The sequence below is a fragment of the Tachyglossus aculeatus genome, chromosome 27, assembly GCF_015852505.1.
Source record: "Tachyglossus aculeatus isolate mTacAcu1 chromosome 27, mTacAcu1.pri, whole genome shotgun sequence".
Taxonomy (NCBI): domain Eukaryota; kingdom Metazoa; phylum Chordata; class Mammalia; order Monotremata; family Tachyglossidae; genus Tachyglossus; species Tachyglossus aculeatus.
The window spans coordinates 4431881-4548901 of record NC_052092.1 but is presented as its reverse complement, the minus strand read 5'-3'; the positions used below and the strand labels follow the sequence as shown (position 1 = coordinate 4548901).

Genomic DNA, 117021 nt, shown 5'->3' with positions numbered 1-117021 from the left:
CCTCCCCAACACTTAACCGCCTCATCTCCCCCAGGGCGAGCCAGGACCACCCCCAAACCCCGCCAACCCTTATAACCACCCCATCTGCCCCAGGGCGAGGTGGGTTCTCGGATGCGGGAGCACGAGGGTGATTACCAGGGGCGTGTCCGGGGGACACTGGGGAGTCTCTGGGGGCTGGAGGAGGGGACAGTGGGATGGGGGGTGTGTGTGTGTGTGTCCGCTCGTGTCAGGGTCCGTGTACTTCCAGAAATCTAAACCCAACACTCGGGGCACAATCAAAACCCATTCAACAGAAAAGCCGGGGGGGAGGAGGGGGGGAGGAGGAGGAGGTGGAGGAGGTGGTGGTGGAGGAGGTGGTAGTGGTGGTGGTGGCGCTGCCTTTGGAGGCAGAGGGGAGAGTAAGACTGACATGTCAGCAGCAATGCAGATGGTGATGGGAAGCGCACTCGCTGGCGAATTAAGTGTGTATTGTGTTCCTGCGGGCGAGTGTGTGTGTGTGTGTGTGTGTGTGTGTGTGTGTGTGTGTGCTGGATGGGGGCTCTATTCTTGTCCCCCCCACACACTCCCTCGTCCCTCTTTCTTCCTGTCTCTTCTCCCTCTCTCTTCTCTCTCTCTCCCTCTCTTTCTCTCTCTCTCTCTCTCTCTCTCTCTCTCACACACACACACACACACACTCCCTCGTCCCTCTTTCTCCCTCCCGCTCTCTCTTCTCCCTCTCTCTCTTTCACACGCACACCTCCTCTCTCCCCTCCTCTCTGATTTCTTCCTCTGTTTCCGTCTCTTTCTCTGTTACCCTTTCTCCTTTCCTCTCCATCTCTCTCCTTCTGTCTTCTCTCTCTCTCTCACACACACGCACTCCTTCGTCTCTTCCCCTCTCTCTGTCTCTCTGTCTCTCTGTCTCTCTCTCTCTCTCTGTCTCCCCCCCCCCCCCCCGCCACCTCCCGCCCCTCATTCAGATTTGGCTTCCCACCTCTCAGGGATGCCAGTGTCAGGAATGGTATAGCCAGACCTTTTCTGAATTATTTATAGCCCGGTGCCAGCTGTTTTCGATTCTTCTCGTGTTCACTCCGTCGGGAAATGCGGGTTTTTCTCCTCCTTCCTTTTTTAAAAGGACTCAATTTCTGTTTTTTGGGGGGGCCCCCCATTTTCTCCCCCTCCCCACCACGCCGCCTGCTAACGCTCCCCTCCCCCCGCGGCTCTCTTCCTCCCTCAGGCAGGGGAGACTTTGGAAATGACCAGTGCTCCACGAAGGGGCAGAGCCCGCGTCCACCTGCCCCAAGTCCAGCGACGTCCGCTGCAGCGCCGGGAAAACCGAACCGTAATTACCGATCGACAGTCGCGGCCCCAAGGACCAGCCCCGACCGAGCAATTGGTTTGGAATCTGCATTGTGCGCTTGCATCCATCCTCTAAGCCCCATGTGAAGCCAACCTCTCTCTCTCCATCTCTCTCACTTCAAGACCTGCTACCTGGAGCCAATTCGGATTTCCTCGTGGTTGTTTTTTTTTTTGTTTTTCTTTTTTTTTTGTTTTGTTTTTTCCTTCTTCCCTTTCCCTTCCGTTCTTCCCTGGTCGTCTCCGGGTGGATATGCGGGCACTATCAACATGCTGACCTCCCTCCCCCAGCCGGCTAGAGGTTCTGCTTGTACAGCCCAAGGTAGGAGAGATCGGATTTCTTCCCCTCTTTTCCCTCCGGCCCCCATTTCTTGCTTGAGGGGAAAGACCCCTGCCCAGCTCCTTGCTTGAGGGACCACCCGTTTGAGACCACCTGGTCTCCGCTGCTTTGGAGAACAGGCCCTATGTCTTAGACTAGTGGCCGTTGGGTCCAGGTCTCCAAACGGTTATTAGGGTTTTCATTTTGGGGTTTTTGGTTTTTCTGCTTCTTTGGTTGGGGGGGGGACTAACCTTGGGTACCCCCACAGGGAAAAGGTGACTCCCCCCCTCCTTTGATCCTTCTGCTTCATCAAACAGGTTTTTTTTTTTCTGCAGGGGAGCAGGGTTGGGGTGAAGGGAGTGGGAGGGAGAGAGAAGGGAGGAGGCGTGTGCAGATGGGGCACTGGAACCTGTAGGTTTTTGGGGTTTTTTTGAGGTAAATGGCAACCCACTGAACTCCTGGGTTGGCCTCTTTCCTTGCTTCCTGAATTTTGCAGGGAGAAAGGGTGTGGAATGCTTTTTCTGTGCTCTCCCCAACTGATTTTGTCTGTTGCACCTTGTCATTGCTTCTCAACTGCCTTCTCCTCTCCCCCCCAACCCCCAACCCCCTACCCCAATGTTTCTGAGCCTTCTTGTATCCTTTCTGGAGTCAAAAGAGCACAGTTATCGTGGTATTGAATCCCACTTGCTGTTTGTGGGGGCTTGGGCTTTTAGAGCAACCTAAGGGGGAGAGATGGGCTCTGGGGTGGCTTGAGACAAGTGGAAAGGGACCCCAGCTCCTGGTCTTTTCCCTTTAAATTTGGGGCGCCTTAATTCATTTTCGGCTGGCATCTTCTTTCTGTCTGCCCATCTATTTATACAGTCCAACACACGCACACACACACACACACACACACACACACACACACACACAAACACACAGATCCTCCATGCAAACTGGGACTTGAAGCCTCCTGCAAAATGGCTCTTTGCAGAGTTCCGATGGGCTGGGCGTTTGCCGGGGCCACTGAATTGGCCACGTGAGTCTTTGTGTTAAACAAAGAGATCTGTTCCGTGTGCATGCATGTGCAGGGCCCCCCAAAATAGCCTAGAGCTTAGTACAGTGCTCCAAACATAGGTGCTCAATAAATACCATCAAATGATGGCGACTTTCCCTGTTCTCATTCCTGCCCCGGCATCTCAACATGGGTCTGGGGGAGAGCAAGGCCCCTCGCACCTCTTGGGCAGGTGGCCAATGAGATACACGTTGGGTGTAGTGGAGGGGCTGCCACCTCAACAAGTGCCAGTGGATGGGGGATGCTGGCCTTTGGTGGGGCTGACTCGAGCTCTGATCTGGACCACTCTAGAAAGGACGATACCCCAAAGCCTAGCTGGCGAGCTTGGGAATCTGAGCCCTAGAAGGGGTGATGCCCCAAAGATCGGCCAACCCTCCAGAAGGGGTGACACCCCCGCCCACAAAGCTGTCTCTGGGAACCTGGGAACTGGGCCCTGAGGGGAGAGAGTGGCAACCATCACCGGCCCATGGAGTCTCCAGGTTGAGGTGTAGTAGTGGAGCTTCGACGCCATTGACCAAAGCACTGGGAACAGCTCCCCGAGAGCATGCAACCCTTCCCCTCATTCCAAGGCTCTATCAATGGTTGGGTTCAAAAGTCCTGGAAGAGCCTCGGGGCAGGGGTCCCTAGAGGCCCGTGGTAGAGGACCAGTGTGAACGAAGCGGTCAAATTCCACTGAGTGTCCGGTGGTTGGGAGGGAGAAAGTCCCTCAGTTGCCAAGGAGCGGAGGGTCCTTGCTCACTCTGCCAGGAACCCACCTCCACCCCAGCAACAGTAGCATGGGCGGGCTCTCCATCAAAGCTTCCTCCTCCTCCTCTTCCTCCTCCTTGAGGGCGAGTTGGTGGGAGCCCTGAATCAACCCCCAGGGATGACGCTGGCTGGGGCGAGCGTGGGGGAAGTAGGAGGGGAAGAAATGGGGACCTGGAGAGAAGGAGAGAAGAAGGAAGGGGAGAGAGAGAAAGATGAGAGATCTATCTGTTAGATGGGCAAGAGACTGTGTAGGTGGGAGGAAGACAGGGCATCGCCATTGTGGTGGTGTGGAAGAGGCAGCGGGCATGGACAATCTGGGGGTGTGGGAGAGGCAGTGGGTATGGCCTGGGGGTGGGAGTGGGCATATCTACTGTCCACTGTGGGGGAGGGAGGGACCAGGTATGATTCAGGCCTCGACGTCCTTCCGTCTGCTCTAGTGTAAAAATATTTGGGAGATTGGGTGAAAGGCAGGGATGAGGCTTCAGGCCTTCTTGCGGGGACTGGCGGGGGTCGCCCTGTGTCTCATCTTCCCCCCCTTGCCCCAACCCAGGCTGATTCCCCAGAACCGAGAGGGGCGGGGGTCCAGGAAGCCGGCCTGTTGGGGGGACGTGGGCCGGAGGAGCTCTCCTGACAGGGTCAGCCCAAACAGTTTCCAGGAATGAGGAATAAGGTGGAGGGTCTGTGTCGCCTTTGCACTTGGATTTATTTCCTTGATTCTGCCCTCCCTCATCCCTACAGCCCTTAGTTCTATCTCCATCATTTATTTATTCATAATAACCTTGTACCTATCCCAGCACTTAGAACAGTGCTTGGCACATAGTAAGCACTTAAATATTATTATTATTATTTCTATTAATGTCGGACTCGCCCTCTTGACTGTAAGCTCACTGTGGGCAAGGAGTGTGTCTTCCCACTCTGTATTGGATTCGCCCAGGCACTCAGTACAGTGCTCTGCACACAGAAAGCACTCAATAAATACCAATAATAAATAAATAAATTAGTTGAGGGTCTGGGCCTCCTGTAGGGAGGCCAGGAGACAAATTAAGCCTGACTGGACACTCTACCCCTCTCACCCTCCTCACTCCCTCCCACCCCCATCCCCGCCACATCACCAGGGTCTCCGTCTGCCTGTGGTTCAGGGGTCTGGTGGAGGTGGGGCCTGGGGAGAGGAAGAGGAAGAGTACAGTGCTTTGCACGCAGTAAGTGCTCAATAAATAGCACTGAATGAATGAGCCATGAGCCCCCCTGCAGTTCTGCTCAGCCTCTGGCTCCTGGATAACTCTTCCATCCCACTCCCCGTCGGAAGGGCCCTCTTCCCATCCTCCCACTCGAATCCCCCCAGCCACTTCTGGCCGGGCCCAGAGGAGGCCTTCTGGCTGCGGGAGGGGGCCTCGATCGTTCGGCGCTTACTCTGTGCCAAGCACTGGACTTAGTGTTGAGGTGGATATTCTATCAACTGCTCGCTGCAGGAGGCAGGCCTGGGGTGCAGACGTTGTGGGGACGGGTGAGAAGCCCCGACCCCTTGGTTGCCGGCCTCCGGCCTGGATGCTGAGGAAAGCTCCAAGGTTAGGCCCTGTCACTTGTGGAGGAAAGGGTTGGGCTCGCGCCCTGGCAGTGGGGGATTAGGGGTGCGGGAAAAAAGGCCTCGATGTTCTCCGGAAGCTTTTAAACATTGGCCTCGAGCCCTTTGTGGGGGACAGGGCAGAGAGCAAGGGCAGGGGGGAAAGGGTCTGAGCCCATGGGGGGCTCTGGAGGAGGGGAAGGGAAAGCAGGCCGGAGGCCAACAGGAAAACTCCTCCTCTGGTTCTCGCCCACAGCTGGGAGATGGACCGGCTATTTCCTTTTAGGTGGCAGGAAAAATTGGGCCCAATTTAGGCTTTTCCTATCTTCCCCCTCCTCCCCTTCTTTTCCCTCCTCCTCCTCTTCTTCTCCTTCTCCCTCCTCCTCCTCTTCCCCTTCTTCTCCCTCCTCCCTGTCTTCTCCCTCCTCCTCCTCCCCTCTCCCCACAACTAAGCCCTCATTGTCTGTCTCCCACTCCCTTCCACATCACCCTTGCACTTGGATTTATTTTCTTTATTTACCCCTCCTTCAGTCCCACAACACTTATGTCCATATCCATCACTCAATCATTTAATGAATAACTCCCCTTCTAGACTGTGAGCTTGTTGTGGGCAGGGAATGTGTCTCCCCACTCTATTATACTATACTCTCCCAAGTTCTCACTACAGTGCTCTGCACAAAGTAAGCACTCAATAAATGGATTTGATTGATTCTTCTTTCTCCTCCTCATGTCCTTTTTCTTCCTCCTCCCTCTTCCCCTTTCTTCTTCCTCCTCCTCTTTTTCCTCCCCTTCTTCTTCCTCCTCCTCCTCCTCCCAGCTCTTCCCACCCCCTCCTAAGGAATTCTAGAAATTTCTTCATTTCGACGAGGCAGATTTTCTGTCTCTGCCACTGTCACCGGAGAACACGTGGGTGGCATATTGGAAAGGCGGGCTGTGTGTGTATGTGTGTGCGTGTGTGTGTCCCCGTGCGCATGTGTGACTCTGTATGACAAGCCACGAAAACGTCGTCTGCAGGGACAGAGATCAAAATAGTTCCCGGTCTAACGAGCCTTGAAGACACCTCAGGTGGCCCCGTGGCCCGAGGAGGGAAGGATTCCCGGGGCGAGGTTGTGCCAGGCTTGCGGAGGGTGCCAGCCTCCAGTTGCAAGTGTGAAGGAAAGGGCTGCATTCGGAGCCCAGAGCCGGTTGGGGAGTGAAGGGCTGGGGGTGGGTGTCGGGGGCTGCTGGAGGGGTGGGGGGCGCAGGGGGCAGAGTCTTGGGGGGCTGCCTGTGTCCAGGGGGGTGGGTGATCCTGAGAGCAGAGGCTGGCATTCAGGGGGGCACAGATGGGTTTTGAGGGGCTGGGCAAGGTTGTGAACTCTGGATTTTTGGCATCTGATTCTGCCAGTAGCTGCTTCTCCTCCTCCTCCTCCTATCTCCCACCCTCTGAGGTTGTGAGTCAGGGATCCTCCCACCGAGATGGTGAGCTCCTATGTGGGTCAGGAACCCATCCGACTGTCTCTTTTCCACCCCAGGTCTCAGCACAGTGCTTGGCATAGAGTAAGCCTTTACCAGATTCTTTAACCTCTTAACTGGAGCGGGGGTGGTGTTTAAAACAAGCAGATTCATTTTTTGGCTAGCACCTCTGGGGCCTGGTGGGTGGGCCGTGAAGGAGGTCATAAACGCTGGCTTAAGCGAGTCAATTTGCATTATCTGTGAATCTCAGTTAACCGCACCATGTCTTTCCCTCATCGCTGCGGATAATGGGGAGTGCGTACATGTGCATAGGGCAAACACACATGTAGGTGAATGCAAATCCCCATGCGGTACATGGTGTGGAGAGTCAGTGATGAAATTGGGGGGACTTAGGACACAAGCTGCTCATCATAAAGGAAAATGTCTGCGTTTCCTACCCGGCTTCCTCCACCTCCTCCGCCTCTCCTGTTTTCCCTTTCTTCTCCATCTCTCCTTCTGTTCCTCCAGCCCGACCTGCTCACCAGCCCCCTCCCCCTCCTCTCCTGTTCCGGCAGCTTTTTCAGGTTGGTCCTTCTTCTTTCCTGTGACCCCTGCTTTGGCCTGGTTGAGGTTTCTGGCCGCCTCTCCCCCCTTCATCTGGGCCGCTCTGCTCCATCTCCACTTTGCGCTCTGCCACCCACTCCAAGATTCCTCTCCCTTTGTCTTCTCCTTTTTTTCTCCACTCCCTGCTGTTCTCCCAGGCCCCCACTCGTCCCCTTCCCATACAGATCTGTCGCTCTCTGCTCCTTTTGCCTCCCAAGACCTCCTTACCTTTCTGGTTCTCACCTTCCTCTCCCTCCTTTCTCTCACCCCAGTCCCCCCCCCACTCAACCAGGACCCCTGACCCAGCCTCACGGCGACAGTGAGATCAGCACTGCCTTTGGCCAGGCTCTGGAAAGGGTGGACAGAGCAGGAGCTGGTGGTGGCTTTCTCCTCTCAAAAGCCATTGCAGGGAGCTTGGTTTGATGTCCTATAGGGTCTGGGCCTTGATGGAAGACGAGACGGTTGCAGCTTGAGAGGGTGGGGTGGAAGGGAGGGCAGAGGCGAGGCAGTGGGAGGAAACTATGTGTGGGCATGGACTTCACCCACCCCCTGCCAATTTCCTCCCACTTCCTCTCTTCCGTCTTGCATATCGTTGTGGCCCAGTGGCAACAGCAAGGGACTGGGAGTCAAGAACCCTGGGTACTAGCCCCGGCTCAGCCACTCGCTGGCTGCGTGACCTTGGGCAAGTCGCTCCACTTCTTTGGGACTCAGTTTCCTCATCTGTAAAGCGGGTCTCGTATCGCCCCCAGTGCTCGGCACAGTGCTGGGCACATGGTAAGTGCTTAAATGCTATTATTATTATTTACCGTTCCACTTCATTCCTTCGCCCGCTCTCCCTATAGCTCTGATTCCCCCACCCCCGCCACCGCACATGTCTCTGCAGGCGGTCCGGGGGTGGGCGGCGAGGGGGAGGAAGCAAGTCTCCATAGATGTCTCAGTTCCTGTAGCCCCGCTTGGCTGTTCAGGCAATGCCTGGCCACTGTGGGGCCTACCCCTGCCCCTCCAACTCAATCCTCACCCCCATGCCCCGCCATGTCCTGGTCAATAGGGGGGAAGTGGCTGGAAACAGAGCCCCACCTACCCCGCCACTCAGCCCTTACCCCCATATCCTGCCCTGGCCAGGCCACTGGGTGTGGGGGGGCAATAGCTGGAAACAAAGCCTTGCCCTTCCCCATCACTTAGCCCTTGCCCCCATGCCCTGTCATGGCCTGGCTTGATAAATACAATTGATTGATTGGAAACAGAGCCTTGCCCACCAGGCACTCAGCCTTCACCCCCATGCCCTCTTATGGCTTGGCCACTAGGGAACAACAGCCAGAAACAGAGACTTGCCACCCACTTAATAATGACAATAATAATGACGATAATATTTAAGCACTTACTGTGCGCTAAAGCAGTTGGGGCGCAGTCCCTGTCCCACATGGGGTGCTCAGTCTGAGGACGGAGATCAGTTATTGAACCCCATTTTACAGATGAGGAAACAGAGACGCAGAGAAGTCAAATGTCTTGCCTGTGGTCACACAGCAAGCACGTGGCGGGGCCAGGATTAGAACACGGTCCTCCCGATTCCCGGGCCCCGTGCTCTTTCCTCTCTGCTGTGCTGCTTCTGATTCGCCCCTCAAACCCATGCCCCGAGATGGAGGAGACATGATATTTGGGACAATAAATCTTGTTACTTCTGGGAGCCATCGGCACTGGGGACCCCCTGGACCTCAATGGAGCAGTGAGCACAACTTCGACTCTAACCAAAAGAAGCAGCGTGGCTTAGTGAATAGAGCCCAGGCCTGGGAATCAGAAGGACTAGAGTTCTAATCCCAGCTCCCTCTCTTGTTTGCTGTGTGACTATGGGCAAGTCACTTCACTTCTCTGGTCCTCAGTCAACTCATCTGTAAAATGGGGATTAAAAGTGTTAGCCCCACGTGAGACAGGGATTGTGTCCAACTTGACAGTTTTTATCTACCCCTTAGATTGTGTTGTATTTACCCGCTTAGAAGAGTGCTTGGCACATAGTAAGTGCTTAACAAGTAACATAATTATTATTATTATTATTAACCAGAGATCTCTCCCTGCCTGGGCCAGGAGGGGCCACTTTTCCCTTCCTACTGGGATGGCTATTTGTCCAGGTTTTTTCCACGATCTCAGTCTCCCTTCCAGCTGGTCCACCCTGTCCGGCTTGGGAACAGTGCGGGACACCCCTCTGATCGATAGCGCCTGGCACATAGTAAGCACTTTACAAATACCATAATAATTATTATCGTTAGCTATCATTATTACCCAGCTTCTCTCCATTACGGCTCGTAAGTGGGGCGGGACACCCCTCCCAACCGTGGAAACTCACCCTAGGTTCTATGGATCACCACTGAAGGTTCCATGTGCTGTCATTAAGTAATAATAACTGTGGTATTGGTTAAGTGCTTACTACGTGCCAAGCACTGTAGTAAGTGCTGGGGTAGATACAAGATTACCATGGGGCTCAGAGTCTAAGAAGGAGGGGGAACAGGGATCGAATCCCTATTTTGCAGATGAGGAAACTGAGGCACAGTGAAATGAAGCCTCTTGCCTGAGGTCCTACAGCAGGCAAGCGGCGGAGCAGGGATTAGAACCCAGGTCCTCTGGCTCCCAGGCCCGAGTTCTTTCCACTAGGCCCAGGTCCCACCACGTAACCCGCGTAATGAGGTGACGTCACCTGGGCCTACCACTTCCGGGTTGATCACACGCCCTGCGCTATTCATGAGAGCCACTGATGGCCGGCCCCCACTCTTTCCTCCGCCCGCCCCCCACCCCACCGCCCACCTGCTCCCAGCATGAAGCCCCTGATCCGTGCACCCACCTGCCCACGGAATAAAGCTGGGCCCTGCTGTTTCGGCTCATTCTATGGCAACGAGAAATTACTCACCCCAGGCTCTCTGTCTTTACCAAGACGTGGATATTCCTCGAAGCCGCTCCTAAATTGCTATGCAGAAAAGCCCGGGGTTTCCGTGGGACCCAACTCTCTCAGGGAACGAGATCCCTTTTTTTGTTAAGTTTTTTCGTTTAGTGGGTTTGAAATAAAGAGCTGGGCCAGGGAGCTCTCCATCAGGCTTGGACAAGTGGGAGAGAGCCCCTTAGGGGTTAGTCTAAGTGGAACATTGGGTTTGGGCCTGGCAGCAGGAGGCTTGGTAGAGCCATATGCCGGTTAACTACCTGGACGCCCACTCTCACAGCTGGGACTTGATCAGCCAATATTCACCCCGTTTCCTCTCTCACACACCCTTCAAAGACCTACCATCCTCAGTCCATTTAAAACCTTCTTGAGCCTAATGGAATCCTGAATTTTTCCCCTCTTACAGCCCACCATAACCATCTTCTGTATCATTATTTTATTGTTATTATTACTAATAACAACAAAATGAGGATAAAGAAAATGCTGCTAATTAACGTTATCATTACTAATAATGTCATGGTGGAATTTGGTAAGCACTTCCTAGGTGCCAAATGCTACTAAGCAGTGGGGTAAGTACAAGATAATCAAGTCAGTCAGTTGTATTTATTTATTTATTCATTCATTCACTGATTCCATCCTATTTACTGAGTACTTACTGTTTGCAGAGCACTGTACTAAGTGCTTGTGAGGGTACAAAATAACAATATAAACTGACACACCCACACTGGGCTCCTATGATAGGTTTCCCCTAGCAGTCAATCAGTCAACACAGAGCTATCTCCTGCCCACAGACATCCCCACTGGGTGGTGAGATCGGACCTTGGGTGTGAATGCCCCAGATAGAGAATCTCAGACAAAGTTGTTCAATCGATACTGTCGATCCTAATTCTGATACATTCTCTCTCTCTCTTGCTTCCATTCACTCCTCCACATCCACACTCATATTCCTTCACGGCACGGCCTAGTGGAAAGAGTTCAGGTCTGGGGATCAGAGGACCTGGGTTCTAATCTCGGCTCTGCCACTTGCCTGCTGGGTGACCTTGGGCAAGTCACTTAACTTCTTTGCACCTCCATTTCCACTGTAAAATGGGGATTCAATACCTGTTCTCCCTCCTACTTAGAATATAAGCCTCATGTGGGACAGGGACTGTGTCCAACCTGATTAATTAGAAAACATTTTTTAATTTTTTTTAAAAGACCATTTTTCTGCAAGGAGAAAGATAAACAGAGGACTGGTCTCTTTCTTCATAATTCTTCTGTGGGTAGGACTGTGCAGTGAAATCTTCTTGTTGGTACATGATACTTAGCTCTTGGGGTGGGGGAGAGAGGGTGTGCAGATGGGGGAAATGACAGGGGGATCTCCTGTCAATCAAAGAACTGATAGCATTTATTGAGCACCTACTTTGTGCAAAGCACTATTCTAGGGGCTGAGTGAGTGGGCACAAAAGTGTTCTTGCACTATAAACTCCTGGAGGCAGGGAATGCATCCTCTTTTTTTGGTATTTTTTTAATGGTATTTGTTAGGTCCTTACTATATGCCAGGGACTCTACTAAGCGCTGGGGTAGATACAAAGTTAATCAGATTGGGCACAGTCCAAATCCCACATGGGGCTTCACAGTCTTAATCTCCATTTTACATACAAGGTAACTGAGGCCCAGAGAAGTGAAGTCATTTGCCTGTGGTCACACAGCTGACAAGTGGCGGAGCCGGGAATAGAACCCAAGTCCTCTCACTTCCCGGACCTTACTCCTTCCACTAGTCCACTCTCTTCAGTTGTACTGTCCTAAGTGCTTAGAAGAGTGCACTGCACTCAATAAATACCATCACAGCCATAGAGAAGCAGCATGCCTGTTGGAAAGAGCATAGGCCTGGGAATAAAAGGACTTGGGTTCTACTCCCGGCTCTGCCACTATCTGTTGCGTGACCTTGGGCAAGTTACTTCACTGTTCTGGGCCTCAGTTACCTCATCTATAAAATGGGGATTAAAAGTATTAGCCCCATGTGAGACAGGGACTGTGTCCAACTTGATTGAGTTTTATCTACCCCTTATGCTTGTGTTATACTTACCTGCCAAATACCTGTTAAATAACTGTTCTCCCTCTTACTTAGACTGTGAGCCCCATGTGGGACAGGAACTGTGTCCAACCTGATTAGTTTGTGTCTAGCCCAGTGCTTAGGACAATGCCTGGCACATAGTAAGAGCTTCTAAACCTCAGGGTTTAGAAGAGTAAGCATAGTAAGCACTTAATAAATATAATACTAATACTAATAATCACTATGGGCCAATCTCTTTCAGCTTCCTGATAGTGGGTGCTGAGCTTTCTTGATCTCTCATTATCATTTAGATCATGCACATTCATTAAGTGCTTATAGGACACCAAGTGCTGAACTAAGCGCTAGGGTAATTACAGGAAAATCAATTAAGATACAGTCCCCAGCCCACGAGGGAGATCTCACTGAAGTGGGGGAGCGGTGAGATCGGGAGAAATAAGATAAAGGCCAATCAACAATGATGAGAAATCAAAATTTAGCAATCCAAAACATCCACAGTATGATATGAAAGGTGAATGCACCTAGAGACCTTTGAGAAGAATCTGCTATATTCTCTCATCTCCCTCCTACTTCGATTTTGAGCCCCATGTGGGACAGGGACTGGTGTCCAACCTGATTAGTTTGTATCTAGCCCAGTGCTTAGGACAATGCCTGGCACATAATAAGAGCTTAACAACTACTATGTTGGTTTTATCTGCTGCTAACTTTCCAGCTTGAAGTATTGATAGTCCTGGAATCAATCAATTCATCGTATTTAGTAGTTTAGTTTAGGAAGGGTTAGTATTAGGGACAATGGTATTTATAAACCACCTTTCTGCCCATTGATCGATAACATTTGTTGAGCACCTATTGTGTGCAGGGCATTGACTAATCCTGGGAGAGTACAGTGTGAAAGTACTAAAGCTCACACGCAGAAGGTGAAGTTAGGAGTATTTGAATGTTCGAAAAAAAGTTAAGGTTCACAGCTGATAGATCCTTGATAGGTTACTAGAAGAAAGGAAGAGATATTAAGACTGTAATAAGCCACTTTAAACATAAGGAGGGATGATGGTCGGGGAGGAAACGGTATCTACTGAGCCTCCAGTGTGGGGCTGTACACTGTACTAAGTACTTGGGAAAATCCACATGCTTGCCAAAAGGGAGCTTCCCTTTGGATGAGGGAAACAGACACAAGTACAGTTGATTATACAGTTATGGTCACAAGGGGACAACCATTATTTTGTTCCTCCTAGAATCCTTTGGGGCCAATGCTGGAGACTCACTCCGGGGCCAGGTGGACCAGAAGCCTGACCCGGTAGCCAATATAGGGCACATGTGCTGTGTTCTGGTTTGTGTATGACTAGGAAGGCTGTCTGGGTCAGAGGAAGGGAAGGTGAGTAAGAGGAGGAGGTGGGTGACTAAGTCTGCATGCCAAAAAAGAGAAGAAAGAAGGGAAAGAGGACAAGGAGAGAGTGACAGGAGAGGGAGGGAAGAATGGAGCAAGAAACAGGGAATGAGATGGTCTCATCTGCTGCTGGCGATGGCTTATTTAATAATAATAATAATAATGGCATTTATTAAGCGCTTACTATGTGCAAAGCACTGTTATAAGCACTGGGGGGATACAAGGTGATCAGGTTGTCCCACGTGGGGCTCACAGTCTTAATCCCCATTTTCCAGATGAGGTAACTGAGGCACAGAGAAGTTAAATGACTTGCTGCTTCTCTTATTTGATAGAGAACTCTGGGATCTGACGTGACCCTGGGTGGTAGGTGATTCAATAATTATGGTATTTGTTAAACACTTACTATGTGCCAAGCACTGTTCTAAGTACTGGGATAGATACAAGGTAACCAAGTTGAACATAGTCCCTGTCCTGCATGGGGCTCACAGTCTTAACCCCCATTTTACAGGTAAGGTAACTGAGGCCCAGAGAAGTGAAGTGACTTGCCCAAGGTCACACAGCAGACAAGTGGCAGAGGTGGGATTAGAACACACGACCTCTGACTCCCAAGCCCGGGCTCTTGCCACTAGGCCTAGCTACTTCAGGATTTGTAGGGAGGGGTCCACAGGACAACGGGGAGACAGTGGGGAGGGGAGGAAGTCATATCGTCAAATGGAATGGGAGTCAGGAAACCTAGGTTCAAATACTCTTTGCCTTTATCCACCACCCCCTGCCCTGCGTAACATCCATCTCCCTCTCTAAACTGTAAGCTCCTAGAGGGCGGAGATAGTGTCTACCAATTCTATTTTTCTCCCCCAAGTGCTCAGTGTAGTACTCTGATAATTGTGGTTTTTAAGTGCTTACTATGTGCCTGGCACTAAACTAAGCGCTGGGGTCTTCTTCTAGCAGTGGGGTAGATAGGGATAATCAGGTTGGATAGAGTCCCTGTTCCACATGGGGCTCACCGTCTAAGGAGGAGGGAGAACAGACATTGAATCCCCACTTCAGAGATGAAGCAACTGAGGCCCAGAGAAGTGAAGTGACTTGCCTAAGGTCACCTAGCAGGCAAGTGGAGGACCAGTTCTCCCATCTCCCAATCCTGTGCTCTTTCCATCAGGGCCAGGCTGCTTCTCTTGCATAGAGGAAGCACTCAATAGACACTAGACCACTGATAATCTATTCATTTTCTCCTTTTTATTTTATTTTTTTGCACCATCTTGAGCGAGCCATTTCATTTTCTCTGGGCCTCTGTTTCTCTATCGGTCCAAAGAGAAGGAATCAGTCAATCAATGGTATTTACTGAGTGCTTGCTTTTTTTTGTGGTGTGTTTTAAACGCTTATTATGTGACAAATGCTAGTGTAGATATAAAAGAAGTAGATTGGACACAGTCCCCATCCCCCAAGGGGCTCTCAGTTTAAGGGCCTGGTGGAAGGTTCCCCAGGCCTGGGAGTCAGCGGACCTGGGTTCTAATTCCGCGCCAGCAACTGCCTGCAGGCAAGTTACTTCGCTTCCCTGTGCCTGTTTCCTCATCTGGGAAATGGGGATTCAATACCTGCTCTCCCTTCTACTTAAGACTGAGAGCCCCATGTGGGACAGGAACCATGGTCTAACTTGATGATCTTGTTTCTACCACAGTGCTTGGCACACAGTAAATGCTTAACAAAGGCCACTATTATTATTATTACTATTGTAATTGTTATTGCTATCATTATTATGGAGGGAGAAAAACAGATTCCCATTTTACAGATGAAGAAACCTAGGCCCAGAGAGGTTAAATGATTTGTCCAAGGTCCCACAGCGGGCCAGGGGCAGAGTCGGGATTAGACTCCCAGGCCTGTGATCTTTTCACTAGGCTGCACTGTTTCTTGTTCTTACTTTGGATTTCCAGGGCTTGGGCTTGGGGCTCAGTTTGTAACGTTGCTTCTTGGGGGACCTTTAGAGGGGCCAGACCCCAAAGGGGGCTGATTGCCAAAGTGCAGAAGAGGGAACTGAGCAGAAGCTCTCATAGTGGGCAGGGAATGGGTCTGTTTATCATTATACCGTACTCTCCCAACCGCTTAATACAGTGCTCTGCGCACAGTAAGCGCTCAATAAATACAAATGAATGAATGAATGAACCCCCGGAGGGGCAGCTACTGGCTGGAAATTCCATCTTGGTGATGAAAACGTTATCACTTCCTCCAATTATGACTCTTCTGTCTTCCTGTCGCTATAGGAAGGACACCCTCTCCTCCCCTTCCCCCACAGTCCTTTGAGTTGGCACGCCCGAGGTGTCCTTTCTCAAGTATTTAGCACCAGTCCCTCGGTCTCCAAGCCGCCAGCCAAGCCCATCTGACGATTTTACTCATTTCTGTTCTAGGAGAACATCTTTACTGCTCATCTCTGAGTGGTCTTTCATTTACTCTGGCCTGTCGGGAAGGAAGGGGCTAAGTGTTAAACATTGCACCCCAGAGAGATCTGGCCCCCGCGTTTGGATGGCGAAGCCTCTCCCACCTGAGGAGACGTGTCTTAGTTAATTCAGGACGGTGCTACTAATAACTTGTGCCTCAGTTACCTCATCTGTAAAATAGGGATTGAGCCCATGAGCTCCATGTGGGACAGGGACTGTGACCAATTGATTTGTCTGCATCCACCCCAGCGCTTAGTACAGTGCCCGGCACTTAGTAAGGGCTTAACAAATACCACAATTATCAATCAATCAATCAATCAATCAATCGTATTTATTGAGCGCTTACTATGTGCAGAGCACTGTACTAAGCGCTTGGGAAGTACAAATTGGCATCACATAGAGACAGTCCCTACCCAACAGTGGGCTCACAGTCTAAAAGGGGGAGACAGAGAACAGAACCAAACATACCAACAAAATAAAATAAGTAAGATAGAAATGTACAAGTAAAATAAATAAATAAATAAATAAACAGAGTAATAAATATGTACAACCATATATACATATATACAGGTGCTGTGGGGAAGGGAAGGAGGTAAGACGGGGGGATGGAGAGGGGGACGAGGGGGAGAGGAAAGAAGGGGCTCAGTCTGGGAAGGCCTCCTGGAGGAGGTGAGCTCTCAGCAGGGCCTTGAAGGGAGGAAGAGAGCTAGCTTGGCGGATGGGCAGAGGGAGGGCATTCCAGGCCCGGGGGATGACGTGGGCCGGGAGTCGATGGCGGGACAGGCGAGAGCGAGGTACAGTGAGGAGATTAGTGGTGGAGGAGCGGAGGGTGCGGGCTGGGCTGGAGAAGGAGAGAAGGGAGGTGAGGTAGGAGGGGGCGAGGTGATGGACAGCTATTATCATTATTAATAGCTGTGGGACGCATCAGGAGCAGACTTTCAATCCAAGGCAGTCAATCCAACAGAGGTAGTATTGAGCACTTACCGTGCAGCGTGAGAGAAGCAGAGTGGCTCAGTGGAAAGAGCACAGGCTTGGGAGTCAGAGGTCATGGGTTCTAATCCCAGCTCCGCCACTTGTCAGCTGTGTGACTTTGGGCAAGTCACTTCACTTCTCTGTGCCTCAGTTGCCTCATCTGTAAAATGGGGACTAAGACTTTAAGCCCCACATGGTACAACCTGATCACCTTCTATCTCCCCCAGCGCTTAGAACAGTGCTTGGCACATAGTAAGCACTTAATAAATACCATCATTCTTATTATCATTATTACTGTATGCAAAGCACTGTAATGGGAAATTCTATTATAACAGGGTTGTTAGACGTGATCCCTGCCCACAGGGAGATGACTGTCTGCAGGTCAGACACAGTCCCTGTCCCAACCCATGGTCTGGGAATCTAAGGAGAGTGGATATCTTCTCTACATTTGAGAGATGAGGGAACTGAGGCCCAGAGAGGGTAAATGGTTTTCCAGAATACTGTTCTAGGCCCTTGAGAGAGCACAGTTGAGTTGGTAGGCATGATGCCTGCTCCTCCAGGAGCTTCCAGTCTATTGACTGCAGAATACTGTATTGAGCCATTGGGAGATTACAATAGTTAGACAGGATCCCTTCCCTCAGGGAGTTTACAGTCTATAGTGTTCAGAGCACAAGACCCAAGACTTTGGAGAGGACAATAGTCAGTAGGGTCAACACTTGCCCTCCAGTAGTTTACAGTCTAAAGCATGCAGAGAACTAGACTTAGTTGTTGGGAGAGTAAAACAGATTTAGTAGACGTGATCCTTACAGTCTAGAGTGGGCAGGGCACTGAATTGAGCACTTGGGAGAGTCCAGTAGATTTAGTAAACACGATCCCTGCCCTCTCATTTTGCGATGAAATTCCATGTAAAGGCAGAAGACCAGTAATTTCCTACAACCCTGGAGTCGGGAGCGTGGGGGAACTACCTGGCAGGGTCCTCAGAGGAGGGATGAGGCCCATTTGTGTGGTCTCTCCATCCGTGACCCGGAAGAGATTTAAATGGAATTAACAACCTGGAAGGTATTTACACTGAAAGGCAATGAACACCTCCAAGAGGAGTGTTCACATGGCAGTAAGCGCACTCTGTGCCCACGGCCCACTCCCCCAGGGACCAGCAGGGCTTTCAAAACCTTGACCCTGGAGGCATCTCCGAGGAGAGAGATGACATAGGGCTGTTGAGAGTACGCCACAACACCCAATAAGGGGAGGAAAATCATCTCCAATCTCTAGGATAAAAGTATTCCGGACATTCGAAATAGAAGCCCTTGGAGGTAAAAACCAGAGGGAAGAGTCAGAGAGCTGGTCAGAAGGGGAATGTGTCTGCCTGTTGTTATACTGTACTCTCCGAAGCGCTTAGTACAGTGCTCTGAGCACAGTAAATGCTCAATAAAAATGATTGAATGAATGAACACAAGGGTCCCCCACGATGAAGAAGAAAATGAAGTGGGCAGGGGAGTTAGCAGCCCTAGCTTCTAGACCCAGTCCAGTGCTCTGCACACAGTAAGTGCGCAATAAATACCATTGATTGATTGAGCACTTACTGTATGCAGAGTACTGTACTAAGCACTCGGGAGAGTACAACACAATGGAGTTGGTAAACACAGCTAAGCTGCTTCATTCATTCAGTCATATTTATTGAGTGCTTACTGTGTGCAGAGCACTGTACTAAGCACTTCAAAAATACCCTGTTATGATCAGGCTTATGCCTTTGACGGCCACCTCTTTCTCTTCTTCAGCTCTTCCCCACCTGCCCCCTTCTTACTCCTAAACTGGGGGAATGAGGGGAAGGTAGGGAGTTGTCCCCAAATAGGGGGTGCCACTAGGTCTCTGAGGTCCTCCAAATTCCAGGGCTGTCTCCCTCTCTCATTCTTTGGAGGGTTGGTTCAGTGACAAGGGATGTTTCCGGGAAAGTGCTACCTTGCTCAGGATGTCGATTTCTGCTTGAGAGGGAATGATATGGGGAGAAAGAGGGAAGTCCTGGCGAGATTCAGGGTGAGAAATTTGGGGTGCGCCCACCCACGAACCCAAAAGGTCAGTCTTCTCTTCCGTGGTGGGAATGTACGATCAGCTGTTGAGATGTGCTCCTTTTCCAGCTCTAATAATCATCATCATTGTCAATCGAGGGGATTTATTGAGTGCTTACTGTGTACAGAACACTGTACTAAGCACTTGGGAGAGTGCATTACAACTGAGTTGGAAGATGTGTTCCCTGCCCATGATGAACCTACAGCTAGAGGGGGAGACAGATATTAGTATCAATCAATGCTATGTATTGAGCACTAACAAGTGTAGAGGACTGTACTAAGTGCTTGGGAGAGTACAATACAACAGAATTAGCAGATACATCCCTACCCATAATAAGTTTACGGTCCAGAGAAATATTACTTTTACATTATTGCTATAATTTAATAATAATAATGATGACCCCCGATTCTATAATCGTGAACTGGGTAATGCATGCTGAGGTGGAGAGGTGTGCATTGTTGAGTGATAAGTTCTCCCCCATTGGACTATTGAATGCTTGATTTTCAGATCCAAAATTCCAGAAAGCGTCACATTTGGGGAGCTATGACCCGTTGGGTCTCTCTTACTGAGATTGCCCCCAACAAATCCTGACTTTAATGGGACCACTAGACTGACAAGTACATTTCCAGCTTCCCCCCAGCCCCTGCTGCCAAGCTTAGGGGGTCTGAGGCCGGGTCGGGGGGGCGGGGAGTCTTGGGGGCGGGGAGCAGACAGGGCCCTCAGGACTACCAGGAAGCGGTGGTCAGTCGGGCGATCCTTGAGCCAATTAGCGAGCACGCTTGGGCACCCGGTCACCCAGCTGGAAAATCAGAAGCCACAACAAGTGGCCTCCAGCTGATCCCCGGGCCGGTGGCGGACAGTAGGCCGCCCCGATGCTACGGGTACGTATGCCAGACCCACCCACGTCCCCTTTGCGCTGTGGGCATAGGGAGCCCAGTGTAGTGATGTCACTTGGAATCCTGCTCAAACTGTCACAACTGGAACGCTTGTCCAGGGTGACCCCCGATCCCTCTCCTCCACCCCCCCACTACCTCTTGCCCATCAAGGTGCCGTCGCATGACCAAGCCCAATGGAGAACTCTCCATTTAGACCCTGGGCTCTGTCCTGGAGAGCTGCCCCTGCCAGGGTCATAAACATAGTGGGACTCGATTTTCATCCTGTTTTCTGTCCAGGCAAATGACTTCTGACAAAATGGAAATCTTGACCACAAATCCAAACCCAACCCAACCTCCCCAGGCCCTTCAGAGTGGGTGTGGCAGTCGTTTTTTGTTTTTTTTTATATTTTAGACTCGGCATGAGGGAATGGGATTCTCAAGGTCCTGGAGGGGTCGGAAGCCTCAGAGAGCTCGTCTGCAGAGAAGGATTCTGGGACTTTGGCCCTTTCCTTCAGGGCAAAGGGGTGTGGGGCCAAAGCAAGGAGATTTAGCCCACCTCTGAATTCTGCCCCACCTCATTTTCACTTCTTATGAGATCACCCTTTCCAGCAGCCCTGTAGCAGAGACCGTTGCAAATTGAGTGACCCGATGAGAGCAATCAACCCTCACCTCTCCATAACTGCTCAGAGCATAGCCTTGAGGGAGTCCAGAAGCACCTTCAAATTCCCACCACGTCCCGTCGTCCAGAGAAACATCTTTTGGCAGGCCAGACCACTTCCCTTGGGCCAGAAAATAGGGGTGAGGCCCCTCGAACCCCAAAGATGCTGTGCTAATACAGCAATCAGCCCCCGACAACACCAAGCCAGGAATTTCGGCTCTCAAAGCCTGAGCTGGAAAATCCTTTCCTTGCAAAGGAGCCCACGGCTCCCTCGGCGCTGAAATCAGAAGGAGCCGGGAATGGATGGTGTCTACCTGCTCTCTCCATCCCCATTCCCATTCCTTCGAAGGAGGAGTGGGAATGCTGATGAGGGCAGGGTCAATTAGAAGGAGATAATAAGTTGATTTTTACCTAGAAGAGGATCAACAGCTTATGTGTCCTCTATTGATCTGTCCTGGAGCTGGTTTCCAGGGTTCAGAGAACACTGATGGATTTGTGTGTCGGGTTTCATTCAAGGTCCGGGTTGAAGCAACTCACTTCACCGCTCTCTCTAGCCGGAGCGGGGCTGGTGTTTTCCAGGGCTTTAATGGCCGCCTAGAGGAGGCTGATTCATTGCTCCCGCCTGCAAAGTCGTGCTTTTCTCCAGCCACTTTAACTCAGCGGACAAATAGCAAACAAAGAACCTGATAACCAGCCTTGCTGTTTTTATGCATGGTTTTTTTTTTTAAAAATGGCATTTTTTCAAGGCTAACTATGTGCCAGACACTGTACTAAGCGCTGCGGTAGTTACAGACTAATGGGTTGGACACAGTCCCGTCCCACATGGGGCTCACAGCCCCATTTTAAAGATGAGGGAACTGAGCAATGGAGGAGTGAAGTGACTTGTCCAGGGTTACGCAACAGACAAGTGGCAGAGTCAGAATTACAAAATTAATAATAATAATAATAATTATTATAATAATAATAATAACTGTGGTATATGTTATGCTCTTACTGCATTTCCAGGCACCATACTAAGGTCTGGGGTGGATCGGGTTGGATACAATCCCTGTCCCACACAGGGCTCCCAATCTCAGTCTTCATTTTACAGATGAAATACCTGAGGCACAGAGAAGTGAAGTGACTTACCCAGGGTTGTACAATAGACAAGTGGCAGAGCCGGGATTAGAACTCAGGCCTTTCTGACTCTCAGGCCTGGGCTGCATCCGCCCTGCAACCTGCCTGCTGCACTCCAAGCCCCAGCTCTCATCTGAACTTCTCCCCATTTTGCAGAGGAGGAAACTGAGGTCTGGAGAGGTTAAGCGATTTGCTCAAGGTCCCCTGGCCGGTGGTGGAGCTGGGACCCAAACCCAAACCTCTGGGCTTCTCTTCCTGTCAATCAATTAATGCTGTTTATTGAGCATTTGCTGTGTGCAGAGCACTGGACTAAGTGCTTGGTAAAGCACAGACAAGTAGGTAGAGATGATCCCTGCCCATATAGGGCTTAGAGATCAGAGGGAGCCACAGATATTAAAATAAAGTGCAGATGGTTACGTACAAAAGTCCTGGGGTGGTGGAGGAGACTTGACTATCCAAGTGCTTAAAGGGAACAGACCGGAATGTGTAAGAGATGCACTTGGAAAAGCAGTGTAGCCTAGTGGAAAGAGCACAGGCTTGGGAGTCAGAAGGACCTGGGTTCTAATCCTGACTCCACCACTCGTCTGCTGTATGACCTTGGGCAAATCACTTCTCTGGGCCTCAGTTCCCTCATCTGTCAAATGGGAATGAAGACTGTGAGCCCCACGTGGGACAGGGACTGTGTCCAACCTGATAAGCTTGTCTCTACCCCAGCGCTTAGAACAGTGCCTGGCACATAGTAAACACCCAGACTTTATGCTCATTGTGGACAGGGAATGTGTCTGCTAATTTCTCTTGTATTGAACTATCCCAAGTGCTTAGCACAGTGCTCTGCACATAGTTAGGCCTCAATCAATACCACTGATTGGTTGATTGACATGAAAGAAAGTGATGCAGAAGGGAGGGCTTAGTCGGGGAAGGCCTCTTGGAGGAGATGCGATTTTAGTAGGACTCTCTTTAAGGTTGGGTTGTGGTTTACGTGGGATTGATAAGGTGGATTCAAAGTCCTCCGAGGGGTGGGGGGAGATATTCTAACACACCACACAATCCATTCCATCTCTTGGTACCGTGGCTCCAGGTTGACCCAACAGATGAGCAGTGGCAACGGTGGAGTCCTTGGGCGTCACTATGACGATCCCCTTGGGCTCGGCAGGCAGAAGATGGTGGTCTAACTGCAAGCTACCATTTGGCCCACGCCCCGGGGAACAGTCAACCGCTGGCATAGGACTCCACACCCCTCAGCGTGCAGTTGACTTCCCTTCCACAATTTTGGCACCACTTAGCACTCTTGCGTCGAAATCCCCATGCTGATTAGCTTGTCAGATTCGGCTATTGCCGTAATTAGTCTGTCTGGATCTTTGTGGAATTATTCTCTCCCTCCACTGATAGCCGTCAGGGTGGGTGCATTCGGGCCCTGGACACAGGCGGAGGGGGTCACCTGACAGTCATTTGTGCCCCCGGGGCAGGCGTGGGAGCCCTAGACTGAGCACTGTGGAATCACAAACTCGGAGCGGCAGAAGGTCGCTCCGTGGAGGGGTCTCCTTTCTGGTGGGGAGGGGGGCTGGTTCCCAGCATCTGTATCCATAAATGAGTCTTCAACAGGTAGTCCATTTCTGCTCACTGCCTGGTTGTCAGATTTCTCTCTGACCGGTTCATGTCGATCGGTCAGTCAACCAACCATTTGTCCTGAGTGACTGCTGTGTGCAGAGCCCTGAACTAATTGACCGCTCGACTCAGGCCTTGGGAGAGTTCGATAAAGGTAAAAGGTGCAGTCCCTGACCTTGAGGAGCTCACCGTCTACTGCACGCAGAGCACTGGGCTGAGCGCTGATGGGAGTCCAGTAGAGTTAGAAGACACTGTCCCTGCCCTCAAGGAGTTTCCAATTCACCAGGTCGAATCTCTCCTCTTTCCTTTCCACTTCTATGGCCTGGAACAACATTTTTTAATGTTATTGGCTAAGCACTTACTATGCATCAAGCAGTGTTTGCTACCTGATTACAAGCTAATCAGGTTGGACACAGAGCCTGTCCCACATGGGGCTCGGAGTCATAACCCCCATTTTCCAGATGGGGGAATTGAAGTGAAGTGACTCACCCAAAGTCACAGAGCAGACAAGTGGCAGAGCTGGGATTAGAACCCAGGTCCTCCTGACTCCCAGATCATCCTGCTTCTGAGTTGGCAGAAAGGAGGGGAGGAGGGAGTTCGGAGGAAGACTCCACAACAAGAGCCAGTGCAGTCAAGAAGAATTAGAATCGAGGAGCACAGCGGCTAGAAGTGTTTGAGAGCAGATTGTCTGTGACTTCTGTCAGGGCCATTTGGGTGACGTGGCGGGAATGAAAGTTGGCTGCAAGGAACAGGGGCTGAGAAAACAGAACTTCGGTAGAAGGGTCGAAGCTTTCCAGGGAAGGATGGGAACGAAGATAATGGAATTGAGCAAGCACAATGGACTGAGCGAGGGACCCCTCAGCCCTGCTTCCAGGAGTCAGATGTTTTGGAAACCCAAGGAATTCGTAGCGGGGACCACCACCCCGGTTACTTGATATCTGCAGTTAGCTGAGGTCCAAGATGTGAGAATAATAAATCAGTCAATGGAATTTGTCGAGCACTTAATGTGTGCAGAGCACTGTACTAAGTGCTCAGCAGTGTACAAGTGTGGAAGACTACCTGCTGACCCAAACTCTTGGGCTGTGGTAACACTGGTGCAGAACACGGACAGATCATAATAATAAGAACAATAAGAGAATTATTATAAAGTACTTATTAGGTGCCAAGCATTGTACTAAGTCCTGGGGTCAATATAGGGCCTTAGGGTGGTCATCCCAAGCTGCCTGATTCCCTGGGCTGAGCCCATCTTGAGCCATGGCAGTTTACTTGTTGGACTCATTGAATGGAAATGGATAATTGATGCTCCCAGGGGACGACAGGACTATATGGGGCTTGTGAAGTCCGGGTGTGTGAAATGGTGAAGTAGGGTGGCCTAGTGGAAAAAGCATGGGAGTTGGGAACTGGATTTTCACCCCAGCTTCAATATCTGTCCTCCCTTCTACTTAGACTGTGAGCCCCACATGGGATCTGATTATATTTTGTATTTACTCCAGCACTTAATACAATGCTTGGTACATTGAAAGCGCTTTACAAATGCCATTATTTATTATTATTATTGTCATTATTATTATTATTATTATTAGTTGGCTGATTCCAGCCCTTCACCTTCCCTTCAGAGCACTGGTTCCTGCAGATTCCAAAAGACTTTTCCGTTTGGCATAAGTCTCTAGCGTTGACCAGTAGCTCACATCATTCCGATGGGATTGCTCTCCTACAATTACAAGCCTCTAAATTAGATTCCCTCCCAGAGAAATGAGCTCCCCTCTGCTGCAGCACTTGCTTATTTTCAATGCGCTTTCAACGCCCCCCCCCCCCGCGCCCCTTTCTGCAACATGCCGTCTCCTCACTTGAAATCCTCTCTTGTGATTTCTCCATCTTGTCTCACCCAAGGTTGCTTGACCCCACTGGGCTATTTGTGACACTCAGAATTGGGTTGGCCTAAGTGACTCCGGTCTTCTTTTTGCCCACCACTCTAGTCCAAATGCTTTGCCCTCAGTGAAACTGGATACTTACTCCCGATTGATTTTCTGATTGATTGGCTTGGACATAGAATGGCCTAATGGAAAGACCTTGGACATGGGAGTTAGAGGGCCTGGCTTTTAATCCTAGCTGCTCCTCTTGCTTGCTGTGGGAGACCTTGGGCAAGTCCCTTAGCTTCTCTGTTCCTCAGTTTCCTCATCTGTAAAATGGAGATTTAGTACCTGTCCTCCCTCCCAATTAAATTCCCTTTCTAGTCTGTGAGCTCGCCGTGGGCAGGGAATGTGAATGCGTCCGTTTATTGTTTACTGTACTCTCCCCAGCCTTTAGTACAGTGTTCTGCAGACAGTAAGAGCCCAGTAAATACGATTGACTGACTTACTAGAATGGTGCAGTTCTGCGCATGTCTGACTGAACTAACTCTCACTGTCCTGCCTGTCTCTTCAGGGAGCGTCAGAGTCGAAGATGAAGACCAGGGCCGAGCGCTCCTCTCCAAGGTTGTGGTGGGTGTTGGCTGTCCTGGCCGCGGTGGGCGGCAGGACCCGGGCCCAGAAGAGCCACCCGAGCATCGGCATCGCGGTCATCCTGGTGGGGACGTCGGACGAGGTGGCCATCAAGGATGCCCACGAGAAAGATGACTTCCATCACCTGTCAGTGGTCCCCCGGGTGGAGCTGGTGGCCATGAACGAGACCGACCCCAAGAGCATCATCACCCGCATCTGCGACCTCATGTCCGACCGGAAGATCCAGGGAGTGGTGTTCGCTGACGACACCGACCAGGAGGCCATCGCCCAGATCCTCGATTTCATCTCCGCCCAGACCCTCACCCCCATCCTGGGCATCCACGGAGGGTCATCAATGATCATGGCGGACAAGGTGAGCCCGGTCACCCTGGGAAGCGATGGACGAGGCGACTGTTGGGGTGGAAGGAGCTACGTTCTGGGGGAGCGAGGCGGCTGGGTGGTCCTGAACTGTCTGCCGAATTCCCATCCGGCTGACAGGAGGGGCTCGTGAAAGAGAAAGTCCAAGCTCCCTGCCTTAGAGGAGTTGTCGTCTGATAGGAGAGGTGCCGTGAGAGGCCCTGAATCTCAAGAATGGGTTCTTGGGGGTGGAAAGGAGAGAAAGGGATTGTGCGTGTTGGAGATTCTGGAATTCTGGAGGGGGTGGGGCCCTGGGGTGTTGTTTAGAAATGGGAGGGATGGGTGTCGGATGTGGCCAAGTGATGATGGAGTCTCCCATTGAGGGATGGTGCATGTGGCAACATGATGGATGTGGCAGAGTGATAATGGTGGTGATGATGGAGCTTTCCATCTCTGGATGGTGGGTACAGCATAAGGATGATGGTGATGATGGAATCTCTCATTGGTGTGTGGTGGATGTGGAGTAATGGTGATGGAGTATTCCATCCTTGGGTGGTGGATGAGGTCAAGGGAGGATGATTTTCCTCATCAATGGGTAAAGGATGAGGCATCTAATCGATGGTGGAATCTCCCATCAGTGTGCAGTGGATGTGGCACGGGAATGATAGTGATGGCAGGGAGTCTTCCGCCGCTTGGTAGTGTAAATGATGCTGCAATGATAGAACCTCTCCTTGTTGGGAGGTGGATGTGTTGTGGCAATAATGAGGTCTCCTATTGTAAGTGAAGGATGCACCTCAGTCGGGTCATGAAAACTTAGGGCCCGAAATCCTGCGGGAAGGAGTCGATTGGGTAGGGACTGTCTCTATATGTTGCAAATTTGTACTTCCCAAGCGCTTAGTACAGTGCTCTGCACATAGTAAGTGCTCAATAAATATGATTGATGATGATGATGATGATTTACGTGACGTTGATTTGTGCAGAGCCACTCGTGTTCTCTTTTCTCTGCTGGTGGTGTTCGCCCTGAAGCAATATGTATGGTGAGCAAGTAGGTGGGCCGGGGAAAACACAGTGCAGACAGCACACAGAGGTTTTTTGGGACCAAAGTGACCTGGAGATCGTGCCAGGGGTGTAGACCGGCAGGTAGGTTCATTCATTCATTCATTCAATCACATTTATTGAGCGCTTACTGTGTGCAGAGTACTGTACTAAGCACTTGGGAAGTACAAGTTGGCAACATACAGAGATGATCCCTACCCATCAACGGGCTCACCATGGTAACCACTGTGGTCTCCTTCTCGCACTTGAACCAGTTACTTAGTAAATGGAAAGGGGACTTTTTTATGCCCAGGGAGCAGCTTGGGTGAGTCTCAGAGGCCGTGGTAGAAGGATGGAATATACAGGGAGTGCTTAGGCAATGATGATAATTGTGGTACGTGTTAAGCACTTACCTTGTGCTAAACACTGTACTGAGTGCAGGCATTGATACAAACTAACCATCTGGGAGCTTATGGTCTGAGCGAGGAAGGAGACAGGCCTTTTATCCTCGTTTTACAGATGAGGAACCTGAGGCTCAGAGAAGTTAAGTGACTGACCCCAGGTCACACAGCAGGCAAGTGGCAGAGCTGGGAGTAGAGCCCTGGCTTTAAGGGAGGAGGGGTGAGCAAAATGGAACATCTACACTAAGGTATAGACACTAAGTAAAAAATGGAAGGATTTTTGTAAGTAAAGGACCACTGTCTGGACCAGACTATCAATCAGTCAATCAATGGCATTTACTGAGTGCCTTCTGAGGGCCCAGCACTGTACTGAGCGACAGGAAAGTACACCAGCAGTAAGACTCACATCCCCTGCCCTGAGGGAGCTAAGAGGGGAGTCAGACTCAAAACAATGACAGATCGTGGAGGGTGAGGGGAGGAGGAGGTTAAAACAGGACAGCAGCTCGGTTCTGGGGGGACTGAATGCACTACCAAAGGTTCAGGGAGGTGTGTGAATAGTGTCACCGGGCGGAGCATGCTGCTGCACACTGGAGGCCCTAAAATAGAACGGTCGGCCAAGCCTGTGCGATGGCCACGGGCTGGGAGGTGGCGAGGGTGGCCGCGGGAGAGACCTGCCCCACCTGCCTCTCCCACGTGCAGAGGGGAGTGTGGTCGGCCCATTGCAGAGCCACGGGGAGCTGCCCTAGATTCCGCTGGAAGTCCAGGCCCGCAGCCCCAGGTTGGCCTGGCTGGGTCCCACTCGGCCGCCCCAGTGACTGAGCGGATTCTGCCAGTCTCCTCGCGGCCTCCCCAAGGTGCCCCTCCGGTGCCAACACTCCTGGAGAAGTAGTCCCTGGGCTACTTGGAACGTGCCACCAGTGGGTCACAGGGAGATGTGTGACTAGATTTGGGTGGTTGGAGGGGGTGCGGCTGGAGGGTGGATCATTTGAATCCTTTTGACGGAGGTGGGGGAATCAGACTTGGGGAGGGGGGGAACTCTAGGAGCTCGTGTGTGTGTGTGTGTGTGTGTCTGTGTGTGAGAGAGAGAGAGAGAGAAGGGGGGGAGAGAGAGAGAGAGAGAGAATGAAAGAATGGCTGCAACAACTGCTCTGTGGCCTGGGTTGGGGGGTTGACTGGTCCTGAGACCCTCTCCCCATCGGTCTCTCCCCACAGAACTCACTTTCCACCCCTGGAACCACGGTTACGACTCTTCTCTGGACCGCCACCCCCACCCCTCCATCCTCTTCACCCTCCTGATCACACAGCAGAGGACTGGTGGAGCTGGGATTAGAATCCAGGTCCTCTGACTCCCAAGCCTGGCCTCTTTCCACTAGGCCAGGCTGCTCATCTCTCAATCAATCAGTCAACCAGTCAGTAAATGGATGGAGCCTCGCACCTGAATCAGTCAATGGGCCCCAATCTGCTATGAAGCCTCCCTGTGGTTCCAGAGTCCCCCAACCCACCATTGTGGGAAACTCGATGCCAGAGGCCTGGGGAGGGGGGGTGCTGATGAAGTCTTGGGGAGCAGAATGAACCCGATGGAGGCCAAGGCAACCCCCCCTCAACTCCCTCCTACGTTCTGCTCTTCCTGATCCAGCCTGTGGGAACACTTAGCCATGGTGAGAGGCCCTTTTTTTTAAAACGACATTTGTTAAGTGTTTACTATGTGTCAAACACTGTTCTAAGGACCTGGTGCAGATACAAGTGAAATGAGGTCGGACACAGTCTCTATCCCACATGGGGATCATAGTCTAAGTAAGAGGGAGAACAGGAAAACTGAGGCACAGAGAAATGAAATGACTTGCCCAAAGTCACACAGCAAGCATTTGGCAGAGTAGGCATTAGAACTCATGTCCTCTGAATCCCAGCCTCAGCTCTTTGCACTAGACCACACCACTTCCGTGCCATGCTTCTGTCTGGACTCGTCTGCACACTCGCAGATGTCCATTCGGTGGCCGGACAGGGCAACTGGCTGATGTGGGTGGTCGGTGAAAGGTGGGGTTGGGAGAGGAGGGTAGAAAGGGCAGCTCTCGGGGGGAGTAGCTGGCTTCTGAGCAGGGGCTGACCATCACATCAGGAGACACCTGCTCTAATCCCGGCTCTGCCCCTTTCCTCTTGTGCAACCTCCGGCAAGCCACTTCCCATCTCTGGGCTTCAGTTTCCTCAACTGTAAAATGGGGATTAACTCCCAGTTCTCCCTGTGGGACGAGGACTGTGTCTGACCTGATCATCTTGTATCTACTTCAGTGCCCAGCCTAAGCACTTCACAAATACCACAATTTATTGTTATTCTCTTGCAAGCACTTTATAATTGCCATGATTAAAGCACCCCTGTTTTGGGAGGGCTGTCCATTTACCATTTAATTCTTGCTGCCTGGAGGGGTAGCAACTCTCTCCCCATTTAAAATCTTCCATAGACCCTCCTTTGGGTTCCCACCCCCCCCTTTCTTTGCCTTTTCGACCTGCTCCCTGACCTCGTCTCTCTGTCCCCCACTCCTTGGGGCTATCATTCTTCCCCTGCACTCCGTGTCACTTTCCGTTTCATCTTCTCTTTAGCCTCCTTCCCGACTCTTGGGGTTTCAGGAGCTCGATGTGCAGGTCTCCGTTTTTTTGTCAGTGTGGGAGAGTAATTACTGAAATGTTTTAATTATCCAGCTCCCCCTGGCTTTTGGGCCCCTGCCAAGGGAAGGCCACTTCCACCCCAGCGCTCTGGAAGGCCGGGGGGTGGGCTTCTTGGGTGGGAAGATGCCAAGGGAATAGGAGGAGGGGCCCAGATGGAGGACAAAGTGGAGTGGGCAAAGCTCCTGGGGGAAAGACCCTCCCATTGGTGAGAAGCAGGGAGAGCAGGATTCTAATCCCAGCTCTGCTTCTAGCCTGCTGTGTGACCTTGAGAAAATCACCTTTCTGTGCCTCAGTTTCCTCCTTTCTAAAATGGGGATAAAATACCTATTCTCCCTCCCCCTTAGACTGTGAGCCCCATGTGGGACAGGGGCTGTGTCCAACCTGATTAGTTTGTATCCACCCCCGTGCTTAGTACAATGCCTGGCACATAATAATATTAATAATGATGACATTTATTAAGCGCTTACTATGTGCAAAGCACTGTTCTAAGCGCTGGGGGGGATACAAGGTGATCAGGTTGTCCCACGTGGGGCTCACAGTCTTAATCCCAATTTTACAGATGAGGTAACTGAGGCTCAGAGAAGTTAAGTGACTTTCCCAAGGTCACACAGCAGACGTGGCAGAGCTGGAATTTGAACCCACGACCTCTGACTCCAAAACCTGTGCTCTTTCCGCTGAGCCACACTGCTTTTCACATAATAAGACGCGCCGGGCAGATAGCATGATTATTATTTTTGTGGGAGAGGAGAGGAACATAGTGACCCACAATGCAGAGGAGGACAGGGTCAAACTAAATCACCAGACAGAATCCACTGGCTTCTTGAGTCTCAGTGTCCAGAATTCAGGCTGATAGGCTAGTCCTTCTGTTTGTAAACCCCTTGAGGGCAGGAACCAGGACTACTAACTCCGCAGTATTCTCTCAAGTGGAGCACAGGCCTGGAAATCAGAAGGACCCGGCTCTGCTGCTTGTCTGCTGTGTGACTTTTGGCAAGTCACTTCACTTCTCTGTGCCTCATCTCAACTGTAAAAATTGAGGATTAAGAGCGTGAGACCTGTGGAGGACAAGGATTGTGTCCAACCTGATTAGCTTCAATTAATCAAATCAGTATTTATTGAGTGCTTACTGGGTGCAGAGTGCTTTGCACATAGTAAGTGCTTAACAAATAGCATTATTATTATTATTATTATTACTGAGTGCTTTGGATGGGATAACACAAAAATATAACGGACGCATTCCCTACCCACAATGAGTTTACAGTCTAGAGGGGGAAACAGACATTAATATGAATAAATAAATAAATAAATCACAGATATGGACGAAAGTGCTGAGGGGTTGGGGGGTGGTGTATGAGGGGGTGGGGAGAGGTGAATAAAGGGATCAAGTCAGGGCCATGCAGAAGGGAGTGGGAGAAAAGGAAATGAGGGCTTAGTACAGTGCCTGGCTCATAATAAGCGTTTAGCAAGTAACATTAAAAAGTGCTCGGACAAGTGATCTGCACTTAGCAGATTCCTTGAGGCCAAGAACGCTAAGCCAACTTTATTGTATTCGCCCAAACACTCAGTAAAAGTGCTTTGTATACAATATACAGTACTTTGTTAAGGGCAGGAACTAAGTATACAAACCCTTTTTTGAACTCTCCCAAGCCTTTCTGGTCCAGTGCTCTGCAACCGGCTACGATCTTATCTACTAAATCTATTGGACTCTCCCAAGTGCTTAGGCCAGTGTTCTGCACCTAGATATGATCCCTGGCCACTTGGAACTTACCACCAACTGCGGGCGGAGCCCCGGACCGGCCACTTGGAAGATTTGGGCCATTCGTAGCCAGATGGCTGGGGAGAGGACCCAAAGCTTTAAGAGATCACGGACAATGCAGTTCAGACTTGGGCAAACAATGAGCTTCCCCAGGAACCTTCCTAAAGGTAAATGAGGGAGACCCGAATAGAAAATGATTTGTGTATCACCAAAGCCCCTCGCCCACGTGACACCCCCACTCACTCCCTGGCCCCCAGTGAAAATATGTGTTCCTGTGTATGTGTGTGTGTGCGGTTAGAAATGCTAATTTTATATCTCAGCATTCATTTCTTATTCATCGAGGGAGAGATGTAGGTTGACGTTATTGCTCATCTTAGAGGGCTTTATTCAGTCCAAGTAAAGCAACAAGTTCTAGCTCCCCTTTTCAGGGGGGCCCAGGGTCACCTGAGCTGCTCGGAGCAGAGTGGGGTAATAATAATAACTATAATGTTATTTGTTAAGCGCTTACTATGTGCCAAGCACTGTTCCAAATGCTGGGAGAGACACAAGGTTATCAGGTTGTCCCATGTGGGGCTCACATTCTTAGTCCACATTTTACAGATGAGGTCACTGAGGCACAGAGAAGTGAAGTGGCTTGCCCAAAGTCATGCAGCTGATAAGTGGCAGAGCTGGGATTAGAACCCACGGCCTCTGACTCCCAAGCCCATGGTTTATCCACTAAGCCACGGGGCGGAACGGGGAAGCAGTGGGTGGAGATTTGCAGCATCCCTATCTCCCCTAGGATGGGATGACAGACCCAGCGTCCAGGCCTGCGAGTTTTACGTTGGACCATGGACCTGGTCCAAGGGGTCCCCTAGGGGACTGCAGCCTTCCTGAGAAAGAGTGCAGCCTCGTGAAAGGAGTCCGGGCCTGGGAATCAGGGGACCCAGGTTCTAATCCCACCTCCGCCACTTGTCTGCTGTGTGACCTTGGACAAGTCACTTAACTTCTCTGTGCCTCAGTTACCTCATCTGTAAAATGGGGATTAAAAGTGTGAGTCCCACATGGGACAACCTGCTCACTCTGTATCTACCCCAGTGCTTTGAACAGTGCTTGGCACATAGTAAGCGCTTAACAAATACCATTATTATTATTATTAATAATGGGTTCTTCAATTACCTGGGATCCCCAGGGGGCATGACTGATCCACAGATGCCTCCCACAGACCCTCAGTTGGTACTGAACCTCCAGACCCACGGGATTTTGCATGCCCACATGAGGCTGGACACAACAGGGTAACACGATGATTTCACATGCAGGGTTGGGCAGAAGTCTGCCTGAGGACACCCGACCTCAGAGCGTGTCCTGGGGGGTGGGGGAGAGGTGGGGCAGACACCATGACCCATGACCTCCACCTTCTCCAGGCCCCTGTGAACATGGGGGCCGCCTCCGAGCCCTGGCACTCAGTAGGGGGAACTGCGGTGGAGGGGCCTGTCCCGAGGAGCAGGGGTGAGAGGCTCCTGATGTTAAGAAGCAGAGAAGCAGCGTGGCTCAGTGGAAAGAGCCCGGGCTTTGTAGTCAGAGGTCATGGATTCAAATCCCGGCTCCGCCACTTGTCAGCTATGTGACTTTGGGCAAATCACTTCTCTGTGCCTCAGTTATCTCATCTGTAAGATGGGGATTAAGACTGTGAGCCCACCATGGGACAACCTGATCACCTTGTAACCTCCCCAGCACATAGAACAGTGCTTTGCATATAGTAAGCGCTTAATAAACGCCATCATTATTATTAAGGAAAGGGAAAACTCATATGGGCTGGGAATGACTTTTGAGAGGGCCCACGGGAAACTGCTGAAAAGAGACTTAACACACTCAGGCCATGAGACACCATCTGATATCTCTCCCTATGGTCAGAAACCTCTATGATTAAAACATCTGGGGTTTATATTTGGTATTTGGTAAGCGCTTACTATGTTCCAGGCTCTGAACTAAGTGCTGGGATAGACACAAGTGTCTGACTGAGGAACAGGTGGCCAAGGCAGTCATCCATCCTGTTGTCAGCTGGTCTGTCTCCCGCCGCCCCCGTCCCGCGGACTTCTTTATGTCCGGTGTTTCCATTATTGGCTGCGGGCACCCTCAGCCCATAGCTCCCCTGACTGAGTTCCTCTCTGAGATCAGGTGACACCGGTGACGTTCCACAAGATGGTGTGTGTAGGACGTCATGGCCTCAGGTTGGAAACCAGATGTGTGGCGTGTGTCTTCACTGGTGCTTGCTGGTCAGAATCTAGCATGGCCTAGTGGAATAAGCTCAGGCCTGGGAGTCAGAGGACCTCGATTCTAATCCCGGCTCTGCCCCTTGTTGCCTTTTTTCATAGGACAAGTTATTTGACTTCTCTATGCCTCAGTTTCCTCAGTTGTAAAATGGGGATGCAATACCTGGTTTCCCTCCTTCTTAGACTGTAAACCCCACGTAGGGCAGGGATTGTGTCTGTGCTGATTAACTCGTATCCAGTCCAGCACTTAGAACAGTGCGTTTTTTCCATAAAATTGTATTTAAGTGCTTACTCTGTGCCAGGCACTTTGCTAAGCACAAGCTAGTCAGGTTGGACACAGTCCATATCCCACAGTTTTAATCCCCATTTTACATGAGGGAACTGAGACACTGAGAAGTGAAGTGACTTGTCGAGACAAGTGGCAGAGCTGGGATTAGAACCCGGATCCTTCTAACTCCCAGGTCTGGGCTCTTTCTAATAGGCAACACTAGATTCTGACGAGTATGCACACGTGAGGTCATACATGATAAGTCTGGTCTACTGCTTCTCAGTGCTTGGCATATAATGCTTAATAATTGTGCTACTTGTAATTACTATTAGAAGCCAGTTTCCTCACTGCCCTGGCCCAGGCTGCCAGGTCCCTCAAGACCAGCTGAGGCCTGGGCACCGAAGGGCAGGCGGACCACTCTGGGCAGGCCCCCGGACTGCTGCTCCCAGGAGGATTTTGGAAAATGGACTAGACCTCTCAGGGCTGGGCCTTTAGCCCCCATTCCCCCACCCCTGGGCCCCCACCAAGGAACAGGAGCCTGGAAACACGCTTGCCCACTCCTGGCCCTGACGCAGTCCGAGCTGGAACCCGGGCTGATGACGGAGCTTTACTGGCCACCTGCGTCCGTCTGCGACGGGGCCGCGTGTGGCTCCTTGCCGGGTCTCGAGCGGCATCGGGCCAGTTCTGATGGGGCAACGAGGGCCAGGGCCGGCTCGGGGACAGGTTTTGGGACCGGACTTCCCTCACAGATCAGGGCCTACAGACTGCTGCCCTCCTCCATTCAGGGGGAACCTGGAGCCCCCACTGTCTACCCTGGACTAGGGCAGGGTAAACAGTGTACACAAGATACATAGGGTAGACATCTCCCTGAGTAGCCTCACCACACCAGCTGCTCGCCAGGGCTGAGGGCCTCCAGGAGCTGAAGCTTTTATGGAAGGAGTGGCCATGCCAACTCACCCACCCCCACCCGCCCCCAGCAGCCAGGGCCTGGACCCTCTGGTGGCCATCTCCCAATGGTTAGCGTCTGGCTTCCCTCTGCCGCCACTCCTGCCGTCGAGGGCTGTGGCTCAGACCTGGTGCCTGTGTTTGCGGGAACCCGGGGTGGGGACGTTACGATTCCAGAGCGAGGTCGGGGGTGTCCGGACCCTCAGAGAAATGCCCTACGTTCTGGGCAACTTGGGAGACATCCGCAAAGCCGGTGGATGTGACACTGTGAGTATCTCATGGTCCGGTTTTAAGGGGCCATCGCCAGCCACCCCATGAGGGATGAGTCTGAGGACAAGTTGGTATGTAGGTGAGAATGGGGATTTGGGGGCGGGGTTACCATCCCCTAAATCCCTGACTTCACCCGGTCTCAGGAAGACTGTAAAATGTACAACTGGATGATCTGCTAGGCCGTCAGCTCCTCGAGGACAGGGATCATATCTACTGACTCTACAGGACACTCCCAAGCACTCAGTCCAGTGCTCTGCACATAAAAAAAAATGGCATTTGTTAAGTGCTCACTATGTGCCAAGCACTGTTCTAAGCACTGGGATAGATACGAGGAAATCAGGCTGGACACAATCCCTGTTCCACTTGGGACTCACAGTCCTAATCTCCATTTTATAGATGAGATAACTGAGGCACGGAGAAGCAACACGTAGCAGAGAAGTGGCAGAGCTAGAATTAGAACCCATGACCTTCTGATTCCCAGGCCAGTGCTCTATCCACTACACCATGCTGCTTAATAGAGTTTAAGGTCCTCGTGGCCAGGGGGATCATGTTCACTATTTCTATTTGACTCTCCCTCGTGCTTAATCCAGTGCTTTCCATAAAGCCACTCAAAAAATACTGTGGATCACCACAGCGCTGAGCAGCGGGTAAGGGCTTCATAAATAAATAGTTCACATATTTCCCGCCCCTCCTGGGAGATTAGGGTGGGGTTCACTGGGGCTCTCGGTTTGATCCAGCACTAACTACAGTGCCTGGCACATAGTAAGCACTTCACAAATACTATTATTATTATTATTATTATTATTTTGTTGCTGCCTGGGAACTCTTTTGCCAGAGAGCTGAAACATTTGTGATTTTCACTTATGCATCACTGTATCGTTGACGTCTCTCAAGGAGGAATGTTGTAAACTGACCTAATGCATATCCTGGCACGGCTTCCTGGTTTATATTATCCAGATTGATGCTATTTACTGCTCTCCCTGCCAGTGGGGGTTTTTTCCAATGCGCCTTCAAATTCTGCTGATCTCCCTGGGCAGGCCTGGCCACTTTGTGGGAATGGGTTGTTGGTTTTGCTTAACAAAGAGTGTTTATCGGGCAAAAAACCCTTGCAATCCCAGTTTTCTCTCTAACCACTTTTCCGTGTGATTGCAGGGATGGGCTTTCCACTCAGGGCGGCCACTGCCCGTTCTCCTCTGTGTGGGATGGGGAGGCCCGTGTGATAGAACACACATGACGTCGGGATGACATCACATGTGCCATTTTGCGGAAGGCCTTCAAAGCTGCGATCCTTGATATTTGTAAGCTCTTATGATATGCAAGACAAGGTAATCAACTCCCATATAGGGCTCAGAGTCTAGGAGGGAGAACAGGTATTCGATCCCCATTTTGGAGATGAGGGAACTGAGACACAGAGAAGTGAAGTGATATGCCCAAGGTCACACAGCAGAAAAGTGGCAGAGCTGGGATTAGAACCTAGGTCCTCTGACTCCCATTCATTCATTCATTCATTCAATTGTATTTATTGATCACCTACTGTGTGCAGAGCGCTGTACTAAGCGCTTGGCCAGGCCCGTGCTCTTTCCGCTATGCCATGCTGCTTCTCACGCTGCATCTGGCTGGTCCTAGATCACTTCTCTGGTGGTACCTCACCCCGCTTCCCCAGCCCAAAATGCTCCAAAGCCATTGGGTTCTGCTCCCAGGTCTGGGGGGCTTTGGGGATGTGTCAGAACTCAGAGGTGAAGGAAGGCGTGGCCCCCGAAAAGTAAAACATCAAATGCAAAGGATGCTCACTTCCTATCAGTCCTTATGTGCTTTAATTCTGCCCTCCCCTCTGCCTGGCAAAATTATTTCTCCATCCTTATTGACACCTTCGCCTATTGCCTTCGCCAATTGTTCCAGATGTTAAACTCCCTCCTCAAACCTCCATCTCCCCGCCTCCCCCATCTCTTACCCCTAATCACCTGGCCACCTACTTTATTGAGAAAATTGAAGCTATCAGGCGTGATCTCCCTAAATCTCCCCTGCCCCTCACCAATCCCTCTCTCCTCCTGCTCCTCCTTCAACTCTCCCATCTTTCTCAGCAGTATCTCTAGAGGAAATCTCCTGACTTCTCTCCAAATCCAACCCCTTCATCTGTGCATCTGACCCCATCCCTTCACATTTCATCAAAACATTTGTCCACTCTCTTTTTCCCTCCTTAACCACCATCTTCAACTGTTCGCTCTCCAATGGCTTCTTCCCCACTACTTTCTAACACACCCATGTTTCCCCTATCCTAAAAAAAAACCCCTCCCTTGACCCCACAGCCCCCTCTAGTTATCGCCCCATCTCCCTCCTACCATTCTTCTCCAAACTCCTTGAGTGAGTTTTCTACACCTGCTGTCTCGAGTTCCTCTCCTCCAATTCCCTCCCTGACCCCCTGCTATCTGGCTTCAGTCCCCTTCACTACACAGAAACTGTCCTCTCAAAGATCACTAATGATCTCCTTTTTGCCAAATCAAATGGCCTCTACTCCATCTTAATCCTCCTCAACCCCTCAGCTGCTTTTGACACTGTCGACCAACCCCTTCTCCTAGAAACATTATCCAAACTAGGCTTCACTGATGCTGTCCTCTCCCGGTTCTCCTCCCATCTCTCTGACTGCTCATTCTCAGTCTCTTTTGCGGGCTCCTCCTCTGCCGCCCACCCCTTAACTGTGGGGGGTCTCTCAAGGTTGAGTTCTGGGTCCCCTTCTATTCTCCATCTACACCCACTCCTTGGAGAACTCATTTGCTCCCAGGCTTCCACTACCATCTCTATGCAGATGATTCCCAAATCTAGATCTCCAGCCCTGATCTCACTGCAGTTTCACATTTCTTCCTGCCTTCAAGACATCTCTACTTGGATGTCCTCCCGTCACCTCAGACTTCACATGTCTAAAACAGAACTTTCTTATCTTCCCACCGAAACCCTGTCCTCCCCGTAACTTTCCCATCACTGTAGACGGCTCCATCATCCTTCCTCTCTCACAAGCCCATAACCTTGGCATTCTCTCATTCAACCCACATACTCAGTCTATCACTAAATCCTGTCGGTCCCACCTTCACAACATTATTCAAATCCACCCTGTCCTCTCCAACCAAACTGTTACCTTGTTAATCTAAGCACTTATCCTATCCCGCCTTAATTTCTGTATCAGGCTCCTTGCTCACCTCCCTGCCTCCTGTCTCTCCCCTCTTCAGTCCATACTTAACTCTGCTGCCTGGTTCATTTTTCTATAAAAACAATCAGTCCATGTTTCTCCGCTCCTCAAGAACTTCCAGTGGTTGCCCATCCACCTCCGCATCAAACAGAAACTCCTTACCACCGGCTTTAAAGTACTCGATTGCCTTGCTCCCTCTTGTCTCACCTCGCTGCTCTCCTACTCCAACCCAGCCTGCACACTTCACTCCTCTAATGCACCTCGATCTCACCTTCCTTGCCGCCGACCTCTCGCTTCATCCTGCCTCTGGTCTGGAATGCCCTCTCTCTTTCACAACAGACAATCATTCTCCCCTCCTTCAAAGGCTTACTGAAGGTACATCTCCTCCATGAGACCTTTGCTGACTAAACTCCCTTTTCCTTTTCTTCCACTCCCTTCTGCATTGCCTTGACTTACTCCCTTTATTTATCCCCCCTCCAAGCCGCACAGCACTTATGTACATATCCATAATTTATTTATATTAATGTCTGTCTTCCCCTCTAGCCTGTAAGCTTGCTGTGAGCAGAGAATGTGTCTACTAGATTGTTATTTTGTACTTTTCAAAGGGCTTAGTATAGTGCTCTGCACACAATAAGAGCTCAATAAATACTATTGATTGATTAATTGTTTGAGATGGGGCACAGGCTAGCTTTCTGTGAACACCAATCGTGCCCTTATTAATCCAAACAAATCAGAGATCTTCACCAGCCAAGGGCCAGTCCCTGCCCAGATTTTGGGGTGGAGGGGGGAGATTCTGGGGCACTACCTCATGAAGACCATCAAGAAGTAAGGAGCTAGAAGGGAACAGAGCTTGAAAGGGCTCAGAGACTAACCAGAGGGAGTCGCCCGCTGTATTCAGAGAAGATGCAGGCCTCTTGTTTACCAACTGTACTGCACTCTCCCCAGCACTCAGTCCAGGGCTCTGCACATAGTAAGTGCTCAGTAAATACAACGGATTAACTGAGGGATCGGAGACACCAGTGATGGTAAAGTTGACCTATGGATGCAGCTCTGGCCAGAAAGGCAAGCATCGAGCCCATGCCAAAGCCATCCCTAGTTGCGTTGCCTCATTTGGTGTTTGTGGCGTCTGCCGCCGTTTTCTCTTTTGCCTCCTCATCTCTCAGAGAGACACTCCCTTCTTGAGAGCAGTGTGCCACGCTGGTCTGCCCTCAGCAGTTGACTCCCAGTTCCTCATCTATAGCTATGTTTCCCCGGGATCTTAGCAGGCTTTCACTGCCCTTCCGGCTTTCGGTTTCACAGTTCCAGTTCCGTGAACAATAGCCTTTTGGGTAGCCCACTGCCGCTCCTTCTCCTCATTCTCCCATCCGGCGTCGACTCTCTGAGGGGACCTCGGTTTTGTCGCTTGGAATAATCTAGTGGAAAGGGTGGAAGGCCCGTTTGGAATAACTAACTAGCGATGGCGAGGGCAGAATGAATCCCACGCCCCGAGAATTTCCGTCAACCGTTGCTCAGCTGCTTCCCAAATGGCGTCAGGGCTCAGAGAGGGAGGACGAGGAGGAGGAGGGTATTGTGGGAAGGGAGGAAGGAAGGGCTGTCATTCTTGCCTGGCTGCCCTCAGCGCAGCAGGGCCCACGAAGTCCCCCTGCAGGGAAAATGTGGGTCAAGACCTTTAGACAGTAAGCTTGTCCCTTTAGACTGTAAATTCATTGTGGGCAGGGAATGCATCCACCAGCTCTGTTATATTGCTGTATTGAACTTTCCCTTAGTACAGTGCTCTGCACACGCAGTAAGCACTCGATAAATACAATTGATTGAAGTCCTCAGGTTGGTGGTAGAAAGTAGATTTTGCATTCCAAAATGCAGCCAGCTCCTCAGAGGACGAAGGGAAGATAGGAGAGAGGAAAGGGCCTGCAGGGAGAGGAGTTGAAAACTCACCATCTCCCTTGGACTCCCTCCCCAGTAGACAGACCCGGAGTCGTGCTCGTCCTTCGGACAGCGAGGGGTTGAACTATTTAATGTTATGTTTAAAGGCAGGCCCGGCTGCTATGGGGAGATTTGGTGTTGCCATGGCAACGAGGCCTGCTTCTCCAAATCAGGACAGGTTCCCGCTGTTCTTTTCATGAGCATCTCACTCGTTTTTGCTCCTTCCTCTCTTGACGTCGGAAGCCTCGGTTGCCATCTTGGGTCCCAGTGGGTGGGTGGGGCCGCTCTGATGGACAGGTAGAGGTGGAGGGCGTGGCCCAGAGTGGCAGGGACAGGCCCCAGGCTCCGGGATTCACACGTTGGCACCGTGGCTCCCAGCGACATCGCAGATCCCAGATGCCCTGTGAGCTACTGGAAGTGGCGGGAGGGAGTCACGTGGACTACCAGGTTTTGTGACAAAAATGCAATGATGCCACATGGAAGCCCTAGGGAGGCTGCAGACCCTAGAGACTGCCACCTGCCGGGGTGGCGGGGGGGCGGGCCTCAGGCTTCTTGACACTCCGGGGCCTTCGTGGGCCTCTCCCCGCTTTCCCAAAATGTAGGCGCTGCTTCTGAGCTGTGGAACCCAATGGGCCAAGAGGATGGGAAGGAAGGGTGGCCAAACAGGAGGAAGAGCAGCTGACGGTTGGACCGTCGGGTATGAAACTGGGTGAATGACCACCCTTCAAGCCTGACGAGGAGAAGCAGCGTGGCCTAGCAGAAAGAGTGTGGGCCTGAGAATCAGAGGACCTGGGTCCTAATCCCGGCTCTGTCACATGCCTGCTGGGTGGCATTGCTGGGCAAGTCGCTTCACTTCTCTGGGCCTCCATTTTCTCAACTGTAAAATGGGGACTCAATCATTGTTCTCCCTCCTACTTTGACCATAAGCCCCATGTGGGACAGGGTCTGTGACTGACCTGATCATCTTACGTCTACCCCAGTGCTCAGTACATTGCTGGGCACATGGTACATGCTTAATAAGTACCCTAATCATCACTATTATGGAGTTGTGCAATCTTGGAGTGATCCATACCTTTTAGAGTCTTCCCGACATGGCTTCAGGACACCTTTCTTGTCTTCCCTGGTAAAGAGCTCTGGACACCGATGGTCTTCTGGCCCTGTTCCCAGGTTTGTGTTAATTTAATGAAAAATCTGGGAGCGTTCCAAGTGTCAGATTATCCATCAGACAAATGTTCACAGTGAAGCCCTGTCACCTCTCTTTTTTTTAATGGTATTTGTTAAGCGCTTACTACGTGTCAAGCAATGTTCTAGCACTGGGATAGATACAAGTCAATCAAGAACAGTTCCCTGTCCCACATGGGACTCGTAGTCCAAGAAAGAGGGAAAACGGAATTTAATCCCCATTTTACAGATGAAGTAACTGAAGCACTGAGAAGTGAAGTGACTTACCCAGGGTCACACAGCAGGGATTGGAACTCAGGACCTCTGACTCCAAGGTGCTTCTCCACCTCAGGGAAAGAAACACACAGAAATCACCCCGCCGCTCCTTCAACAGAGAAGCACGCGGAGAATTCAGAAGGCCAGGGAATGTTCCCCTCCCGGTCTGCTCCAGATCCATCTGCTTCTTGGGAGCTCAGGAAGGAAGAGTGAGAACCATTTTCTCTAGGCTAGACTGTAAGCTTATTTGGGGCAGGGAACAAATCTGCTAATCCTGTTGTATTGTCCTCTCCCAAGCACTTAGTGCAGGGCTCCACATGTGATAAGCACTCAGTAAAGATTGATAGTATCAGCACTGGTAGTGGTAAGAGTAGCTAGTATATGTGCCTGGCACATACTAAGCACTTAAGAAATCACACAAGAAAAAGAGAACCAACAATTAACTGGAAGATTCCTGATCCTTAGCCCGGTGGCCCAGGCCTGGGTCCTTCTGCCTCGCCCGCAGACTTATTGGCCACTCTGATCAATTCCCGAGCCTCATCTGGGTAACGGGTCTCAGCCCCTTGGGATCGGCCAGGTCTTGGCCAGTGGACATCTCTCCAGATGGCTGACTGTCTGTTGAGTCTCGGTCAGCTGGCCATCTCTGTTGGCTAATTGCCTCTCCCAAGGGATGGGAGTGGGAAGGAAGTGCTTCCGTCATGGGGAAAAATAGTACCGAGGATAATGGTATTTAATAAGCGCCTCCCCCATGCCGAATGCTGTGCTAAGGGGTGGGGTGGGGACAGGAGAATCAGCTGGAACGGTACTCGTCTGACACAGGCCTCACGCTCTGAGATGGAGGGAGAGAGGCTCGGGTGAATCTTCCGCCGGCGATCTTTCCACCCCTTTCTAAGAGTTCTCTGCCCAAGACGGTGCCAGCGTGAGCCCAGAACCAGAAGCAAAACTGGCCCTGAGAGAGGGAGGCGGGAGGAGGGGGAGAGCGGAGGCTGAGAAGAGAGAAGGCAGTGTGTTCTCCGTCTAATGATTAATTAAATTTTTCACGTTTGGATGCTGCCATCCTAGGCAGTCCAAGGAAGATTAGCGAACCCAAGGCGTCTCTTCTCCGGCCGTCTCCGTTAATATGTCACTTGGCAAGAGTTGGATTTCGGCACAGTTTCGGACTCCGGTTTAGGGGGGCTTAAGTTCTTCTTTTGTCTCTAATGGCGCGATAGGACAAACACGCTAATTTCTTTTCTTATCTTCTGAGGACACCGAAGCATCTTCCGCATGGAAGCCAGAACTTAGCCTGGCCCTTTAGTGATTTGTTTTGGGGGGTGGGATGGGGGGGTGGAGTCATGTGATAGGGAGGTGGGTGTAAGGAGAGAGAAAAGGAGAAAGATGCTTCAGTTCTGGAGGGGCTGGAGGGCTTTGCTTAGCAGGAGCTGTTTCTATGGCAGTGCTATGGAAACCAGCTCTGGTGATGCCCAAATCTCAGCGCAGTGCCTTGCCCCTCTAAAGGCTTCTGGGCCCGATTCTGCCAGTGCCCATGCCCAGCCTCTCTTGTGAACCCATCGGCCATCTCTGGAATGAACATCTTCCTTTATGTTTAAGTCTGTGAGCCCCACATGGGACAGGGACTGTGTCCAACCTGATTTGCTTGTAACCACTCCAGCATTTAGTACAGTGCCTGGCACATAGTAAGCGCTTAACAAATACCATAATTACTATTATTATTTATACCCTCCTGCAGCTCTGATGGGTAATGATATACCTAACGATGATGATGGTACCTGTCAATCAATCAGTCATTGGTATTTATTGAGCACTTACTATGTGCAGAACACTGCACTAAGAGCTTGGAAGAGACTGTGAGCCCACTGTTGGGTAGGGACTGTCTCTATATGTTGCCAACTTGTACTTCCCAAGTGCTTAGTACAGTGCTCTGCACACAGTAAGCGCTCAATAGATACGATTGATTGATTGATTGATTGACAATACAACAGTTAGCACGCACGTTCTCTGCCCACAGCGAGTTTTCAGTCTTGCACTTAGTATGTGCCAAACCCTGTACTAATCGCTGGGAGAGATGCAAGATGATAGCATCTAGCCCCATGGCGCTCAAAGTCTAATTAGGATGGTGGGGGGGAACAGGCATTGAATCCCCATTTTGCAGATGAGGGAACTGAGGCCCAGAGAAGTGAAGCGACTCACCCAAGGACACACAGCAGGTTAGGGGCAGAGCGGGAATTAGAAACCCAGTTCCTCAAACTCCTGGGCCTGACTGTGCTCTTTCCACTAAACCATGCCATTTCCCAAACTCTGTATCCGTATAATAATAATGGTATTTATTAGGCACTTACTATGTGCCAAGCACTGCTGTAAGTGCTGGAGTAGATACAATATAATCAAGTTGTCCCACATAGGGCTCACAGTCTTAATCCCCATTTTTATAGATGAGGTAACTGAGGAATAGAGAAGTTAAATGAGTTGCCTAAGGTCACCCTGCAGACAAGTGGCGGAGCTGGGATTAGAACTCACAACTTCTCCCAAGCCCGGGCTCCTGCCACTAGGCCATGCTGCTTCTCTCAGATGCGCAGTAGATTTCTTTGGCTGGCCCCATCGGTAATTATATTTGTGCCTGTCTTCCATGCTAGAGTATAAGTACCTAGTGGGCAGGGCCCTGTATTGCTCCTTACCCTGCGGTTAGTACATTGCACTGCAGCCATCAAGAGCTCAATTACAGCCTCTGCTATGCTTTGGAGCCCATCCTGCTTGCCACTAACAGGTAATCAATCGATAAATCAACGGTATTTATTGAGTGCTTAATCTGCGCGGCGAGCTATACTTAGCCCTTGGGAGAGCATTTTAGAGGACACGGACACGAGCCCCGCCCTCACGGAGCTGAGGGGCTCCTGTTGGCGGAGCACTGTACTGAACACTGGGGAGAGTACAGTAGCAGTAGTAGACGGCATAATAATAATAATAATAATAATGATGGCATTTGTTAAGCGCTTACTATGTACCAAGCACTGAGCACTGTTCCAAGCGCTGATCCTTGCCTTCCAGGGGTTTAGAGTCTACTGTATGAAGAGTACTGGGCTGAGCACTCGGGAGAGTCCAATAAAGTTAGTAGACATGAGCCCTGCCTTTGAGGGGTTTACAGTCTACTGTGCGCAGAGCACTGGATTGAGCTCTTGGGAGAGTGCAGTAGAGTTAGCAGAAGGAATCCTTGCCTTCAAGAAACTTACAGTTTAATATAGTGCCTGTCGGTAGGTGCTCAATAAATACCATCACCACTACTACTACTGGATTTGAAAAATCCAGGTCTGGAACACTTTTAGACTGAAAACTCCTCCTATAGACTGTAAGCTCCTTGTGAGCAAGGATCATCCCTACCAACTATTTTATTGTACTTTCCCCAACGCACATAATAAATGCTCAATAAATATCATGGATCAATTGATACGTCTCTATCATACTGTGCTCTCTCCCAAGTGCTCAGTCCAGTAAGCACTCAGTAAATACTATTGATTAATCGATACCAACTCTATCGGACTGGACCCTCCCAAGTGCTCAGTCCAGCGCTGTGCATACAGTAAGTGCTCAGTAAATATCACCGATTGATTGATGGATACCAACTCTACTGGAATGGATCTTCCCAAGTGCTCAGTCCAGTGGTCCGCCTGCAGGAAGCGCTCAGTAAATACCATCGCTGGATTAAGCGCTTTCTTTCAGTTGCATAAATGCCACTGATTCTTTAACCGGAAAAATCCTTAATCTGCACATATCCTTCTGGGGTAGTTTAAAAAAAGAATAAATGTAGGGTTTTAATTTCCTAAATTTCAGGTTTGCTTTTAGCTTTCCTATTTATGATTCACCCACAACAACATTGGCAAAGATTTCTTTTGTAGCATGACTCTTTCCCAGGATTTACAAATGGCACAAATCAATCAATACCTGTTCTCAGTTCCCCTTAGATTGGGAGTACCATGGCGGGGACCGGGACTGGGTGCAACCTGATCATCTCGTGTTTACAGCAGCTCTTGGAACAGTCTTCTTGACTGTGAGCCTGTTGTTGGGTAGGGACCGTCTCTATATGTTGCTAACTTGTACTTCCCAAGTGCTTAGTACAGTGCTCTGCACACAGTAAGTGCTCAATATATATGATTGAATGAATGAACAGTGGTTGGCACAGGCCATCATTGTTATTATGTGCTTATCCCTAATTGATTAATTTATTTACATTATTTATATTAATGTCCATCTCCCCCTCTAAACTGTGAGCTCCTTGTGGGCAGGAAACACGCCTACCAATTCTGTTGTAGTGTACTTTCTCAAGTGCATAGTACTGCACATACTGCTCAATAGATAATATTGGTTGATTGATTGATTGATTACTATTGTCGGTTGAGCACTCACTGAGCACTGTGCTTGACTCTTTGGGGAGGATCATGGGAGTCCAGCAGGATGCCTGCTCCCTGCCCTCAAAGAAATTGCGATCAAATGGGCAAGACTGGAAAAAAAATTACAAATAGTTGAGAAGCAGGGTGGCCTGGGAGTCAGAGAACTTGCTAACCCTGGCGCTGCCATTTGTCCATTGTGTGACTCTGGGCAAGTCACTTCACTTCTCTAGGCCTCAGTTACCTCATCTGTAAACTGGGGATTGAGACTGTGAGTCCCATGTGGGACAGGGACTGTGTCCAAACAGATTTGCTTGTATCCATCCAGCAGTTAGTACAGGCCCTGGCACATAGTAAGCGCTTAACAAATACCATCATTATCACTATCACTATTATTATTATTATTATTATTATCATTGTTACCCGTCAGCCACTGGGGCCAGGTGGGTCACCCTGGCCCCCTCCTACCCCAGCCCCTCCGTCGTGAGCTCACCTCAGCCCTTCTTCCCAATCCCAGGGGCAACCGAGCCAATTCTAGGCAAAGGAAGAGACTCCCGAGGGAGAGATTTACTTCGATTTCCATTGGCAGAGAAGGTGAGTGAGGAGAGGTGTCCAAATTAATCTGCCTAATGACCACAATTAATCTCGTCACCTGTGTCCGAGGTTCAGAGGACAGGGGCCTTGACCTCACCTCTCTGATCCTGAATATCACAGGCCCTCGTTCTTTCACCCGAGAACCCACCCGAGACCCCAAGCTTACCGGCTGTGGGAACTGGGAGGGGGTGGAAAATGAGCCCCAGATGGAAACCCATTCCAGGCAACCGCCAAAGCCCGACCAAGGTCCGATCTGCCTCGAGGAAGGGGGCGGTTGGGGAGGAGGGCCTGGGTTGGGCTGCAGCCCCCAAATGGAGCTTTGGAGGGAAGGGAGGAGGAGAAGGGGGGCTTTCCAATGGTGATTCCTCATAAAAGCGGAACGAAGCGCCCACCCTTCATGCCGGCAGGAGCCGGAAGTGGGTGGGCTGTGTTTTCTTCCCGGAACCCCTCACTCCCTACTGGTTGGGCACTCTTTCTCTCCCTCCAGGTGGCACCTAGAACTCTTCCCCTCTCCTGTCATCTCTTGCCAAGGCCAACCGGCGGGGCTCCTGATCTACCCCCCACCCAACTCCCTCCGCCACCCCCTCGCCTCATTCCCCTCCCTCCACTCTCCCCCTTTCTCCCCCCACCCTGCTGATTGGTTATTATGTACTGCAGCTGCCCGGAGGGTTTTAAATAGAGCCATAATGGCCCAGCAGCAGCGCCTCTTGGAAGTTTAAATATAACCTCCTTGTTCATCTTATCTCTGGTGGCAGCAGCCCCGAAAGAAGGAAGCCCTGGGGGATCGGTGCCTCCCCCGTCCCCCCAACTTCGGATTTGGCCAAGTCTGCCCTATGGTGACCTCTGACCTGGAACCGATTGGACCCGGCCTCGGACCTACGTCAGTGCCCCCCACCCTGGCCCTGCTCAGGTCAAAGTGGTGGGCATTCCTGGGGTGGGCAGCCGTACAACTGAAAAGCAGCGTGGCCCAGTGGATGGAGTGTGAGCCTGGGAGCCCGAGGACCTAGGTTCTAATTCCAACTTCATCACTTGTCTGCTTGGTGACAAGGTTCTTCCTTCCTCTGAGCCTCAGTTTCCTCGTCTGGAAAATGGGGATTCAGCATCTGTTCTCCCTCTCCCTTAGACTGTGAGCCCTATGTGAGACAGGGACCGTATCCAGTTTTATTATCTTGTATCTATCCCAGCATGTAATACAGTGCTGGGCACATAACACTTCAAAGATACCATTATTATTGTTATCGTTGTTGTTATAATTATTATAGAGAAGCAGCGTGGCTCAGTGGAAAGAGCATGGGCTTTGGAATCAGAGGGCATGGGTTCAAATCCCAGCTCCGCCACTTGTCAGCTGTGTAACTTTGGGCAAGTCACTTAACTTCTCTGGGCCTCAGTTACCTCATCTGTAAAATGGGGATTAAGACTGTGAGCCCCCTGTGGGACAACCTGACTACCTTGTAACCTCCCCAGCACTTAGAACAGTGCTTTGCATAGAGTAAGTGCTTAATAAATGCCATTATTATTATTATCATCTACTGATTCTAATGTACTTTTCCCAAGTGCTCAGTCCAATCTTCTGCACGCAGCAGGCTGTAAACTCCTCAAGGACAAGGATCATGTCTACTAACTTTATTGGACTCCCCTAAATGCTCAGTCCAGTGCTCTGCACACAATAGACTGTCAGCTCCTCAAGAGCAGGAATCGTGTCTACTAACTGGTATCTTACTGGGCAAGCAGCGATGAAACCTTGCATGCGGGTGTGGTTGAAATGGCCATAGCATATCCGATGGTCCGGTTATGAGGCCACTGTCACAGAGTTGGGTTTGGAGGTCTCCCACCCCTCGCAGGCCCCCTTCTGCTCCCCGAGTGGACCTCCAGGCAAGCTGCCACTTGAGGGGAGCGACCACCCTGCAGCCCAGTGGGCTGGCCTGTCAGCCCCCTTGGTCTCTAGAGGTCACATTTGCCCTACTAGCTTGCCGCCTTGCATCTACATGCCAAACGCTTTGCTCAGCGCAGGGGTAGATACGGTCCGATCAGGTGGGACACAATCCCTGTCCCGTCCAGAGTTTACAGTCTAAAGCGGAGGGAGAACGGGGATTGAATCCCTAGTTTACTGATGAGGAAACTGAGGCCCAGAGAAGTTAAATGACTTTGCCACTTGCTTGCTGTCTGATTTTTTTTTATGGTATTTGTTAAGTGCTCACTATGTGCCAGAGTAGTTATAAGCTAATTAGGTTGGACACAGTCCATGTCCCATATAGGGCTCACAGTCTTAATCCCCATTTTACAGATGAGGGAAATGAGGCTCAGAAGTACTTGTCCAAGGTCACAAAGCAGACAAGTGTTGGAGACTGGATTAGAACCCAGTTCCTTCTGGCTCCCAGGCCTGTGCTCTATCCTCTAGGCCAAGACACTTCTCTGAGTTAGGGGGTTAGAACCCAGGTCTGCTGACTCCCAGCCCTGTGTTAATTCTTCTAGGATACCTCCTCCCATAAACACAGTTGTGTACCCAGACATGCCTACACACTTGTGCATACCCAGACAGGTGTATACAGGCACACGCACATATACACACACATACAAGTGCATTCCCAGAGACATATATGCAAACACACACACTCATGCGCACACACACACACACACACTCATGCATGCACGCACACACACACACACACACACACACACACACTCCCAAAGGAGTAATCAGCTTCATCACACTGTGTCCCAGAGAAATCAAGCTCATGCAGAATCCTGACCTGCGACTCTGCTAGCAGGAGGGAGTCAGCTCTGCTCACTCACTCTGCAGAAACTCTCACCTGTGCCGCAGGCAGGATGAAAACTGCAAAGTGACGTTGAAAAATCAGAGGAATAGTCCGTCCAAACGGCAGGAATTTCTACGGGAGCAAGGGCCACCAAGCAGCGTGGAAAGAGCAGGGGATTGAGACTCAGGGGACCTGAGTTCTAAACCCCAGCCCTGCCACTTGTTGCCTGCTGTGGGATCCTGGGTGAGTCACTTCGCTTCTCTTGGCTTCAGTGTCCTCTTCTGTAAAAAATGGGGATAAAATACCTAACCCTCTTCCCCAGTTAAGACTGCGGGCCCTGGGTGCGACAGGGACTGCGTCTGACCTGATTAGCACGTGTCTGCCCAAGGGCTTGGTGCATAGTAAGCATTTAACAGATACGACTGTTGTTATCGTCGGTAATAACGTCATTCAGGTAGAAAGGGCTGATGTGATTGGCATTCGATCGTGAGCTCCTCCTAGGTAGGGAATGGGGCTCGTGCAGAGCTTATAGATGGGCACCGCTGAACTGTGCCCATTGGAGGGGTGAGTGTTGAAGGGCAGAATGGGTATGAATGCGGGCGCATAGTGGACACTGAGGACACTGAGATCTCTTTCTAGCCAACAGATAATTCCATCTCCTCCAAGAGGCCTCCCCTGACTAAGCCCTCCTTTCCTCTTCTCCCACTCCCTTCTGCATCACCCTGACTTGCTCCCTTTCTTTATTCATCCCCCCTCCCAGCCCCACACCACTTATGTCCATATCTGTATCTCATTTCATTACATATGAGATATGTAGCTCATATCTGTAGCTCATTTATTTATATTAATGTCTGTCTCCCCCTCACGACTTTAAGCTAGCTGTGAGCAGAGAATGTGTCTACCAACTCTTGCTATATTGTTATATTGTACTCTGCCAAGCACTTAGTACAGTGCACAACGCATACAGTAAGTGCTTAATAAATACTATTGATTGATTGATTGATTGAGGCGCAGAAGGGAGGGCGGGAAGGGTGGGGAGATGAGAGGTTAGTCAGGGAAGGCATCCTAGGTGATGCTCTGCACATAGTAAGCGCTCAATAAATACGATTGATGATGGTTAGATGCCAGGAGGGGTTCAAAGACCGGCAGAGTAGCGGTCGGTGAACATGAAGAGGGGAGAGAGCCCACCGGTGGAAATTCCTGGCTCTTGTGTCTCGGGCAGAAGGAGAATTGGAGGAGGTGCTCCCGACTGGAGGGCCATTGCTGGTGGGCCCGCACGAGGCCTCATCCCAACACGGGGATTTAATGGTACTCACGGGGGGCCACTGCAGCTGCACGGGAATGGGCCCATTGCCGCGGCGACCCGGTTGCCATGGCAACAGAGCTCGTTTCATCAAGAAGCCGGTTAGCATACCGACTGCCACCCCTCTCCTCTCTCCATCTGGGCTGGAGTACAGAGCTGGCTCAGAGGACCGGGTTTGGGGGGGTGGATGGATTCGAGGAGTCTGGGGCTCATCTCAGGGTGGGGCTGGGGCTCAGGAGAAGAGATCCTTCCTGTGGACAGCTGGGGCCGCTTCTGGGGTGGCTGAAAAATCCCCCAACCCACCCAGAGCAGCCTGTTCACAGGTGAAGCGGCAGGGCCTAGCGGGAAGCATGTGGGCCTGGGAATCGGAGGACCCGGGTTCCAGTCCCGGCTCCACCTCTCGCCGGATGTGTGACCGTGGTCTGGTCATTTCACTTCTCTCGGCCTCCGTTCCCCCTGCTCTGTAAAACAGGGTTTCGATGCCTGTCCTCCCTCCCCATTAGGTGATGAGCCTCGTGTGGACCCGGGGCTGTGCCCAGCCTGTGCTCAGCCTGCTTAACCCATCTCTACCCCAGCGTTTAGTATAAGGCTTGGCAGGGAGCCAGCGCCAAATACCACAGTCGTTATTATCAATTATTGTTATTATCATCACGAGGAACCAAGGGGTGTGAATGGCAGCTGGGAAGGGCACTGAAAGGGCTCAGAATGTGTAAATGTGTCTGCTGGGCCCGAGGGGGATGGTGGAGAAGGTGAGGATGGTGGGGGTGGGAAAGGGTCTGAGCCAGCTGCCAGACCCCCTCAGTGTGGGAAGTGAGCCCACGTGAGGGCAGAGGGGCAGGGCCCCTTGGCCAGGGGAGAAGTGGTCACAATAGCCATGGTACAGACTGACCCCACCTTCTGACCACAATGCACTTCAGAGAGTAACCAAAAACCACAATAGGGAGACAGCATGGCCTGTAAGAAAAAGGGCATGGGGCTGGGAGTCAGAAGACCTGGGTTCTAATTCTGGATCTGCCACTAATTTGCTATTTGACCTTGGGCAATCACTTAACTCCTCGGGGCTTTACTATGCCTCTCTCTTTAATGCGGAAGTGCTTTGGAAATGGACTAAGATATTAGTATTCCCTAGAGCATTTAGGGAGCTATCCTTATACTTGACTGCTTCCCCTACCGTTTTTATGGCATTAGTTAAGTGCTTACTATGTGTCAAGTGCTGTTCTAAGCGCTGGGATAGATATAAGGTAAACAGGGTGCTACAGTCCTGTCCCGCAGGGGGTTCATAGTCGAAGTAGGAGGTAGAACAGATTTTGAATTCCCATTTTACAGCTGAGTAAAATGAGAGAAGTTAAGTGACTTGTCCAAAGTCACAGGGCAAGCAATTGCCAGAGCCTGGATTAGAAGTCGTGTCCCTTGCTCTATCCACTAGACCACACTGCCTCCCTGTTGTCCTTCTCTGACACTCACCAAAGCACCCAGCACAGCGCATTGCAGTCAGGACGCATTATATGTAATTTATTATACGGTCTGCCTTCCTTGCCATAAACTCAAGGACAGGGATCGTGCCTACCAACCCTAGTGTTCAAACTATATTTATTACCTTGTATCTGCCTCAGCACTTAGAACAGTGCTTGGCACATAGTAAGCGCTTAACAAATACCTTCACTATTATTTATTGAGTGCTTACTGTGTGCAGAAGAGCTTGGGAGAGTGTGATATGATAGAGTTGGTAGACAAGATCTCAGTCCACATAGAGCTGAGAGTCTACAAAGGAGCTCAGAGCCTTCTCTCTCAAGCGCTCAGTACAGTGGCCTGCCCACAGTAAGTGCTCAACAAATACCACTGGTGGATTGATTGACTGACAGTAAGTGCTTAAATGGTGATCCTAGCCCCATTTTGAGAAGTAGCAAGGCCTAGCGTATAGAGCAGGGGCCTGGGAGTTGGAATGATCTGGGTTCCAATCTACTGTATGACCCTGGGCAAGTCACTTCTCTGGGCCTCAGTTCTCTCATCTGTAAAATGGGGATTAAGACCGTGAGCCCCATGTGGGACAGGGACTGTGTCCAACTGGATGATCTTATATCGACCTCAGTGCTTATTACAGTGCCTGGCACCTATTAAGTGCTTAACAAATACCATTAAAAAACAAACAAAAAAATCTTCCTGGATTGGATACGGACCGTCCGGTCCCAAAACGGCCTCCCCCGGCTTGAGCTGGTGGCTCCCCCGAGTTAGAGGCCGCGGGCGAGGGGAGGGCGGTCTTGTTGGAGCTGCTCTGCCCACCCTCAAAGGCCGGCCGCCGCTCAGTCGCTCGCTCTCTCTCCTTTCACGTCTGCATTTGTTGTAGCTCTTTTGTGGCCAGATCCTCAGCCCCGGGGGGACGGAGCCGTCTTGAATAGTGCTTTCTGTCGCAAGTCCGGCGGCCGCCTCCTCCCCCACCGGGTGCGGAGGCCAAGGGGACAAACGGACAACGGGCCCAGCGGTGGACCAGATGTAGCCACGTCCGGCCCTCCGGCCCCTGGCGAGCCAGTCAAAGCGGTTGCCGGCCGAACACGCTCACCTGGGATGAGCCTGGCCTGGGCTCATTCATCCTCCAGCTCCCCGCTTCGAGCGGCAACAAAGACGGGGTTCAGCCAGTGTCGGTCTTGACGCTCTGAACTCTTCTGTCTGTTCACACCCGCCAGCCTGGGAGAATGATGGCTTAGAGAAGAAGAGTGGTCCAGTGGCTAGAGCACGGACATAGGACTCAGATGGACCTGGGTTCTAATCCTGTTCCACCACTTGTCTGCTGTGTGACCATGGGCAAGTCACTTCACTTCTCTTGACCTCAGTTCTCTCATCTGTAAAATGGAGATGAAGACCGAGAGCCCCTTGTGGGACATGGACTGTATCCAACCTGATTAGCTTGTATCTACCCCAGTGCTTAGCATAGGCCTGGCACATAGTAATGATTAACGAATATCATAAAAAAGCACACTTGCATGCAGAAAGCACTCAATAAATACCATTGGTTGATTGATTGATAAAGACAAGTCAGCAATTACTCTCACCTCAGGGAGGTCAGATCCAGTCCTGAGAAGAATTGCCCAAGAAAGCGGTGGCAAGATTCATCCCAAACCGGTCAATCAGTGGTACTTACTGAGCATCTACTGTGTGGAGCACTGTGCTAAGTGCTTGGGAGAGTACAGTATAACAGAGTTGGTAGGACATTCCCTGTCCACAACGAGCTTACAGTCTAGAGGACAGTCAAGTGGCCAAAGTTGGGATATTAGGGGCGCCTCAGGAGAAAAAAAAAACCCAAAACCAGGAAGGGACAGTTTCCTCCTCACAAAGAACTTCCACTCTAATGTACTATTAAGTTGCCATCTGGATTTCTCCCCCTATGAAGGAATGAGAGAGAAGCTGTTGCCGATAAACACAAATTTGGTGCTCAGAACGGTGTCTGACACATAGTAAGTGCTTAACAAATACCATAAAAAAATGAGTTCATGGATGAACACATGTGTTAGGGTGGTTGTTGGGAAAGGAAGGGCAGAGAAGTTGGAGGTGGGGGGGAATGAATCAGGAAAGGAGGACTTTGAAGGAGGGGAGAAAGCTTCCAAGCAGGAGATGGGTGCGGTTCCCTTAACAGTGAGAGAAGACCAAAGGCAGCAATCATTTTAGTATCTTCAAGTGGTTTTCCTCTCCTGCCAAGCTGAAAGGTTTTAGAGATGAAGTGACCATCCTTAAAGAGAAACCACTCCTACACATCTCAAGATGACTGATCTCTAAGCAGAAACCTCGGCTGTCCAGATTCAGGTAAACTCTCTAAAAATTTCCGGTGTCAGAAGGCAGCCCCATTGTCTCCAGCCGCTAGGCAGCCCGATTGTGACCAACCTGATTAGCTTGTCTCTATCCTAGCGCCTAGTACAGTTCCCGGCACATAGTAAGTACTTAACAAATACCATTCAAAAATATAATAATATTAATACTGGAGGAATTTGATTCTTACCATGTGTCAAGTACTGTACTAAGCGCCGGGGTCGATCTAGGGCAATCGGATCGGACACAGTCTTTCATTCACTTGGTTCAGTCATATTTACTGAGCACTTACTGTGTGCAAAGCATTGTACTATGCGTTCGGGAGAGTACAGTATAGCAATAAACAGACACAGTCCCTGTTCCACACATGGCTCAGGGCCTAAGGGAGATGGGAGACAGGGATTTGATCTCCATTTTTCCGAGGAGGAAACTGAGGCTCAGAGAGATGAAGGGGCTCACGCAGGTCGGGCAGTCGACAAGGGGAGGAGTGGGGAAGAGAACCCAGGTTTCCCGACTCCCAGTCTGCCCTAGCCACTAGGCCATGCCAGTGCTCTCAGTCCGGCACCTCATTCCCAGGGGTCACCCGATACCGCTCAAATTTTGCAGCATCACCATCTCCATGGCGACAGGCATGTCGTTACCTTTGAGACTGTCGGGACTTCAACAAGATTGAATCACTTCTCCGATTCTCCCCTGCATCGCTGCCTACTGAGGCTGAACAGGCATTGGCAGGGCAACGTCAAATTAAATCTCCAACCTGGTCATAAACGGCCTAACCTTAATCCACTGGTCTCACGGTTGGGCATCTACTCCCTTGTGCTGCTTGGTTTCTCCTTTTTTTTTTTTAATGGTATTTTGTAAATGTTTCCTGTGTAAAGCGCTGTTCTAAGTTTGGTCCTCATTCTTCCTCCAATTTCTGCTCTGTAATAATAATAACAGTGATAATAATAATAATAGCATTTGTTAAGCACTTACTTTGTTCCATGCTCTGTACTAAACACTGGGGTACATACAAGATAATCAGGTTGGACTCAGTCCCTGTCCCAGTTGGGGCTCACGGAAGAGCAGGAGGAAGAACAGGCATTGAGTGTCCATTCTACAGATGAGGAGGAAACTGAGGCCCAGAGCAGGTAATGGGTGGAGCTGAGATTAGAACCCTGGATGCTCTTTCCACTTGACCTTGGTGCTGCCCTACCCTGGATCCTTACAAGAATTAGACTGATATAGATAAAGGCCTGCATAATTGTCTCCTTTTGCTCTCCCTTCTCATCCCTACTGTAGATTTGCAGTCCACTTGCTTCTTTTGTTAGCTCCCCTGAGGGCAGGCAGCATGCACGTCTTTTTACCTCTGCTGGTTGTTCCAAAAGACCCAAGACAGGTCTCTGCCAATAACAGGTGGTCAATAAATACAGTTGGCGATGATTTGGAAGATGGAGAGAGTGTGGGGCAGGGTGTCAGGAGACCTAGGTTTTAGTTCCCGGCCCCACCTCAGTTTTCCCATAAAATGAAGCCATTGAAGTAAGCTCATGGTAGGCAGGGAACATGTCTACTGACACTGTTATACTGTACTCTCCCAAGTGCTTAGTACAGTGCCCTGTACACAGAAAATGCTCAATACATACCATCTGCTGACAGAGGTGAAAGAGTATCCGGAAAGGGAAGCTCTTTCTACTCATAGATCTTATCCCAGGTTCAATCTAAAGGAAGGTTCTGTCCTCACATTCATTCATTGAATTGTATTTATTGAGCACTTACTGTGTGCAGAGCACTGTTCTAAGTGTTTGGGAGAGTACAGTACAGTAATAAACAATCACATGCCCTGCCCACAACGGGCTTAGGGCCTAGAGGGGGGGAGACAGACATCAATACAAATAAATAAAATAGATATGGACATAAGTCAATATATATGATTGGATAAATAAATGAATGAATAAGTGCTGTGGGGCTGGGAGAGGGGAAGAGCAAAGGGAGTAAGTCAGGGTGACGCAGAAAGGAGCGGGAGATGACAATCGGATATCACTTGATCGATGACACTTACTTAACACTTACTGCATGCCAAGTCCAATGCCGGGTGTGGGAAAGAACATCCCGTCATGCAAGCCTGTTGGAATACGGGGAGCCACGGGGTCAGAGATAGCGGTGGTTTCAGCCTTTGTAAGGGTTTTTTCTCATCACAACATTCTGCAAGAACACAGTGCTCTCCTCCCCTCCACGCCGCCCTGCCCTGGTACAGGGGAACTGGGTTTGGTGTTAATAATAATAGTAATAATGATGGTATTTGTTAAGCGCTTACTATGTTCCATTATACTAAGTGCTGGGGTGGATACAAGCAAATTGGGTTGGACACAGTCCCTGTCCTACTTGGGGCTCACAGTCTCAATCCCCCTTTTAAAGCTAAGATAACTGAGGTCCAGAGAAGTGTATGGACTTGCCCAAGCAGACAACTGGCCGAGCCGGGATTAGAACCTGTGACCTTCTGACTCCCAGGCTAATGTTCAATCCACTATGCCTTGTTGTTTCTCTGCGTTCATCTGGAGGAGGGAGCCCATTTGACGCATAGTAAGTGCCTAACAAATACCATAAAAAAAAAATACCATCCTCTTCTTCATCAAAACCGACCACATTTGGGTGCCTCCTATGCTCTTGAGAACATACAACAGCAGTAAAAGATGTGCTCCCTGACCTCCAGGAGCTAGAGGACAATTTAATGGGCGAGACAGTAGATGCACAATTTACCAAGAAAGCTTCCTATATAATGTATGCTTAGGGGGCAGTTGTATCTGATTATTTCAAAATTGGATTTAAGCCCGATCATGTCTACTCACAGGCTCTCTGTCTTGCCCGCTGCTACTCCTTTCCCCACAGCTCCTCTCCATGTATTTTTTCCTTAATAATAATAATGGCATTTGTTAAGTGCTTACTATGTGCAAAGCACTGTTCTAAGCGCTGTGGGGGGATACAAGGTGATCAGGTTGTCCCATGTGGGGCTCACTGTCTTAATTCCCATTTTACAGATGAGGTAACTGAGGCTCAGAGAAGTTAACTGACTTGCCCAAGGTCACACAGCAGACATGTGGCAGAGCTGGGATTAGAACCCATGACCTCTGACTCCCAAGCCCGGGCTCTTTCCACTGAGCCATGCTGCTTCTCATTGCACACGTCCCTGCAACAGCTAGAGGCAGTGAGGGAGGGGGAAATTTTGTGTCCTCTGTTTCTGAGTGATTTGGTCAACTCTACTCTTTGGATTAGTAGTTTAAACTACATTACAGCACTTTGTGAGGATACAGATAACAATAATTTCTACAATATGTATGTTGGAAAGGAAAGATTGGATTTCATTTTGCTTTCAATACTCATTTTCTTGCCCCAAATAGCCAAACATGGTGTTTTATGGGTGGATGTTCTACATTACTTGAGATTAGGCACATCTCTGTGCTCCGTGGAGCGTAATATCATCTTAAATCTCTAGGCGATAAGCTTGTCTCGAGGCTGTAAACTCCCTTCAGGCTGTAAGCTCATCCCTCTAGACTGTAAGCTCATTGTGGGAAGGGAATGTGTCTGTTTGTTGTTGTGCTGTACTCTCCCAAGTGCTTAGTACCATGCTCTGCACACAGTAAGCGCTTAATAAATATGATTAAATGAATGAATGAATGAATAGACTGTAAGCTTACTATGGGCAGGGAGAGTGTCTGCTAATACTGTTGAACTGCTCTCTCCCAAGCGCTTAGTACTGTGCTTTGCACATAGTAAGCACACAATGAATACCATCGACTGATTCATCAGTGACAGTTGAAATGAAGGGAAGGAGCAAGGAGGGGACAGGCCAGAGCTTGATCAGTTGAGTTTGTGCTTTGTGATCCATCTTGGGGCAAAGTCAGAGGTGCGGGGGAGAAGGAGTCACAACTAGTGAGGACCCCATCAGCCGCAGCAACAAATTCCCATCACAAATGACCACAAAGCAGGCATTTCTGGGCTGGGCATCCTGGGTGAAGCTCAGAGAGCAGGCCATTCTGGTCCAATCAATCAATCAATCAATCGTATTTATTGAGCGCTTACTGTGTGCAGAGCACAGTACTAAGCGCTTGGGAAGTACAAGTTGGCAACATATAGAGACAGTCCCTACCCAACAGCGGGCTCACAGTCTAAAAGTCCAGAGTGACTTCCCCCAAATGGTGACCAGTTGGTTGGTTAGTTGGTTGGTTTATTTGTTCATTTGGCTAGTCGTCTGTTGGTTTGCTGGTTGGTTGGTTTGCTGGTCTGTTGGTCGATTTGGGGAGTCGTTTTTTTGATCTACTGGTTATTTTGTTGGTTGGCTGGGTGATTTGTTGGTCTCATCTGTAAAATGGGGTTAGGCTGCTTGGTCTCCCTCCCTTTTTAGACTGTGAGCCCCATGTGGAAGACAGACTGAGTCTGAGCTGATTTTCTTCCCCAGCAGTCAGTACAGTGCCTCTCCATCCCCCAACATCAAGACAATTTGGTTAGAATGTAAAATTAGATGACATTAGATTACATTAGATTAGAACCCAGGTCCTTCTGACTTCCAAGCTCTATCCACTAGGCCATGCTGCTTCTCAAATAGGACCGATCGATCGACTGATTGATTTCAGCGTCCCCTCTCTTTCTCTGTCCTCCCCTAGGATGACTCGTCCATGTTCTTCCAGTTCGGCCCATCCATCGAGCAGCAGGCGTCCGTCATGCTCAACATTATGGAGGAGTACGACTGGTACATCTTCTCCATCGTCACCACGTACTTCCCCGGCTACCAGGACTTCGTGAACAAGGTCCGCAGCACCATCGAGAACAGCTTCGTGGGCTGGGAGCTGGAGGAGGTCTTGCTCCTGGACATGTCCCTGGATGACGGGGACTCCAAGATCCAGAACCAGCTCAAAAAGCTCCAGAGCCCCATCATCCTCCTCTACTGCACTAAGGAAGAAGCCACCTACATCTTCGAGGTGGCCAACTCGGTGGGCCTCACGGGCTATGGCTACACGTGGATCGTGCCCAGCCTGGTCGCGGGGGACACAGACACCGTCCCCTCCGAGTTCCCCACCGGGATCATCTCGGTGTCATACGACGAATGGGACTATGGCCTTCCGGCCAGGGTGAGGGATGGGATCGCCATCATCACCACGGCGGCTTCTGACATGCTTTCCGAGCACAGCTTCATCCCCGAGCCAAAGAGCAGCTGCTACAATACCCAGGAGAAGAGGATCTACCAGTCCAACATGCTCAATCGGTAAGACGGGGGGATGGGGGCAGGGGAGGGTGCGGAAGGCCTCAGGGGGTTTTGGAAATGATGCTCTCGACGTGTGTTATCCCCGGAGCTTCAGAAAAGGGAAGACACTTCCCACCAATCAACCCTCCAATCACCCAGTCCCGTCCTTCCGTGTGCCTGGTGTCAGTTTCCTGTCTCTGAAAACCACGCCTGAGAGTTTCTCGCTGCTATTCTTGAGCGGGCTTCCCACAGCATGGTGAGGAGGGTGGAGGGGGTGGAGCTACTGGTGGCCCTTGGGCAAGAGATGGCCGGGGGAATAGCCAGATGTGGCTCTGGGAAGGGAGGCCAGGGAGGAGGAGAGGCCGGTCTGATAGTTTTGGCAGAGGTTTCATCTGGACGGGACACGGGGAGGCGGTGGAAGAAGCGGGCGTGGGGTGTCAGTAGAGGCCCTAATGCTGCGATGCACCTCCTCCTTCACATGGGGACTCTGGAGTGTGACACCCTTCCCCTCTCCACCTTCCCCAAGCTGGGCCATTCATGTGACCAGGGAGACCTGCGAACGGAGAAAGTGCCGTTCATGGCATCCCTAGCCAGCTAAGCCATGTGGGAGAGGGGACAAGAGGGAGCTCTGATGTCGGAGTGCCTGAGCAGGATTCCTTACGGGATGGGTTTAGGCTGAGCCGTTGTTTGCAAGTGCTAAAATGCCTGCTCCCTGCCAATGGGACTAGGTTTGGGAGTGGGATTTGACTCTCGTGGAACTCTAATGGAATTCCTGCATGGGGTTGATGTTTATTGACTTGGGGGCATGTGACATTCGATCTGGTTTCTGGGAGTGTAGGGCTGGCTTCCGGGGGCAAATGAGGGGAACACGTGATGATGGAGGAGGGGGGTGGAGGACTTGGGGGGCCGTGGGCGGTGGCTGCTGAAAACGTGAACGTGCCCTTGGCCTCCCCCAGGGCCAGGTGGAAGCGGCAGCTGGGTTTGTGGGGACTCTGAAGGGGAACCTGGCATCTCTGGGGGCGTGGGGTCTGGGGGGGTCCTCCTTCCCCCTGAGAGAAACACTCTAGGATGGGGATTTGACCAGAACGCTGCGTGCGCATGGGGTGTCATCTGATCACATCATCCCTATGTGTATGGAGCGTTAATGCGGTGACCTCATTCACGTAAGCATCTAGCATAACGTTGGAGACCCCATTGGTCAGACGCTTCCCACTGGAACCATCATTCTTTTGGAGGATAATCCGTAACCACATGGGACCCACAGAGTGAGTAAGATGGAGACTAAGTATTGAATACCCATTTTTCAGGTGAAGTAACTGAGTCACAGAGCAGTGAAGTGACTTGCCCAAGGTCACAAAGCAGGAAAGCGGTAAAGCCGGGATTAGAACCCAGATCTTCCCACTCCCAGGTTCTTGAGGAGCTTCCAATTTACTCTGTGCAGAGCACTGGACCGAGCACGTGGGAGCTGGCCACCTTCAGCCCCATGGCGCTTATATCCTTTTCCCTAAATAATTTATTTTTATTAATGTCTGTCTCCCCCTGTAGACTGTAAGTTCATCATGGGCAGAGAATTTGCGAACCTACTCTGTTGTACTGTCCTCTCCTAAGTGCTTAGTACAGTGCTCTGCACACAATCAGTGCTCAATAAATACCATTCATTGATTGATTGAGAGCCCGATAGTCAGTAGACACAATCCCTGACCCCGAGGATCCGACAGTTTACCGTGTGCAGAGCAATGATAGAAGGATTTGGGCAGATTTATTGCAGCGACTCCAGCATCTGACAAACCGATCATCATGAGGGATTTATTTCCTGATGAAGGTGGGTTGGTGGGGTGGCAGCATTGCAAGGTGGAAAAGATGCCGCAGGCCCCACAGGCCGGGGAAGGTTTAAAGTCCATTCCTGCATGCGTTTCCCCTTCCTCAACAGCAGCCCGTGATTACCAACCCCGTCTTCCAGATTGGGAGCAGGGTGGTTTAGTAGGCAGAGCAGGAGCCTGGGAGTCAGGAGCCCTGGGTTCTAATCCTGGGTGCATTCCCTTGGGCTGGCCTGGAGGCTTCTCTGGACCTCGGCTGCCTCATCTATAAAAAGTGGATTCTATACCTGTCCTCTTTCAGTTGATCCATGGTATTATTGAGCGCTTACTCTGTGCAGAGCACTGGATGAAGTGCCTGGGAAAGTCCTACACAACAGAGTTGGTGGGAGTGATTCACTCGTTCATTCCATTCAATCATATTTATTGAGCTTTTACTGTGTGCAGAGCACTAAGCGCTTGGGAGAGTACAATATAACAATAAACGGACACCTGTCCACTAGGAGCTTGGCCTAGTGGAAGAAGCTTGGGTCTGGGAGTTAGAGGGCCTGGGTTCTAATCCTGGTTCCACCACTTGTCTGCTGTGTGACCTTGGGCAAGTCACTTCACTCCTCTATGCTTTGGTTACTTCATCTGTAAAATGGGGAATAAGACTGTGAGCCCCCTGTGGGACAGGGACTGTGTCTATATAACCTGATTAGCTTGTGTCTACCCCAGCGCTTAGTACAGTGCCTTAAATACCATAAAAATAAAAGGAGCTTACAGACACCTGCTTACAGTCTACAGAACTTACAGTCTACAGGTGTCCCTTCTGCTTAGACAGGGGCCAGGGACTGACCTTAGCATTCAGCACTTACTATGTGCTAAGCCCTGGGGAAGATACAATACCAGTACCACGGTTACTGTTTTCACGGTCATTGGAAAGAGAGCCGCCTACTTTGGCCAGAACGTGAAGGCAGAATTGGGGAATGGTCTTCCCAGCCACCCCCATGGTGGCCACGGTCAGTGGGTTAGAGACTCCAGACGGCAAAAACCCATTCCCTCACCTCTCTCCTTCCCTCCTTCTCTGTCTCGCTCTCCATCCCTCTCTCCCTTTGAATCTTTCTCCCTCTCTCCCTCCCTCCCTCTCTTTTCCTCCCTCTTTCTGTCACTCCCTCTGTGCCACTCTCCCTCTGCCTCTCTCTTTCCCTTCCTCTCCCTTCCTCCTTTTTTCTTTGTCACTACCTCTTTGCCTCTTTCCCTTTCTGTCTCTCTCCCTGCCATATCTCCTTTCCTCCCCTTTTCTTTCTGTCACTCCCTCTTTCCCTCTGTCTCTCTCCCTTTATGTCTCTCTTTTCCTCCTGTTCCCTTCCTCCCTTTTACTTTGTCATTCCCCTTTCTCCACTCTGCCTCTCTCTCCCCATCTTTTTCTGTCACTCCTTTTTTCCCTCTCTCTCTCTCCCTTTATGTCTCTCTTCCTCCCGTTCCCTTCCTCCCTTTTTCTTTGTCATTCCCTTTCCCCCACTCTGCCTCTCTCTCTCTCCCCGTCTTTTTCTGTCACTCCTTTTTTCCCTCTCTCTCTCCCTTTCTGTATCTCTCTCCTTCCTTCCCCCTTCCTCCTTTTTTTCTGCTATTCCCTTTCCTTCTCTCCCTTTCTGTCTCCCTCCTCCTGTCTGTCTCTTTCTTTCTTCCTTTTTATTTGTCACTCCCTCTTTCTCTCTCCCTTTGTCTCTTTCCCTCCCTCTCCCTTCTTCCCTTTTTCCATCATTCCCTCTTTGTCTCTCTCCCTCTTTCCTTCCCTCTCCCTCCCTTTTTCTTTCTGCACTCCCTCTTTCCCTCTCTGTCTCCTTCCTTCCCTATCTCGGTCTCTGTCTCTCTCCCTCCTGTCTCTCTGTTCCTCACTCCCTTTCTCATTTGGCTGCTCACTCCCTTTCTCTCTGTCTCTCTCCATCTCTCTCTGCTTCTCTCTCTGTCTCTCTGCATCTCTCCCTCTTCCTGTCACCTCCTTTCCTCAGAACTGTCCCTCCCACCTGGCGTCAGTCAGCCAGCTGCTTTGGCTGAGCCCTGCGCCCGCCCGTTTGGAGCTCTCGGACCCCACGCCTGATTTCCCGTCGGTGCCGTCGGGATGGTTGCTTAGCTACAGGCGCACGTGGATCGTCGCAGTGGGGGAGGCACAAGGAGAGTCCGCATGCTTCCATTCAGCCTGGAAACTCCAAGATCCCTTCACCTTCCCGGCCCGGGCCCAGCGGAAGCCAAGGCCGAATCCCGGCCTCTGAGATGCTCTCTTAAGGTCTCTAAAGTGCCTGGAGGTCAAAGAGCATTCAGGATGGGCGATTTTCCATCTGGATGTGGATGGTGTTGGGATTTATTGAGTTCCCACTGTTCGCAGGGAAAGCAGATGGCTTTCCCCCACACCATCCCTCCTCCCACAGTCTCAGTGGGGCCAAGTGAGAGTCAAGAGACCCGGCTTCTGATCCCGGCTCCGCCTCTTGCCTGCTGTGTGACCTCGGGCAAGTCACTCGACTTCTCCTGGACTCAGTTTTCTCATCTCAAAAATGGGGATCCAACATCTATCTCCCACCCACTCAGATGGTGAGCCCCGCATGGGACAGAGGTTGTGCCTGACCTGATGGCATTGCATCAATCCCAGAGCTTAGCACAGTATCCAGCACATACAGTAATGTGAGATTCATTGATAGTAAGCATTTATCATTAGTTACAATTCCAGAGGAGCGACCCCCCCACCACCCCCAGCTCCAGTCCCACTTCGCCTTCCCAGGCCTGGGCCCCTTCTTGCCGGTGCCCATCCCAAAGTTGGAGAGGGTGGCAGGCTGCTCTGGAGGAGTTCGCTGGGTGGGAAGATGGGCCCCCCACACCCAGACTCTGGAGGTCCCGAGAGGGAGGACAGTCTTGGGATTTGCCCTCAGAAGTGGGTGGGGGTGGTGAGAGCGAAGGCACTGGCTGGGCAGGGTAGTTGCCCCGTGATTATTATAGACTGCCAGTGGCTCACCAATGCGCACTCACTGATCTCACACCCACCCACCTCCCCACCCCCCACCCGCCCTCCAGTCCTCCCACGCCGAGCACGCAGGCTCCTGGCTGAACAGATGGGCTCTACGGCAGGCTCCAGGGGCCCACAGCATCGGAAGGCGATGAATCTGGAGGGGAAACAGATCCCCTACCGCTGGCCTCTCCCACCCCCCTCAAAGTTCACACCCTGGGACCCCCGGGCTGCCCTCCACTTCCAAAAGCAGCAGGGCCTTGTGGAAAGAAGCCAGGTCTGGGAGTCAGAGGACCCAGGTTCTAATCTGGGCTCTGCCACTGGCCTTCTGTGAGACCTGGACAAGTTCCTTCTCTTCTCCGAGCCTCAGTTTCCTTATTAGTAAAATAGGGATTCAATGCCTGTTCTACCTTCCCCTGAGTCCCATGTGGGAGAGACCAGTTCTGACCTTATTTTTGTTAATTTATTTTTTTATGGCATTTGTTATAAGTTTACTATGTGCCAGGCACTGCTCTAAGCACTGGAGTAGATAAAAGCTTAAACAGGTTGGACACAGTCAATGTCCCAAGTGGGGCTCACATTCTTCATCCCCATTTTACAGAGCAGATAACGGGCTCAGAGAAGTGAAGTGACTTACCCAAGGTCTCAAGGCAGACAAGGAAGAGCTTACAGTCTACTGTGTACGTAGCACTGGACTGAACACTTGGGAGAGGATGATTTAGTTGACATGACTCCTGCCCTCAAGTAGTTTATGGTCTAGTGGAGAAGACAGACCCTAAAATAATTTTCAGATAGGAGGGAGAAGGAAGAGCAGGTAGGGAAATGAACAAGTGTGTAATAGGGGTAGGAAGTCGGGATGAATGGAAGTGATTGTGAATACACAAGTGTGTAGTTGTCACTGATTTGCTGTGGGGAGGGCTCTCCTGGGGGCATTATGACCTGGAGGGGTAATCTGGGAAGGCCTTCTGGAGGAGGTGAGATCTCAGGAGGCCTTAGAAGATGGGGAGAGCAGTGGTCTGCAAACGTGAAGGGGGTGGGTGTTGGGATCACCTGTGGCTCTTGGCCCTCTCCCTATATCACTTTGGACCACAGAGGTGGCTGCCTCACATTATCCAGTCCCCTCCGGGGTTGTCCTGAAGCTGGACCATCCAGAGAGAACCAGATGGTCATCCCCCAGCCGGTGGTCAAGGATGAGTGTTGCCACTCATGGGCAAGGCAGTCAGACCTGAAACCATGTCTGGAGACCCATGGGGTCACTCCCCATGGACAATGGACTCACAGGGGCCTGGGGATGTCTGATAAAGGGAGGAGACGGAAAGGTCTGTAACTGTGGGCCTCCTTGTGTTTCCTTTTGAGGGGAAAACGATCCAGGAGGTGGATGGAAAAGGGGGATAAGGTCAACGAGAGGATGATTGATTGATTGATTGATTGATTCTGGGGAAAAACGGCTGGAATGGGATTTTGCTCCCCCAAGCTGAATTGCCCAGGCAAACAATTGAGTGTCCTGTATAAGGATTCTGGCATTTCGTCTCTGGGGGTGGCCCTTCTGTTCCCAGGCAGGTTCTCACTGCCTGCCATCTCCCCCACCAACTCCCCGTCCCCCGCCCCCCTCCCCGCATATGGCTTTTTCTCCATCTCGCCCACCCAGATCCTGCTTCCTTTCTGACTCTCCGTGGAAACTGATTTTTCTCTCCGGAGAAAAATGGATCTTTTGTGGCTGGAAGAATTTGCGGTGGTCTGAACCCCAGAGGGAGTTCTTTGCCCTATAGCTCTTTGGGGTTCCTTCTCTTTTTCCCCCTCCCCTCCCTCCTTCTTTCTCTCCTCCCCTTCTTCTCTCTCTCCTCCCCCTTCCGAGACAATGAGCTCTTCTTCATCTCAATCTCTCTTTATTTCTCTGTCATTGTCCTCATCTCCCTGTTTGTCTTTCTTTTCTTCTTTAATGGTATTTGTTAAGCACTTACCAGGTGCCAGGCAGTGTCACTAAACACTAAGGTAGATATAAGCTAATCAGGTTGGACAAATTCCATGTCCCACATGGGGCTCACAGTCTTAATCCCCATTGTACAGATGAGGTAACTGAGCCACAGAAAAGTTCAGTGGCTTGCCCAAGGTCACACAGCAGACAGGTGCCAGAGACATAATTAGAACCCAGGACCCCAACTCTCAGGCCCAGACCTTTTCAACTAAGCTACATTGCTTCTCTTTCTCGTCTCTTACTAACTTCTCTCCCCCAACTTCCCTCTGCACTCCAGGCTCTCTGTTCATTGATATTCAAAGTGGGCTATTGGCCACTGCTAACAATGATGGTATTTGTTAAGCATTCACTATGTGTCAAGCACTGTTCTAAGGGCTGGGGTGGTACAAGCTAATCAGGTTGCACACAGTCCCTGTCCCACATGGGGCTCACAGTCTTAATTTTCATTTTACAGATGAGGGAACTGAGGCCCAGAGAAATAATAATAAAAATGATGGCATTTGTTAAGCACTTACTATGTGCAAAGCACTGTTCTGAGCGCTGGGGGAATACAAGATGATCAGGTTGTCCCACGTGGGGCTCACAGTCTTAATCCCCATTTTACAGATGAGGTGACTGAGGCTCAGAGAAGTTAAGTGACTTGCCCAAGGTCACACAGCAGACATGTGGTGGAGCTGGGATTTGAACCCATGACCTCAGACTCCAAAGCCTGTGCTCTTTCCACCGAGCCACACTGCTTCTCTGTGACTTGCCTAAGGTCATCCAGCAGACCAGTGGCAGAGCCAGCATTAGAACCCAGGTCCTTCTGACGCCCAAACCCAGGCTCTATCCACTAGGCCATGCTGCTTCCCCTGATCCTAGAAAGAGAGAAAGCAGAGGAGAGGGTGATGTTGGGCTGTGACTGGGAAGAGAGGATTAATGAAGGGCAACCCTGAGAGGGTGAGGGTCCAGGATGACGGGGAATGAATGCCCAACTGGGGGGCGCGGGCCCGGGTTGGGGGCAGTGACCTCTTTGCTATGTCTCCGGAGGACTTAGCGGAGGGGAGACAACAGGTACCGATCTCTTCTGACCCCAGGTGAAAGCCAACTAGGAGGGTCTGCAGGGCAGGGGTCCCACCCCACCCATCGTCCCCAGGGAGCCAGGTTCCACAGAGGGGTGGGCAGACAGAGGGGTGGGCAGACAGACGGGTGAGCCCCAGGGTCCCTGGCGATGGATGGGCAGAATGGGAGTATGGGAAACCGCCAACAACCGGTTGAAGAGGAAGGTTTTGAGGGTGGGACATAGAATGGGGTGGAAAGTGGGGACAGGTCCTGTGGCTCACGGTAGGGGCTGGGGGCGGGAAAGGGTCAGAAGAAGAGGGTACCCCGGAGGTGGACAGCCCAGAGGAGACCGGCCGAGTAGGGCCACATGCCACAGTGGCGACTTCTGGGAAGGATTTTTGAGAAGCAGCATGGCCTAGTGGATAGAGCCCGGGCTTGAGAGTCAGAAGGACCTGGGTTCTAATTCTGGGTCCACCAGTTGTCTGTTGGGCAAGTCTATTAACTTCTCCATGCCTCAGTTACCTCATCTGTAAAATGGGATTAGGACTGTGAGTCCCATGTGGGACAGGGACTGTGTCCAACCTGATTAGCTTGTATCTAGTTCAGCGCTTATAACAGTGGCTGGCACATAATAAACACTTAATAAATAACATTTTTAAAAAGTGGGAAATTCTTCTCAAGGTGGCATGGGGCCAACTGGTCCCATTCAATCAATCAATGAATGGTATTGACTGAATGCTTACTATGTGCAGAGCACTGTACTAAGCATGGAAGGGTACAATGCAACGGAATCAGCAAACACGTTCCCTGACCTTAGGGAGTTTACAGCTTAGAGTCCTTTTTACATGATCAAGCAGCAGCGTGACTCAGTGGAAAGAACCCGGGTTTGGGAGTCAGAGGTCATGGGTTCTAATCCCGGCTCCGCCGTTTGTCAGCTGTGTGACTGGGCTAGTCACTTAATTTCTCTGTGCCTCAGTTACCTCATCTATAAAACAGGGATTAAGACTGTGAGCCCCACGTGAGACAACCTGTTAACCTTGTACCTACCCCAGCACTTAGAACAGTGCTTGGCACATAGTAAGTGCTTAACAAATACCATCATTATTATTATTTATGACACCCTTTCAAAAGCCAGAAATCATAGGAAACTTTATGTGCTAGCTGTGTCCCTCAGCCACGCCTGGGCTAAATCAGTGGTATTTATTGAGCACTTTCTCTGCACAGACTACTGTACTGAGCACTTGGGAGAGTACAATGGAGTCAATAGACAGGCTCTCTGCCCTGGAGGGGCTTATAGTCTAGTGCCAAACACTATACTGAGTGCCACAGAGTTAGAAGAGTGGAGAGTTGGCCGCAGAGTGGAGTAAGGACCAGAGAGGGGAGAGACAGGAGGCTGGGAAGGTCAGCGAGGAGGCCAAGGCAGGACATGACAAGTGCTCAGACTGGCGTGGCGGTAGTTCGGAGGGAGGGGAACGGGCAGATTATAAAGACGCAGCCTGAGATTTGTATCTATCCCGGTGCTCGGCACCTAGCAATACCATCAGAAACGTCCCAATAATTGCTGTCAGGATGTGATCACGGCGAACAGAATCCATTTTCAAATAATCGAAGACACAAAGGACATGGCACGCACATCCCCGGGGCCGGGACTAGAAGCCGAAGACAAGCAGGACTAGCCTGCCTGTGCTGGGGAGGGACAGCTGGGGGCCCCCCGCTGAGCGGGCAGGGAACCGGCTGCAGCCCAGGGAAGGGGCCGTCAGGTCTGTTGCAAGGGTGAGAAGATAAAGACCGCCAGGATGGCCGTGCCAGAAGCGAGGAGACAGACGCCCCGTGGCCCGTGCCAAGCCCCGGGCGCGATGGGGAGGTGTGGTGGGGGGGAAGGAGAGAGGGATAGGAGGACGAAGCCAGGGGATTAGCCATGTGAAAGAGTCATTTTTCAATTAGGCAGAAACGGGCAGCCTCACGCCGGCTTACCTGAGTTCACTTGGACCCACGGCGGTCCAGGGGGATAGTAGTCCCAGCAGTAGTAGTAACAGGAAAAAGCAGTACTCATAATAATAGTGGTGGAATTTGGTAATACATACCATTTTTATTATTATTATTACTACTCCCACTCTTACTAAGCACCCACTCTGTGCCAAGCACTGTACTCAACCCTGGAGGAGATCCAAGGGGCAGAGTATAAGGATATAGACATAAGTGCTGTGGGGCTGGAGGTGGGATGAATATCAAAGTGCTTAAGTTGTACACAGCCATGTGCTCAGATGACACAGAAGGGAAGGCAAATAGGGTGGGGGAAAGAGAGGATAGATTGGGAAGATCCAAGGGGAGGAAAGATGAGTATTCGATCTCCATTTTACAGAGGAGGAAACTAAGGCCCAGAGAAGTTAAGCAGTCACACAGCAGAGAAGTGGCACAGCAGGGATTAGAACACAGGATCCGGGCCACCCGATCCAGCTCGGGTGGGTCCGAGGAGGTGGGATAAGCGGAATTCCTTCTCCGGGTTGTCGTGGGGACATGGGAGGAGCCTCCCTTCCAGGAGAAGGTGGCACAGACGTGACACTGCATCTATGACATGGAATCCCTCACACCTTCACTCATGGTGGCCAGGAAAACAGTGCCAGGCCTCAGTCAAGTTTGCACCATGGCTACTGTCCTCTCAAGCGCTCAGTCCAGTTTTCTGCACACAGCAGACCATCAGCTCCTTGAGGGCAGCCGCCCTTCCCCGTGCCGAACCCAGAAAGCAGCAACCTCAGCTCGGCTCTGCTCTGAACTGTGGGCCCGATGTCGTCTCAAGCTATGGCACCGAGCCGCCCCGGCCCCCCAGCTCTGGCCCCGAGTGGTCAGGCGTTTGGCCAGGGGGTCGGAGGGGTGTGTGGCAGGAGAATGGGTCCTGACACCCACACAAAACGTGGAGGGGGAGGGGGAGCCCCTGCAGCTGGGAGAGAGGTCTGGGTGACCCTCAAGCTGCAGTAATTACTCGAGTTCTGATTAAAGCTCCGGAAGAACATTTCATCAGATGATTCTGATTCAGACTAGCTAGATAACGAGCCAATCGCGAACTCCAGCCAAGCACCTTTTCACACTCACTCTTCCCTGCATACGCTCCAGCCCATCCTCCCCACCCCTGAAAGAGGGTGGCTGGTTGGCCTGGTTTTATACTGGATGGAGTGGGTTTTCTGATAGCCCGTCCTCCCGGAGGCCTTCCCCACATGGGACACCCAACGTCTCGCCGGGTATGTGATGAAATGCGATGATGTCAAAGGCGCCATTTTGAGGAATTGCCGATGGTTTTTGAAGAATTATGTGGCAGCTCTCCATGGTTCCCCCGCCCTGCCAGTAGCTGGGCTGGGCTGGTGGGGGAGGGCTCAGAGACGCAGCCCCGTGAGCATCTGGTCCCGTATCAGAACCAACCAGAGGACAGGTCAGTTGAAAAAAGGACGGCCCGGGCTAGCCGCCCCAGAACTGGGCCATTTAGGACTCACAGTTTACCAGATGTAAGGAAATGGAAAAGAGAACTAAGTGGTGCCTCTCCTTAAAGATGCTATTTCTCAAGTGCTCTCTTCTCACCCTTCCCCAAGCCGGCAGTTGAGGTTGGCACTGGGCAATCTGGTCAGATGCTGCCCTGGTCCCAAGCGGGGCTCACGGTCTAAGAGGAAGGGAAAGCAGGGAGCTGAGTCCTATCTCGCAGAGGAGAAAACTGAGACCCAGAGAGATCAAGAAATCAAAGGAAGCCTAGCGCATGGGCCTGGAAGTTGGAATGATCTGGGTTCTAATCCCGGCTCCAAGTGACCTTGGGTGAGTCACTTCACTTCTCTGGGCCTCAGTTCCCTCATCTGTAAAATGGGGATTAAGACTGAGCCCCCCTTGGGACACGAACTGGGTCCAACCAGATTCGCTGGTATCTACCCCAGCGCCTAGTACAGTGGCAGGCACACAGTAAGCACTTAAGAAATACCACCATTATTAGGGGGCCTTCTGGAAAGAGCCCGGACCAGGATGTGAGAGGATCTGGGTCCTAATTCCAGCTCGGCCCCTTGCCTGCTGTGCCACCTTGGGCGAGTAACTTCAATTTTCAGTGTCCCTGTTTCCTCATCTGTCAAATGGGGATTCAACACCTTTCCTCATCTCCCACTCCCTTCTGCGTCAACCTGACTTGCTCCCTTGGCTCTTTCCCCCCCCCACCCCTACAGCACTTACGTATATATCTGCCATTTTACTTATTTTACTGATGACTGTCTCCCCAGCTCTAGATTGTGAGCTCACTGTGGGCAGGGAATGGGACTGTTCATTACTATATTACGCTTTCCCAAGCACTTAGTACAGTGCTGTGCACACAGTAAGCACTTAATAAATATGCTTGAATGAATGACTGAATGAAATATCTACTCTCCCTCCTACTTAGACCATGACAGGGTCAGGGACTGTGTCCAGCCCGTTGATCTTGTATCTCCCCTGACGTTTAGCACTGTGCTTGGCACCTAGTAAGCGCTCAATTAAAGACCCTGATTATTATGCTCATGATTACGATTATTATCAAGAAGCAGCGAGGCTCAGTGGAAAGATTATGGGCTTTAGAGTCAGGGGTCAGGGGTTCGAATTCCAGCTCTGCCAATTGTCAGCTGTGTGACTTTGGGCAAGTCACTTAACTTCTCTGTGTCTCAGTTCCCTCATCTGTAAAATGGGGATTAAGACTTTGAGCCCCCCCATGGGACAACCTGATCTCCTTGTAACCTCTCCAACGCTTAGAACAGTGCTTTGCACATAGTAAGTGCTTAATAAATGCCATTATTATTATTATTATTATGAGGACGAGTCACCCTAGGGCCCGTGGCAGGCCGGGGACAGAGCGGGGCCCAGTGACCGCGCCCCCTCCCTCAGTCGCGTGCGCTCCCCACCAGGCCGCGCCGCCTGCTTGGTTGGGTTGGATCCGAGCCTTTCCGAACAGGTGACGCTCTGGAAGCAGACACGGCGGGGGCGGGGGCGGCGGCGCTGGCAGGGCCGATTGGGCTGGATCCAGCCCGTTCGCCTGCTGCAGGCCTTCTGGCGAAAACTCCAGGGAAGTTGACATTAAAAATGATATTTGCTTGAGTCAGATCCAGTCCAGTCCTCGTGATGACATCATACTTAGAAAGCAGCCCCTCCTCGACCACTTCTAACCCCTCCCCGGCCCCGGGTCCCGGAGGTGAGAACCCCACCATCCGAGCCAGAGATGCTCTTCCAGTCATGGAGCTCTTTCTCCCTCGCCTCAAGATGGCCGAGGGTCTCCTCTTCTCCCACCCTCACTGTGCCCAAACCTGGCCCCTCTACCTCCTCCTTGATTCTTTTCTATCCATCAATCAATCCTATTTACTGAGTGCTTACTGTGTGCAGGGCATTGTACTAAGCTCTCGGGAGAGTCCAGTATAAGAATATAACGGACACGTTCCCTGCCACAATGAGCATACAGTCTAGAGGGGAAGACAGACGTTAATATAAATAAATTACGGATATGTACAGAAGTGCTGCGGGGCACTCACTTTTCTGATTGGTTCAGATACTACTTCAGGAAGAGTCACCAGGAGTGACTCTCCCGGAACCTTCCTCCCTTTCCTAAGTTCAGGGGCTCGTAGAACTGGTTTTTTACTGGCAGTGTGGCCTACTGGAAAGAGCACATAGTAAGTGCTTAAGAAATACCGTTAAAAAAATACCATTCTCACCCACCCCTACTCCCACATCTGGCCATTTGCAGCAGCAGCGGACTCCCCAAACCATGGGAACCTGTGCACCATGTCTGGCGCACGAGGAAATCGAACCTTCACCCGGTCGGGTCCACCTGACCGACTGGATGTCGGTGAGGTTTTTTCCCGCGTTAGGTTTCTCTTCGTGCCAGATCAAATGGCGAGACAGCAGGGCTGCCCGGCCAGGTGCCCGTTTTGCCCAGGTCAAAAATTGGAAAGGCCTCACTCTGGCTGTAAGGGCCAAAATCACCTAGAGAAATGCCACTCAGCGTCCACCCAGCCAAGGTTCTGTCTCCCACGGTACTCCCAAAGGAACTGGGAGGAATAGGGTGATGTCTATCCTTAGAGTTTGGGATGGGGCATCTGTTAATCCAGTTTTACATCTGACGGTACTTTCTGCAGCCACCACTGTCTCCTTGCCCGGCACGTGGCCTCCCTCTGCCTCGACTGCCAAGTCCCTTGATTCGGAGTCGGTGGCCCCCTGTGCCCAGGGACCCCTAAAAGGGTTTTCTGAATAAGACGGAGCATTTCCTCCAATCCCACAATTCCTCAGGTGTAATTTACAAGGAAGTCTAACTACATCATATTCCCTTCCATCCAGATGCTCGCCAGTCCCCTCGGAGAACTTCAGCCGATCAGCCCTGCACGATGCCCTCGGATGGCAACCATGCTGTGTTTCTCCCAACAGGTGGTCTCCGATCCTAAGTTTGATCGTAGAATGGATCTGTCTCCAGGTAGAGAAATGGTGCATCCTTGTTGCACACAGGCGTGACCTTAGTCATCCGTCCTTTCTCTGGGACAGCTGCCACCGATGACGATGGGTCACACTTCCTTTCCGACAATTCTTCAGCTTCCCTTTCCGGTTCCCTCAGAACTCTCAAAAGGGGACCGTCCCAGCCAGGCGACTTGTTTCCACTCTGCTACAAATGACACCGGCAGATCGGAGGAACCGGCTTCAATAGTGGAGGTCTCATGGAATGCTTAGCAAATTTTCTTCTTCAGTGAAGGCGGAACTAGAGAATTTATTGCACCTTTGGGATTTCCCCCTTTTCATCTCTGGGCACTTCTCTTAACCTTCCCCATCAATACCCTAACTGGCTTCTGGTGGAGAAATCTTTATGACTAGCTGGGTTATGGATTGCTAGGTGCTCCTTGAATGTCTCTCTAGCCCTCTCAATTTCCCGTTTGTCGCCTGACCACCACTCTCCTCAGGCTTTCCCATTCTCGCTGGATAGAACTTCCCGTTTTTGAAGGGATGGCCCATTCCCACCGCTAAACTCTCTTACCTTACTGGTAAGAGAGAGCCCCAACCCCAATCGGCCCGCCCTCCTCCCCATCCCCGGCTTTCCCACGAGTCGACATTCTGGAACCATCGACTGGGTCGGTGTACATCCCAGTTCTGGGTCTCAGCGATGTCAGTTACGTAAAAGGTTCTCGCGAGCTTCCAAGACTTTCAATTCTTCTGTTTGATTTTTTTTCTTTTTAAGGCTTTGAGCATTAACGTGGAATCGTCTGTAGATTTTGGCTTCGCTTGCTTGTTTCTACATCTGCCAGTTCCTCGTTTGATGGGCAGTCGAACCTGCCCTCCCGATTTTCTTCCAATTCCCGCTGGAATCGCTCCAGATCCCTCTTCACCTCCCACGCCTTCACGTCACCCTCGTCCCAGGGATTATGTCAATCCAGTTCTTGTGCTGCTTCTCCCAGCCTCTGATTTGGAGACTCCTTGGGTGCCTGTGCCTGTTTGAAGGCCAGGACTAATGGGGTCATCTAGGTTCCAGGAGCCTACCGCTCTGTATAAGTCCTTCCTGTCCTCCCACCCCACGAAAGAGCTCCCCAGTTCCTAAGGAATCCAATCCTGCCCCCCTTTGCCATCATCTCTTTTTTTATGGTATTTGTTAAGCGCTTACTATCTGTCCATGCTAAGCGGATAGGTGCAAGCTAATCGGGTCAGACACAGTCCCTGTCTCACAAGGGGCTCACAGACTTAATCCCCTTTTTACAGATGAGGTAACTAAGGCCCAGAGAAGTGAAGTGACTCACCCAAGGCCACCCAGCAGACAAGTGGTGGAGCTGGGATTAGAAATCAGGTCCTTCTGACTCCCAAGCCCGCGCTCTACCCACGAAGCCACGCTGCTTTCTCTGCACCAATTTCTGTACCCAGGCTAGAGCCTGGTGGCTGCCTGCCTTTGAAATCAGTCAATTGTTGGTATTTACTGATTGCTTACTGGGTGCCGAGCGTGGAACTTAATGCTTGGGAAAGGGCGACAGGATAGGTAGACAGGATCCCTGCCCTCGAGGAATTTACAATCCAGTGGGGCGACAGGCACTGAAATATCCCGTAGTCCTCTGAGGGATGGGATCATTCTGGGCAACCTGGATTGTCACCTCTTCAAGTAAAGCTGCTTCCTCATTGGCCAACAAAGCACCCTGCATGGGAAAAGCAAATCTCAACCCACGCTGGCTCATTCTGGGGCTGCAGATTCCCTCCCCTGTGGACTGGAGGCGGTCCCAGACCATTTCTCTGTCTTCTTTCTCTACGTCTTTCACTGCCCAGATTTCTCCCACGGAAGGAGCAGAATAACAGGGAGAAGTGAATCTCAGTTCACTCTGGCTCCTTTTGAGGGTCTCTGGAGAAGGGCTGTGGAGGTTCTGACAGTAATTAAATACCGTGATGATCGATTTTATTTTACAGTGCTTAGATTGGTAGATTATATCGTATCTATCAGCCATTAGCCATTGAGAAGCAGCGTGGCTCAATGGAACGAGCACGGGCTTGGGAGTCAGAGGGAGTCTGCCAATTGTCCACTGTGTGACTTTGGGCAAGTCACTTAACTTCTCTGTGCCTCAGTTACCTCATCTGTAAAATGGGGATTAAGACTGTGAGCTCCACGTGGACAATCTGATCACCATGTACCCTCCCCAGCGCTTAGAACAGTGCTTTGCACATAGTAAGCACTTAGCAAATGCCATTATTATTATTAGCACTGGCGATGTTCAGATCAGAGAGTTCCCGTCCCACGTGGGGCTCACTGTCTAAGAACGGAGATGGCAGGTATCAGCTTCCCATTTTTCAGGTAAGGAAACTGAGGCCCAAATAGTTTAAATGAGAGGCGGTGAGTTAGAGGAACTGAGTTCTTGTCCCGGCTGCGCCACTTGCCTGCTGCGTGACTTTAGGCAAGTCACTTGATTTCTCTGGGCCTCTGTTTCCTCCTTTGGAAAATGGGGATTCAACGCCTATTCTCCATCTTTTAAAAAGTGGGAGCCCCGTGTGGGACAAGGCCTGTGATCTGATTAACTTGCGTCTACCCCAGTGCTTAGTAGAGTGCTTGGCACACGGTATTACCGCTACTAATATTGATAGTGTTATCCATTAAGCGCTTGCTATTATGGGCCTTAATCAAGGTCCCAAAGCAGGCCAGAGACCAAACTGGAATTAGAATCCAGGGCTCCTGATTCCCAGACCTACATTTCTTCCCAAGTGCCTAGTACAGTCCTCTGCCAATAGTAGGCCCTCCATCGATAGTATGAATTGGTTGATGGATTGATTGCTCACTAGGTCCTGCTCTCATGGATTTATCCATCCTTTCGGGACCATGGCAAGTGTACCGAATCAGTCCCCGGACCTCTGTCCCTCGCTTGGTGGGCCTGGAATGATCAGACTGGGGGCGGGGAGGGGGCGACGGGCGACTCCCCTCCCCTGTGGATCAGGCTCCGCCCCCGGCATGCGTCCCCTGGCCGCCCCCAAGCCCATTTCGGGGATCTTGACTGATTTCGGCAGCTCCCTACCCGTGCGATGCTGTTGCCATGGAAACGTTCCCCAGCACCAGCACCGCACTCTGTTTCTCTCTCCCTTTCTCTGTCTGTCTCTTCATCTCTCTCCCCCGTCTCTTCTTAAAGCCTGTTGCCATGGGAAACTTATCGTCCACTCGGAATTCCAGAGCTCTTTGTCCCCCTCCCCACCCCCGCCCGCCAGTGATTAGAATCATCATTTCCCGGAGAGGAGCTGGGATTGGGGAAGCGGTCAGGAGGGGATGCCCTATGCCCTTGAACCCAGCTGGGTTCGCAGAGGCATTCAGGGAACGCCTCTCCTCAGCACAATTTTTCCTGATGCCCACTGGGGTTGTGTGGGGGGGGGGACGGACCGAGCCCTCTTTTACGAGAAGCAGCATGGATAGAGTCACTTCCCTTCTTTGGGCCTCAGTTTCCTCATCTGTATAATGGGGATTAAGCCTGTGAGCCCCATGTGGGACAGGGGCTATGTCCAACCCAATTTGCTTGTATCCACCCCAGTGCTTAGTACAGTGGCTGGCGCATAGTAATCACTTAACAAATACCACAAGTATTATTATTATTATTATCATTATTGGTGGGTACAACCAGTGGGGGAAATGACCCACCTAAGGACCTGGCTCCCGACTTGGGCCCTGCTCTGGGAAGCTGCAAGAGCAGGAAGCGAAGATGGAGAGTGCCCCCTCCCCCCCCAAGGCGTGCACCCCCTCCTTCCTGACACACAGACCTGTTGGGGAGAGGACAGGCAGAGTTCAATCCCCTCTCTCCTTCACCCTCTCCATTCTTCCAGCCATTTCATTCATGAAAAGCAGCATGGCTCAGTGGAAAGAGCGCAGGCTTGAGAGTCAGAGGTCATGGGTTCTAATCCCGGCTCGGCCATTAATCAGCTGTGTGAATTTGGGCAAGTCACTTAACTTCTCTGTGCCTCAGTTACCTCATCTGGAAAATGGGGGTTAAGACTGTGAGCCCCATGTGGGACAACCTGATTACCTTGTATTCTCCCCAGCGCTTAGAACAGTGCTCGGAACATAGTAAGCATTTAACAAATGTCATCATTATTATTATTCATTCAGTCATATTTATTGAGTGCTTACTGTGTGCTGAGCACTGTACTAAGCACTTGGGAGAGTACAATGCAACAATAAACAGACACATTCCCTAGCCACAAGGAGCTTAGAGCCTAGACGGATCAAGGAAGAACCAAGGGAGCGAGGCAGGGCGATGAAGAAGGGAGTGGGAGGAGAGGAGAGGAGGGCATAGTCTGGGAAGGCCTCCAGGAGGAAGTGTGCCTTCAAGAAGTGTGGGTTAGTGAAAAGAACATGGGCTTGGGAGTCAGAGGTCATGGGTTCTAATCCTGCCTCCTCCACTTCTCAGTTGTGTGATGCTGGGCAAGTCACTTCACTTCTCTGTGCCTCAGTGACCTCATCTGTAAAATGGGGATTAAGACTGTGAGCCCCACATGGGACAACCTGATCACCTGGTATCTACCCCAGCACTTAGAACAATACTTGGCATATAGTAAGTGCTTAACAAATATTATTATTATTATTATTATTATTATTATTATTATTATTCTTATTAAGGCTTCGAAGGTGAGGAGAGTAATTGCCTTTCGGACTTGAGGAGGAAGGGTGTTCTGCAGTCTGGTGTAGTGGTGGGTGTGTCAGGCTGGTGACTCCCTTGTGAAGAGCCCCAGGACGGTGGGACTGGAGGAAAGACGGCAGGTCTGGGGGTCGGAGGCCCAGGGTTCTAATCTTAGCTCTGCCCCCGGCCTGCTGGGTGACCTTGAACAGGCCATTTTAACCTCTGGGCCACAGTTTCCTCATCTGCCAATGACTAGCCCTCTGCCTCGCAGGGATCCTGAGAGGACTTGATGAGGGGACTGAATGAGAGAGTTCTGGAACAATGAAAGGACACTTGTGTTGAGAAGAAAAGATAAAAGGCGGTGTTAATTGGCAGGCATGTGGTGAGCTTGAGGGCATGAGAGATTAACTGGAGGCTATGATCCCCGAGGGTGTGTGGAGGAGGGCAGATCACCGAGGCATTAAAGGACCCCCGGGGAGACCCCAGTTTGGTTCAGAACCGGAGCACCAAACCTGCTGTCTTGACCTGTGATTCATTTTAACGTCCGCAGCTCTTCGAAGACAGAGATCATGTCTACCCTGTGAGGTTGTGGGTGGGGGGAAGGGCCCAGTGCATTATTAAAAGCACGCCTCCTCCAAGAGGCCTTCCCTAAATCCTCTTTCCCTTTACTTCAACTCCCTTGTGCAACGCCCTGACTTGCTCCCTTTATTCTTCCCCCTCTCCCAACTCCATAGCACAGATGCCCATATCTGTCATTTATTTATTTCTATCAGTGTTTGTCTCCCCCTCTAGGCTGTAAGCTCGTTGTGGACAGGGAATGGGTCTGTTATACTGTTATACTGTACTCTCCCAAGTGCTTAGTACAGTGCTCTGCACAAAGTAAGTGCTCAATAAATACAATTGACTGACTCCCAACTGCTCAGGCCAGTGCTCTGCACTCAGTAAGCATTCATCAGACAGTATTGATTGATTGATTGATTGATTGATGGATTCAGCACCTAGTGCAAGTAAGGGCTTAACAAATGCCATTATTATTATTAAGCGCTTAGTACAGTGCTCTGCACACAGTAAGCGCTCAACAAATATGATTGAATGAATGAATAAATTATTAGCAGCAGTAGTAGTATTCCTGTAACTTGATTCCTATTCTCACCGTTATTGGCTCCTCCCTCTCTAGTATGGTCAGCAATGTAGAGCCCTCAAAGGAAACAATCAATTGATAGTATAGGGAATTCAGCAACTCGATGGTCGCAAATACATCAAATAAGGTAAGAGTCTCACCAGAGGGTGCAGGGGAAGGCGGGTAGAAGCACTATCATCTAGTGGATAGAGCACTAGCCTGGGAGTTAGAAGGACCTGGGTTCTAATCCCAGCTCCACCAATTGTCAGCTGTGTGACTTTGGGCAAGTCACTTAACTTCTCTGTGCCTCAGTTACCTCATCTGTAAAATGGGGATTAAGACTGTGAGCCCCCTGTGGGACAACCTGATCTACTTGTAACCTCCCCAGCACTTCAGTGCTTTGCACATAGTAAGCGCTTAATAAATGCCATTATTATTATTATTATTATTATTATTGTCCACAGTGTGACCTTGCCCAAGGTACTTAACTTCTCTGGGCCTCAGTTCCCTCATCTGTAAAGTGGGGATTAAGACTGTGAGCCCTATTGTGAGAAAGGACTGTGTCCAACTTGATTATCTTGTATCTTCCCAAGCGCTTAGAACAGTGCCTCGCACATAGTAAAACTTAACAAGTACCATTATTATTATGATTGTTATTGTTGTTTTTCAGAAGAATGGGATAAGGCCCGGGCCCTGTCCCACCCAGGGGTTCAAAGCTGAAAGAAGGAGGGAGAGCAGGGATCTCATCCCCATTTAACATATGAGGAAACTGAGGTTCAGCGGTGCCGGAATTAGAACCCACCCCTCCTGGCTTTGTGCTCTTTCCACTGAACCCTGTCCCTCCTTTAAGTAAAATGATCCGTCCCCTTGGGCATGTGTGCCAAATCTCTGGACAGTGGGCTGATCGGCGAGACCCTCAAAGAGCAGCGGATTTTCGAGTGAGAAGGTGGGCAGAGGCGGGTACGTGACCGGAAGTGCTGAGCGTGTGAGCCGCGCATTCCGCCATCTCTAGAATCAACTCCCGGCGCTTAGCAACTGATCGGTGCCCTCCTTGGGTTCGTTCCCGTGTGCGCCCTCAGCTTGTCTCAACTACTCTAGCTGTGCCTGTCTTTCCATCGGCCTGCCTAGATAGAGCAGAAGCTCCTCACGGGCAGAGGGTTGGCTCACTTTATTATCCCGACCCACCCAAGCATCTAGCCCCAGAAGCCAAGGATCAAGATGCGGCCGCCATTCCCGGAGGGAGAGGCTCCGTCGTCACGACCTCTCCTGGCTCTGGAATATTGTAGATGACGGGTGATTTGGGAACTGGGAATCAGTCCCCGAGAAGCCATTGAGAAGGAAGGGAGGACGTCTGGTGGGAAAAATGGGAACAACCTCAATAGACTGTAACCTGTGAGCTTCCTGCAGACAGGGAATATGTCTACCAACTCTGTTGTAGTGTCCTGTCCCAAGTGCTCAGTACAGTGCTCCTCACTCAGTAAGTGCTTCATAACTACCATTAATCAGTAAGCTCTCCTGCCCAAAAATGAGTATCCCAGCGTCCTTCCCGGCTTGTTTTCCCCAATGCCTCAGACTTCCGCCGCAAGGGATTCCAAATCTCACCCCTCTGCTGAGAGGAGATTGTCTGGCCTTGGGCCCACGTGGCAAACGGGCTATTCGGCGCCTCGAGCCAATGATCATGGACTGCGGCCTCCTGCGGAGGACCTGGAGCCAGTCTCAACAGCAATCAATGTAAGGGCTCATCGGAGATCGGCCTCGGCCCCAAAGAGTTAACAGTTTAAATGCTCGGTAATTTTTGGAGATGGTAAAGAGCGTGTTTCCATGGAGACATCAACGTTCAGAGGGAGGGAGAAGGAGAGAGTCGGGATCCCCCCCCCCCCCCCCACCAACGAGGAACGGAACCATTGCATTCTAACTCCCCGCAGCCTCGTGGGAAGGAATTATCGGTCGTTCCTTTTAATTGACTCCCTTGGGACAGTGCACTTGAGGTCCTCGGGACCACTTTGGCCGCTCCCGAGTGAGAGGGATGAGGCGGAGTGGGGCAGGGGCCAAAACTCGCTTCTCCCACCCCTTGGCTCCATCCTGGAATTTAAGGTGGTTCTTCGGAAGCAGCGGGGCCTACTGGAAAGATCCTAGACCTGGGAATGATGGGATCCGGGATCTAATCCTGCCTCTGCCATGTGTCTGCTGGGTGATGTTGGGTCACCGCTCTATGCCTCAGTTTCCTCATCTGTAAAATGGAGACTCAATCCTACTCTAGACTGTAAGCTCACTGTGGGCAGGGAATGTGTCCGTTTCTTTTTGTATTGCACTTATCCAAGTGCTTAGTATAGTGTTCAGCACACAGTAAGCATTCAATAAATATGATTTATGGGCTGACTGACTACTCCCCTTGCCCGCCCACCTATTTAGACTGTGAACCCCATGAGGGATGGGGACTGTGTCCAGCCTGATTATCTTATATCTACCCCAGCGCTTAGTATAGCACTTGGTACATAATAAGCATTTAACAAGTACCACAGTTGTTGTTATTATTACCATTATTAATCATTATTTAGTTGGAGAAGTCTCCAGAGGCTTCATTTTTCCGGAAGATTCTAAAGCATCCTTGCTTTGACTGGGAGGCAGGATAGCCTGGTGGAAAGGACTCAGGGACCGGACTCAGTTCTCTCATCTGCAGAATGGGGATTAAGACCATGAGCTTCATGTGGGACAGGGTCGGTGTCCAAACTGATTAGCATGTGTCTACCCCAGTGCTTAGAACAGTACCTTCCACATAGTGAGTGCTTAATGAAAACCATCATTATAATGACCCAGCACTGATCTCATTCAGTGCCCCCAGCGTTGCTGTGATGGAGGAAGAGGCTGGGGACGTCAATCCCATTTTACAGATGAGGAAACCGAGACCCAAAGAGACTGGGTGACTGGCCCTTGGTGACCACCTGGGAGTCCAGGGGTAGAAGACAGGACCTGTGCCTTCCGCTTCTCAGCTCCATCCTCTTCTGCCAGAGTCATTACTGGGTCAGCCTGACCATCCATCCAGCCCGGGATCCCATCTCCACAGCAATGGGATGCTTGAAGTATGCGTGATTACCCTGACACCCATCCCAAAGCTGAGAAATGGGTTCTCGGGCACCGCCAGCCCCAATTCACCCCTCCAGTGTTGATCACTTTCCTTGTAATGACGAAGCGGTGACCACTCGCCCCCCGATCCATCTGAACCCCTCATGAAGCCGCTGGTATTTTCAGCATCCTAACTCTCTGTGGGGACAAATTCCGTAGGCTTAACCACCCCCAACCAGGGGTTCCTTCAGCCTAACAGTACAATGTGTGTCCTTCTATTTACATTTCAAACCGGCTTCGGTAACAGAGATCCAAGGCCCCGATGCTTAAAAAAAAAATCCTGCTGGTAGACCACTTAAGAAATGTAACAGCCTTGCCTGGACTATTTTTCATTCAGAGGGGGGGAGAGAGAGAGAGAGAGAGAGAGAAAGAGACAGACAGACAGCACTGTTTCAGAAATGGACCGTTCAGAGAAGGAGTCTTATATGGGGAAAAGAATAAGCTCTCTGAACTCCAGGTCTTTTGTGGAAACGGGAGCTGGATCGAACCGGATCTGAACCGAACTGAACCAGAGATCCGGTAGGGCTGAGATTCAGCCATGTCTGGACCTAGATTCTGGGCTTCCCTTAGCGGGGAGGTGGCTGTGAGGTTGATTTTTGGCATCTCCGGATAGGGGTTGAATCCTTGGGCCGCCTCACCCTGGGAGCCACTGGCCAGTGACTGAGTGGGCCCACACTGTGGCTCCAGTCTCCCCCATCCTCTCCCACCTTGCCCAGACATCCTTTAAAAATTCCCCTCCTCCCACCAGCCATAGCCCGGAAACGTTTTCCCCATTTCCTTCTAGCTCCCGTCAACCCTGACAACCTCACAGCAGACCCCTCCACCCCCACTGCGATGGTTGGTGTCATATTTTTTTTAACCTTGTCCCTCTCTGGTCAGTCGAGTGGCCGAGACCCAAACCGAACGCCTGAGAGAGTCCTGCATAGAGTTGGTAGACAAGATCCCTGTCCTCAAAGGGGAGACAGACACTGAAACAATTGACAGAAAGGAGGAAGAAGGAATGTAGTCCGATGTAGGAGGTGATGGGGAGGGAAGCTAGAGAAGGGTCAATGGGGGTGACCGCTCTGGGACCCCCCTACTGTGGGGAGCATTCCCCAACACAGGTCCCGGTCGGAGGACGCTAAAACTATCTCAGGGTGCCAGTCCTGGGCTCCCTAAAACCTTGGAGGGAGGGGGCGCTCAGCAGGCCCCACATCCAAGACTCAGGATCTGTCTGAAGTTAGGGCAGAAGGGGAGATTTAAGCACACAAACCTCTCTTTTTTAAGGCCTTGTTACCACTAATCCCGGTTTAGCCAGATGTTTTTTTAATGACATTTATTAAGCACTTACTCTGTGCTGTGCACTGTATTAAGTGATACAGTCTAATCAGGTTGGACACAACCTATATCCCATGAGGGCCTCACAGTCTTAATTCTCATTTTACAGAGAGGGAACTGAGGCACTGGGTGACCTTGGGCAAGTCATTTCACTTCTCTGGGCCTCAGTTCCCTCAGCTGTAAAATGGGGATTCAATACTGGTTCTCCCTCCTCCTTAGACTGGGAGCCCCATGTGGGAAAGGGACTTGTTTATACCCCAGTGCTTGGCACAAAATAAAAGCACTTAACAGATACCGCAGTTATTTCTCCTTCTGGGCTGTAAGCTCCGTATGGGCAGGGAATATGTCTACCAGCAATTTTGTACTGTACTCTCTCCAGACTTAGTACAGTACAGTCAACACCCCCACCCTCCATGTTCCAGAATCCCCCAGACTCAGTATCACTCTACCTCCTCACCCCCCACTCATCTCTCCTGATGAGTCCACGATTCAATTCCGGGTGATATTGGGTCTGGGGGTTTCTGGGACCAGGAGGGCAGGGGGGTTGACTGAAGGAGACCGGGATGGTCGGGACCCAGCTGAGAGGATTTGGGGAGTCTACGGTATCTGCCACTCCGTTCCCAGCATCTCCCCTCTCTGGCCCTCGCCGTTACCTCTACCTTTTTTCCAGAGAAACATTCCGCCCCCGTTTCCCTCCTTCTCCCATTTTGCTCCTCAATTTTAGCACGAGGCATCCGTGGGCCTGACGGTGGCTTTCAGGCACTCATTCTCTGCTCTGTACCCACCGCTTAGCCTTGCCACTCTCCCACCGGGCCCCAATTTGCCTCCTCCCTCCTCCCGCTGCCAACACACTTATAGGGCCTCATCCTCCCTGACTCCTTGCTCATGTCCTCCTTCCCATCTAGGACTCCCTCCCCCTTCGCAGACAATCACTCTCCCCATCTTTAAGGCCTTTCTGAAATCACATCTCCTCCTGCAGGCCTTCATGGTTAAATTCTCATCTCCCCATCCCACCTCTTACTGCCCCCTCCTCCCTGCCCCCCCTCCCCACCAGTAGCACTTTTGTCTATGTCTTGAAACTCTACCACTTCCCTGGACATGCAATTTATTTGAACGTCAAGTCTGGGTGCTCTGTGGGTGCCAGACCCTGTTGATCGCTCTTAAGGAAGGCCAATCAATTTTCCCCCACCTCCCCACACCCCACCAGACAGCATGGCACCTAGGTGGCAGAACCCAACCATCGTGTTCGGCTCTGACTTACCCACGGAGATCCTGGTCTGCGGATGGGGTCGCCAGACGTGGGCCAGGCCTGAACTGCTCCCTTTTCCGGCCCTGCTTGAGGCCTGGCCAGTTCTGAGAAGAGCAATCGATGAATCGGAGGCCTAGACCAGTCGGACTCCTTGGGGGATGACGACCACGTCCCAACGTCCTCTTCCCACATCTCCAAATCTGGCACACAGAGTGGGCCACATAGGACCGGAACTCATTAATGGGCCCATTTTATTCTGTCTGCGGGGACTAGTCCAATCTCCCCGCAATCATTGTCTCATGGTCAGCTGGGTCATCATGGGGTGATCTCGGCCCATTGATCCATTTCCCTAAAGAAACTGAAAACTCGGATGGGTGTATGGTGTTGTTTTATGACAATGATAATAATTATAATTACTATACTCATTGAGTGCTTAGTATGTGCCAAGCACTGTACGGAGGGCTGGGTAATCAGGGTGGACCCAGTCCCTGCCCTAAATGGGGCCCACAGCCTTCCCCCTGCAGTGATTCTCCAAAGTCAGTCTGAAGACTTGTGATGTTGGAACAAACCTTGGTTTAGAAGTACGTGGAATGTGCTTATTTGTGAGAAGATAGAGCCTTCTTAAGGGGAAATGGTAGAAGTCAAACAATTTCTTTGACACGGGCAGTCTGATGCAGAATTCCAGGACACGTCCCTCATTCAGGGAATCGGAAATATGCCGACAAATCTTCCATCATGATATGGGCATTTAATGGGTGAAAAAATTGCAGCGAGACAGCAGCTGGGGTTTTGTCGTGTTTGAAGTGCTCTAGAAAACGAAATCAGTTGCTGACTAAATCTTTTCCTCAGCCAGAATCCTACAACGGGGCATTGGCGGAATAATGATAATAATAATTGCGGTATTCGTTAAGCGCCACGGAGTAATGAGCAACCATTCTGAGGGCTGGGGGAGACATGAGACCATCAACTTGGACCCTGTCCCCATCCCATGTGGGGCTCAAGGTCTAATGGGGAGGGAGGATGGGTATGGAATCCCCGTCATGAAAACGGGCTTTAGACTGTAAGCTCCTTACAGCCTACCAACATGTCTACCAACCCTGTTATAGTATATTTTCCCAAGCATTTAGCACAGTGCTTTGCACACAGTAAGTGCTTAATAAATACAATCGCTGGACCGCATCCAAAGCCCAGAGAAGTGACCTGGCTGAGGTCATGTGGCAGACAAGGGGAGGAACTGGGTTTAGAACTCGGCTCCCCCCGCTCTCAGCCCCGTGCTCTTTCCGCTAGGCCACACCACCACTCTGGTCTTGGATAGAGGGACTGAAGAGCCTTCCTCAAATCGTGTGTTGACGGTTCCCACTAGAATCTGTTTTCATGGAGGCTGGTCTTAACTCCTCCCGGGAGACCAGGTCCCCACTCCGATGGTGTCCCCAACTTCTGAAGTGGTCTACTGTGTACATAGCCCTTGACCAAGCAGCTGGGAGAGGAAAAGAGAGGAAGCCTTTCTCCAATCTAGGGATAGTTGTCCTCTCCAGTCCCCTTCCCCCCCAGCCCGGGCAGAGGACCAGTCAGTGACATTTACTGAGCACTTACTGTGTGCAGAGCACTGAACTAAACACTTCTTGTCTTGTCATGCTGTCAAGTCATCTCTGACCCATAGTGACTCCATGGACACATCTCTCCCAGAACGCCCCACCTCCATCTGCAATCATTCTGGTCGTGTACCCATAGAGTTTTCTTGGTAAAAATATGGAAGTGGTTTGCCATTGCCTTCTCCTGTGCTGTAAACTTGAGTCTCCACCCTTGATTCTCTCCCATGCTGCTGCTGCCCCACACAGGTGAGTTTTAACTTGTAGCAGATTGCCTTCCTCTCACTAGCCACTGGCCAAGCTAGGAAGGGAATGGGTAGGCCTCTGCTTCACTCTCCCTCCCATGGCCGTGACTGGTAGAGTACTGGAAACTCTCCAGATGCGATCCTGAGAGGGGGGAACTAAGTGCTAGGGAGTGTACAGTCCCCTCCACACTGAGAGCTCTCTCACTCTTCCGTTCCTGCCCAACCCACCAGCTCGGGACAGTGGGGTTGAGGGGGGCATTTTTTGCACTCGCGATGCTCTCCCCCTAACCAGGGGCTCCCTTCTGTCTCAGCCAAGGGGCCCCTTCTGGACAGAGGCCTCCTCCATTGATGGGTGGGAGGGGCCGACTGGATCCCCGGCCATCTCACGGGAGGTCTGTTGAGCAATTTGGCTTCAGCTATTTCCCGCCTGGCTGGAGGAACTGGTCATCTGCTGTCAAAAATGAACTCTGATGAAAGAGGAGCAGATGTGGGGAGACCCAGCTTTCTTCCCCCAGCCCTGGTCAAGCTACCTGTCAATCAGTGGTACTTCTTGAATGGCTACAAAGTGCTCGACACTGTACTGAGCGCTTGGGATGGGGGTAGGGGGATACAACAGTACACATGCTCCCTGCCCTTGGGGGGCTTACGGTTCAATGTGGGAGACACAGTTAATAATAATAATAATAATAATAATAACAACTGTGGTATTTGTTAAGAATTTACTCTATGCCAAGCACCAGGTGCAAGATAAGCAGGATCCATGTGGGGCTCAGAGTCCTATGGTGGGCAAGAAAGAATGAGAGAAGGAGAGAAGGAGAGATGAAGGAGGGAGAGAGGAGGCAAGAAAGAATGAGAGAAGGAGGGAAGAAGGAGAGAAGGAGGGATAGATACTAGACTGCACTGGACTGAGCGCTTGGGAGAATACAATGTAAATGAGTTGTTAAACACATTCCCTGACCACAGTGAACTCACAGTCTCCTTCCGCCTTGGCCTCCCTGCATGTTTTTAATCTTTTCCTTCCTCTCTTCCTTTTTGTTCCCAGGTATCTGATCAACGTCACCTTTGAAGGGAGGAATCTGTCCTTCAGCGAAGATGGCTATCAGATGCACCCGAAACTGGTGATAATCCTCTTGAGCAAGGAGAGGAAGTGGGAGAGGGTAGGAAACCAGTTTGATTATTCTCAGACCAAGCGAGGGGCCGAGGGAGGCCATGGAGGCCCAGGGCGGTGTGGGGAAAGGAAGGACGGAGCAAAGGCTTCTGGGAGGAGCCACCAAACTTTCCTCCGAAATGGGCGCTGGCATCAGGGGGCATGGCTCTGCCTGGCAACATCAATCCAATCACTTCCGAAGGATGAGAGACCTTTCACTCTGGGTACGGAAAGTAGCTGAAGGCAACCAGTTGTCATGGTGGGGGAGTCTCTCCCTCATCATCTCTCCCATCTGCTTGGGTTGGAGAGATTGATTTTAGGAGGAGGATCCTCCACCCAAGATGGCCCAAGGCCGCCGACAGCTCGGAGGCGGAATGTAAAAATGATGATAATAGGTATCTGTTAAGCACTTACCCTGTACCAAGCACGGTTCTAAAAGCCGGGGGTAGACATAAGATAATTGGGTCCCACTCAGGGCTCACGGCCCAAGTAGGAGGGAGAACAACAGGACCCCTCGGTGACTCGTCTGTGACTTAACTGTGACTCTTCCGTGACCCATCGGCTGTCTGCAGCTTATGGGGGACCCCGGTGACCTGTCCACTGTTTGCGTGTGGTCCCTCTTTGAACTACATGTGACCTGTCCCTGGCCTGTCTGTGGCCTTTCCAGGGAGTGTCTGTAGCCTGGGGGTGACCCATTCATGGAATGGAAATGGATATAAAACCCCAAACCTGATCACTTTTGCTTGCCTCTTGGCCAGAAACTATTGAAGTTCTTTTTGTTTCTCTTGAAGATAGTCTCCCCCTGCACCTCTCCCCCAACCCACTCCTCTCTTCCTGTAATCCACATTTTTTTTATGGTATTGGTTATGCGCTTACTGTGTGCCAGGCACTGTACCAAGTGTTGGGGTAGATACAAACTAATCAGGTTGGACAAAGTCCCTGTTCCAGGTGGGACTCACTGTCTCAATCCCCATTTTGCAGATGAGTTAACTGAGGCACAGAGTAGGGAAGTGACTCTCCCAAGGTCACCTGGGGCATGGTGAGCAGCTTTGGGGGAGCCATCAGATGCCCTGGAAGTCAAGGATGCCGATCCCAGATGGGGTGAAAAAGTCACCGCCGGCTCCACTCCTGGGTCCCTGATGGTGGAGGTACCCCGGGGAGGAAGCCTCAGGGGGGGTGGGAGTCCTAAACGCCAGTCTTCCAAAGCCCATCCCCTCCCCCTTCCCGCCTCTGTGCTCACGGTGAGATGCTGGTCCGTTCCTTAGTGGCCGGAGACTCTGAGGGGCAGCCAGAGAGAGCAGGGTGCGGGGGTGGGACGGAGACCAGAGTAACTCAGAGAGATCTTCAGCTTCTCCAGAGATCTCTGTCCCTCTTCCTGGGGTCAGTCAGTCAATCAGTCATGTTTGTTGAGTGCTTACTGTGTGCGGAGCACATACTAGGCGTTTGGGAGAGTACAATATGACAGAGTCGGTAGACATAGTCCCTGACCATGAGAAGTTTACGGTCTCGAGGAGGAGGCAGACATTAATATAGAAAAATACGTTACAGATATGGACACAAGTGCTTTGGGGTTGAGGGTGGGGTGGATAAAGGATGCAAATCCAAGAGCAAGGGAGATGCAGAAAGGAGTGGGAGAAGGGGAATTGAGGGTTTAGTCGCGGAAGGGCCGTTGGAAGAGATGTGCCTTTAATAAGGCTTTGAAGGCAGGGAGAGTGATCCGGAGAGCACTCCTCGGTCGGATATGAAGAGGGAGGGCATTCCAGGCCAGAGGCAGGATGTGGGCGAAGGGTCGGCAGTGAGATAGATGAGATCGAGGTACAGTGAGTAGGTTGGCGAGAGAGGAGCGCGGTGTGCGGGCCGGGTTGTAGTAAGAAATCAGAGAGGTGAGGTAGGAGGGGATATGGTGATTGAGTGCTTTAAAACCTATGGTGAGGAGTTTCTGTTTGACGTGGAGGTGGACGGGTGACTGCTGGTGGTTCTTGAGGAGTGGGGAAAAAAGCAGAGTGAGCGGTTTTTGAAGAAGCAGCGTAACCTAGTGGAGAGAGCTTGGGCCTGGGAGCTGGGCGGACCTGGGTTCTAATCCCAGGCCCATAAACTTGTCTGCTGTGTGACATTGGGTGAGTCACTTCACTTCTCTGGGCCTCAGTTACCTCATCTGTAAAATGGGGATTGAGACTGTGAACCCAGCATGGGACAGAGATTGAGTCCAACCTGATGAGCTTTTTATCTTCAACAGCACTTGATACAGTGCCTGGCTCATGGTAAGTGCTTAACAAAACCATAAAAAAAAGAAAAATTGGCAGAGCAGGAATTGGAACCCAGGTCCTCTGACTACCAGCCCAGGCTTTATCCACTAAAAATAATAATAATTGTGGTATTTGTTAAACACTCACTATGTGTCGGGCACTAAACTAAGCACTAAGTGGTGGATACAAGTGAGGTGGGTTGGACACAATCCCTGTCCCATATGGGGTTCACAGTCTTAATCCCCATTTTACAGATGAGGGGACTGACGGCCAGAGAAGTGAAGTGACTCGCCCGAGGTCACACAGCAGATAAGAGGTGGAGCTGGGATTAGAACCCAGGTCCTTCTGACGCCCAGGCCCTTGCCCTATCCACTAGGCCATCCTGCACCCCTTGTCCACATCCCTCTGTTACCCACTTCCTTGAGGCTACTGTGATGATGGGATTACCTGTGTTTCTCTGGTTCCTTTGTGGCCCTGAATGTCCCAATAATAATAGTAATAATAATGGCACTTATTAAGCACTTACTATGTGCAAAGCACTGTTCTAAGCACTGGGGGGATACAAGGTGATGAGGTTGTCCCATGTGGGGCTCACAGTCTTCATCCCCATTTTACAGATGAGGGAACTGAGGCACACAGAAGTCACACAGCCCAAAGTCACACAGCTGACAAGTGGCAGAGCTGGGATTTGAACCCATGACTTCTGACTCCAAAGCCCCTGCTCTTTCCACTGAGCCACGCTGCTTCTCTAATCTCCACCTCCTCTTGTGTTTTATGCATTGCTGCCCTAGGAGACCTGCAACTGATGGCCCCACCCCTGCTATCCCTCTGTCCTACATCTTCTTCCAATATTCCCCCCCACCACCACCTGTGTGGCTTTAGGAGTCCCTACTTGATTTACATCAGCCACCACGCTCCCCCGGCCCCTCCCCAGTCAAACCTCCATGTCCGCCACCCTACTGATAATGTGGTATCTGTGAAGCGCTTCCCATGGGCTGTCCACTGTACTGAACGCCGAAGAAGTGACTGGATCCAACTCAGGCCTCATTCTGCACAGGACCCACCATCAGATATGGGGCCATCAGCCAGGCCAGCCGGACAGAGTCTGACACGGAGAAGCAGCCTGGTCTAGTGGAAAGAGCCCAGGCCTGGCAGTCAGAAGGACCTGGGTTCTAATCCCAGCTCTGCCACTTGCCTGCTAGGTGACCTTGGGACAGTCACTTGGCTCCTCTGGGCCTCAGTTATCTTCTCTGTAAAATGGGGATTAGGACAGTGAGCCCCACTTGGGACGGGGACTGTGTCAAACCTGATTTACTTGTATCCAACCCAAGGCTTAGTACAGTGCCTGGTGTGTAGTAAGGGCTTACTATTGTTGTTATTATTATCATTATCCATCTCATTGCCCCACCTAGTCCCCGTCTGGGCCTTCTGGGAGCCACGACAGCCTCGCACCCTCTCCACCAGTCACCCTGAGAAACAACCGTTACCTCGACTGCCCACTCCCATCCATGGGAAACTGGAAGTAGGCTCCCCTGGGAATGCCCTCAGTCCATTCTGATGGGACCCGTGTTGCAGCTGCTCTGATGGAACAGGATGCTAAAAGCCGTTCTCGGCCCAGTTGAGGGATGGGTACTTGTTTTGGGCTCTCTTCTTGAGAGGTGCTCCACTGTCTATCGTCTCAATAAGGTTGTGCATGAATCCCACCTCGATTGGGGGCATCACTTAGAGTTCAGAGGAGTTTCACTAGAGTGACTTCAGGGGCGCTTGCTCGGCATCTAGGATATTAGTTTGGACCACCTCGTCCCTGCGGATTCTCTCCCGCTCCCTCCCTGTTTACTCCTCCCCACCCGCTCTGTCCGCAATGGCCCGCCTCATCCTCCGTTTCTAGTTCACCTTCCTTCCCCCCACCTCTCTTCTCCTGGGTTTCCTCAGTAGCTCAGCTCAGAAAAGCTCAATCCTACATGAGCAGTTATGGGAAGTCATCCCCCAGGAATGCCTGGGCCTCGTCTCTCACAAAGATGATGAGCACATCTGGGTGAATGACAGAGGACAGCTCAGATGACCGTGGGATGGCACTTTTCCCAGGCCACGTGGAGCGGCAGGGCCGGCCCTGGTTGGGAGGCGGGAGCCTCAGACTGCCCGATGGGGGTGGGTGGCACCTGTGTGGGCAACAGGAAGGTTTCGGGGTCCACTGTCTGCCCCCTCCCAGCCATCCTCCTTTCTCAGACTCTTGGGAGGGTCTTGACCTAGAGCAGGGAAGAAGAGAAAGGGAAGGCATTAGCAGGACCCCCCATTCCCACCCCAGGGTCGAGACCTGCGAGGATCCAACCATGTTGACCGCCCACGAGGCTGGTGTTTCGCTGTGCCATCTCCTATTCTCCGCCTTAAAGACAGAGACCACGAGATGGGGAACAGGCATACTGAAGTGAGTGGGAAAGCGTGGGTCAGATCCCCTGGGTTCTGGATTTCTGGATTGGTTTACCCTCCGCGACGACCAGGTGGCTTCTGGGCTCCCGGCCAAATGTGCATTTGTGAGAGGGAAGTGGCCTATCTCCATCCCATGGAGGAAACATTTTCAGAATTTTAAATCCAGGATGGCCCGGGGTTCACCCATCATAACATCTAAGGGACCCTCACCTGCACATTTTCAATTGATCCTTCTACTGGATCTGTTGTCTCATGACTCTTCCCATGTGTCATGTCGGTAGGTGACGTTGAGAAATATTAACGACCTTTATAGAGAAGCGATTCACAAGGGAACGGGATATTCATCTGTCTCAGCGTGGCGGGTTTTGAATTTTGGAGGCAGAGTGAGGCTCAGTTCGCCCTTAGATATCTTCCTGCCGCAGGGATGTTTGCGGACACCTAAGGAAATGGCATCTTCTGATCCCGTCCCTGGCCGGCCACAGGATCCCAGGCAAATGGCCCGACTTTTCTCTGTGCCTCAGTTTTCCCATTAAAGTTAGAGGAGCAGCAGATCCTACTGGATAGAACACGGGCTCAGGAGTCAGAAGAACCTGAGTTCTAGTCCTGGCTCTGCCACTTATCTGCTCGGTGACCTGGGGCGAGTCACTTCACTTCTCTGGGCCTCAGTTTCCTCATCCCTAAAATGGGGATTAAGACTGTGAGCTCTACATGGAACATGGACTGTGTCCAACCTAATAAGCTTGTATCTACCCCAGCACTTAATACAGTGCTTAGCACATAGTAAGCGTTTAACAAATACCATTTTTAAAAAAAAGGATCCCCTCTAGATCATGTGTGACAACTCTACTGTACATAGTAGACATTCAATAAATACCACCGGTGGATCTATCAAAGGAGTGAGCAAAAAGAGTACCAAGAGAGGACTGTGTCAGTGAAGCTGAGGTTTTATAATGTTTCCAGGAGAAGGGGCTGTTGAGGGTGGTGGGAAGAATCAGGATAGAGTAGAGGCCATTGGATCTGGCAAGAAGGAGGTCATCAGTGACCTTAGAGAGGGCTGTTTCTGTGGAGTGGATGGAAACCCAAATGACGCAAGGAGTACTCCTCCTCCCCCTACCCCATGCCCCCCAGTCCCAGCAGGGCAGGGGGAAAAGGGGGAAGGAGGAGAGAGAGAAAGAGCTCGTGTGAGCGTATGCATGTATGTGCACAGGCCTTCCGGGACATGGGGACACAGGAAGGGAGGAGGACAGGGCCGGGCAGGGCTCTCGGGCTGAGACTCATCTGGAAATCAGTCAAGGTTGAGGATGGAGCCGCAGTCCCGGTGGGTAGCCCCGGGCGGGTTATCTTTGATGTAATCGGCTTTGATCAGAGAGTTGGAGGAGGACGGACGTGTGGAGAGAGAGAAAGAGAGATGGTGGGGAAGAGAGGGAAAGAGGCAGGGAGGAAGAGAGACAGAGAAGGAAATAGTTTTGAATAAGGAGAGTCCACCCTCTCTCTCTCTCTCTCTCGCTCTCTCTAAGATGAAGTATCACTCGCACACACGGTTACGCAGCGGACACTCCATTCCACACCGTCACGGTTGGCCAGAGGCAACAGTCATCCGCGGTGCCGGTCACCTTTTTGGTATCCGCATGTCAGACGTGTCTTTCCTTCCTCCCACCTTGCCCTCACCCAGCATATTTCTGATCTCCCCAGGGCCCCATGCCGGGCTTGCCGGCAGCTTTTTCTCTCCACCTGGGACTGTGCTTCTCCATTCATTCATTCAATCATATTTATTGAGTGCTTACTGTGTGCAGAGCACTGTACTAAGCGCCTGAGAACCACCAGCTTGAGAACCACCTCCCCCACCCCCTGCACTGCTCACCTACTGCTCGCAGATCCCAGGGAGGCAGGTTGGCCTCATGGAAGGAACTTGGGAGCCGAGGAACTTGGGTTCAAATTCTAGCCTGCCATGTGACCTTGGGTGGGTCATTTATTCCCATTTTCCCAAGAGGGAAAGTGGGGCCCAAAGAGTTGAATATTCCTGTCCTCCACGCTTCATTAGATCGATCCCTGTCCCGCACAGGGCTCAGGGACCAATGACCTGGAACTTGGGGACACGTTCTGTGCTGGTGGTGGTCAGGGCTATTCACCTTCGGGTGGAGACCACCCTCTGGAAAGAGAGTTGGGAGCCCGGAGAACAGCTGTCGATCCAGGACATGGCCGGGCACTCCCGCCTCTCTGGCTGCCATCCCATCTGCCCGCCGCCCAGGGTTTGATGCGGTCTGAGGGTAGTGATGGGCTGCTCTGAGCCCTGGACCGTGGTTCAGGAGGGGCACCCAGTGATCCACCCAAGCTCTGGCAAAAGATTAGGTAGAACAAAGGATGCCATCCAAGGGTGGAGTACCTCCAGGCCCCCTCCCCCTGCACCGTTCAGCAGCAGAGTCTCTGCTTCCAGGTCAGGAAATGGTGCATCTTCTTGTACTGTTCCCCAGAGGCCGACTGGATTTCAGGTAGCTGGAATGACAGCCAGTTGAAGAGTGAAAGAAAGCGGGGGAAGGGTGGGCGTTGATCCCGCGGGGGTCTCTGAGTCTCAGGCCCGTCTCCCCCTCAGGTGGGCAAGTGGAAGGACAAGTCCCTGCAGATGAAATACTACGTGTGGCCACGCTTCGAGCTGTGCCCCGACACGGAGGAACGGGAGGACGACCACCTGAGCATCGTGACCCTGGAGGAGGCCCCGTTTGTTATCGTGGAGAGTGTCGACCCACTGAGTGGAACCTGCATGAGGAACACAGTGCCCTGCCAGAAGCGCATCATCACCGAGTAGGTGCTCCCGGAGCCCGGCGGGGGGCTGGTGGGAGGAAGGGCGGATGGACAGAAGGGGCACGGGGTGGATCCCGGTGGGCCTCGCCTGGGGCCGGAGCGGGTGGGTCTGAGAGGAAGCGGTTAGGCCCATTGAGTTGAAGGCCAGGCGGGAGGCCACCGGTCTGCCATTGACATTGGCCGGTGGGTCAGGTCGACCAGTTCAAGAGTCATGGAGGCCACCTCCCGAGTTGGTGAAGCAGGAATGGCGAAGGGCCCGGTCCTTTGTTTCCAGAGCCCCTCATGGGGCTGGATGAGGCGGTGGCCTGGTTTTCCGGGACCGAGACCCTCCGAGACTCAAGACCCCCACCTTGGGTTGGGAGGAGACCGGGGCTTCAAGGTTGGCAGTGGCAACCCTGGGAGCTCCTGGTCATCCGGGCAACCATGGGGTTGAGTCTTGAGAGTACTCGAGGTGGGAGTGAGGGGCGTGGATGTGTGGGTGTGAGAAAAGGGTAAGGTCCCCTCACCTTCTGATTTTACCCGGGGTCCTTCTCGCCCTCAGGAACAAAACGGATGAGGAGCCCGACTACATCAAGAAGTGCTGCAAGGGCTTCTGCATCGACATCCTCAAGAAGATCTCCAAGTCGGTCAAGTTCACCTATGACCTCTACCTGGTGACCAACGGGAAGCACGGGAAGAAGATCAACGGGACGTGGAATGGGATGATCGGCGAGGTGAGCGCTGGGGCTGGAGGGGGAGGGAGGAGTGGTCTGGGAGGGCGCAGGGGGATGTCAGGCTCCTCGTCCCAGGACTGCCGGAAAAATGGGGGAACAAAGACGGATTGTCTGTCCCGAGGTCATTGGAGCGGGCGCCTCCTGATTCCCCCCACCACCCAACCCTGTCCCTTACCATTCCATTCGATGGGGAGGAATCCAGGAGGGCCGGCGATCCGTCATCCTCGGCGAACCAGATTTTGAAGGTATCAAACCAGGCGCCCATCCCACGTGGGGCTTGCAGGCTGAGGCTGGGGAGAGGACAGGTGTCAGGTCCCCATGTTACAGGTGAGAAAACTGAGGCTCAGAGAGCAAGGCCTGCCCCACCCAAGGTCCCACCGCGAGCCAGACCCTGGGGCTCCCATCTCCTCCTCAACCGGGCCATGCTTTCTCTTGCCTTTCGACCCCATGTTGAGGGGAGGCCCTCCCAGCAGGAAGAGCCGGGCCTGGGAGTCAGAGGACCTGGATTCTCATCCTGTCTATGCTACACGGGTGGCCCAGTTCTCTGGGCCTCAGTTTCCTCATCTGTAAAATGGGGATGCAGTACTCTTCTCCCTCCCCACTCAGGCTGGGAGCCATGTATGGGGTGGGGGACCATATCCGACCTGATTATCTTATATCAATCAATCAATTAATGGTATTTATTGAGCACTCACAGTGTGCAGAGTGCCTGGGGCAGTACAATGCAACAGAGCACAGGTCTGCAGGGGAGAGAACCAGAAACTCACTCCTGAGAGCAGCGGGTATCAGCACAGAGACTACAGGGCCACAGAGAAACATCTGAGGCAGCGGGAGACCCAAGATGAGAAATCGATTCCCCAACTCCAATGGCGATGTCCCTTGCTTCTGCTCCTCATCTTCCCTTCTCCCTCACCCACCTACTTTTTGAATCAATTAGTGGTATTTATTGTGTTCTTACTGTGCAGGTACTGTTCTGGGCACTTGGGAGAGTACAGTACAACAGAGTTGGTAGACATGTTCCCTGCCTATGAAGAACTTACAGCCTAGGGGACTGGCCTTTTCTGAGCAAAGATTCCCCCATGACATTATCCTCAGACAGCCTGGGAGTCAGAGGACCTGGGTTCTAATCCCAGCTCCACCATTTACATGCCGGGTGAGCTTGGGCCAATCACCTACATTCTCTTTGCCTCAGTTCCCTCATCTGCAAAATAGGGATAATAATAATAATAATAATAATAACGGCATCTATTAAGAGCTTACTGGATGTAAGCTTACTGGATGTAAGCAGGTATGCAATACCTGCTCTCCCACCCACTTAGACTGTGAGCCCCAGGTGGGAACTGATGATCTTGTATCTACCCCAGTGCTTAGTACAGTGCTCTGCATACACCATAATAGTGGCATTTGTTATTATGAAGCATGTACTATATTGTGTGTAGAGCGCTGTACTGACGGTTTGGGAGAGGGCGATAGTATGAAGAAAGAAATGACAATTTGCTCCCTGAGGACCGGGGGCGGACGTCCCCTATTTTGAGCCCTGCTGGTCTTTCCTCTTCTATAAAATAAACACAGAATCGGATTTGACCGACCCCCTTCTCGCCCTCCTCCACCAGGGGATGGAGAATGGGTTCAGGCTGGGGGAAGGACCGTCCTCCGTCTGGGGCTGTAACCAGGGCTTGGAGGAAGAAACATAGAGAACCTTTTTCCTCAGGAAGGGGCGCAGGATGAGATGGTTAGCCGGTTGGCCGGGGACGGGGAGAGTTGGGGGCGTGGGCAGGCCCGAGTGCAGGGGTGGGTCCCTGGGGCCGCCAGCCAGTCTCCCTTCAGTTCCGGAGGGACCGACTGGAATTCCCTCCGGGTCTCCCTTCTCCTCCCCTCGCCCAGGTGGTCATGAAACGTGCCTACATGGCGGTGGGGTCCCTGACCATCAACGAGGAGCGGTCTGAGGTAGTGGACTTCTCCGTGCCCTTCATTGAGACTGGCATCAGCGTCATGGTGTCCCGCAGCAATGGAACCGTCTCTCCATCCGCCTTCTTAGGTAACCGTTGCCCGGGGGCCCTGGATGGAGGGGCAGACTGGGACACCCAAGGGGGAGGAGGGTGTCTACCCTTGAACTCACAGCCCTCAGAAGAGCACGCCCTCCCTGGCACTCTCCCGTGCCCTCCCTGGGGCTCGCCCTGAGGTCCCATCATGTCCCCCCACCCCCTGGCCTGGGCTCGCTTGGCCTCAGGCCGGGCCCTGGATGGGGAGGGATCTCTTCTGGGCTCTCATGGGACTCGATACCATTCTTCTTATTATTTTTATTACGGTATTTGTTGAGCGCTTACTCTGTGCCAAGCACCGTTTGGAGCGCTGGGGGAGATAGAAGTCAATCAGGTTGCACACAGTCGCTGTTGCAAGCGGGGCTCCTGGTTTAAGCATTTCAATGTCTGTCTCCCCCTGTAGACTGACAGCTGCCAGTGGACGTTACAGTAGAGTTGGTACTCTCCCAAGCGCTTAGTAAGGTGCTCTGCACGCAGTAAGCGCCCAATGAACACCATCGATCGATGGATCGGACAAACAGTTCCTGGGGCCACAGCCGGGCCCGCACCGGCCCCCTGGTCGGCCCTCCCCAGCACGCGGCTCTCCTGGGAATGGTCCAGGGTGGCCGGGAGGAAGGGCAAGGGAAGGCCACGTCAAAACCTCACCTGTGCCTCACACAAGGGGCAGCTGGGTCCTCTGGCATCGTCTCGTTTGGCCTGGGTGGCTGGGGGAGTTGAACCTGGAAAGAGAGAAGCATCCTTCCCCACAGCCCCAATCTGATGCCGACAGTCAGAACGTGCCTCAGTCCCCTATTCTGTTTGGCAGGAGAGTCTGACATAGCTAATAGGCTCGAGGGCAGAGCGGTTGACACTTCACACCCCGGCGCCCGGCCCAGCGCCCCGCAGCCCACCGGCTCCTCGGGGCAGGGAATCGCGTCTACTCACTCTCTCAGGCTCCCCCCAGGTCCGGTGATCCGCACAGAGTCAGTGCTCAGCCGGGACTCCCAGATCTGGGGTGGCGGGCGGGGCGGGCGGGCCCTCATCGGAGCCGGCGGTTCTCACTCCCACAGAGCCATTCAGTGCGGACGTGTGGGTCATGATGTTCGTGATGCTGCTGATTGTGTCCGCGGTGGCTGTCTTTGTCTTCGAGTACTTCAGCCCTGTGGGCTACAACCGCTGCCTGGCAGATGGAAGAGGTGAGGCCGTGGCTTCGGGCCCCCCATCACCCCACACGCTCCTCCCCTTGCCCCACTTGGGCCACATTGCCACTCATCCTGAGGCCACTACCCCTCCCGACCCTGCTCCCCATCCCCCCCTCCCAGCCCATGTCCACATCCGCCCCAGGTCCCTCACCCATCATGTGCCATCCTGGGGCAGGGGAGATTGAGGTCTCCCCGCCATGTCCTTCACAAGATCAGTCCTTTAAGAGAAGGCCGGTCGGGGGTGCCCAAATTGAGGCATCGATCTGTGGGTTCAGCCTACGGGCACAGGCCACCAGCAGGCCAGGTGGTAAGAAACCTGGGTAGGTGCCACTTGTGGAGACAAGGGATTCAGTTTTTGCCAAAGCACCATCACTTTGATGACAATTAGTATAAAAGAGAGTCGCGGTGGCCACATTTGACTGAGAGCTCGCTGGGTGCTGCCGAGGTGGTCCTTGTCCCACACCGGGTCCCTCGCATCTGTGTCCCGTGAGATCAGAGAGGATCGGATGGGGACGGAAGAAGGGTGACTCATCCCCATTTTCAGAGGAAGAAACTGAGGCCCGGAGAAGCAGAGGTCACACGGGATCGCAATCCGAGTCTCCCGTTTTCCGGCCCTGCATCCCCTCTGTGGGGCTGTGCCCCTTCTCCCATTGCATAGTTGTTCTTATTCTTCTCCCACCCCTCTTCTGAGGGCAGCCCCCACCCTGGGTGGGGCAGAGGAGAGCTGTGGGGCATGCCATTCCCATGGGGAGGCGGAACAGCCAAAGAGAGAGAGAAGAGGGTCACCTCTTAGTAAGTGAAGAAAGCCTGGGCCCCCTGTCGGACTTTCCTGATGGACCCTAGCCCCACCCCTCCACACCCCTGCCCGCAAATCTCACCTCCAGATGCTGATGAGGAGAGCAGGCTGGGCTGAGCTTGCAGGATCCCATGGGGAATGGCAGTGGCTCCCGCTCCTGGGGTTCTTGGGGGTGTGGATTGGGGTGGGCCGCTTCCCTGCTTGGGGGTTCTGAACGGTGTTCATCTGTCATCCACCCCCAGAGCCCGGGGGACCCTCCTTCACCATCGGCAAGGCCATCTGGCTCCTGTGGGGGCTGGTGTTCAACAACTCCGTCCCGGTCCAGAACCCCAAGGGAACAACCAGCAAGATCATGGTGTCAGTGTGGGCCTTCTTTGCGGTCATCTTCCTGGCCAGCTACACTGCCAACCTGGCCGCCTTCATGATCCAGGAAGAGTACGTGGACCAGGTCTCCGGGCTGAGCGACAAAAAGGTAAAGGGGGACAGGGAGCTGGGAGACGTGGGCCAGAATCCAGCCTCGGGCCCCGACCCTCTCCTGTTTCTGATGGGAATGACCAGGCGGGAAGGGGCTGGGGTTCAGTGAGAGGTCGAGGCACATCTACGGAACTGTGGGCCGGGTGTGAGGAAGAGAGGACACTTTCTTGTCAGAACTGAGGGGCGGACATCAGTTGATTGTGGTATTTTTTGAGCTCTCCCCATGTGTGGAGCACTGGACCGAGTGCTCAGGAGAGCACGACGCCACAGAGCTGGTAATAATAATAATAATAATGAAGGTATTTGATAAGCACTTACTATACGTCAAGCACCGTTCTAAATGTCTGGATAGATGCAAAGTAAACGGGTTGTCCCACATGGGGCTCACAGTCCTAATCTCCATTTTACAGATGAAGTAACTGAGACACAGAGAATTTAAATGGCTTGCCCAAGGTCACACAGCAAGTGGCAGAGGCTAGATTAGAACCCACGTCCTCTGACTCCCAAGCCTGTGCTCTTTTCACTAAGCCACAGTCTTGCTCTCTGGGAGCTTATGATCTCCAGGGGTGGGGAGGTGGTCGTGAAAACAAATCAGGGAGGGGGAGACGGACAACAGAGGTAAATGTGCAGGAAACTGTTCCCCACGTGGCATCCTGGTCAGGCCGGGTCTCTCCGGCCCTCCGTCCTTCTGACGACATCAGGTCCCGAGAGCCCAATGGGACCACTGCTTTCCCTTCCCCAAGCCGTATTCACCTTGCGGGTGTCTCAGAAGATAGCATCGGGGACCCCGGTGACCTGGCCTCTGGCCACATGGGTGTCCCCCGCCCCCACTTCCCATCCTTAGAGAGCAGCATGGCTCAGTGGAAAGAGCCTGGCTTCGGAGTCAGAGGACATGGGTTCTAATCCCGGCTCCACCGCTTGTAAGCTGTGTGACTTTGGGCATGCCTCAACTTCTCTGTGCCTCAGTTACCTCATCTGTAAAATGGGGATTAAGACTGTGAGCCCCGGATGGAACAACCTGATTACCTTGTACCCCCCCAGTGCTTAGAACAGTGCTTGGCACATAGTAAGCGCTTAACAAATGCCATCATTGTTATTATTATTTATTCTGGCCCCTGTCTGAGATTGTCCCAGGGATGCCTAGATGCCATCTGAGCTCAGGGGGCCGCAAGAGTCAGGGGAGATTTGATCAATTGGTGGTACTTATTGGGCACTCGAGAGAGTATGGTACAACAAAATTGGTAGACCCAACCCCTGTCCACAAAGAGCACATTGCGATCTTGGTTAAGCACTTACTAAGCCCTGACTGTGCTAAGCCCTGGGATAGATAAAAGTTCAATCAGGTGGGACATGGAATTTAAGTCCCCTATCAGGCACAGACCAAGTAGTTGGGGAGAACTGTCATTGCATCCCCATTTTAAAGATGAGGAAACAGAAGCCCAGGGTAGGTAAGTGACTGGCCCAAGGTCGCTTAGTGGGAGAGAGGAGGAACTGTGATTAAAACCCAGATCCTCTGACCTCTGGGGCCACGGCTCTTTCAAATCACCTGGCTTCTCTGGGCCTTGGTGTCCTCATCTGGGAAAAGGAGATGGGATGAAAATCCGCCTCAGGGCCCACGGTCTTTGTGGGACGGGGCGGGGCGGGTGGTGTCACATCCCTTCAACTTGGATCCCTATCGGCCCCAGTGCAAGGCACGTGGGAACATTCTTCGATTGGAACTGCGGCATCTGTCCTTCTGGTGCTTCGGTGAGGTCAGGGCGCCCGAAAAGCATTTGGGTCTGGGGCCTGACATGATCCAACTCCACCCCAGCCTGGAGCCCCCCCACCCCTTTCCCCCGAGCCCACCTCAGGCCCACCAGCATCGATTCCCCTTCCACGTCATGGGTGATGGGATGAATATGGATGTGCGGCTTCAGGCGGGCTTTGAAGACCAAAGCCTGCAGATTCTGGGTCGCACTCGGATCGCAGCCTGCCTCTTTCTGTCTCTACAAGGTCACCACTCTCTTTCTTTCCCCCACTCTCTCTCTCTTCCCCAACTCTCTCTCCCTCTCCACGTCCCGATTTGATTCGGGCAGCCTGAGAGGGAGAAAGGGGGATGGGAGAGAGAGAGAGAGAGAGAGGGAGAGAGAGAAAGAGGGGGAGAGAGAAAGAGAGGGAGAGAGAGAGAGAGAGAGAGAATGCTTTCTGAAGGAAGCCTATCTCTGGGCACATAAGCCCACTGCTCATGGCTGCATCTTGGCAAGTCTTTACCTGGAGACAGAATAAGGCCTCCTTGCGAAGTCCTGTGAGCCTGGGCCGGACCCTGGTTGGGGTCACCCATGGAATTGTGGGCCTTGGAGAGGAGAGGTCCCCGTCCGTTTCTGGGCTCCCGCCATGGCCTGTGGCTAGAGCAGACACTCTGGTCCGAGAGACCTCTTCATTGGTGGCCAGCTCCCCGGCGTCCATTTCAATCCAGGTGGGGCACTGGTCCAGCATGAACCAAGCCCAGCCGGGGCACCGGCCCTCTGCTCGCCGAGCCTGTCTCTGAGTCTCCGTCTTGTCTCTGTCCCTCAGTTCCAGAGACCCAATGACTTCTCGCCCCCGTTCCGCTTCGGCACTGTGCCTAACGGGAGCACCGAGAGAAATATCCGCAACAACTACGCGGAGATGCATGCCTACATGGGCAAGTTCAATCAGAGGGGCGTGGACGATGCGCTGCTCTCGCTCAAGACGGGGTGAGTGGTCCATCCGGGGGTCCTCTGGGGCTGTCTGCCTGCCGACCCGGACGTTCATATGCCCTCCTCCCTCCACGGACACACGTGCTCCCACCCTTATGGAAACATACGCCCCCACCCCTGGGCCTACCTCCATGCTCCCTCAAGGCCACAAACATTCTTCCAAGTCCCATGGAGATATGTCCGATCATGGACACCCCGCTTTCAGGCCCTCTCCCCAGTTTGCCTCCTCGCCCCCTTGGGAGGAGGAGCCCAAGGGAGAAGCTGGGGGTAGTCTGAAGCCAGGGTCGACAGGGAGATGGTGGAAGAGAAAAGAGACGGTAAATGTGGGTTCATCTGTACCTCTGCGTTTCCCGTGGCCAGGAAGCTGGACGCCTTCATCTACGACGCGGCCGTGCTGAACTACATGGCGGGCCGGGACGAGGGCTGCAAGCTGGTCACCATCGGCAGCGGGAAGGTGTTCGCGTCCACCGGCTATGGGATCGCCATCCAGAAGGATTCCGGCTGGAAGCGCCAGGTGGACCTCGCCATCCTGCAGCTCTTTGGAGACGGTGAGACCGAGGGAGCCCGGCCCAGGTGGGGGTGACGTGTCAACCGACTCAAGTGTCCAGGCCTCCTTCACTGGACTGCCCCACTTGCGGGGCCCTGTCTTTCCCGACTCAAGTTCTAATCCTGGCCCCGCTGCTTGTCACTTTACCTTATTGGGCCTCAGTTTGCTCATCAGTAAGTTGGGGAATTTGACCCTACTCCCTTCTGCTTAGCCTGGGAGCCCCACAAAGGGGAGGGGACCACATCAGATTGGGTCATCTTGAATTTTCCCCTGCCCTCGGTATGGTGTTTTGTGCCATAAGTGCCTAGTGGGTACTGTTAATAACGACTTTTTGGGAAGGTTTCCCTCAGTCGTCCAGAAAGACCTCTCTAGGGCTCTCTCGGTTTCCCTTATCCTTTCTCAACGACAGAAGGGAAATTTCTGCAGAGATGGGGGCAGCCCGTCGTATTTCTCTGCCTTTGTTCTGTCTTGGTCGGCCGTTCTTCGGCCGGCCGGCCATCTCCATGCCTCTCCCCAGCCCCCTCACCTGCCATGGGCCTCTGCCTCTGTGTCTGCAGGGGAGATGGAAGAGTTGGAAGCCCTGTGGCTCACAGGCATCTGCCACAATGAGAAGAACGAGGTCATGAGCAGCCAGCTGGACATCGACAACATGGCTGGGGTCTTCTACATGTTGGGGGCCGCTATGGCCCTGAGCCTCATCACCTTCATCTGCGAGCACCTCTTCTACTGGCAGTTCCGCCACTGCTTCATGGGCGTCTGCTCGGGCAAGCCGGGCATGCTCTTCTCCATCAGTCGAGTGAGTGACCCTGCCGACACCCGGATGTGGGAAGGAAGGGCTTCGGGTGGGCAGGGTGGACGGGGCTCCATGGAATCTGACCTCTGGACCCTACCACATGTCCGTTCCTCGTAGGTTGCTTCGGGATTGGGGGGTCCCCGGGGTGGGTGTTGGGGGCCCAGGGAAGTGGGGGGGAAGAGACCCCCATTCGAAGATTCTCCTCACATTCCCATGCCATCTCCCGCTCCCAGGGAGGGAGGCAGAGCCCAGTGTGGTTGAAATCCCACTGAGGTTCTCCCCTGCCACCCCCAGTCCTGGGCTCTCCCTATTGGCTCTCCCTATTCCCTTCCTCCATGGGGCCCCCAAAAGCGTCGGTTGTCAGGAGCCCCAACATCTTGAGGGGTGGCTTCCATGTCGGGAGGGAGACCCCCACCTGGCCCTGACCCGGCTCGGTCCCTCTCTCCACAGGGCATCTACAGCTGCATCCACGGCGTGGCCATCGAGGACCGCCAGTCGGCCGGCAACTCGCCGTCGGCCACCATGAACAACACCCACTCCAACATCCTGCGACTGTTGCGCACGGCCAAGAACATGGCCAACCTGTCAGGCGTCAACGGGTCCCCGCAGAGTGCCCTGGACTTCCTGCGGCGCGACTCGTCCGTGTACGACATCTCGGAGCACCGCCGCAGCTTCGCCCACTCGGACTGCAAGTCGTACAACACGCCGGCCTGCGAGGAGAACCTGTTCAGCGACTACATCAGCGAGGTGGAGCGGACCTTCGGCAACCTGCAGCTCAAGGACGGCAACTCCTACCAGGACCCCTTCCTGCACCACCACCACCACCACCGGCCTCACAGTGTGGCCAGCTCGGGCTCGGCCGACGGGCCCTACGACTGCGACAACCCACCACCCTTCTCCGCCCCGGCCCGGGCTCCAGCCAAGAAGGCCCTGGACCCGGGCCCGCCAGCCGGCCGGCACGGCGGCCCGCTCGGGGACCCGTACGGCAAGTTCTCCTTCAAGAGCGACCGCTACGGGCCCCACGACGACCCAATCCGCTCGGACGTGTCCGACATCTCCACGCACACCGTCACCTACGGCAACATCGAGGGCAGCAACGCGGCCAAGCGGAGGAAGCAGCAGTACAAGGACAGCCTGAAGAAGCGGCCGGCCTCGGCCAAGTCGCGCCGGGAACTGGATGAGATCGAGCTGGCCTACCGGCGCCGGCCGCCCCGCTCCCCGGACCGCCGGCGAGGCACGCGGGACAAGGAGGGGCTCCGGGACTTCTACCTGGACCAGTTCCGGCCCAAGGAGAACTCGCCCCACTGGGAGCACGTAGACCTGACCGACCTGTACAAGGAGCGGGCCGACGACTTCGAGCGGGACCCCGGTGGCGGGGGCGGGGGCAGCGGCGGGGGAGGCCTGGGACCCTGCACCAACCGGGCCCACCACAAGCTCGGCCCGGCGGACTTCGGGGCCAGCGAGCGCAAGCTTGGCTCGGCGGGTGGCGGGCCGGCCCCCTGGGAGAAGGCCCCGGCCGGCCCCGAGTGGGGCGACCGGCCGGCCACCACGGCCACGACCACCGCCTCCTTCTGCCGCGGCTGCCCCCCGAAGCTGCACGGCTTCGCCCCGGCCGGGGCTGGCCAGAACCCCGGCCGCCAGCCGTGCATCCGCTGCGAGGCCTGCAAGAAGGCAGGCGACCTGTATGACATCAGCGAGGACAACTCCCTCCAGGAGGTGGACCCGCCGGGGGGCCCCGGGGTCCCGGCACCGGCCCCCACCTCCGGCCGCTACCCCCAAAGCCCCTCCGACCCCAAGGCGCAGAAGCGGAGCCGCAACAAGCTGCGCCGGCAGCACTCGTACGACACCTTTGTGGACCTGCAGCGGGAGGAGTCGGTCCCAGCCCCGCGCAGCGTCAGCCTCAAGGACAAGGGCCGCTTCCCGGATGGGAGCCCCTACGCCCACGTCTTCGAGGCGCCCGACGCCCCCTTCGCCGCCCGCCCCGCCCCGCCCGCCCGCCGCTTCCGCGACAACCCTGGCCGGGGCGGGGGCGGCTACCCACTCAGCAAGTCCCTCTACCCCGACCGGGTCACCCAGAACCCCTTTGTCCCCACCTTTGGGGATGACCAGTGCTTGCTCCACGGCAGCAAGTCCTACTTCTTCGGGCGGCCCGCGGTGGGCGGGCCCCGGCTCGGGCCGGACCTCCGGGCTCTCGTCGCCGGCAAGGCGGCTGGGCCAGGCCCGCTCGGGCCGGGGCCCGGCCGCTTCCCCAAGGACGTCTGCGTGGGGAACCGTTCCGACCCCTGTGTGCCTAACAACAAGATCCCCAGGGCTTTCAACAGTTCCGGCAACGGGCACGTCTACGAGAAACTGTCTAGTATCGAGTCTGACGTCTGAGTGGCGGTGGGGGAAGAGCGAGGTAGGGGCGGGGGGATGGGTGGGATGGCAGGGAGGCACGTGGCGAGGGGAGTCCATCTCAAGAAGGGGACCCGGGGAGCGCCTCTGGGGATGGAGACCTGGCTCTTGGGGGGGGGGGCGCGGGGGAGGGAGGGAGCTGGGATTGGGGAGGTCCGCAGAAGCCATAGGGGGTGTCCGGGGCATCGGGTCCGGAGCAGGGGGGAGAGCCACGGTGGACGGGCCTTTCCGGAAAGCGGGGGGGGGTGGGGGGGTTCCCCGTGCATTGTGCCCACTGGAAAACTCGGTCCTTCCCCTCGGGTGGCCTTTGCCACCAGGGGCCCTGGTAGCCCCGTAGGGGAGGCGATGGCCGGGGCGTGACCTCTGCTCCGGCCCCTGCTGGGTGCCAAGGTCGTGGGAGCGGGGAGGGGACCCAGATGGGGAAAGCGGGTGAGGGGCAAGGTCCAGCACCCGGATCCCGTAGATAGGGTGCCATAAGGGGGACAACAAGGAGCTGCCGTTCCCCTCTCTAGCCCGAGTCACCGCCCCGAGAAGGCCCGGACCTCCCTTCCCCTGGCGGGGGAGCCGGGGTCCCACCCGGGAGCTCTCCCTGAGCCATCAGGGGGTGCCGAGGGCTGCCAAAGTGGGTCTGGGATCCCCTCCCCGTTCTTCCTCGAGGAACACTAAAGAAGGCCAACCGCCGACCCTCGCGTAGAGCAATCAGCTACCGAGCGGGGCCCTCACCACTCCCCGCCGGCGACAGAAATCCGACGCGTCCGTTTCCCATGTAAATATCTTGTTTTCTATTTCCTTTTGTATAGATGAGGTGTTCTTTCCTTGTGAGTATTCAAGGGGTTGGGACTAGGGAGGGGGGCGGGTGGGGTGGGGGAGTGTTTTCGTCGTGGGTTTTCTCTTTTGGACGGGATTCTCCTCATGGAGCAACTGAGAGCCGATCGAGCGGCAGGCGGGCCGCAGAGCATGGAGAGTAGGGTGTCCGTCTCCCCCTCCCCACCTCCTCTTCCCCTGAACCCCCCGTGACTCTTCGAATGAGGCCCGATTTGCCGGCCGAGCCAGGAGACCCCGTCTGGCTCCCCTGAGCCCATCCTGTGTCCCCAGAGGTGGCCCCGGGGGTGTCGGGCGGCCGGGGTGGGTGGTCAAAGGTGGGAGGTCGGACCGGAGCCCCTCCCCTGATGGCTCTCCGGAATGGCCGTTCTGAGAAGGCCCTCGAGGTCCGGGGAGCCGGGTCCCTTCATTCTGATGCCAACGAGGACCCCACCGGCGCCCACCCTCCTCTCCCTCCCTCTCCTGACCACCCCTCACCAACGTGTTCACGCCAAGTTCCTCACGGCTGGCTGTCCCGGGCTGGGACCTCCACAGCTGGGAAAGGCGGAGCACTTTGGGTGACGGGATGGGGGGTGGGGTGGTCCTTATCTCTGTCCTCCTCCCCACCATTCCCCCTGTGGGGTGGGCACTTGGCGTAAGGCCCTTTTCCATGTGGGACCATCCTGATGGTGGCCTGAAGCCTTCTGGGATCGGGTCCCGCTGTCGGCTCACGCCGTGTCCCGGGGGTGCCCGCGTCGGCCCTGTGCACCTGGGGCATTGCACGTTGAGGGTCTTCTCTGCCCTTCCACGCCCTCCTGGCCCCCGTCTCTCTCTGGCACCTCCTCCCATGTGCTATTGCGCTGGTCGCCCCTCTCCCTAATCCTCCCCATGTACATTCTCCCCAACCCCTCTTCCCCATGGGAGGCCTTGCTCCCCAACCTGGGGCTCCATCCCTCACATCCTCTGGGAACCCCGAGCTGGCCTCCTCCTCCAGCTTCGACTCTTCCCCTCGCTCACCATGGCCGGGGTTGCGATCCCGGGCCCAGAGTCCATTTGACGGCTGTGACCTCTGTCTCTGCCTGAATCTCTGCCACCTGGGGAGCTGGTGGTGGAGGATGCTGGGGGTGGGGGGCGGGCAACATGAGTTGTTGTGTGGGCTTGGCCCCCGGAGGCAATCTGAGCCTTAAGCAATTTGAGTGTGCCCATGTGGGATGACCACCCAACAATTGGGCCCAGGGAGATGCTTGAGAAGGAGGAGAGGTAAGGGTCCGCAACCATCCCGCTTCCACCAGACACCAACCGTACCCTAGAAACCTGACTGTAGTGAGGGCGAGGGTGGGGATGGGTACCGAGAGGACTCAGGGGTAGGGGGTGGGGTCTGCCAACCTTCGGGCTTCCGTTTTCCCCGATGGGGAACTCACAGTCTCCGCTCACGTCACCGTGTCTGTCTGGGGCCTCTGGAAGTCTCTCGGTTGCTCGAAAAGAAGGTCCGTGGGATCCCTGGAGCGCGTATGTGTGTGTGGACACAGCACAGTATCCGTGTTGCTGAAGAGGAGGGCTAGGGAAGCAGAGGAGTGCGTAGGTCCGGCCTCTGGCCCGTCATGTCTGCCTGCCCAGAGATGATCCATCCAACTGTACGATGGGAGGCTGGTGGGCATGCCGCTCCTTGGTGGAGTCCTCCTTGAGGTTGTCAGAGCTGATGGGATTGCCCGATTGTGACCCCTGAGGGGCCGGAGAGGGGAAAAACCTGCCGCCTGCTCGGCGGCTCCCCTGCAGCTATTGAAAGGGTGGGAGTCTGGCGGGCGGGGGGCAGGGGAGAGTGGAGGGGTGTGGGACGGATTCCAGTCACTGCGACTGCCGACAGCACAGGAGAACGGAGAAGGGTCATAGGGCCCGCTCTCTGGAACGGGACACGGGTACAGCTTCCAGGACGGGGATCGTCTGCTGGGCCTCCTGCCTCCACCTCCCCGTCCTCGGTGAGGCTGGCCTGTCCACTGGGGCCACGCCCACCCCCTTTTCCTTGTTCTCCCCACTCCTGCACGCCCATTCACCCATGGGCTTCTGGGTGGCTCTCTGGCCTGGCCCCAAACAGTGGTATTAGTCCAATACCCTGCATGCAATAAGTGCTCAACAGAGTGCTTGGGACAAAGTGATTTGTATCAGAGCTGGTAGACCCACTCCCCACCCACAATGAGTTCAGGCTGACCAGAGAGGGTGAGGGGGCTGGGGTGTACCAGTTAGGGGTTTGTTTTGCGGGGAGGGCCTGTGGGCTCTGCCAGGGATGTTGGCCCCTGGGCCGGATTGGGGGTCCCAGACACCAGATGTATGGAGGCCTCTCAGATACGGGCCAGATGACCCCAGGCTGGGGAGCGGTTTGGTGGGCAGCATACCCACCCCATGGGTTATTGGAGTAGGTATGGGATCCTTAGGCCCGAGGGTGTGCAGGGGCTGGGCTGGCATCTCCCACTCCGGCCCCGGAAAACTGGAAGTTGTGGGGACGGCTGCCAGGCGGGGATAGTCTGCTGGGAGACAGCAGCATTCCCCGGGGCCTTCTGGGTATGGCGGTGGATAGGCATGAGATTTGCCGTGAAGGGCTCCGCCGCCAAGAGGGGCCCCGCTGCCAAGAGGGGCCATGGGGGGACGGTTTTGTGTGGGGTCTCCAAATTCCCTCGTGGATGCCAGTGGTGTCAAGGAAGGGATGACAAGGACAAGAGATGGTCAGAAATTGAGCAATAGCGATGCCCAACCGTTGCTGTGTCGCTCCCCAACCAAGGTTGGAAAAACCAGGATGGGGAGGGAAGGACCGTCCTTCTCTCCTGCCTCACTGAGACAGAGAACGTGCCCTGGCTCTGGGAAAAGCCAACCTTTCGGAGGGGTTGGCTCTGTTGGCTTCTCCTGAGTGGCCTTCTCTGTCCTACCCATGGAGGTCGGGGCTGCAGGGAAAGACTGAGCATCCTCTTTCAGATTCCCTGGCCCTGATCTCTCTAAGCTGCTCATTTCTGGGTGGTGGTGAACTGGGGGTCTGTTGTTCCCCTGAACGCTTCCAGCAAGCGCACGCATGCACACACATGTACGTACCTACATGCACATTCCCATGTGGGTAATGGAATCAACCCAGCAGCCGTAGGAAGTGAGAGGGAGTTTTAGCTTGGGGGAGAAACAGGCTTTAGGGGTTCCCGATTCTTTTTTGCCTGGCGATCAACTTTTTGATGGGGCCCTGAAAAGCGGTGACCTTTAGGGAGAAGGCTATGAAGAGTCTGAAATAGCCTCCAAACCTGAAACAGGGCAGAGGCTTACATGCTACATCCCTATTTACAGGAGGAATTTTTTTCCTCAATATTCTCAGGCGGCAGGTTTCACCCCTGGCCCTTCGGAAACTCCGAGGGGGTCAGCCGATCCGCCCCCGCCCCGGCCTCTGGGCCGGTCAATGGCCTCTCCCCTTTGAGATTTCCAGGTGTCCCCAGCTGCTCATTTTGGGCCGAGTCTTCTCGACCGACCTCACCCCCTCCTCCCCCCATGGCGCTTTTCGGGCCTCGGTCATCCCGGGCACAGGAAGTCCATCCTTCCGCCCGGCCGGAGTCTTTCATGGCCTTTCCCCCCGCCATCTGACTGGCCCAGCGTTGGAGTGGGAGGCAGCCAAGACCCACCTCCTCTCTGACCCTCCGCGCTCTCCAAAGAGCCCCTTAGGCCTTCTCTCCAGCAACCCGATGACCTTGTCGTTGAGGGCTAGGAGATCCAACCTCTGAGGAGACGAAACATCCTCGTTCCCAGGAGAGAAGCGCAAGAGGTTTGTGGAGGAGGAGGAGGAGGGTGAGGAAGAGGTTGTGAGAAAATCCTCGAGGCTCATCCAATTTCGGAGCCTTATCGCAAGTGCCTTCGACCCCCCCGCTCCCGTACCGAGACCAGGTGCCACACAAAATGGAAATGTAGACTGCCATTAGCGAGGCTCCGGTGTCCGGCACCACGTGGCCCGATGGGAAGCCGGCAGCCGGGGCCCTGTGTGTCCGCCCCCAGGGGTCTCCCGGAGAGAGGGGCCCGGGGGAAGCTGTCAGACCTGGGGCGCCGGCGCTCTGGGGTCCCGACGGCAGGTGATTCCTAGGGGTTCCAGGGGTGGAGGGGAGGTTCTGTTCCTTTCTGGGACCACCGAGGGAGTGCTTGGGTGTGATGTGCCCACCCAGTAAGGATGTCTGGGCCCCAGGTTAGGAGGCAGAGGGAGAACACTCTGGAGACCTTTCTGCTCCTTCAGCTTCCCGGGCGAGGGGAAGGGCATTGTCTCTCCCCAGCCCATCTGAGCCCCCAAATCCCCTAGGCTCCTGTGCTGGGTGCGGTCCCCGAGGGGTCTCCTCCTAGAGCCTAGAGCCCTAATTGCGTGGCAGGGAGAAATCTGCTGGGGCGGGGTCCAAGGGAGGCCCCGTTGTTTTAGGTGATATTCTCTTGGCTCTACCCCAGGAGGTGCCCAAAAGTCCATGGCCCTGGGGAGCTCAGCCACCCTACCCAAGCCCACCTCCCCTCAACCAAGTCACGGAATCCACCGACCCTTCAGACAGGACCCCCGGACTTCCGCTGGGATGGGCCCTCAGATGGGAAGTGTAGTTGAGGTCAGAGGGAGGAAATGGCATCGGGGATGCGCCCCTACTCCCATCCAACGCCTCAGTGGTGGGCCCTAGATTCCAGAAAAGCGAGATTGGCCGTGAAGAAGTGGGGCCAGAATGGTGGTTTGCCTTTAAGGCCTCAGAAGTCCGTCCTCGGGTCTGCAGTGGAGTGAGCCAGCTGCCCTCATGGGAGCCCTGGACCCCGAGGTGGGTTTCACGACCGGGCCCGAGGGGCTCTGCAGGGACATGGGCTCCCAGGTGGAACCCAGTCCTGAGAATGTTGTCGCCGTCATTCAACTTTGGGATCTTACCTGTGGGTGTGGATTGCAGGGCATGATCCGTGTCTATCTGGTGGGAGGCCCAGGGGCCCGGAGTGCCCACCGTCCATCCGACAGAGTCAACCTGGGGAGGCCAGATATTATCCAATTGCCAAAGGCAGAGGGATGGGGTTTCTCCCAAAGGGTAGCAGGGAGGGAACTCTGACCTGGAGGGAGTTGGCAGACTGGGAGGGTGAGGGGGACAAACAGGGCAGTGAGAGGGTCCAGTGCATGTGCAACGGTGGGAGGTGAGAGGTCGGCCTGGTGGAGGGGAGGAGGAGCTGGTGGTGACGGGAAGGCTTAGGGGATGAAGAACAAGCAACGTAGGGCAGTGGGTGGTGAAATTTGGTATCGGGGCAGAGGCCCATCGCTATTGGGTCACATATTGAGCTAACGGGAAACCCATGGAGGTGCAGCCCAGTGGGGTTATGGAAGGGGGAAAAGCCATTCACAGCTTCCCCCACCACAAAACCTCATTTCCCAAATCCTGAGTCTGAGGGAAAATCCTCTGATCGGTCAGGCCGGGCCCGGGACGGTGGCCACATCCCCAGTGCCTCACTTTCTCCCCTTCTTGAGCCAACCGTCGTTGCCTTCCTTCCTCCGGGGTCTCTCCACCACCGCCGGGGAGACTCCGGTTTCCCGACATGGCCGAGGAGAGCCCGGGGAGGTGTCCGGGAGGGGAGGGGTGGCAGGATGGGTGGTCCGGAAGGCTCCCAGGTGAAGGTTTGCAGGGATGAGATTTGAGGCCGTGGCTGAAGGTTGGCCACTGGACTATCGTGGGGCTCCTTGAGGGTGGGGGCCTCCAACCAGTACTGGGGGTGAGGGGAGGGAGGCAAGGCGCGATTATCGATGGAGGGTGAGGGGTGGGAGTGTCATGGGTCTCGGGGGTGGGGGGCTGTGAGGAAGGGTTCCCGAGGATTCCCCCCCAGGCATAAGATTCTCTACCTCAAAAGCGAGACCGGCCCGGGGCTGACTGCCCACGTGGAACTTTCAACGGCCTCTGGGCCCTCCCATGGCAGCTCCCGTCCGTAGCTGGGGAGGGTCGGCCACAGGTGCCCCCAGCCCATTCTTCTCAACGTGGCTGGCTTCGGGGTCCCTGCCCTGGGGGACCTCTGGGAAATCTGTGCTCCAGAGGAAAGGGCCCCCCCGGGGGAGGGACAGCGGAGGACGGCAGAGATCGGGGGATCAGGGGGAGTCTGGAGTCCCCGTCCGGGAAGGGTGATCTGAGGGTGGTGTTGGGCCCGGCTGGGGGAAAGAAGGGTGGGGAGGGGATGGGCTGGGGGGCTCGGGGAGGCGGGGTGGGGCGTCGGGATCGTTTCCGAAGAAGCGTCTGTCGCCAAAGGGCCCCCGCCGACCCTGGGTGGGGGATCGAGGGCATGTGATTGGGATTATGGGGAGCAGGGCCCGGGATGGAGCCATAACACTAGGAGTACGCGGGGCTCCAGGCCGGGACAAAGGAAACCATGTCCGCCATGGGCCGGGACCGGCTCTGACCGAGACCCTTGCTGGGGTCACTCGTGCGGAGGGGTTGGGGGGGAGGCGGGGACCTACACCTCAATCCTCTTCCTGGAGTTGGGGGGGTCTCTCCCCGCCCCCCTCCCTCCCCCCACCGCCGGAAAGCACACAACAACTCAGGCCTCGTCCAGGGGAGCCCCCCCTAATCCCCGCCGTCCCCAACAATTCCTTTTCTCTGTAAATAAGCGGCACGTTTGGGCCCCGGTGTCGGGGACGGCCGAGTGGTGATCTTTGCTTTCTCTATGGATTTTGGTGTTTCAACTCGAACAAAAAACAAAAACCATTAAAAAGTATATATAAATAGATATGTATAGGCAAATGAATCTCCTGGGAAAGGGGCAGGCCCAGAAAGGACGGTTTTCTTCCTTGGGTTCATCTGGTCTCTCACTGGGGTAAGTGGGGAGGGGGCGGGAGGGGGGGCGGGGCGGGGGGCTCGGGGTTTTTCCGTGAGCTGTATAGATTTCCGGTTCAGACTTGTTCAAACGATGCAGGAACAAAAAAAAAAATACAATAAAATAAAAAGAAACTTCAAAAAAAGATCTAAACCGCCGACGACAAGAAAAACTTTGTGATGTACAAAAGCTGTAAATAGTCAAAGATTCTTTCTCTTTTCTAATGGCAAATTATTTCTGTCACTTTATATTCCACATGAAAAAAAAAATAAAAGAAATCCCTCACAAGATATCAGGGTCCAAATAGGATCCAGAATCCAAGCCTCTCGTCTGTGTCTGCTCTTTCTTGGCAGGGCCGGGGGAGTGGTGGGGAATTTGAGGAGGTGAGGGGGGGTGAGAGGAGTCATGGAGACCAGCTCCTGGGCTTGCCAAGACCTCCAAAACCACCATCTTGCGGTCAAAGGACTGGTCGACCTCCTGTGTCAGGGTTGAGCCGACGAGGCCGGCCCTGCCGGATGCCCCTTTGTCCGTCCGGGTGAAGGATGGATGGGAGCGGCAGTGGTCCCCCACCCTCAAGAAGTTCCCTCTGTGGCCCGCCCAGCCTGCCACGGGACCTCCGGTGGGTCATTCTGGCTGTCTAGGCCTCAGTTTACAGCTGAGGCTGATACAGAATGGGCCTAGGTGGGTCTGGGGGAGAGGCGCAGGCTGCGGGCCTGAGGAGTTGGTCAGGGTGCAGAGCAGTGGGTGACAGGGGGTTCACGGGGCAAAACAGCGATGAGGAAGGACTGAGACAGCATTCCTGCCTCTCTGGTCATGGCTCTGTTTCTCCAGCAAAGCCCCTCAAGAGCAGAGACCACAACTCTCCCAGATTGTCCGAATTGCTCAGTCCGGTGCTCCGTGCACCACGAGCCCTGGACAGATATCCACCAATCGGTTGACTATGCTCTTCTGTCCTTCCCACCTCAGGGGTTGGGAGTCAAGCCGCCTTCTCCCACTAGGCTCAGTGGGAGTCACGGGGGAATGCTTCCGCTCCTTCCTTGACAATCGCTCTCCAATCCTTTCCAAACGATTGCCTTGTTCATAATAATAGTAATTATGGTATTTATTAAGCGCTTACTACGTGCCAGGCACTATACTAAGCACTGGGCTGGATACAACAAAATTGGTTTGGACCCAATCCCTGTCCCACTTGGGGCTCACAGTTTATTAATCCTTATTTTACAGTTGAGGTAACAGGCACAGAGAAGTAAAGTGACTTGCCCAAGGTCACGCAGCAGACACGTGGCGGAGCTGGGATTAGAACCCATGACCTTCTGACTCCCAGGCTTTTCTTGTTCCACAGAGAAGTGAAGGTGGGAAGAAAACATTCTGCTGGAGAGAGATATGGGTCCCTTGCCCCAAACAGAGCCCAGGGTTGTGGGCTCTGACGGGTTCGCCCCACCCTC

General features: G+C 52.8%; 1 protein-coding gene and 1 non-coding gene across 2 annotated transcripts; one reads left to right on the top strand and one right to left on the bottom strand.

Annotated features, from left to right (window-relative positions):
• Positions 1–422: 422 nt before the first annotated feature.
• GRIN2B (glutamate ionotropic receptor NMDA type subunit 2B) lies at positions 423–107948 on the top strand. Its single transcript, XM_038768051.1, has 14 exons — positions 423–461; positions 1214–1654; positions 25554–25982; positions 59560–60158; positions 88726–88840; positions 96094–96302; positions 96844–97015; positions 98900–99053; positions 100107–100232; positions 101277–101506; positions 104062–104222; positions 104586–104773; positions 105330–105568; positions 106016–107948. The coding sequence occupies exons 3-14, from the start codon at positions 25572–25574 to the stop codon at positions 107939–107941; spliced, it is 4530 nt and encodes a 1509-aa protein (XP_038623979.1). The 5' UTR covers positions 423–461; positions 1214–1654; positions 25554–25571; the 3' UTR covers positions 107942–107948.
• Positions 87698–87835, bottom strand: LOC119946647. Its single transcript, XR_005456444.1, has one exon. It is a non-coding gene; the product is annotated as a small nucleolar RNA SNORA7 (small nucleolar RNA).
• Positions 107949–117021: the final 9073 nt, after the last annotated feature.

Coding starts and splice junctions, on each gene's coding strand:
- GRIN2B (XM_038768051.1), top strand. CDS start 25,572: ATGAAGACCAGGGCCGAGCGCTCCTCTCCAAGGTTGTGGTGGGTGTTG. Junction 100,233..101,276: donor CTGCCTGGCAGATGGAAGAG/GTGAGGCCGTGG, acceptor ATCCACCCCCAG/AGCCCGGGGGACCCTCCTTC. Junction 101,507..104,061: donor CCGGGCTGAGCGACAAAAAG/GTAAAGGGGGAC, acceptor TCTGTCCCTCAG/TTCCAGAGACCCAATGACTT.